Genomic DNA, 142,834 nt, shown 5'->3' with positions numbered 1-142,834 from the left:
AATAGGTAAAGTACCCTGTTATTTTAAAAACAACTTTTAATGTTTGCAAAATGTTAACACAGCAGTAGAATTACACAAAGCAGGTCTCGGAATGTTCCAGACCAACATTAATATAATGAACGACTATGTTGAAAGGTGACTCCAATTAATAAGCCTTTGTTCTGCTTGAAATTGACTTGGGAGTTCAAATCTATATGACTCTTAACAATAGGTAATATACATAGGTGGCAAACTAAATTTCCCTACAGAGCAATAATGATTGACCTGACTCGGCTCTTCCGCAGCGTTAGTGTCTCACTGAGAAGGAACTGGGCTGACGTGTGATGAGATGTTGCTTTGCTTGATTCGTATCTCAGTGTTTTTGGTCCGAGTCAGATCACCTCTGATCCCAGTGCCAAACCAGAGGGTGCAGTGAGCTCCAGACCAGATTAACGATGTGGGGGTTTACCAATATGAGGCAACATCCACGAGAGGCAACTAATCTGGATGTTCTGCAGTATCAGATTTCTAGATTATTGTTAGGTCTCACCCTGAAATATCATGAGATCTATTTTAGTCATGTAATGTAATCCATCTGAATGAATTCCAACAATTTAAACATATGATATTCAAAACATGGATGGTGTTAGATAGCATTTGTTTTGTTGTTAATGAACCCTAACTGTCAGAGGAGCTCAATACCATAATTGCACCATATTCATTACCTATTAGCAGTATGTCCATATTGATTATAGTGATCAAACTGCATTCAGTTTTAAGTGCTACTGAAAAAGCTAAAAATATCAATATATAATGAGATAAGCCATCTGTATTATTTATTCTAAATTAAATCCAAATATTTCTATAATAATTCAAGTCATTCTAGTTTTTCTGTTTGTGTTCAATATAGATTTATTATATATCAACTACTGCAGACACGATTGGTTCTGTGTTGAAATGCAAATGGCAGTACTTCATGCGTAATACTAATTTAGATGTAGGTCAGAATATAAATTGACATAGTCAGACTTAATCAACATTTGCAGTGCATACTGGGAAATGATCTGGCGTATACTCATAATAAATTGCATTGTACCATGGGAGCTGAATGTCTTTCCAATATGTCCTCATTATGTTGACAAATAGTCACGCCGGAAAGCTTTTCTATGTTTCATGCACGGCGTCGAGCCACATTGCATCACAGGGAATTTTTAAATGAGGTTGCTAAACAGATGTAAATGACCATTCCACTGCTTTGCACTTCCTTTACTATTACCCAGCTCTAATGAAAGACTCCAGTATTTATGGGGAGCTTTCCCTGCATATAGTGTATCACCAATAGGAAACGATGACACATCCCCTAAAGGCTGGCATGTGCTCTCTGTCCCTGTGAGGCTTTACATTGATTCCAGCAGATTTCTAAAGTGATTTTTGTAAGAGCATTTGCCTGGGATTAGTTTGCTCCTGAAAGCTCCATCAGAGCTTTTGCTGGGCTATTTAACGGAGCGGTGGCAGCGAGAGGCTGGCTTCCGCTCTCTGCCCTCGCCACTGAGTCCACAGGGCGGCACAGATAAAGAGCGAGGATTGGTTTCAGCCAAAGCTGATCTTCTACCTTGTGTGTGTGGGATTTCGTAGGTCAGGCACAGGTGTGTGAGGGGTCTGAATTTACAGATAATCCCTTTAAGCCCTGGTGGATTTGTTCTGTTTAGGCTTAGCCTGACTTTCTTGAGGGAGTTAGACATTTGGGAAGTGCAGTGGTATGGCAACTTAAGATGAAAGAAGTCTTCGGAGCATTTTATTTCTGTAGAGATATCTTTAAGAATTCAATTGTATTGTGATCCTAACGCCTGCCAGCTCCTCTTTTAGCAGCAGGGACCAAACCCATATTTCGGCAAATTATCATATTAACCGAGTGCATCATTTTGAGAAACCAGCTGAGAAGGAAAAGCAAACTGCATAATGTGGCTGCATGTTGATAAGGTCCCTCTCTCAAGTCCTCCTCTGTGCTTCAGCCTCTATAGCACTAATAGGGTGCTGAGTGGTAGAGACGCAGCACTGAGATCACAAGCTGGAGCTGGCAGGCAGACTGCCTGAGATTGGGTGTAGTAGTGAATCACCCTTAAGCACAAGCTTGTGAGTAGAAGGAAAATATACCTCCATGCCTACAATAAGAAAGACTGTGATGCTCCTATTAAAGTTGTATCTAAAAAGTGATTCAAATTTGAATCCAGGTCAGTTCCAATGCCTCTGATGTAGATTTTGAGTCACCAACACATAATAGTCAAGTGGCGGTTCGGGCAATTGCAATTAGGAACTGGGAAACCTTTCATCCTGTCGTTTCAATATCACCATTACCAGCAAATTTGGTGCATTTTAAGTTCTATGAGTGGCTCACTCACACACACACACGTCTCCATGACATTACATTGATTTCCTGGAGACTAACTGTAACTTAACCTAATCTTAACCTTAACCTAACCTGAAAACATAATGTCTCCACCTTAAAATGCAATGATTTACATTATGGGGACTTGCTTTGTGTCCCCATAAGGAAGACAAGTCCCCCATAATGTGACACACACACACACACACACACACACACACACACACACACACACACACACACACACACACACACACACACACACACACACACACACACACACAATTTGTAGTGGTATTCAGTATAAAGGTGTTAAATATAAGATTGACTACACCAGCAAACTGTAACAACAAAGCCTGTCATGGATTGAAACTGGGAAATGATGGCTTTATATTGCTCCACCTTTATAACAATCATAACAATCAGCTCTCATTGGTTCTGTCTACATCTCCTGGTGCTCCTGTTCTCTCTCCTCCTGTCTTCTCATGATGTTAAGTTAATAAATATCTTCGTGTGATAGCAATTCTACTGGGGTGATTTACATACATCATTCATTTGCTAAGCTTCACACCACAAGCCGACACACCATAATAAATTGACAGTAACAAGTTGTCACGTACTGGTCTGTGTGTCCCCCTACAGTCCAGGGGCTGCAGTGCTATGGCTGCAACATCCTCCAGGGCCAGAAGTACGTGGACGTGGGCTGCTCCAACCCAGAGGTCATCACCTGCACCCACTCACACAGGGGCTTCAAGCACCGCTTCTGCATCAAGACAGAGAGCAGTGAGTGAACGTAATATTTACTGACTAATAAACTGATATCATATTCACAATCTCTCCTCTCCTCTCCAGCCTCTAAATCTTTGAGTTAATGCAACTGTGTATTCTTATTTGGAAAATGTTTATAGGGTATTGCAGGATAATAAATGTTGAACTCCCTCCCTGACGTGCCACTGGACATTGGCATAATCGTTTTTAATCATACTTTCATGTAAATGGTTTTTTTTGTCCGCTGCTGTGAATATTCTTCTCTCTCCCCTTGCACTGAGCGTAGTTACATAATCCTACTTTAGTGTGCTTTGCTGAGTAAATTATAAGTCAGTCATTGTGAGATGTTAAGTCAAACGGAGGATGTGGACATCCACGACAGGATGTTGATGGTCAGATGAGTGGTTCTGCTGATATTCACGGGAGCGTGGACGATCCAGCTGTTTGCTTGACGTCTCTTTCATGTTGAAAGGGCTGATGAGGCACCTTCTTCCATTCGCAGAGAAGCTCAGCAACCTCAGACTGACAACAGCCCGTCTGACACGGCATGACAGGCACTCTGTCAAAAATCTTGAAGCAGTGGTAATCTGTGGCCGTGTAAGCCTGTTAATCTTCACGTGACCACGCCAAACCCCAAACAAACAGAACAGTGAGGTTCACATTTCCATGTCCTCAGAAACAAGAATCTGCCCTTAATCCATAACAAGCCTCAATTGGCCCCAACCTACATGTGAAGTGAGGACTCCTGACAGGAAAAAACCTGCATAATTTCATGAGATGTGATGTTAAGAGACTAAGGATCATCATCACAATGTTACCGAAGGAGCCAGGCTGATCTTTTCAAACCGCTGCCCTCAGATAACTTGAATACCGTTGCTTTTTTTCAACCTCCGCTAAAAGGTTATGTTTTCATCTGCGTACCTTAGTTAGCAGGATCATGTGAAAACCACACAACCGATTTCCATGACATTTTGAGGAGGGTTGGGGGCAAGACCCCAGAAGGACCCCTCTAAATTCTTGAGCAAATCCAGGATATTTTTTTTCACTTTCTTTGACATTGCAAGATATAGGATTATTTAGCCTTGGTGGAGGTATGAGCTCTGTGAGGGTGTCCACTTGAATTTGAAACAACCACTTCTGAACTCCGTTTGTCTGGCGACGTCAGAGGAAGATGATTTGCAAAAATAACTGTAGATAAGCTGAAGTAGGGCAAGGATTGGATCAATGAAATTTCATTTGTGTAACCCATATTCACAAACCATAATATGCCTCATAGGGCTTAAGGTGTGATATCATCTGGCCTTAACCCTTGACAAGAGTTGTGTGTAAATACTATAAACTGTTGTTTCCAGATTAAAATCATGCACTTCGTTATAGGAACTAGGAACAGTCAATAACACAAACTGTATTACAGTAACTCCTGAATGTCAGTTATCATTGAAATGCTTTACTTCAAGACAATATGACAACCACTAGTGAGAGAGAATCTGGTGGATTTGCTGCTCTAATGTCAAAGAGTGGATTATAGGTTTGACACGACTCACTTTGTATATTTTTCAGTATATTTTAGATTTAAATATAGACTTTACAAGATATTCTGATTTTTTTGACAGTGGGTCTCCAACTCTTTCATTTCTGCATTAAAGAGTACAAAATGTACTCAGTGTGAAAGCCTTGGTTTCTCGGCTTGTGGGGAAACATGCTGTGAAGTGTGTCTCGCTTCCTCATTACACACTTGCAGTATTGGATGCTTACTTGTGCTTTTTTTCTTTTCTTGCTGAGCTAAACAGCAGCTCGTCACTCTTCCCTGACTGACCTGTCTCCCTCTCCTGTCCTTCCAGCGGCCCTGGGTATTGTCCTGACCAGCGGTTGTGCCACATCCAGACACTGCCAGCAACATGAGCTGCCAGGGGTGCGCATCCACTGCTGTGACTCAGACCTGTGTAACAGCACCTCCTCCTGGAGGCCGAGCACACTCCCTTATGTCTGCGGGCTGTTCAGCCTCTTGCTGATGAGGATGTGGTGGTGATATGGAATCATTTTCGAAGAGGAACACAACACCGATGGACAATGGGAGAAACATTTTGTATGAGAAGCTCGTACGTGTGTTTTCTCAGCTGCTCATGTGTAGGGCGGAATGAGCGTTTTACTGGTGATACAGGCGAGCACCTTGACATGTAGCTTTCGTTACTATTGTTAACTTGGACTTACAGTCACAGAAAGGGCAAAATAATCGTGTGAATATGTTTGATCAAAAGAACGATGAAACAGCCATGAGTGTATTCATTGGGCACATCCACTTTCTCAAATGTAGCTTGAAATAAACAGGATATTATGGGTTGTGTTGTTGCCATGGATAGAAGATCTTCATTAGAGTCATTTGTTTTAAAAGTTTTAAGTAAGTAGATCCAAATGAGCAGAAACACACTGACTTCATTTTTTACACAGGCTCCAAACATAAATTCATCTTCTCTGTTCAAGACTTCATTTTTCATCTTTCTCAAGAGCAAGTCTTTGTGTGCGGTGTGTTCTTTTAAGGTCACAGATTTACTTTGCTGTCGTGACTCTGAGTCATGACACTTTGCAACATGAGAGATATTTTTTATTTTAGTGCACAGTCCAGTTCTCCAGGCTGAGCTTGGGAGAGCACACTGCATGTGGTTCTATGTAAGATAGTGAGAAATATTGTACAGTTGAAGCATGTAATGTTGTGAATTGCTGTAATAAAACATTTCATATTTTTAAAGGAAAATATTCTGGATATTTCTTTTGTTCCATGACATGCCACGTAAGTCACACACCACACATAAAACACATAGAAATACTTGTGGTACATGATTTCTTGTGAGTTGATTCGACTGCATTAAACTGTATTGGTCAACTGAATAGAAGAGTGCTTTTCATTTTACATATGAAAAGATGCTACTCTGACATGGAATAATTTAAATAAAATATACTTATAGACTAACTTTATTATGGCAGAGTTCATATGGATATTTTAGAGTGGGGCTTTACTTGTTTAGTATAGTGTATGTGTTATAAGGAACAAATCTGTCATGCAGAAAACATACCAGGTCCAGATGTTAAATAAAGAGCTCATTGCCCTGTTTTCTGATTGTTTGCATATGATGAAAACATTAACAGACCTGACTAACCTGGTTTAAAATGGGGGGTGTACAAGCGGTCAGTTTGTTTACATATGATGTCATATTGGCTACAAACCAAGCAAAGACCACTGCACTTACATAAAAGCAATAAGGAAATAATAAACAGTAATATACATTAGTGATTAATACTTTAAGACATAGCTGCAAAATAAATAAGCTAAACAGGTTTTCTGTTTTTTTTTTAATTACCTTTCATAGTAATTCACTTTTTATTATTATTAATGCTTATTTAATGGTTTGCATGTATGGATTTTATGTTGTTACACAGTTAGAGGCAAATGTTTTGTCGTAAGTACATTTCGTATTATATATGAAAATATTTGTTTATTATATGTAATCTCGACTCCAGGAAAGGTTTTCTTGCCAAAGCAATGAGCAATGGGGATGTAAATAAACAAAGATTTTTAGGCTCAATACAAATAATTGCATATCTGCTGGCCCCCAGGTGAACCCAGGTGAAGCAGGTGCCTCTGAACCCTCAGTCTTGCATCTCATGATTTCACCTGATCGATGCTTCCATAATGTGATCGTGCACTGACCCTGCGTTGAGAACCGTAGCCTTCACGTGACATGCATGACCTCACCTGCGCAGGTGAGGTCACCCTCCGCAGAAACGGTGCTCGAACCGCAAACCACCGCACACGATGCTCTTTGTCCCAGAAGCCCATTGTGCACAGCGGAGGAAACCCTGTGCCGCGAGCAGCCATCTTGGATAGACAGATCAGACTTGAGCCAGGATAACCTGCAGACCTCCTCTGAGCAGCTCAACTACTCCCAGCTCCAAAAGACTCCATTCCTGGTGAGCACAGAAACTGGACATCGTTCACACGCGCACGTATGTACACGCATACACGTGCGTGGTGTCTAACAAACGTGGAGACGTCGGTGTTAACAAGGTTTGAACAGCTGGAGCAGTTTAGCCAGCCTGTGTTTGTCAGTGGTGAGCTAATTGGAAAGCTAACGAGGCTAGCTAACAGATGGCTAATACTTGGTCAGTGTCTGTCGTTAGCTGCCGCGAATCGGAGATGTTAGCGATCAAACCGCTGGATGTTGCTATTGTGGGCGAAAGGGGACTTGCTCGGTGACGTGTAAACAAACGTTGACAAGCTAGCGAAGTGGCGTTTCTACCATAATCCAACCCTCGCAGCTAGCTGGTCAACTAGTATGCTAAAGCTAACGCTAGCTGTGTGTGTGTGTGTGTGTGTGTGTTGGCTTGGGTGATACTGTGCCGAGGACAAATGTGTTTGTCCGACGTGGTTATACTAATCACATGGCTCGACTGTCTATGTGTTGATGCGGGTAACTGACCAGCGTATTGTACTTTGTGTGATCTGTTGTCAAGCTGCATCCATTGCTGACAGAAAGCAGGCAGCCAGCTAACGCAAAATCACCTGTCACAACAGCTAGTAATGGGCCGTGCGGAGAAGTAGTCGCGATCGCCTGGGAACTTAATCTAGCTGATGCTAGCTTTGATTTCTTCCTAATTGCATTTCTAGCCTCTTGTTTTCCAGCTAGCAGCAGACGATCGACCAACACGACACTGTAAATTCGCCGGTTTGAGCTAAGCTAGCTAGCATCGTCTGGCACCAGGCGTGATGTTACAGTGTCATATCATAGAGATCATTTTTGACCATACCATTACGGTTTGTTTTCATCCGTATATGTTGAGGCCTTTGTTTATTCTGCTTTCTTGAATGGAAGTGTTGCTAATACCGTAATCGTCTCTAATGTAGCGCAACGCATTAGCTACGTGCTAATTCCGTCGCCAGCAGTCTGCTAGCCTCCTCTATGGCTCTATTTCCCCCAAATAACAGACACGTAAAAGGTCAAAACTGAATTTTGGAAACGAAGCAGACCGCCATTGTCGCGTTGTACATTTGCAAAATTCAATCTTAATCCAACACAAAATGCTGCATCATTTCTGTGTCTTGTGCCAGTTCTGTTTACAGGCTTCACTCGGGACATAACAACCACACTTGTTTTTTTATTGTAACGACTTTAACGGTGTAAATGCCATAAATCAACGTTGAGTCAATTTGTGTGTATTGCGATTATTTACTTCGCCTTGCGTGTAAACGGCAGTGATGATCTCATAATGTTGTTTTCAGTGCTTGAAAGGAGTCACATGATTTGTGTAGTGGGCCTGGACATCTCCGAGCCTCCCTGTGTGGATATGTGTCATGATTTCCTGATAGCCCGGATTTGAGGAATGCAAAAGTCATCCGTCCTCCCTTTTTTCTTTATGGGAAGTGGCTGTTGACAGGGGAAAGGGCTTTGACGTGGTGTCTCAGGAGGAAGGCTCAGTTAGTTGGGGAGTGAGGGAGAAGTGCTGAGGCTGCAGTCTGATCACATGATCCGGACTCGCCTTCTCCTCGATGGCTACTCGTGGGGTTTGTTTCTGCATAATGAGCACAAAACAAGTATCGTAATGGAATCACATTCTGTGACGGGTCCGGGATATTGTCTGTGACAGCTGCTCTTTCCAAGAGCACTGGAAACGGTCTCACTGGGGGATCAAGATGCCACATGAGGGTCATGTGACAGGAGGCAGTCCAGATAAAGGCCATTAAATGTTATGCCAGGACTTTGAAGGTTAATTAACTGTGTAATAGTTCATGACTTGGTCGCAGTGTCTGTTTCAGTTCGGCACCTGGTCAGTGCAGTTTCTGGGACTTTATTCAGTTATATCAATCAGACTAAGTGGGTTGAGAATTAATGCATTAAGTAATAATGTAAACAAGTGTGTCATCCTTGAACTCAGCCTGATTTGCTTCGGTATGTAAACATGCTTGTGATGCAAGTGCACTGTTATTATTTTTCTCACAAGGTAGCTTCCCACATCCTGTATTAAAATGTAAAAAGCAACGTCATACACACTGCTTGTGGCTTCAGTTGGTTAGTGTTGAGCACTTAACCAAATGTCAGGTCAAGTTGCAGTTTGCAGTGGATGGTAAGTGCGAGCCAAGTCTTTTCTGAGGCCACCAACAAGTACACAGTCACAGCCCGAGCCTGCTCTGGTGCCAGTACAAGCTGTAGTAGTAGTATAGTTTCAAATTAAAACATACAGTAGCTTTGTCCCAGGAAATTTGAAATATTAAAATGTACTTTGAGCTATTTAATTTCATTATCTATGTTTTTGTATTCAATTTATCTCTGCTTATTAATATTACAATTCATCATGATGTTTCAGGCATCGTTTTTCCAGTATTTTCCTCATAGGGTTGTAGCTGAAGTCAATGAGAGCCGACATGAGGGTACATGACCCAACGTTCTTATCAAAACTTGAGTTCTCTATGACATCGAGCTGAGTAAACCTTCACTACGAAGCCTCGCAAGCTCTCTTCATTTTCTGTCTATTAAATTCTCTTAGATTCTCTTATCACACCCCATTCACATTTTTTTCGGCTGTGTCGGCATTAATTTGGTCAAACGTGGTCACTGAACTGCAGATGCTGAAATGTGAGCATAACACCGGCACTGGGGTCTGATGTGGCACAGAGATTTCAGTTTCCAGGAACTCCTTTAATCGCAGCACAGTTTTCCTGGAGCTCAGATCAGAGAGAGAAGCACTGGTTTAAGGCAAATATTCTTTGCAAGGGACATAGAAACCATCAGGCTACGAAATGATTATGCTCCTGATTGTAAGGCCTGAATTATTAACTTCTTACGCTGTACAGCAGCTCCCCAATGCAGAATTATGAAGCAGTATTTCAGGACAACAAATTAGCCTCGATGTCAGGAAGTAGCTTTGCAAACTGAATTTCACATTGACACTGATCATGAGGAAAAGCTACCTGCTGTTTAACGCGGCTTTACCGATGTCATACGTGACCAGATCATTTAATTATGAACAAACCTGAGTAAGGTTTTCTCCCCTCGGCTGTTAAACCCTTATATTTGTGCAAACGCTATTTTGTTTTAGTCTGATGGCTTCTCCTTTGTCTGTGTGCTGTAAGTGGACTGTGTGCAGTGAAGCATCCGTGGATATGAGATAGGTGTCGGGACTATTTTTAGCTCTGGGCCTATGATGCTGATGGTGTTTTTCTGTACATTTAAGTACCGCACTGTTTACCTGGAGACACACTCGTTCCAGTGGCATCACAATTAGCCGGTGTCATTGTTACAGTGGAGGGAGCAGGATGATGTTGTTGGTGGAGCTTTCTTTATCCCTGTGTGTTTATAAATGATCCGTCACCTTACTTGTTTATATTCATATCTCATGTTCTTGCACAGGCAAATGTGCTGCATACAGTATCATTCATTCAAAATTGTCACATTAATGTTACATAAATTGTAGCGAGACTAATGATTGTTTGGTTTGAAGGTTGTTATGAAGGGAAGCAAAACAAACCCTGATTGCCATGTAACTGAGTTGGAGTGAGATGGACATAATGAGCAGCATTGTAGTGAACACTCCGCTCGCGGCCATGTGAACGTTGGCGCAGCATGTGAAAGATGGTGTGAGCTCTGAAATCTCAACAGATATTTTATCTGCAAAGAAACAAGTTTAATCACATATGGTAGTAACACAATTAATCATTAAGGTAACTGTTCAAAATGACTTCAGTTGTACAGATTGCATGAAGGCTTGAGGCCTCAGGTTTAGTTCTGACCTGGCACCATTCCCCCTAACTGTATTCAGGCATTTTACAAATCTGTGTTTGTGTTTCTTTGATAAGGTATCAGGTTAAATGAGAGTTGTAAGGATTTGTTTGCAGGGGGGGGGGAGCTGTAAACAAATCCTTACAACTCTCATTTAGCTTCATTTTTAGTACCTTGAAATAAAGTCTTAAACCAATAGTTCATTCACATGTGTATGAAAGTGAACAGTTTATTGCTAATGACAGATCTGCCCTTTTCTGTCCTCAAATTATTGGTCTGATATGATTCAACTTTTGAGATGTATAAATTTCGTATGTCTGTCACCTGTTTGAGAATTATCTAAGACATTTGAGTCTTCTAATCTCTGTGAAGTGCAAATGTTTTTGTTTGTTTTTATTATTTACAACGTAGTGTGTATTTGTTCACCTGGAGACAGAACTTGAATTCAAACACAATAATGTGCTCATGCTGATATTCAGTTACCCAGCATGCACAAGTAATGTGGTCAGTGCTGCACAAGAACAAAATTGTGTTGCATGATTAACTATTGCTCCTACTTTTATTACCTGGAATGACTTAAGTTGTAAACAGCATATTGTCTTTGACTGTTTAAATACCTAAATCTCCCCCTTCTTCTTTCTTTCAGAGCCACAATGGCCACTGCACCGTACAACTACTCCTACATTTTCAAATACATCATTATCGGTAAGTGAACGACGCCATTGACGACCAGTGCAGTCTCTGTAGCAGGTTACACTGATGAGTACAGGGTCTGAACTGATAAGCATACAGTGTTGATATGTCTTTAATATGAAGTTTTGCTGACAGGTTCCTCTAAGTGAACACACTGCTGCTTTTACTTGTTCATACATTTACAGACTTGTACATAAACACACACCCCGCCCAGCTCTGGGCTGTTTATCAAACTTATTACACCACCGCCTCAGAGTTTAAGTGGGTGTGTTAAGGTGTGAATGAGGAGCAGCCTGAAGGGGAAGTTGCTTTTTACTTCAGCTTTCTGTTTATGTATTGTTTTCCCCTTCATTATAACACTGATGTTTTTGAATAGTTTGTATCACAAACTGTTTTTGAAAGATCTCACAATCGTGTTTGTTGCATTGAATTTTTTATGCGTATTTTTGAGCAAAAGAAAATAAAAAAGACTCAACCTCGGTTTGGTATTTTTCAGCATTCTCTTGCGTGAGAATATCAAATTCATCAATCACATTAAAAAATGGTCTCACTTTAAATGTTCACTGAAAACCAAATTTGTCAGTATACTCATCCCTTATACAGATTTTTTTTTTTGTTGTTGCAGCATTATTTTTCTTATTTTGCTGAGCTGCAAATGGACTCATCACAGATGTTTGCTCAAACAGGATTAAGGCCCAAAACCAATTTACCATTGTTTCCAAAATGGTTATAAGCAGATTCAGTATCAACAAACTCTGAAGGACAGAATACATTATAAATGCTTAATGTCAGTTTACCATAGAGCCCGACCGTTTTATTTATAGTTATTAATATATATTTATTTCAAGCTTTAATTACATTTCCTTGTTATAGGGGTTTCATAACGTGATCTTTTAAATCATTGCAAATTTTTAATGTGTACATCGACCAATATATCGGTATTAGAATTTTTTACTTCCTAATCTTGGCTTTGGCCCCTAAAAATCCATATCTGTCGGCTCTTTGCTGCCACTACTCGTCATGAAATTTTAAATATCGTCGCTGACTGTTACAGAGGGGCTGCTACATCATGCATGGGGGCAACACTGCAGGCTTGAATAGACAATTATTCCTGTGTTATTTCCTTGGTTGACCTGAGTTTCTCTGTCTCTCTCCACAGGGGACATGGGGGTAGGGAAGTCATGTTTGCTTCACCAGTTCACAGAAAAGAAATGTAAGTGCTGCCCTGATTCTGACTCCTTTTTAATCTCTGTGTGTGTGTGTGTGTGCCTGAGTGTATGCAAGGTTGCCGCTGCCAGGTTCAACTGGTGCGCCTGAATCACTTTAGATTTCTTTATATGCCAGCGGAAGTCAGTGGCATACAAGTCAAGTGTGAGCTCAGCAGTGAGACTCCTCTTCTGTTCGTGAGTCAGCTGCAGCTTCCCATTACCATTCAGCTCCGTTTTGTTTAGTGCCACTATTAACAAGCCAGATGCTGTGTTCCTCATCCACTCGTCCACGATCACATCCTGCGCACACACACACACGTGGGTGATATAGAAACGATTTTTAAGTGTCAGTTTTAAAGACATTTGCTGCTTTGTGGGTGTTGACGCTTTCAGTTTACTGGGAGTATAATGAATGATTTATTATTGATGCACCTGCTGCTTTCTTACAATGGAGATGGTGTGTGTGTGTGTGTGTGTGTGTGTGTGTGTGTGTGTGTGTGTGTGTGTGAGAGAGAGAGACTGTATACACATTACACAATGGTTCACAAATTCAATAATAAATGTGTGTCACATTTTCAGAGTAAATGAAAATGAGGTGTGGTCATCATCTTGATGATGTAAAGTGTGAATTGAGGTTAAAAACCTAGAAGGGCACTCAGAGAGCGCATACATCTAAAAGACAGTGAAAGAAATTCCAGTATCGGCCCTTTTATCCAAAATTGAACGGGTTCTTCCTTGTGTCATGCCCGACCCCTCCACAAAATTTTATGGAAATCAGTTGAATAGTATTTGAGTAATACAGCCTACAGACAAAAAAACAAAAGGACAGGGGCGAAAACGTGACCTCCTTGGCCGAGGTAAAAATGTAACACCACAAAAGATGGTTACAGAAATGCGTGCAGTATTTTCAGGATGAGAAACTGAGTAAAAATATACAAACATTGAGGAAGTAGCATCAGTTAAAAAACAAATCATCACAGAATTGAATTCACTGTAATCTCACTTCCTCTCCCCAGTCATGGCGGACTGTCCCCACACGATTGGTGTGGAGTTTGGTACCAGAATCATCGAGGTGAGTGGCCAGAAGATCAAGCTGCAGATCTGGGACACAGCGGGACAAGAGCGCTTCAGGGCCGTCACCCGCTCCTACTACCGCGGTGCCGCAGGAGCACTCATGGTCTACGACATCACCAGGTATGCAAGCATGCTTGTTCTGTGTTAATGTGTGTGTGTGAGAGAGATACACATCAACCACAGGGAGTCAACCCCAAAACGTTGATGTAGTACGTGATAACCATCTTGGGCATTTTTAAGTTAGATTAAAGCTAAAGCCGCTGACGACTGCAGCTCAGTCCCACAGACTCCCTCCTGAACAAACATTAACAGGTTTACAGCTTGTGTCCAACCTCCTTGTCCAAACTGTTAGATGGTATCAGTGGTCCGCCAAATAAACACAGTCCAACATGTGGAATGTGTCCACGCCACTCCCAACTCCTGTCAGGGCCCCTTGGGTCCCAGAAACACTGCTTAACTGGAAAAACTAACAAGAACTGTTACCATCACTGTTCATTTGGCTGCACACAGCTTCTGAAGGTCTCATGGAAAGAAGGAGAGACTTACAAAAGTGTTCATTGTGTCATGAATGTTCGCTTTAAACTCAGGGCTGATAATTCCTTATTCATAATCTGTAATTAAACTGGTCTTTATATTGGTATCATTCCCTGTAGTTTTGTGTGGCCTAGTTTAATAAGTAAAGTGTTTCCAATTACATTTTAGTAGAACATATTTTTAGTTTTGGACCATTTTCTCTGTTACTTGTCGATGGTTGTTGTCATTTTGTTTAGGAACTGTTACCTTTATTAGAAAAGGTAAATTTAAGATTATACCCTAAATTATATTAATGACAAATGTCCTGTGATGTTAGCTCTTTGCTTGTCCTCATAGTAACCTGTCGCTCTCTGATGTTCTGCAGGAGAAGCACGTACAACCACCTCAGCAGCTGGTTGACTGATGCCAGAAACCTCACCAACCCCAATACTGTAAGAACCCATATCCACATCATTTGATTATTCTTTATACCCCCTGCTCTCTGTATTTACTCTTTACTGTGTGATTTCCACTCTTATTTCTTTCAAATACTCCCTCTCTCTTCTGCTGCTTTATTTCCTGCCTCCTCCCTGAGAGGGTTTGAAGCCTCGGAGCTCTGTCTTTTCCTTAAATTGGATTTCTCCTTCAATATGATTAGTTTTCAATCGTACTGCTCTACTCTGCCTGTGCTCCTTCAGAGAACTGGGCTTCTGCAGCACGTCACCTCCATTCCCAAATACAAATGTTTTCCTAGTGTTCAGCCTCCATGTTTATCTATGTAAAACACAAAGCCACAGGGTAAACATTCTCCAGGTCTGTCGGCTGAAGCTGTTGTGTTGATCATTGCTGTTCCTGCTGAAGTGTGTTGCAGCAGCCATGTGGTGGCACTGTTGTTGTCCAGTCATGGCTTGTGTTTTTAGTTTTTTTTGCTTTAATCTGAGATGGGAAACCCAATGATCTTACATTCTGGCCCAATTGTTGTCAATTTAATTTAAGTTTTATAAGACTTTGTTATGTAGCAATCGGTTATAAATAACCTGTCGCACGTTCTCACTTTGCCCCGTAACAGTCTGAGGCAAAAAAACGTGTAAACACTGGTGTCAAATCAACAGTACTTATATTTGTTTTAATGAAATTGTTATATTAATTCAGATTTCTTTGTTCGCTCTATGTATTCTGGTTATGCAGCAGATTAGTGTCATCCCATGAAACCTGTTGCCGTGTCAGACTTTAACTTTCTCCTCCATGCTGATAAGTTATAATTCATTTTTAGCTGTTCTGGCTGTGAGGATCATTTTTGAGAAGTTCTGAAAAAAAGGTTAAAAATAGACTGATTAAGATTGAAGAAAGGAAACAGAAAAGTGCGTCAGTCGGCTAAAAGGAGGCTCATTACATTACATCAGTTCATTACAGGTCTAATTACATCACTGTTGCTTGGGGCCCCCTTTTGAAACAGAGAAGTCAATGTTATAACAGCGTTCTCATCTCTTGGCGGTTTAGAAAGCAAATTTCTGTCAATATTAGTGTCTCACTGTCTTTTTATCCGTCTGTATTCTCAGGTGATCATTCTCATAGGGAACAAAGCAGATTTGGAGGCCCAGAGGGACGTCACATACGAGGAGGCGAAGCAATTTGCTGAGGAGAACGGTGAGTCAGACACAGAACAGCGCTCGTAGGGAAGACAGAGGAAAAGGTGTTTAGGTAGAAGAAACTAATCAGCTGGTAACTAGTCATACGTTTTCTGCAGCATCTTCCAAATCTCTGACAGCTCGATCCTCATTCCCAGGAATCCCAACATATCCAAATATTTAGAATCATAATTTGATTTAGCCTCTGTGTTCTTTCATGAATGTTTATAATAAAAGACCCTGTGGTTGATTTTAAACAGACAAAAGTGAAGATTAACATCGGTTTTTATTTATATTTCTGAGACACAAACTAGGAGAATTTGACTGGATAGAGGATGAAGTGAGCAGATTGGTTAATTAAGAGAGAGGGCGAACGAGGACTTGGTATTCGAGGTATGTGAGTTTGGAACTGACTCTGTCATCGTGTCTGTTTTATGTTCTACAGGTCTGTTGTTTCTCGAAGCTAGTGCGAAAACGTAAGTCTGCACAACTTTCACCACCTGAAACATCCTTACTTGCTTTCGTGTGCCTCCTCTCACATGTTCATGTTCCGTGTTTAGAGGTGAAAACGTGGAGGACGCCTTCCTGGAAGCTGCTAAGAAGATCTACCAGAACATCCAAGATGGCAGCCTGGACCTGAACGCCGCCGAGTCGGGGGTCCAGCACAAGCCCTCGGCCCCCCAGGGTGGCCGGCTAACCAGCGAACCACAGCCCCAGAGGGAAGGCTGCGGCTGCTAATGACCAAGCAAACACCCCCCTCCACCTCCCCTTTTCTTCTCTGTCTCTGTCTCCGTCTGTCCTGCCCTTCCCCTCAACCCCCCGCTTGCCTCATTCATCCATTCCGTCACTTCTGTACGTTCATCCTCCCTCAGTGCACCCGGAGCTGCATGAGCGCAGGGCTGCGGAGCGAAGGGACGGGGGACGGATATTGACTTGGGCCAGACTGAGCTGGGCTGCGTGGACGACATCTCCCCTCCACCTCTTCTTCTTCTTCCTCCTCCTCCCCTCTCGCTTGTCCCTTCCCCTGTTGCCGTCTCACTCCTCCTTCAAATCTGTCAGTGTGTTTTCATCCCATAACGCTCCTCTTTCGCTCCCCTCCTCCCGTCGTAGTATCCCAGACACCACCAACACATTACACGGGTTACTGACACTTTAGATAGACGTAATGTTCATACGATAACGATAAACCGAGACTGTTTTTTATGTTTGGTTTTATAGCTGTATATGACATGTAAGCACTGCAACACGTTTCATCCACCCCTCATTAGCTCAGTATGAATCAGATCCAAATTATATTCCCAATCTCCTGGCGCCTCTCCTGCATGGTTTACTGTAGCCGAGCAAGCTTTTTCCAGCAAGATCCAACCCTGCGTTTGTGGCTTTTAATCCTGTTTCCGCTGCTTGGAACAAAGCAAGTTTCTTTTGCCAGATGTGGCAGCACAGATGTTCTCAGGAGAGAGAGGGGGGGGCGACATTTAAAATGCACCCACGGGGAATTTGCGGGTGATTCCTCGGTCTCTCTCTCCTCGGAGAAATCGTAGGAAGGAATATTGGATGTATTCCAGTTTATGTGTGTTTTTGTGAGTGTTGGTGTGTTTAAGAAGTTGGATGGGTCGTTTCTTTTTGACACTTTGAGAAAAACATAAAAAAAAACAAAAAATAACGTGGCTTTCCCGTTTTTTGGGATGGAAAGATTCATTCACATCGGTTTCTTTGCACCAGCTCACCCATTCCCTTTCAAACGCCTGAGCCCGAAACTCCTCCCAGGTCCTATCTACAGAATCTGTCTTTACCAGCATTGTCTTTGTCATTGTTTGTTGCCTTATTATAATTCACGTTATTACTCTTAAATCTTAATACTCTTTCCGCTGCACTCGATTTAGAATAATTACGATCCACACTGGTGGCTCACATGGTCTGAAACCATCTCACCACTATGTTTCATGTGTGGCTGATCTGAAGAGGTGATGTGTTCATTATGACAGTTGTGTACTACAACACCAAGCAGCATGCCCCCCCCACCCCCTAAAAAATACAATGAATTTGTCAGAATCCAATAATGTTTTTTTTTTTTTTACAATTGTTCTGTATCATAGTGATTCCCTGATTGAACAGCTGTATATATCTCGCTTCTTAACTATTTGGTGATGACCTCGCTACTTGGGATTTAGAAATTTATTTGCTGGCTCTGCCAAGATCTGTACAGTTGACGTGCTAGTGGGTTGCCTGTAATTCATGCTTGGGAAATTCTGTAACATAGTTTCTATTAATAAATGTATGTAAAGGACAGACACCTAAACACCCCCACCCAACCACCCCTGTCTTCACACTACTGAACCTGCCGATTGGTTGAGGGGAGAGGAAGTGGATTGAGATGTTATTTATGTCTGCAAACTTAGTTCTTCTCATTTCTGTACAAAGGGCAGGATGGGGCACTTTCTATGTTTATATATTTTTTCTTTCCCCCCCCCAACCATCATAGCACCTCCACATTACGAGGGGGCCCGCATCGCTGTCTTAACTTTTTTTTTGGGGAGTGGTTTGATATCGTGGGAAGTCGGTGGGGCCGGGTCTTCCTTTTCCCTGTGTCCCGCCTCTTTTGCAGTCGGAGTGACCACTTCCTGCTTTTGTCTGTCCACAAGTAAAAGAAAAAAAACGTACATATGTATAAATTTTTAAGGAGCTGTGCTAACATTTAAATGCGTTCTTGCGTGTATATGATTTTAAAATGTTGACATTTTGATTTTAATGATAAAATACTCTAGACAGAAAAATAAATTATACATAACCTGTTGACGTGAGTCTGTTTTCTTTTTATCTCTCTGACAAAGTTTGGGATTGACATTTGAAGGGGTAAAGTGTCGGATGGATACACAGCATCAAGACTCATCAATGTATTTCAAGTAGCATGACTGCTTTGTATTTTATTGCAACAACAATTGCACCAAGGCTAGAGAGGGAGAAACAAAACAGGAAAAATAAAACATTTACAAAGGAAAGCAAAGTTTGTCTAGAAAAATTGGTGAGGATGCTTAGTCACAAAGAGTAGTGGTATGGTTGGTCAAAAGGGAGGCATTAAAAAAACAAAACATAAGCCAACACTGACAGTACCAAAAAGAAGTCAAGGCAGCTTGTGTTTGACTCGTGTCCTCAGGCGACGCAGTCAGATGGGGCACACGGGATGAGACGACTACAGCACAAATACTGAGAATGTCCAGGAGATGCAGACGAGAAATGAAGGCACGTTATGATCACACAGTGGAAATTTTGTGGCTTCTTTTAGTCTATAATGGTCAGCGTCTCACTTACGCATCATTCTGTAAGACAGCAAGTGATAGATCCATAAACAATTCAGTCCAGTGTTTCCCCCATCATATATATATATATATAATACATTTTTTTTTTTTGCAGGGGTGGAAAGGCCTCTGAAACAGCATGTAGACCATGTGACGTAAACTCTCCATAGACGGTGATCCTCTCAAAGCAAAGAGGCCCAGTGGTCAGGGAGAAACACTTTGAGTCCATGATCCCTCTGTACTGATGAAACAAGGCCGAGCTGCTACTGATGGCTTGTGACTGGCATGTAGAGAAAGAGGAATGAAAAAAAAAAAAGATGTTGAGAAAACATAAAACAGTCAGATCCACAGAGTTATGGATCACCCTGGTCCCCCTCCAGCACTGACTGGAGACTGTTTTTTTTTTGGTATGGCAAACATTTAAATCCAATAAACACATCGACACAGTTAGTCTTGGCCACTAGGCACAAATTCAGCCACATTTCTGCACTTGTGAAGTGTTTAAGGCTCTAAAGTGTGCAGTGGAACAAACAAGGGGAAGGCCAGGAAGCTCATTCTCCCTCATTTGCTTGCTCCCATTTCTATGGCACATGGTTGCAAATACTGCAAAAAAAACAAAAATAAAGCATTCATACAGAACAAACACTGGCGTTTTCCCCACTCGGCACACAACCAATCACCGATGACACGGTACAAAGTGATGGAGAATGTTGGGATGCGTTGGACAGAGGCATCAGGCTGTAAACACTGATTCCAGAAACTCCCGAGTTCTTACAGGTGGAAATTGGAAATGAGATCAGTTGTGTAAGTGTTAGAAAGCATCCGAGAACAAAATGAGGTTAAGTGTTTTGTTTTTTGCTCATTGTCATCAGCATCAATGAAAAAAAAAAAAAATCAAACACACCAACAGTGATGGAAATATCACAGGCCTTGTTTTTTTCCACTAGTGTCATTGATAAAGGGGAGAAAAAAACAACTTGAATATATAAGACATGATCATTTCAAAAATGATTGGTGAAAAGTCATGTAGATCAAAAATTGGCCCCCAACTCCTGCTGGCCCCTCATTTAAGGCCTAAAGACACTGTTCATTCATAGTTAAGGCTGTTCAATATTGCAAACTGTCTGATTCCATCCACAGTAACCACAGGCTTAAGTGTTTCAGAGTGTACTGTAGTGTGAAGCTACACTCTGCTGCTGCTGCTCTCCAGCAGGCTTTACCCTCAGCTCTCCAACGTGAGCTCGCCATGAACCACCGTTCACGCGCATGCTCAGAAAAAAGGGGGTAGTGTGACAAACAGTATGAGTTTTATGTCGTGTTCGGAGCTTTTAGGGCGCTACCTCTGAACGATGTCACTGATTTCTTTGACAGAGGACAGCAGCTTGCTGAAGTCCTGCTGTGAATTGGCGCCCCCTGTGGCAGTGGGGCAGATTTGCAGCTCCCGCAGGCTGCACTCAAGCTTGTTGATGGCCTCGCGGAAGGCGAACTTGTTCCTCATCTGTTGGATGGAGTCGACGTAGCTCACGCAGTATTTCGACAGGTTCTTGCCGGCCTCCAGCACAGCGCTGTGGCTGCCAGTCTGCTCCGAGTTGCGGCAAATGGCAGCCCGGAGCAGCTCGGTGCCCTCCAGCACCATTTCGCGCGTCACGGCTGAGTTGGGGGTGCGCTCAGAGGCCTGGCGGGGCGCAGTCTTGCGGAGGGAACGTCGAGTGTTCACTAAGGGGATGAAAGCGGTGGGCGAGCTCTGATCGCCGGGAGAGGAGAGGGAGGAGGAGAAGCCTCCTAGACTCTGGCTAGAGAGGGAGGTGGACACTGAGGGGGAGGAGGAGGAGGTCTTCAACGGTTGAGGTTTGGAAGTGGAGCCCAGAGGCAGCTTCTTGGAGCCCTCACTGAGTGCTGAACGGGCTTGGTCACTGGCAGTGGTTGTGTGGTGGGGCTCTGAGACGGAGGGGAGACCCTTAGCTTTGAAGTCTGAAGTGGTGGACGAGGGGGAAGGGAGATCTTGAGTGGGGCTGCGGGAGATCTTGCCCGTTTTGGAATTGGTGGGTGGCGGAGGCGGGGCTGGCTTGGGTTTCTGTATCTTTCCTCTTTCCCTGACAGATGAGGAGTCCCCAGCGTGCTTGTTCCTGCGGGCCCTGCACTCTTCTCCAGCTGCACCCATAGCGGGGAACACATTGGGCTTGAGGAGCTCGGCGTGCAGAGCGCTGGTTTTGGAATTCTCCAGCCCCGGTAAACCTGGTCTCCTGACCACCTTAGGTGTTAAAGCCTGAGGACTGGAACCAGGGCTGGGATCAGTGTCTTTGCCTAAGAAGGCAGAGGAAACGTCTGATGAGGTGGTCAGACGTGGTGGTGGCGTCAGGGTGCCCATCCGAGGGGTGTTCTCCCCTTTCTGCTCACTGGTTCTCTTGCGCGGCAGAGCTGGCTTGCCCCCAAAGGTACCTGAGTCAAAGTGGCGCTGGCCCAAGTCTCGTGGCAGGGTGACAGACCTCCATTCTTTACCATTCGAGCCAGAGGGCATGCTAGAGGACCAGAGAAAACGCTTGGAGTTGGACATGGATTCCTCCTCGCTTGGTGGTGTGGTAGCTGCCTTGCCTCCTGGGCCAGGCACAGCAGGAGCTCCCTTCTTCCTGGGGAATAATGGTCCTGGGTAGGTAGGAGCCCCGTTGGTCATGCCCCCTGGCCCATTATTGTTAGTATTCAGGAACTTAGAGGAGTCATGGCCATGCGTGTTGTCATTAATGGCCAGAGATGCACCATTGTTGAAGTTGTCAGTATCCCTAAGATCTGGAGTCACGCCCCTCCTGTCATGGTGGACGTCCATCTCTCTGAAAGAGGAGCTGCGTTTGGGCGGAGCTGGTGCGTTCTTTTTCTTTTTCTTGATGAGGCTGAGGAGACCACTGCCGCGGGTCTTGTCCTTGTCTTTGTCTTTGGGTAGCAAGCGGTCATCCTCATTCAGGTTGTTGTCCAGGAGGGGACGCGCTTTCCTGGGAAGCATGGGTGATGACACAGCTGTCTCTGGGTCTGTTGGGTCTGAGAAATCACACAGAACCAGGGAATCATTAGTGATAAAGTAAAATTAAATGATTCAAATGCTATACAGACTGAAAAAACTAAATAATGGAAACTACTGTTCAAGTAAGGCGAATGTTTAAAAGGGAGACTGAGCTGGCTCTTAAAAAAACTCTTAGCTCAAAGGGAAGTTAAAAGGAAGTGACAAGACAACAGATCTTGTTTAGCATGTTATCATCTGAACAAATTGAACTGAACAGTTTGTCTCACCTGGACTGTCTCCATCCCGGTTGTCCATGTTCTTGCGGAGGGTTCTGGTCTTGGTGGGCAGCTCTGGAGCTTTCTGGGTGGGGCCTAATGTCGACTTCTTCCCTTTCTTGCCCAGCTCCTTTTCCACCTCTAAAATTACACGTATCTAACTTAACCAAACATGACGATTATACACATTTACAACTATGACAGAAGAGCAGAGTGTGTTCACTGAAGGCAGGTATCTGTAAAATATTACCCACAAGAACATTTGCTTTTGACAGTAAAGAAAAGAACACTGACCATCAGAAATGCTGGACTCCTGGAACATGGTTTCAAAAGCTTGGTGTGTTTCAGCAAAGGAGGGGCGTTCTGAAGGGTTCCACCTCCAACCTGACAGAAAGACAAAGAGATTCAACTTATAAAAGTCCTTCCATCAGAGACAAGCCCCTCCCACCACAGTGTGGATAGATGTGTTTTACTACTCACAGGCCCTCATGAGCTCGTAGACCTTCTCGGGGCAGCCCTCGGGTCGGTCCATACGATAGTCTTTCTCCAGCAGCTCGTAGACCTGGGACAGGTCAATGCCGGGGTAAGGAGACATGCCGTAGGTGGCGATCTCCCACAGCAGCACACCGAATGCTGGAGATGGAAGAAAAACAAACAGAGACAACCAGACCTAAATAACTGGAACATAAAGAATATGTGCTTTCTCATAATGTGTCACACTTGCAGTGGTCGCCATGGTGCCAATGTCACTCTCACCCTCTAATGAATCATTTTAAAGGTGGTGGGACAAGCCCATGGAAAGCATGAAATATCAAACAAGAATTCTCAAAACTTAATAGATTACCTTTTTTCAAAAATATTAAAAATCTCTAAAAACTCTTCTGGCTTTCTTGAAAAGTGATTCTATTGATTTAAATGTTGTTCCATCAGGGACCAGCTGGTAAAACAATACTCAATGTGTGAAAATAATTTCAGTGACTCAATGACTGTTTCCACTTGTCCAAGAGTTATTCAGGCAGGAACATTAGGAATAAATTATGCCGCTGCCTAAACGAGATCAAACTCACCCCAGACGTCAGACTTAATGGAGAACTTGTTGTAGGCCAGACTCTCGGGAGCGGTCCACTTGATGGGGAACTTGGCTCCGGCGTGAGCTGTGTAGGTGTCTCCTGTCATTAACCTGCTCAGACCAAAGTCGGCCACCTTCACCAGGTGGTTCTCCCCAACCAGACAGTTACGGGCAGCTAAGTCCCTGTAGGGGAGAGGAGAATTAGAGATGAACAAAGGGTCAAAGTGGATTTTCTAAAAACAAATTTTTTTAGTGAAATAGTCCAAAAAAAAAAGCACAAGTTCCTTTGAACACTGATCCAATGGTAAGAAAACAAGAGAGGAACAAAGATGAAGAGAAAGTAAGAAAAAAAACAGTGTCTGGTTACAACATTGACTGAAGTTTTGGATTTCTACAGATGTTTTGTGTGGAGCAGAGTCACAAGCTGAGTCTTGTCAGGTTTGAAAATTAAAATGCACTTTGGCAAATGTGAAAGACATAAATCATCTCTTTGCTTCTAAAAGGACCTTGTTAGACAAACGTGCCAGAACAAACTAGAAATGTTACAACATCCACTCCTCTGTGATACGAGTCTGTCCTCCTGTGAGAACAGATGGGAGAGTGAGAGAGGGGAGCTGCACAGAAGAATGTTGCTTCTCTTATATACAACTACCTCTGACTGAAATCTCACTGAAGATGTGTGGTCATACTGAAGACTAAAATTCTAGGTGACCACTCAGGTTTAGTCTAAACGGGAACTTTAAGGTCTTTACCTGTGGATAAAGTTTTTTTTCTCCAGGTACTCCATGGCAGAGGAGATCTGCGTGGCCATGTGAAGCAGCACCACGGCGTTCACCTCCTCTCTATTGCACTCTCTCAGGTAGTCGAGGAGGTTCCCGTGGGTCATGAACTCTGTGATGATGTAAAACGGTGGCTCCCGTGTACACACACCTGCCAAGGAAACAAGGTCATCATCATTCATGACATATCTTGTGTTAGCATGTTTGCCTTCATCTATAAATCTCAACAAACAATATATATCTTTATGTGCCACCATAAGCACATCTGCAAAAGACCAAAAGAAATGATTTTTTATTTTACATACCTAACAATTGCACGAGGTTGGGGTGTTTGATCTCTTTCATAACAGCAGCCTCTTTAAGAAACTCCTCCACCTCCATCGTGTCCTCCTGAAAAGAATTGTTGACAAAGAAGACTAGCTGCAGTTACATCAACACAGCACCAGATGGTAGCGTTATTCAGCCATGTTAAAGACCGCTGACACCAAAGCTGCTTTCAGAGATGCACTGGACTCAGCAGATCCTCTGTATTTTCTCCGGAGGACGTGCATGTGTCAACGCAAATGTCCGAGTGAGACGCTCCGCAGTTTCTACGAACTATATCCGCCCGACCTCCTAGTATAAAGTCCGTAAAAATCCAGGAGAAGTTGATGTGTGAACACAGCAGGGGATCCCACTGTGAGTGAAACAAATATCTCCCGATGAAAAAGCGGTGCCATAAACGTTGAACACACCGATGAAGATGTCAAGAGAGTTGTTAAGGTTAGTGATAAGAGCTGACGACGGTGTCAGGGTGCTGTAAACATGATCACGTGATCTACGCAGTGAGGTTATGACATCACTTCCTGCCTCCTGCACCTGGTTGCGCCACCTCTCGCCTGAATAATGCGGAGGATTTGATGCTGTTGTGAACGTGTCTGTGCAGAGAACCTCCCGCTGAGTTGTGCATGTGTGAAAGACAAACTCTTGGTAAACTCCGTAGCCAATTCTCCGGATTTTACCCGGAGGTCATGTCTGAAAACAGCTTAAGTTACTGTTTGACAAAAGTATGTGTCCAAAAGTTATTGAAATCCATAATTTTCTTGTAAAGGTAAATATATGAGAGTAATAGCGGTAAGCGTGTGGTAAGAAATATATTTTCTCACATGAAATGAGTGAAGGCACTTTTTTTCTGTCTTCTTACCTTGAGTGTCTTGACGGCCACGGTGAGGTTGTACTTCTTCCACACGCCCTCGTACACCTCCCCGTACTGGCCCCCGCCCAGCTTGTGCTTCATGGTGATGTCAGTGCGCTCCATCTCCCACTTATCATAGTTGGGGGAAACCCCGTAGATGGTAGGCTTGTTGCGCTTCGGCGCCGGGTAGTGTAGCGTGGTGATGAGGCCATCGGCCACTGTGGAGTGGTGGTGCACCAGCTCCGCCAGTGTGTTGAAACGGCTTTCTGACGAGACGTACAGCTGGAGGGAAAGAAGACAACTCATTTCAGAAGGTGATCATGAGAGGCCAGTTCAGCCGAGGATAATCAACTAGAGTAACTTTCTGGTTCCAGCAAAACATTACACAGTTTAGATTTTTACAATAAAACAAGATAAATTAGGTCAACTACTGTCTATTTTCCAAAATATCAACCATTAAAATGATCTTGCACACACCTAATGTCTGGAAACAATACCTGGTGTTGTGGAAACGTATGAGATGCAGAAATGACTGAAAAAGTGTCAGCAGCACACCATGAAAAAGGCATTTGTCAAGAAGCTGGTGAAGGGGAGGATTTATATCAGGGCTCAGCGGAAAGTCTTTTTCTTTGTGCAAGTCTTACATAATCCTTATATTGATTTGCTCGCAAATCTGCATTTTGCATTGTTTTACTTGTGAAGGAGCATTAAGCCAAAGGCATGTGGAAGGAAAAGGGAAAAAGAACCTTGACTGTAATGAAAGGACCTTTGAGATCTAAAGAGGATTTAATGTTCAGTGGGCTGCTATCTTGGCTTAAACTATGAGCATTTAGTCAGAGAAAAAAACTGCTTTTTGTGCAAACAAACCTTAGTCATTCAGAGGAATGTTTATCACAGGGTAAGAGTCAGGGTAAAAAGCTGCAGCTTAGGGGGGGGGTTTACTGACATGACCTCAAACTCCATCATGCCAGATTCTTGAGTTTTATCTCAGTAGGAGAATGGAAAACAATATGAGAAGAGGAACCGTGTGTGTGTGTGTGTGTGTGTGTGTGCTGTCGCTGTCGGTCCATTTGTGTGTGTGTGTGTGTGTGTGTGTGTGTGTGTGTGTGTGTGTGTGTGTGTGTGTGCATACTTGGCCGCAACTGTCTGTGCTGTTGCATGTCTTAGCATGGGCGTCAGTGTCTGGCCAGTCTTGCGTCTGCTGGCCATTATGAGCAGCGCATTGGGTGATGGAGAAATTCTTGTCATAGCTAGCGTTCCTCGAGCTAGCTCACCTCGCTGCATCGCAGAGTGACCCAGCCAAAATGGCAGCGGCTTCTAAACCGACATAGCAATTTGGGGGAATCCCACACCAGGAGGTTCAGCTGCACACAGAGTGAAATATGGCCCGATCTAATCTATCATGACCATCAGGATGTGATACCCTGCACCATGTGTAAAAGCTCTTAATAAACCATGCTCCAGATATCTTGGACTTATTAAACCAAGCTGAAGCTCTAATGCAAAACCCATTAACAATTTAAAGCATTTTCAGGGACAATAAATTAATAAAATTATAACCTCATGTCTTGTCTTTGCAGGGGGAGTCTATGAATGAACCCTGTGTCCTGGCCTGTTCTTGTACGTATCAGTGTCACATTTTGAGTGTGATTTACTTATTTCTTGCTATTCTCTAAGCTGTTACTGCTTTGATTACTCTACTTAACGTCCAACTTTAATAACAAGAATTTGGTTTTAGATTACTTTAGATTCTAATATATATAAAACGAGGAATCTGCAAGTATCTGCAAGTGTTTAAAAGGCATCAAAATGAATCCTAAAAAAGTCCTGGAGGTCAATGAAGTGTCAACTTTAGCAAAAACCTAAATTATTATTATTTAACTGATTAATTCATTCATCAATTCTTAATAGATAAATTATATTACTAGAATTTATTGGTTATATACTGCTGGGAGGTTCTGGGCTGATTGTCTATATAATGTATTTGTGATGATGTTTCTAAAAGTCTTTGGTTAATTTGTTTAATACTGAAGAAACCTGGTAAAACCCGGATAAACCTAAAAACCATCTGTGACTGTGTGTTGGGGATACGTCTTCTGTTTTGCTGTTTGAAGGGTAGAAATCATTCTGTATACACAGTGCGTGTCTGTCTCCACTGATGCCTACCTTGCCATCAGACGCAGTGTTAATCCTGTAATGGTAGACTCTCCCCTCGTACCGCAGAGATATTGACCTCTGACCGGGGCTGCTCTCGCTCTCGCGGACCAGAAAGCTTCCGTTGATGCCCGAGCTGAGCAGGTACTCTGCAGCATTGCGTGACACGGGTCCGTGGTACCAGCTGTGCTTCTCCAGGCTGTTGACCGGTGTGATGTAGTTGGATGGCACCCAACCCTGGCCATTCTTGGTCTGTGCCTCGCACCACTCGCCATTGTGGTTGTAACCCAGCACGCGCAGCTTCTCTCCTAGTCAACACAGGAGATCGAAATTTAAAAATAGAAGAATCAAGGCTACTTGTGGAGAAAGTACCTTGTGATTCTTGTGATTTTGAATGGAATATTTCCACAGCTGGGATTGTTATAGAGCCTTCATACTCTTTCCATGATGTAACAGGATACCATACCATGGTACAAAAGCTGAACTCAGCATTATTTGAGTCAAACATGCAGGAATCTACTGTTTCTAATGTCACCTTTACTTACACCAGGAAACATCGTTTTTGTTGCCTGAACTCAGGAAATTGATTTTTCCCCTTTAGTTTAGAGCGGAAACACCTAAAAGTAGCTTTAAACAATACAATAAAATCACAAAAGTAGCCAATTTAGTTGCCTACCTCTAATTTAAATAGTGGTGTTTTCCAAGTTAAGTATAGACCCAAAGGAAAACATTTGTTTTGCAATTGTGATTATTAATGTGGTCCAGGACATTCTCTTGTTTATTCCGGTGCATATGTTCCCTCCTTCCTTCCTCTGTTTGTCTGTGTGATCCATCTGGGGTATTGTTCAGTGGGGAGTCAAAACCCACGGGTGAGACGATCACCAGGAAGTGAGAGTCAGATGGGGGATGAAGACAGGACGGGAAGCAAAAAAGCAGTTTCCCAGTAAACTTATCGAGAGCGAAATTCTCTGGAAGTGTCAATTCACAAATAATCAACAACATCCACTGATGAAAGTGAAAGTTTATAGAAATATTAAAATGAATTGGTATTACTGTCATATCGAGTCACTCCAACCCCCATTGTGAAATAAGATTTTTTTTCCTCTTTCCCTTACCTTTGGTAATGCTGAGTGTGTTGTCGCCACTGGCCACAAAGTCGTAGAGTGCCACAAACAGGTTGGGGTCATTCTCACTGGGTCCAGCCAACAGATTCTCTTTGGAGTTCCACCGGGCCGCTTCTGTCAGACCCTGACCCTCAAAGTCTGGCCTTTGGAGAGCTTCTGAAATAAACAGCAGAATCAGAAAATCTGAGCACATGTCGGCAGTAGCAATATGAGAGAGAACATCAAACAGGGAGATATGTAGGTGTGTGTTTGGTATGCAGCAATCATTGTGAGGCACCTTTCCCATACAGCTTCACACATGTTGAATGACTCAGCGACTATGTCAGCTCCCATGTGTCATTTAAATTCTTCTGCATCCCCTTCAATTTGTGCCTTGCTCCAACAAGCAGGTCATCAGCTGTGATCCCACCTTGGGATTAGAGTCATAAACCTGATCATGTGACAAACCGTGTCCCTGCTGTCTCGACAAGTTTCATTTCCTGGATTATCCTGCTTGGTTCTCGTTATCTTAAAAATAAAGTAGACATACACCTCACATCAGACCATGAGAATGTGTCTCAGCTTGAATCTGCACTGCAACTGTAAAATGGATGCGCTTGCAGTCGCAGGTAATGAGTTCAGAGAGCTTTAAGTCGTAGTTATGTTAATTATAGACAGAAGTCAAACTGATGGCTAAATTGTACAATGTGAGAAAAGGTGAAGATGGTATTTAAGATGAAGAGAGGGGGGGGGAGAAGAGTGAAATGAGGAGAGGACTTCTAACAGCTCATGGCTCTAATCATGAGCTCCGTGTGTGGCTTGCTCAGCTGTTGTCACACTTGTTCGCAGCATCTTACTTTTAAAGCCCCGGGTGTAAGAGAAAACAAAAAAGGGGGGAAACACGACCTGAGTCATTAAAAAAGTGCTGAAACATAATCTTCCATAATTATGGTATGATTGTCAAAATTAGGGGTTAGCTCCTATCACGTGGCAAACATGAGAATGATTGGTCTGGCATAGTGATGCATATCTAAACTTTTAATTCTGAAAAAGACCCCGGGTGATTACATTCATTTCATTACTCTGCATTTTTTCAAAATAACAGAATATGCCTGTAGTAGCTGTTTTAGGTAAACAGGTCAATTGCCTGGTTATGGTTAGAATATAAAGTTAAAATAAATAGTTAAAAACCAGCAATATTTAAAATAGTGCAACATAAGAATCAGGATTAAAAAGGAAATTTTAGCTGCTTCTTGTAGACGACCAGTCGATTTATCAAGATCTGAAAATTGCCTTAAACATTTGGGTTTATGCAAGTACACAACTCAGCCAAATTATATAATATAGTTCTTGTCATAATTTGGCATCTTAATGCATACAAATTACACATTATACCCATCAACAACTGACCAAACCACAGTTATATCATCGTTTTTCACACATCCTCATATAGATAACAAAATAACACCTCCTACAGCAGAAAACTACCCTGGGCCTAGGAAGTCAAGTTCCCCCAACATCAATGAATCTTTCAACAAAAAAACAATGGTCTCATGGCAACTTTTAGCTTCAGAGGACAAAGTGGGAGCTATACAATAGGAGAATATGACCACACACTATGGCATTTCCTAAAGGCTAAAAACAAAAAGCAGCTGATAATGTATTTGACTGCATCCCTATTGACGACTAAAGAGCAGAGTTTTGTTTTCCTTGGAAACCACATACACAGTGAGTGGCAGTGATCTTTGTAAGTGTGTGTACTTGATTCAAATTCTTAAGAAAGAGGAGCAATAGATATGTTCAGATATGTAGAGTTTTGTAGCTTGTTAGATTAACAACGATTTTCAGGATTTGCTCACGACAGTTCAGCAACATACAGAAGCAGAGATTCTGAAATGCAGAATCACAGTCTGAAACTAAAAACCTGCTTTTTGAATGAATGTATCATATCACACCATTGGTACCACTAACAGAACAATTCGAGCATTGCCCTTCTGCCTTCAGACCAGTTTTCCATTCTATCGTCTCTGTTTATTTATGGAAAAACCATAAATCTGTAAGTTGATATTTTTATGTTTTCTTCTACCTCTTACGCTCATAAAACCATTTGAAAACCTCTCAGATTCAGCTGATTATGTCCAAAACATGTCATTCGAAAAATGTGATGTTACTGAGTTACCAACTTTTGATCGTATAACAACAGAAAACACTGGGGCAAAATCAAGCCCCAGCTGCTAGCAGATAACCTGCACTGCATAAGTGGGTGAGTCAGGGTCAGTTGAGGAAAAACTCTAAGAGTAAACACATAAGAGTGAGATAACCTGTATCAGACATGTTTTGCCTGGAGAAGAGGTGATTAGGTCCGTCTGATCTGAAGAGGACAGAGGTGTAAAAGCAGCAAGAATCATCAAGAGGCTAGATTTGAGGAAAAGGACAATGTGTACTAAGTGATAAAAGCACATGTGGACGTGGTATAAACAGAGCAGAGAGCTGATCGTGCATGTACAGACAAGTCACATGCACCTTCTCACGAGGATGTTTGTTGTCAAATACAGACATGCAAGCACCTTCGAATATCTTTCAGTAAAACCACAAGTTCTAAATACTGCAGAAGAAGTAGATTCAGTGCTCGGAACTAAAACTACTTCCACAGGGAAGTAAACAGAACATATGCTTCCTCCAGCCAGTCACATGATATTGTTGACAAGTCACAGGCATCGTTGTGTTGGAGGCCGTTCAGAGACTTTCACACAGCATCTCTTGCCAAGCTGGGCTGGCCTGCCTGAGCACAGAGTGAGACATCCTCCTTTTAGGTCACAAGCATTTCGCCTTAATTTGAATTTGTCTGGATAATGTGGCTCGGCTCAGAATCTCATATTTATGTTGGTTTCAATCCTAAAAAGAGACAGATCTGAAACATTTTGGAACAAGCACGGTTGCATACCTCAGCTGGTAAGGACAGGTATCTATGTGCCTCATGCAAAGACAAAGAGACCGACAATCACGCGGTTTGGAAACAGAAAAACCAACAGGCCTTTTAGGAAAGTGCTTTTCTGAAACACAACATGCAACTGAGAATTAACTTAATATTAGTTGAAAGACTTCACAATCTCTCAATTCACATCCTGTCTTGAATCCACAATTCAGATTTCTTAAATATGACGATAAAACCCATTGTGCAGTAAAAACATTGGTGAGAAACTCAACAACATCCAGGCTATCTTTTATAAAGTGCTCTCCAGTCATTTAATCTTTGTCTGGCAAAGGATGAACACTTGTCAAGTCATAAGTTCTTCAGAACTGCCAAGCTCCATTTTAAATTTAAGTTGATTCTAATTTCCCGAATATGAAACCATGGAAATGAAGTCTCAAACTGTAAACACAGACTTAATCATGAGGTAGTATTGGTTTACATTGCGCAGGGTCTTAGAATGTGTTTGTGAATACGTGACAAAAGAAACAGCAGCCTTTGTTACATAAACAGGATAAGTGTGTTCCCAATGAACATTGTAGATGGATGAAAAATGAAAATAACAGCAGCGTTTTGTCGGATTTGGGCTGAAGCTAAGAGGATCAATTGAGCGAGATCTGAAAGCAACCGGAAAAGGAAGGACCAGACCTGAGAGCGAGCTAGACGTGCCATATGCCCAGAGTGTGGCCTGATCATAAAGTGTGAGGGGAGCGCGTCTGAGCAGCTCATGCCGCCACTTTACGGGCCACAAATACCACAGCTCTTTGTGAGAGGGTGACAGCACACTGACACATGGGCCCCGAAACACATGCGGCTCAGAGGGGGAAAAAAAGAAAAGTCATGTGCGAAAGGAAACTCAGGAGGTGAGTGAGGAAGAAGGAGAAAGGCCCTGTAGCAGACTTCCGTTGTCCAGGACCATACAGTGGGAGAAATTAGACCATGTCCTGGCTGCATTACTGAGACAACACTCAAGATGATTAAGTATGTGTGGAACTTGTTCCAAATTCATAGCTTTGACTGCACAGGGCACACACACTGAGGCAAGACAGAAATTTCTTCAGAAACCAGACAACTTGTAAAAAATTTAAACTTCATTCCTGGTTTTGGTTTCACTTGGTCCTGGTGCTCAGGACCACGAGAGCCTTGTTAATTTCATTTCCAGTGATTTAAAATGAGCAGATTTACAACTTGGATGAAAGGCGAACGCATTTAACTACCTGGCACAACAGAAATCAGCGACTACAACCATGAATCTGCACAACGGTGTGGGGTCCACTTCCATGAAATTGGCCCTTGTCCCAAATTCACATATTTCTGAGTGTGGCGAGAGGGGAAAGCTCGAGCGTCCATACTTCTGTTGCATCACCTGAGTGTGAGGCAGCCTGATATAGATCATGTGATATGGTTTTACCTACTGAGGGAGATATCAGGATGCTCAAAGCAGAGCCCTGTAGAGGAGAGTAGGTGGAACAAGGCAACTAAACTTACAGTCACATCATATAGAACAAATCTTTCATAAACTACTCAAATAACATGTTCCTGTTCTTATGCTAATAGATATTTATTCTAAATACCTACTTAACACCAAAATAATATAAGGCCTCCTGCTTTGGTGAAGCATTTCCAGACATGAAGTTAGAAGGTGGAGTTGAGCATCATCTCAACATGAGATCTGCTGTGCCTTTAATATGGTCTGAAAATTACAGACTTCTTTATCACGGTCATTCAAGTCAGAGGACAGCTGCCCAGGAATATAGCTGAATAATATGGAGATTAAAAAGATGTACATTTTTACGGATATTTTTGGGGGTCGGTACGAAACAAGGATGTTCCCTTAAGTCTGAAGAATATAGGCCAGGGCATCTCTGTAGGATCTATGGATGGCTGGATAGATGGACAGATAGATAATTCATTGTTGGAATATTAAGGAATATTTCAAATTAATATTCCAATTAAACGTTCAGTCCTAACCAATCTATTAACTCGATTAAATCATTTGGTTACACAATCTTTGGCTCACACAGAACTTCACTGAATGTTCCAATACAATTTAATTGCTCTGTTGATTATGTACAGACTTGATGTGTCCTCGACTTCTATGAATTCCCCTCTTGCTTCATACATCATGGTTAAATCAATTACCCACTTTATCTGTGTCCAGAACAGTCGAATTAGGAAAAAAATGGAAAATATGTTCTCTTAGTACATAGAAAATTGAAATAAATACAGTCGTAAATGTGATCCAAGTACCAGGACATTGCAGGGAATTGAAAATGAGAGCGCAGACTGAGATTAGATCCCCTCTCCTCATAAACAAGAGTTAAGTGGGACACGGCCAGGAATCAGATTTCCTTGTATTCTCTTCTCCGTCTCTTTTTCCACTTCTTTCCTCTGCCGCTAGCCAGTGTGTCTGGCCTCCCTCACCCTCCCCTGCGCTCGCTCTGCACTTTCTCCTCCCCATTCTTCAGTTTCCACAGTCCAGAAATCATTGTTTAGACTTTTTTTCATACTTCATATTTTCTCTCGTCTCTAAATCCCCGGCTTGTTTGGTTTTTTTTACCTTTGCGACATCTCAACTTTGGTTTTTCTTTACATCTCCCCAAACAAAAGTTTTAAATCAATGCACAAGCTAAGGAACAGAACTATAGCCATCACCAAACATTCTTACCTTCCAAATAACAGCTGGAGGAGGACGAGAGGCCTTTCTTAGATTTACACCCCACCAATTTCAGGCATATCTCCAACATTTTCATTTGTTTTCTTTCCCGTCCCACTTGAAAATTGTGTTGCTTGTTCGAATCAGACGTCCCCCAAACGTTTCCCCCTCTACATGTGTTCAGTAGTAGAAAAATTCAAACAGAAGAAAAAAAACGAGAAATGGAGAAACAGCACCAAGCGACAATAAATGCTGAAAAATACTATTTTTCTTTTCCTCGGATATTCCAGCTGCTGTAAATCCTTTCCTTCTCCTCGCTCCTCTCTGATCCGAAAAAGCGGGATCCACTGTCCGGCAAAGTCTACCAACTTTCTCTTCTGAGCGTCTCCATGTTTTTTTCTCCCTCTTTGGCTTTTGGGCTTTTGGTTAGCTCCGCTTTTGTAACGCACAAAAACTATCCAAAAGCGTGGGTTTGGTCCAGAAGCTTGCTCGACTTGAAGAAGTGTCAGTTGAGTGGGCAGTAGGGCAGTCTGAGCGGTGCCATTCCTCTCTCCTGTCCCCTGTTTGAGTGTATATCTGAGACACAGGGACTACTCGTGCTACAGCTGCCAACAAAGGGCCTCTTTCAGGCTCAGCCTGCTGCACTCAATGACATCAGCTGAGCCGTCCCACCTCCAGCAGCAAACACACAATGAGAGGGAGAGACGGCTAACACACACACACACACACACACACACACATTCACCAAGAAGAATACAAGCAACAGCACGAAAGAAGCCAAACTTTATGCTAAGATGTGAAATTAAATCTCCAGAGGTCTCATGTAAAACTGTGTTTGAAGTTTAGATTCAGTTTGGATGTTAAACAGTTCTCTTCGCCTCCCACTGAAGTCATGAGATGATTACAAGAAGCTCCTCCTCCAACTTTTGAACCCCCCTTCCCCCTTCTCACTGTCTTTCTAACCCCCACTCTCGGCTTCTCAGCCACGCTTCTTCCCCCCTCTCTCTGCAGTCTGAAATGTTTACAGGTTAAAGAAGCACTTCTGGAAACAGGCCTGGGTTGTTAAAGACACAGCTCAAACTCTCAATCATTGGCAGCAAAGAATAACCTCTACCAGTCTTCTCTTGACGCCACACAAGGCTCTTTTGCCACAAGTTTATAATGGTAGTGAAGTGGATATTACATTTTAAATTCTTCTGAAGACTTGTTATTGTTTTAACTCTTAGAGAAACGTGTCTGACCATGTGATTTTTAGACAGCAGCAGGGAGGAGGCCATATCTGGAGGGAACAAATAATCCTTGGCAGAAGGAAAAGTACTCTTGTGACACGTTATAACTTTTAATCGCTCACTTCTGTCTTTTCTCAGCTGTCTCCAACTATTGTGATATACAACTTATTCAGAAAATTACTCAAACCTCTAAACTAAATCTACTATAATGGAAAGTTTGAAAATGTGATAATAGGAAACGTTTTTAACCTTAAATATATCAGAGTAGGCCATCTACTAAGGGTGAAAACAACTTAATGAACACAAATACATCCTAATATAATTCAGAAGTAGAAGGGCACTCCGTAGAGCACATACCTCTACCACGCCTTATCAGTTCCCTGATAAAAATCACATTTATTATTTTCATTTGCTAGATCCAGATTTTTATTTGGAGCTGCACCAAATAGCACATTTTCATAGATACAAGTCCCTTAAATATTATAGTTTTTTCCATCAAGATCCATGTTTCATTTCCTGGGAAATCTGTGAAAAAATGGATAGATCTGTCTGGATCTGCATCAATATTATAAGGGTTCTTTCTTGGCTCATGTCCCCTCCCTCCACCAAGTTTTGTGGATTTTGTTTGTGTGTAACCTTGCTGACAATCAAACCAACCAACAAACGGACATGGGGAAAAACAACCACCTTGTCGGAGATAACATTAGTCACTCACGCAACAAATACAGCAAATGTGAATCACTTAACTCCTGAATCATTTAAAGTGTATTTTCTATTTTCCACTTATGTGATACGGGCTAAAAGGATTATCGATCGTCATTACACTCAAGACTCAAACCACAGAGGAAATGAGAGCAGCTGTAATCTACTGACTCTGTCGGGCAAATATTATTTCATCTATAGGACATATATCCTAGTTTCTGTGTACATGTTTGACTTTAGAGATAAGAGATCCGGTCAAGTGGGTGATTACACACTGGTGGGAGGGTGGCTTGATGACACCATGCAAATAGTATGAGTGGAAACCCTGTTTACGGGATGACCAGGTCACTGGAATTTCTAATCAGGGAGAAAAAACAGTGAGTAATAAAAATAAGCCTCATACAGAAAAGTATACAAAGTATGAAGGTTCTTTACAGCATTTATTTTTTGTTCTAAGACTAACGGTAAAAGCCGTGACGTGAACCCTTATTAATGTCTCGAGCTGACTGGCAGAAACTCCTGGTCCTATTGCGCAAAATACAAAAAATCTGATAATGAAAACCAAACATTTTCCTCATTCCACATATCAACCAGGCTGGAGTTAATATTAGGAACACCTCTTAGTATAACAAAACAAATCAACAGCATGACAATCTGTCCACACAATTGAATCCACTTATTTTCCAACGTTTCTACAAACTTTGAAACATTGAGATACGATTTATTGAGAGACTGCTGCATTACAGATAATCAGTTAAATTGGTAACTGAGTGTCCAGGCAGTCCACATTTTTGGGACAAGGACACGACAAGTAAAGACAATGATCCCTCAAGTCTAGGTACATCCAAAGGTTGGACCTTCACTAGACTAGACTGCACAGAGAAACTTCACCTAGTTCATCCTGACAAGTGACTCATAGAAAACATGGGACAAGGAGAAATGTGAGGAGAACAAATGGAAAAAAAGAGGAAAGGAGAGGACTTAAAAAATTCAAAGATAAGGCCACGTCTTTCCGAGCAACAAGCTGTCCTTACAAAACATGTGTGATGTGCGGCTCTTAGTGCCAAAAACCTATGAGCAAGTCTGCAAATGACGGAGCTTGTATATTTCATTATGAGCTCACATGATTTATATGTTGTCATTTGTTGAGGAACCAAATAGGAGATTGCTTAGGAATGTTTAAATATGCATGCTTGACAAATACAATGCAAATGATTTATGAATTGATTTATGAAGAAAATGTGCTCTGATTAGTCGTATCTCTCATTTGGAGAATGCGAGTCTGAAGTATTTGTGCAGCTACAACAGTGACAGTTGAAAAGGTCCTTTGGATGTGGGAGGGTGGAGTTTGGAAACGCTGCTCTCCAAATCAGAACATCTGAATGCTACGTGGAATGATGTATAAACGGGGCCAGAAAATAGAGAGCAACTCAATAACAAATTCTCCTCGAAACTTCATTACACAACAACCTTTGGCAAGCTGCTTCGTCTCTGGCTGACTGCCTCCTGAGACAAGACAACTGATTTAAAGCAATAGGTTTGGAGGACAACTTCAAAAGCACTGCACATGTTGTATGATGGATCATTTAGCCTGGACGGAGGGGGCCAGATTATTACTTAAGCCGTTTTCAGACATGAACTCCAGAAAATGTCCCAAACAATTGGGTCCGGATATTAAGCAGACTTTGTCTTTCACATATGAAAAACACCAAAACATGTTCACAACAGGAAGAATCTCTGGTGCTTTCAGGTGAGAGTTGGCGTCTTAACAGCAGAATGACACCTACGTCATCCCTTATCACCAAAAGCTCTCAAAAAGGATGGTCTTTCCAAGTTGGTATCTTCAATTTATGCCACCTTTTTTTCCATCCTGAGATATTAATATTTTTCCAGTTTGTTTCAGTTTTGAGTTAGTTGCGTGTTAGTAATGTCATCAACACACCCAATCAGTCGCTGTGAATTCTCTGGACAAAAACCTTCTCACATGGGCTCATTTGGACATTCTCCAGAGTTTTTACTAGGGGGATGGAAGTAAAAACTCCAGAAAATGTCAGGGCTCACATATTTGCGTTCTCACAAGCAGCCCCTCTGGAGAATATCTGGAGTTCAGTGCACGTCTTAAAGTAGCTATACAGCGATGACATTAATGACGTGTCGAAGGGGTAAGGTTTTGTAAATGTTTACTGATTCAAAGCTGATGCAGTCAAAACATAGATTTGAATTTGACCTGGGAAGAATCCAAACAACTCGCACTCATCAGGGACGGATCGGATATGGACCGACATGACCTGCTGGACCTCAGTTTGTCTGTTTAGTGTTCTTGTTAGCATCTATGGGCATTCTCCAACATGGCTCAGTCTCAGTTGCTCTGTAAGTAATGACCTCAGTACCCTGAACATCCAGTCACATGGCACCAGGCTCTACATCATCACTGCGGTGCTGGTATGGCAAACATTTGTGCTGTTCTCATGCACCACCCCAAACGCCAATTAAGAAGAAAAGCAGGCTTCCTCGAACTCTGAGAAAGGCCCATTAACTCACCGCAGCCTCACAGTGCTGGGGAAATGAGAGGATGAGGGGAAGAGGAGAGAGGCTGTAAAAAAAAAATAAATAAAAAAAAAACGAGAAGAGGAAAAAAGGTTGCAGATGGAGAAACATGAAGCACATTGTTTGAACGTGAGCTCATAGCAGAATCCCTCGCTCGCATTTTATAATCCAAGCCGAGTATGTTAACAGTTAGCTGACGTACATCCACCCACGGGATGATTTTTAGGCCCTTTACATCTCGTGTGCACCCCCCCCTCCTGCTTTCCTGTTTCCATTCTCCAAACCTTCAAGCAGAGACCAGGTTGTATCTCCAAACTCTCAACTGAGACAGCAACTGTGATATGATTCTAACTACACTGGAGTTATGATGTTGGCTTATATGTATATATCATATTTCTCATCCTAACTATCTATTATTATCATCTGGCATCACAATACTTGTAATACTAGTGTGCATTGAGCAAAAATGCACCTCAATACTTGATATTGTTACACGATCAACTGTTACTGACATCTGCTATGAACATTTGAACTTGTGGCAACGTAGTGAGGGCAGAAGTGGGCCGTTAACTTGAATCTGAAATTAATACTTGGTCATGTTGATGCTAAAATAATAGAGAAACTGAGGGGGTGGTGAGAGGATATTGTCGTTGAGAGTATCTGGAGACAGCTGGATTTCCTTTCAACCGCCAAATTTAAATGTCGGGGCTTACAGACACTTGGATGACACCACACAAGCAGTATGGAGGCATTTCATGTTTTGTTGTTGTGTTTTTACGTTTGAAGAAGTGGTCACCATTTACTTCAATTATATTGGATTTAGCTGCAACACTGTTTACCCCTGAAACTCCAAAAGTGCCCCTCCATCTGCATAGTGGTGAGTAGATAATGACCTCTTTGAATTTTAATTGAATACCCCTGATATAAAGTGTGGGAGTTTTTAGTCAGAGTTTGCATTTGTTTTGTTGTTGGACAGTGTAATGTAGATTGATATATTCCTTTTACTTGAATGGAACAAGCTCTTGCACAAATTTTATTTTGGAGAGATTTTGTATGGGACTGAAAAAATGTATGAATTAATAAAATTAAGTGTACTTAAATATCAGTGTATTAAGACCAGGTACTATGTGTCTAGTGTATGGATGTGTGTGTGTGTGTGTGTGCACGTGGCTGTTTATTCAGGGCTCTCTGGAGAATGCAGCCAGAGTGTCTGAGGCATGCAGACCAGCAGATGAGGTCCACAGGGAGAACAGACACTTGAGAACAAAACAGTGGCGGATCTGGTTCAAGGTTAAATGCTCTTGCATCAGCCTGTGGTGTTTACCAGCGTAGAAAAACAGTGCAACTGAACATACAGAGGTACAACTCGCAAACACGTAAAAATATTTTCTCACATGCAGAAATCAATAAATACACACAGAAAGAATAAGACAAACAACTTTTATTACGCTGATTCTTTCTGTGCTGTTTAGAAGCTATTTTCCCACTGTACGTTCAGAGAGCACAAACCTCTGCCAAGGCCCAACAGTCCCCCTTATGAAACCACATTTAAACTAGCTAGATCTTTTTATTTGGATCTGCCCAAAATTTCACACTCATAAATATCAGTCCCCTAAACATGCCTGTTTTGTTTTTACATCCTGATCAATGAATTATCCTCTGAGAAATAAACAAAAATGTTGAAAAATGTCCTTTTGTGCAATAATAAAAGAAGGGGGGGGGGGGGATCCTTGGATCCACCCCCTGATCTGGATCTGCACCAAAAATTGAATGGCCAGTTTTTGTGTAATCCTGCAAACAAACAAATGAAAACATAACCTCCTTGGTGGTAGTAAAGCTGACCCACAGGTCATTCATCAGACTGAAATCCATTTTCTATGCATTCTCTTCTATATCTCTCGAGCAAAATTCCTCTCATTTGAGTTGACCTGATAACAGTTCATTGTCAGCTCGGTTTACAAACAATCTTCAGACGGGCCCTGCAGACCTGCGAGCAAGCAGAGCTGAGACAGAGGGAGTTAAACCCAGTCGACCTATTGGAACGTATTTGGAGGAGCCATTTTAGCACGATGACGGACACAAAGTAGGGCAACACAAACCAGGTGACTGAGCAGAACCTTTGCTCAACTCTCCACACGGACGACCACTGTAAGCCCAGACCAAACTATGTAGTGCCAAAAATATGCAAACTGCAGAGGATTGAAATGTATGGATGTCAGCCCAGAGTTAAAATATCATACTTTAAGCAAACAGACAGGCAGGTCATGCACACAGCTATTCATCATTTGTCAGGGGTAAAATGCCGTGCTAATTCATCGGTGTTGAAATGGTCCGAGAAAATAAGGAGGGCAAAAGAGAGGCCAGAAAAATTTGCCGTACTCCGCAATAGCAACCTTTGTGTGTGTGTGTTTGTGTGGCGAGAGAAAGGTGTTTATCAAGTCATTGTCACAACTCTGCTTAAGTGCTCAAATTGACCCAGAGTACTGGGGGGAAAAAAGCACATCTTTTTATATTCAATTGTTTTACGAGTGTGCCGACCAAGAGAGCCAAACTCTTAAAAGGCAGAGAAGCAAGGAAAACTATGCTTGTATATGCATGAGATGGAGATTTGCAACAAAACAGACTTTGGAAGAGAGAACCAGCACAGAAGCATCTATTACTTTGAGACAACACTTTGAAGGGAAATAAACAGGGCTGAGGAAAGGCTGTAAGTGTGTCTGAGATGTTATCTATAGATGCCTGGAGAAAGACCCCGTTTGTCTGCGTGCCCATTAGGGTAAAAACAGAAACAGACAGAGGAGCGACTCTGGCTATGAGGTTTTTCAGGCTGCAGCAGTGGAGCTGCTTCGGCTCTTCTTTGTGTCTAAGTGGATCCAGATGCAGCGAGCTAAGCAGGCACCCTCTTATAGCTCTATGAGGATGAGCTTAACACAACACAGAGGGACAGCACAGCATACCAGTACTGTATGGACTGGAGTGAGGAGTGAAAAAAAACAAACCAGACGATAACGTAACGGGCCAGACGATGCCTATAGGACAGGATTTGGTTTATTACTGCTCAGTGGAAATAAACTATACGTAGAAAAAGCGAGAATTCTCAGTGTAAGACAAAAGACAGAGCTGGCATCCAAGGTAGCAGGTTGTCTGCAGGGAAAGCAACAGCTGTGTCTGGAGCTGCCTGCTCGGACATGGAGCAAGGAACAAGGGGGGTGTTATTTTCCTGTGCTTGTGTGTGAGTGTGTGTGAGAGTGTGTGCATGTGGACCCAGGTGGCGAAGGGCTCCCATGCTGCATTCCTAAGCCAACTTGGAGGTTCTCGCCATGCATGTACGTATCGTTTGTGCTGTATATTTATGTGTGTGTACAATAACGGGTTAGCAAGCAAAGTGAAGAAGAAGAGGGTAACGCTCGTGGCCTCTCACTGTGGGGGACTTGAGATTTGACAATTAAGACGAAACATAACAAAAATCTGCCCCAGGACTGGAAAGAATAAAGTAAAAAGTATGCCCCCAAAGTGAATATTAAAACAAGTCGCTGACATTTTGAGTGATGCATCCCCAGAGCTTTGAAAAGGGGAAATCACAAGTCAGGATTTCATAATGTATAAAGTTGCAGATGCTGAAATGAATCAAGTAACAGAATCAATGGTCAGTGACTCAACAGGATTGTTTGTCTCTAATCCAACGTGATTACACTTTCAATTGTTCTGTGAAAAACAATGTATGTGCTTTGGTTTGAGCCTTTGTGGGGTTTTTCATCTTTTGTTTAGAGTTGAGATTTTTTCCCCCCTTAAAATCAACTTCATTAGCTGATCATTTCTCAATTTTAGAAGTTTGAAGCTTTTGGTCTAAGCTTTAGAGACAGAACATTATGCAGCTTGAAAGCAAAAACATATGTACTGTGCTTTATTCTACTGCTGATGCACTTAAACTCCCTGGTGTTAATGTTTTGTTTGCCGTTTCAAACTGTGACATTTTTGAGTGCTCCCTTATTGTCTGCTGATTTTCATTAATTTAGCCTGTTGCTGGTTTCTGCTATTGTTTTCCATGTGCAATAAAATCCACTTAATAAAAGCGTAGAATGAGAGCAAGACAAAGAAATGGAGAGACAATGCAAACTAAAAAAGGGACAAAAGGAGGAAGGGTAGAAAAGAAAAAGAAGGAAAGAAAGAAAGGAGGTAGAGAGGGAGGGGGATTGCACCAGTTATTTGAGAGAGGAATGCACAAGAGGTCACATTCTTCACTCCACTGCTGTGGCTTGCCCTGTGTTCAACTCTCTCTCTCTTTTTCTTTGGAGCAAAATAGGCGATATTTCTCAATACACCTCTGGTGCACAAGATCACATACGAACGTGATTCACTACACGAAGCCATAGGCCAGGAATCCATTAAGGATAATAGTCATAATGATCCTATAACACGACACAACAACAGGCCTTTATCACGCACAGCATTTCCACATGTAACAGTAGAAAGAGTGCGAGTGTAGATAAAATTAGCACTAACTGAATCACATGTAGCAGCTTCTTTCCTGGTACTTTACATGCTGGCTCGCTGCGATGACTTAGTGTGACACAAACAAAACAGAGCCATTGTTCATGCTTCTACTTACATAGGCCTCTCTTAATAGGACGAGTTTAAAATGTCTGTTTACAGCTCATCACTGTTACTGCCATTTGAAAAAGGACACTGTGTTTGTGTATTTTAATCTTCAATCAATCTAACTTTTCACAATGTATAGCACAAAGACAATTGACAAAAACACTGGTAATGTTTAATTGCATGAGACAGGGTGAGCTTGCTCAATACCACATGCCTGACACCATAATAATTGTGCCCCGTCAGTGTAAACTCCTCCTCTGACGACAGGACTTCAGAATCGATTACTCATTCATCTCATTTCATTCTACTTCCAAACACCAATTTTCTTCAAATTCCTTACAACAAAGGACAAGAAAATGTGGGGGTCATGATTTCATTTTTGAAGAACTACATTAATTTCACAATTAGGACTTCTTCTTCTTCTTTCAGATCTGAACATGATCAAATACTGTACGTACGTTTGTCATCCCTTTTCATACTTAATGCACCAGCACATGACTGCGTTTAGGTCCTTGTGGCCCTCATGAGAAGAGAGAACTCGCGACTACCTTGACAACCTTGATTTATAAACACAGCTGTTTTGGCTAGTCATCAGCCACTGTGGTAATAAAGCAGGCTCCTTTTCCAGGTGGTTAAGACTTGATGAGAGGGGGAGACACTTACTAATCAGCGAGGTGTCATCCGGCAAGGACAAATGTGCCTCACACACAAAACACACTTGCTTTCTGACGCATTATTAAGATATCAGCACTAAATCTTTAAAGGTTCACCTGTCAAAATGGAACCACAAAAGACAACAGAGCCACGGTCAAAGTTAAGTAGGAAGCAAACAAGATAGTTGAGTTACACAGGGGAGAGTGTGAGTGAGTGTGTGTGTGTGTCTACCCACTAGTTTGGACACATGACCAGAGATGGTGAGGGACAAGCCACCAGGGGCCTAACAGCTGGGCTGAATGAGTATTACAAGGAGGCGCCTGCTGCTGAGTGGGTATGTGCGTGGGTGTACACACACACACACACACACACACACACCCCCTCCCATCTTCAGGACCCACAGGGATCATGGGAGGAGATTTGGTGTCTAGACTGTATAGATTCCTCGAGTTCCAGCCAAGAAAGAGCCAGTTACAGACTAAAAGAGAAATTGATTCACTTCCTGCATACATGACGAATGCAGCAGAGCACGCACGCACACACACACACACACACACACACACACACACACACACACACACACACACACACACACACACACACACACACACACACACACACACACACACACACACACGCACACAAAAGTGAATGTACCTTAGCAACCATCAAATTAAAGCCTTGAGTGGATCAAGAAACCTGCCAGTTTAATGAGCAAGATGTTAACATCCAATGGTCCTATCTTTATTACCAATCTGGCTTTAATTCATATATATATGCATGAAAATGAATGCAGATGTTCAGATCACGACATTGTATCAAGATCCAGACATCATACGGATTTAGCCAGTTGGATACAGAAACATTGAGGTGAAGTGTTGCGCATCGATTTGTCTTCATGTCCTCCAAAGACATGAAAAGTCAATAAAGTTTTAATAATTTGTCCAGAATGATTGTGACTGCCTGTTTGTCGTCAGTATATTGTGTTTTTGCATTTTCTGCTCTGTGCATGCTGCTCCAGAACCTGTTGGCCCCAAATAGAAAGCAGCAGATAAAGACAATGAATGTGTCGGGTGCCATCTTCCTTTATCCCCACATTATAACGTGCCTTGAACATACTTGAAGCTCCGCCAGGGTAGCCTGCAGGCATCCACCAGAGAGAAATTGTGGGGTGAAGCCTATGAGTAAGAGGAAAAGCCCTCTTGTGCCCATACTGAGACCTGTCCAAGCAAGAAGCGACCTGTCAGAGGTTTCTAAGTTTGCTGCAATCCAACTCGTCTGACTGATGACCACAGGTTGACACTGCCCTCTTTTTGTAGTCTATCAGTAAAAGTAGTTAAAATTTGAGGCAACGAAGATAATCAGTTGCCAATCACATGCCAAAGCCGCCATCTGCTTAACTCTTACACTGTTTCCAGCTGTCACGGTTTTCTTGTAGTACGGTTGTTATAGGGGGTTTTACAGATAATAGCTTAAGCTTCATACAAAGGCATATTTTCATGAACAAAATGACCGAATAAACTGTGCAATCTACGTTCTTTAAGATCTAGAGTGACGTAATGCGTCAGAGTTCAGAAACTTGCTGTATGGTTTGCATTAGACGTTATATTACTGAAACTTGCCAGGAATGTGTTTGCTTTGGCTGTGTTATAGTCTCATTGTGTTAGAATGCAGCACTTGCAAGTCAAATTTCCATTTGGTCAGACACCAGTGATATAATATGAAACCATGATCAGAGCCTGTGATGGTGTCTTCCTTAAAACAAGAGAAGTGTGGCAAAAGATGAGGCTTATCTGGGTTATATGTTAGTAAGTCTGACGTTTGCCCTGTGGTACGCAATTCTTAATGCATAAGGAATTCCAACATGGCAGCGAACTTATTCCAAAGAAAGGGACTCACCAGTGCATAAACATCCCAAAATATTCCTCACTTCCCACCATGTGTTCCACTCACACAGGCCCGTTAGTCTTATTCTAGCTGAAATAATTATTCCATACAAAGAGACTTAATAAGAAAACATAACATTTACCAAAGTATTCTTAACATTGTGTCACAGCTGCAGTGTACCACACACATTTTCAGTAAGCATTAATAAATGTAGCCACCAGGGGGCAATTTTTCCCCTTTATTCAATCAAAATGTGGACACTTCAAATACTATAAATCAGTTGTTGATGTGAGCCTTAAAAAAGTAGATCATCTTTCCTTCAAACCCTATAACCCACAAATCCCACTTAGCTTTTCTAGTTCCTCATTTCCTTCTCAGTGGAATGGCAAAAAAAAATTCTTTCATGAAGCAGTTCTGCAAAGCAATTCCACTTCCTATAGCATTTCAGTGACATATTGTTGTTCAATATAATGAACCCAAAAAAATCTGAGTGGAAAGAGAGAAGCATACATTTGTTAAAAGTATAAGATTTTGCTTCAATTAGAGAAATAACAAAGATCAGTGATTTAATATTCAGGTAAAGTACAGTTTATCCTAACCTCCCATTCGAGATACACCATTTAGAATATAATTTTTATTTATTTTATTTATTTATTTATAGACTTCCATATATAAAATTATGTGGCAGAGATAATATGTAGAAGAAAGGTTGCAAGCATACAAATATAGTAATGATAGATGGTCAGTTTCAGCAGATAACCGCCAAGAGTCAGAAATAATCCAATATGCATTGTTGTAACTACAAGTTAACATACACAAGTCAAAATTAGACTAGAAAGAAATGTTCAACTACCTTCAACTGTTGGGTTCAGACTTGGTTTTAAACATGCCTTGTAACCTACTGCAGTTCATAATCCAATACTTAATCCATCAAATAGCAAGTTGGTGAATTTAAGAGCATACTACATTATCTGAATGCAATGTTTCCGTAAATTCACTCCCCTGCTCAGTCCTTGCAATGTGTGCTAGCTAGCCATTGAGATCATACCTCCCCACTGTACAGTACAGAGGTGCCAAGAACAGAGACAGGTCTTTGCTTGCCCTCCGCTGCCTCTTGTCTCTCTCGCAGGCAGCTGCATGCAGAGGTCTGAACCTGCCTGCGGAGAAGCTGCATGGCGCTTGCTGGCTGACTCTTAACTAGTTGGGGCTCAACGGGAAGAAATAAAAACACAAAGACGTCAAATCATGTGTTGATATTGCCCTCCTCTTGCACATCCCCTCTCATGGTCTAACCTGCTCATCGCAGGAGGAAAGGGGCAGAGAGGGAAAACAAATAGGCCCCGTGTCACTGACCCTTTGCCAAATTCGATCCACTTACTGGCAAAAGGTTTCATTCTGTTTTTCTGACCTTCCCTGTCCTGTCCCCCTGTGTTATGCAAGACGTTAAAGAGTCAGTGGAAAGTATTCCTGCCGTGGCAATCACAGCCATACAGACACATTTGGTAAACTTATCAGTTTAGCTGGATGCATGGCATGCATCTGCTACAGCTTTATCTCTCAACTGTTAAAAAAAAAAAAAAATTATCAAAAAATGGTTCCGCATTTATGACACTAGAGGAAGAATCTAGATTTTAGTTTTCATTGTGATAGCCTCCAACTTAATATTAATTACTTTATCAATTATAGTTCAAGCAAAAGTTTATGGGCATAGTTGCATAAGAAACTTCTATTATTTCTAGTCAGATTTATGTTAGAGAACAAATCATGCATTTACCATGGTTATATTGTGTGTGTTGTGCTATTCTGGGCCATAAATTAAAAGAGCATTACAAAAGGTATTTTCATAAGCCAGAACTAGTAAATAACAAACCACTGACGATAAAAGGTGAAGTACATAATGAGTTCACTTCTGCTTTCTGAAGGTTATGTTTGAGGCTTCAAACGTCTGCTTTCTGTGCACTGCCATGCTATAAAAATGTCATGAAATATGGATTGAGAAGAAACAAAGAGTTCTAGCCAGGTAACAGACACACTGCTTTATATGGTCATGGACTAGAAGATACACGAAGCCTGGAAGAAACATCACCAGGTACGACATCTATGTTTTGTAGAGCCCAATGAGGTGCCAGCAGCATGCCAGCCTGGCCCTGAGGCAAATGAGGCTCTGAGGATACTATGACTGAAATCATTCACATATTTACTATCAATTTCAGATTTGTTTTTGTCTGGGAGCCGTCTGAACTTTTGCCTTTTTATTTTTCTCAATTAAAAAATAGCAAACCAAAATACCAAACGGTCATTTCCAATGAGCCTGAAGGATTTGTGAGGGAGAAGTGATCTACACATTCACTTTATATTCTCTACACAGACAATGGTGAATGATTTTTGACACAGCCTGTAAATTCATTGCCAAGTGCAGAATATCATATAGCCCTCTGTGGTACCACACAACTCAGCATCGTGTGCAAAAAAAATGAGGAAACACTGTTGAGTTCCACCACACGCACTGCAGAAGATGCTTTACTACATAGATGTACATGTGTTATTTAATGAATGTTTCCAAATTGTTCTCCAACTGCTCTTCAATCCAGTCAGGGTTAGTGAGGATCAAGGGTAAGAACTGGGAACGATTGAATCTATCTATGGTTTAAGATGTCTCTGATCGCTCTGTGTGCAAATCATCAGCTATACTGGCCACATGGTTCACAGCCATCCTGGTATATAGTAACCCTTCATCATAATGGAACAGTCTCAGAAGAACTCTTTTTAAATTGATTTTGACAGTTGCCTCATATGATGATGGATCTTAGCAATAATATTCTAATGAGGTGTTGTGGGCTCAAATGGTTGAGTCCCAGTTGCAGCTGTTTATTTCTATGTGACAAAAAGATGGAGAGAATCGCTACCCAGAGGATTAATAATCCAAGTTAATATGCAATCATAAATATCAACCAGTAAAGAAAAAAGGTACATGTAACTGGAGGAACTCACTTTGTCTTGGTGCTAGTCAGTTCAACATATTTTTTAAATGCTACAGTGAATGTACCAGTAAAGGCCACGACTAAGGAATTTGAATGAACTCACTGTTGCGTCACATTGAGAGTAACTCAGTTGTTTACTGTGTCCGAACCAATACAACACCGTAGTGGTTACAGTTTATCGCGCATTATATGCTTGATTAAAGGCGGCCTTGTAAAAACACAGTAGGTCATGAGTTGTTGTGTAGTATTTCCCAAGAATTCAAACACTTTGAATTGGTCAAGTGACAACCGATCACAACAAATACCAAGCAAGTGACCTGTCAAAGACACAGATTCATCAAACCATATTAAGCGTTACCATGTGTCAAGTCTGATAGCGACTGTTGAAAAACACGATTGCATATTTTAAAGTGAACACTTTCTCTTCCCCATGTTACGCAACCGCAAATCTGTTGTTCAGCCAGCAAGCTGCATACAAGATGATGCAACTACAGTTGTGTTGATATACTGTGTGTACATGCTTACAATTTATATGTATGCATGGCAACATCTTCCACATACAGGTTTCTTGTTCTTTCTCAACTTTCATCACTTCACTGTCAGACGGGTGCTCATGTTAACTTTGTTGTTGAACTTGTTGAAAAGCAAAGTGACAGACAGACTACAGGAAGCCAGAATGTGTGTGATTCTAGGCTTCTGGCTGCACATACCTGTACAACCGATCAAATTGTTTACAGTGTGGCAGTGTTTTAAAAATGCTATCAATGATAAGCAACCATTTTGCTCTTACCGTGCACAGTAAAAACATTACAGGGCTGAGTCCCATGACGTGATGATTCTCTCTTCCCACCCTTAATAAAGGCCGGCAGACTGGGTCTCCTCTGGTCCCCTACAAACTTCCCCGGCTGCTGCCCCATAAGGGCAGAGTGCCAGGCCGCAGCCGGGACTCTCCAAGCTGGACTCGGTTGCTCACCGTCCAGAAGTTGGCCCCCCAGGCAGGGAGGGGAGCCCCTTTCCCTGACTCAGTCTGTCTTCTCCTGTAGTGTGGGTGATGCGGGTCACCTATGCAGATCCCTATTACTCCAGTATGTCTCTGTTTATCATGCATTAATGGAGCCCGACTGCTTCATGGGTCAGACGAAGACTTTTCATGGGAATCTAGAAGGAAAAAAACACAATGTCAGTTCAGCAAGGATTTCATTAAGAACGGTGTGATATTTTCAAATTGAAAAAATGCTTTACAAAGTTATTCTGACTTCCATTTAACCTGTAAACAACACTCACAATGAATTTGAGGTGAATTAAACATGTGCATGATGAAATAAGCAATTAATCCAAGCAATTAGTCGCATAGGTTTCTGTGCAAAATAACTTGTATCATGCTTAACCTGCAGAAAGTATAGATTTTTTAAAATGTCCTACTTCAATGTGGTCAGTAGAGCTGTTTTAAACCCCACTACCAGAAGCATCTTCCCATTTAGTTGGATGGGAAAGTGGTCTTTTGGACACCACTGTCAATAAATGTGCATCCTTCTGCATAAAACCCCCCACTCCCCTCTAGTATTTAAGATGCAACTGAATTTCATCTTTATAATGCATATCAACCTCTTTATGTGACAAGCTAACGTTGGTGACCCTTAAGAGTGATGCAGGTCACACTGGTATCAAGAAGACGTTGATTTGCACCCAAGACAAAGTGCTAGATGCAGAGAATGGAGGAAAAGAAGGTCAGTGAAAGGCAGCCGAGCGTTAACTATTGTTAGCCTTGACCCTATTGTCCCTGGGCAACTTACTTTAATACAAAAGCAATGTCAGAAAACATTAAATCAGGAGCAGTAAGCACTGAAGTGAACAAAACAGCCTTATTGACCACTTATTATAAACTTTTGAAAGCTGGTTACAAACTTCAGGAGAAGAGAAAAGCGTGAGCAGAAACTTACACGTCCAGACAAACATGTATGTTGCTGGTTAGCTGGCGACCTCAAGCTAGTATTGAAGGTAGCCATGGAGGCTAACTCACGTTAGCAGCGCCGGAGCCTTAAATGCCCACCGAGCAGTCAACAGTTGGCTCCGGCTGCGGAACACGCTGGGTTTTTAAAAAGTCACGACAAGTGCACTTTAGTGTCTCACAGGAACAGTTCCAACCCCCGCGGGCTGACACGTTTTGCAGCGGGGTTTCTCCGGAGCCTCGCGAGCGAGTTAGTTCCAGACTTCCGTGTCCTCTCTCCTCGTCTTGCGGAGCTTCTTCCCCTGTGGTACCCGGACTGAAGGCACTTCAATCAGGGAGGCGAAGGGAGATCGGGGGAACTCATCCGGCGACACAGCGACGTCCCTTCCCGCGGCTCCTTCCCTCTGGTGACGGTCGCCGAGCTCTTCGTTGCCGAGCCCTCGGTCCGCGGACTCACTCATTGCCCCCGCGTGAAAGTGTGAGTAACAAACTTTGGCCGAGTCGTGTCTGTGTGGCTGAGGCCGCCATACTTCATATGCAAGGTGGTTTACAGAAATATGTGGGTGGGGCGACGCGTGACGTCACCTGCGTGCGTGGGCTAGCAGCAGTGCACGAGACGCGTCTCCAGGTTTTATTATGCTGAGGGGGTCAGAGGTCACAGGGGAAGGTGCGCTGGGCATATTATGTTTCTGATACGCTTTTTGAAATAGAAAACTTTACTCACTGTTACATTACAGTTGTTTTTTACTCTTAGCCGTTTAATCTACAAGTTAAAATCACATTTTAAAGAATTAAAAGCTAATTATTTAAATGTTGCTGTATTAATGACAGTGTAAAGTTCATGAAATAAAGTTTTCACTGATTTATTTATATTACGACCAATAGAAAATATATAAGTTGATTATGTTTTACCCTTTGAGGGTCACAGGGGAGGAGACAATCCCAGCTGGCATTGGGTGACAGGTGGGGGTACAACCATTCACACTCACATGCACACAATTTAGAGTGTTTTTGTATTTTGTAAATAAGTGTATTTTTATGCACCGGAGATCCTATTCTATTTGTACTAGTTTTTACTGTATTTCATTTTATATTTTACATCCACAGATATATGTTGTTTTTTATGAGGGGGTTATGTGTTTTGCTTCTTTTCTTGTTATGTGTTATGCTAGGATTGTTGTGGAGGATGCTGTCGAGTACCCGGAGCAAACCCAAGCAGACACAGGGACAACATGCAAACTTGGCTGACCTCCCCCCAGGCCTCAACCCAGCTGGGATCCAACTTGGAACCTGTGAGGTGACAGTGCTAACCACTTAACCACCATGCTGTATGTTAACATTTTGAAGGTGCACATAAATTCATCCTTCTTCATTAGTGCTGATGGGTAAAGTCGGCATAAAATGCATGATCCCTTGTGAAAATGTTGTTATCCTATTATGCTTTATCTTTCTGTTTCTTCATTAAGACAGACCAACTGAGACGAACTGAAAATTATAGAACATTTATTGCATACAACTGTTTTTTTTGTACAATCTCAAACATTATCAAAAGTGTTCCACTATTTCTGTGTGATTTTTGAATGTTGCAGTATTTTTCAAGTTACTCATCTATTTCAATAGCAGTCAAACAACAGTCAGCAGTTTCTTTTCATAAAATAACTTTTTAACTGTCCATCAGGCTGTCACGATACTGAGGATTCTGTGAAAAATGACCAGTCTTCAGGTGGGTGGTCGGTCCTTGATGTATAGATGCTTGATGTGGTCTTGATCTTGTGTCAAGATCCCAGTTAGTTCTCTAACCTTCCTGTTCCAACAGCTTCTGTTGTGTCAACATTACAATCACCTCCATCACTTCTGGTTTCAAGATGTCCTTGACCTGCAGAGAGCATCAAGTGGAGAATTGTAGATCAGCTGCACTGAGAAAAAATTGTCACTACAAAATCTTGTGTTATTCTGCTGGACAATTTTTACATAACTAAGGTTTTATCTACAAAGTTTAGAAGAAAACTCCTCATTTGTGAATGCATTATTCCCCCTTTCCCCATCTTAGCATTGAAAGTAAACAACAACATGGTAATAGCAGATGAGCTGATGTTATATCACATAAGTGGAACAATTATGAGCAGCATCACTGTTCAGTGATCAGTTCTCCAACCAAAAGAGCAATGAAATCCACCATGTTTGTTGCACTGTTAGAACAACAGAGTGAATTGTTTTCCAAGTAATGCCCAGGAACTGTGGCTTTCCAATATGGCCACTAGATGGCAAAATACATCACAGAAAAGTCAACTGTTTTATTGCAATATCTTTCCATTGCCATTATATTACATTTGTAAGGCAGAGGCTGTAATTCAAGACCAATTATATAAGGTTACAAACTGAATTTACTGACTGTCACTACAGGGCCTCCTACCTGGTTTTGAAGTGAAGATTCATAGCAGTAGAGAACACTGGTGTCAAACAATAGGACCTTGTGTGCAGCCAACGCTAACAGGCAGTTCCTCAACCGTGAAATCACTTCTCGATCCGACAGGCTCACGGGCTGGAAGGACAGAGGAAGGAGATGCACAAAAAATACAATCAAAATGGACAGAAAAATACACATAAAGATACTCTGGTTTGAAATTTTTACAAACCAAGTGTTGCATCTTTGCACAGGTACATTTCTCCATACTCCATACTGCTCTTTGTGCATCTTTCACCCACCTCCAAACTGGTGTAGAAGCCCCCAGCCTCCTCCTCCTGGTTTTCTGGTGTTGGATACAACCACACATAACCGTTATTCCCGAGAATAACGGATGCGCCACACGGCAGGTTGTGGAAATGTGACTTCTGCCTCTTGATCAGAGAAGGAGAAAGCTGTACCACCACCCCTTGACCCAACTAAGTGAGAAAATAGAAGCAGGATATTAGCAAAGACATTTCTCAGACTAAATTATTATTACTTTGTTGTATACGCATACATCATTGTGTACATTGGCATCACTTACTTTTCCGTACTTTAAACTACGGGTGTGAAGTGATAAAGCTCCGTCTGCGAAGACAGACTGCACCTCCGCCTAACAGCACAAGATAAAAAGAAACAAAGTCATTATGGATAAAAAACATTGGGTGATGAATGAACGAATTTAAGATCATAATAAATTATTAGTTACACTGATGAGATCGCCCTCCTGAAGGTATTCTCTCATGGTGAGCTCATCTTCTGCTGATCTTCTCCTCTAAAAGAGAAAATCTAATTAATTATGTGAGCAATAAATGAAAGTTTGGCCCAATTCCCTTTTCCTCCAGGATAATACAGCTAAAAGTGTAATAATCAGACCACTTTTCCAAATGAATCACTATTTATAGCATCTCACCAGCTCTCCTCCAGGCAGATTGACAGAGGACAACAAGAGGACAGAGTCCAGCCGAGAGTTGGTCTCCACCTTCCAGCGTTTCTGTTGTACCTAGACATATTACCAAAAACAATTGAAGTCTAATTGACCAAAATGACATGTCGGAAATGTCACACAACACATAGGAGAAAAGACAAAGAGAAATTGGATTACCTCTGTAATTCTCCCAACCACCACGTCTCCAACCTCACCGTTGAACCTGCGATTCAATAAAATACAAGACAAAAACAATTACTTATATTGTGCAAAAGCAGCCATAATAAGGAACCAGTTAAATTGCAAACTTGTCATTAAATCACTTACCTGGTCTTGAGAGGTCTGACACAGATCAGCTTGTCAACTCTCTGCACCTCTCCAGCGACTGAAGCCGTCAGCTTGTCTTCATCAACATAGGTACCATGACCCCTGGGGATAAATGGCATGCAGCAATGTTAATATTGAAATTTAGCCAAGCAAATGTGTGATAAATCAAAATCTGGGTTAACAATGGCCTCCAGATAGTGATCATAGACAACATAGAGACAATTATAAATGATTAAATTGTAATATTATCAATGTTAAGTGTCCGTATAACAATTTATAATACAAGATATTGCAGTCTGAAAGTAGCTGATTGAACCCACTCATTGTTGATGGCAGACCAGACAGACTGAGCATATGTTCTATATCTTTAATAAACTGGTCACTGACTGGACCTGCATAACTATGAATGGAGTACATTCGGTTTTAAACGTGTAAAGGTGGAGCAGCCTGTAGGGTTTGACTTTTTACTATTAATGTTATTATTAGCTGTCAGGCTTATACTAGCTATTTTTTAAATAGACAAGTATGATACCAACACCAGAACCAAATAGCATCAAGCTATTCACTTTGATTCCCCTCCATGTCAACATCGTGTCGGAACCACAGACACCGGAACATCCCCGGTGCACTCTCCGGTACGTACCTCATGAAACCGGTGTCTGACGTGATCACATCGCCGGGAACCACCAGGTCCTTTCGGTCGAAAGTGGAAAGTGACACTGGTTTTCGAATATCTGGTAATCTCATGTCTGCCGCCATGCTGCTTACTTTGGTTCCTTTTCTTCTTCTTCTTCTTCTTCTTCTTCCTCCCCCTCTCTGACTAATGCCCAACAAGTATACGCGCTCTACTGCCACCTATGGATACATAAGATTAGTGCCAAGCATTTGCTGCATTTTAGTTTTTTACAAAGTGGATGAATGCATGTTCTAACATCTCCTTCTTACAATGCTCACACAAACATGTTGGATTCCTCATCATTGTCCTGTACTAGTCTAGTTCTCATACCCATGGCCTCCTCTGTACCTGCATCCTTAATGCTAGAGGATGAAGGAACAATTCGACAAAGTTTCTGCTATGTAGCTGGATTACGATTAGATTTAAATTTTAATTAAAATGTCTTCATGAGAGTCTGTTCAGAAATTGTGCAGATCAGTGCAAAAAAAACCAAAAAAACAATCATATTTCCTCACCAATTTCCAATATGTCCAACTTGATCATGTCTATATTTTCCATATACATTTTTGGGCATGTTGCAAATTGGGTATGCAATTTAGCAAAATACCTGATCTGTTCCTGAACCCTCCTTTTGCAATGTTTTATGTATGAATAATGATACAACAAATGTAACACGCAGAGTGTAATGCATTTATAGATTTACTTATATTTCAAAAACGTTGAATTTGTTTCATTCTAATATCGATCAACGTGAGCGAGTTCCCGCTCCCGATGCAAATATATAAAGTATATAAATATAAAGTATTTAGATATAAAGGGCCCATTCTATTGTAAAAAAAAACAACAGTTGGTAAAATGTAGATGAAACACACTAGTGAAAACATCACTAAGATTATTTTATATTATATTTCTGTCAATAGATCCCTTTCACCTAAATCTTACACACTGAACCGTTAAGATTTATTTCACATTATTCAACTGTATACATATTTGAGATACATGAGATACATAATTATTCTATATTATTATTATTATAGTAGTAGTAGTAGTAGTCGTAGTAGTAGTAGTATGACTACATTGTGTTGTGGTGAAAGTGTGTTTTTCTTCTTGCAGGGTCTGGGGGGGGCATGTTATTTTTACACCACTAGGTGTCAACGTCGAGTCACGTTGGCTTCTACGCAGCAGAGCTCTCTCATAACGGAGAGATGACGTCCGATGTCAACAGGACGCAAACGTCTCCGCTCAGCCAATCAGCGCTGAGTCTCACGGACTCTGGTAAAGATGGCGTCGGCGGAGCATCGGGGAGTTGTAACCAGACGCTTTGCCGTTTCCAAACACCGCTGGTCCCGACAACGCAAGGACTGAAACGGCAGCGGGAGCGACGGTTCATCGACCCGTTCGTCGGCCGCGTGGAGCCGTGTGGTGTCGCCGCGGGCCTGCTCGCTCTTGTTTTCGGTTTCCCCTCTGCAGTCGCCTCGGTCAAGCTCGTTAGCTTCAAGTTGAAGAGCCAGCGCTAGCTCGGGGCTAGCTGTGTAGCTCCTACGGCTGCTGGGCTCTTTCTCTGGGGGGGCATCCATGGACCGAGAGCCCGGCCGGGGGTAAACACCGGGGCCGCCTGTAGCTCTTCAAAGTTTTTTTTTATTTTTAACTGAAACAGCCGCCCATGCGTCACTCGGATTGAACAGACCCCAGGTGGACCAGGGGGGGATACGGGGCTCCGACTCTGCTGCGACACTGTATCTCGGTGTCGAGGCACAGATTCATTTTTTTTTTTTGCCGTCATGTATTTTCTCACCGGCTGGCCCCGGAGGCTGCTCTGCCCGCTGCGGAGCGAAGAGGAGCCCTTCCACATCCAGCCCAGCGCCCAGCGGTTCTACTTCGCCGTGTTGTCCGAGACGCAGCTCAGCGTCTGGTTCAGTCGGGTGAGTCCACTCCGGTCACGCTCCTGAACTCAGCTGTCCGCACAAACAACAACACATGCTACTTTCACTTCAGCGATGATGATCGCGGTTGTTTTTAACAAACTCATCACCGCCATTATTTGCTCCTCTTGCCACTACTTGTGTGGCAATTTGGCCGATTTCTCATAACATCAGGTGAGAGCAACAGTTTAGTGTTTTCAATGAGGTCCAACCAGAAGCCATGAATACTGACGTGCTGGCAAACGTGGCCACATACACACCTACTACACAGGTGACCGGTGACATTGTCACGCATCACTACTGTACATCCGTATACGTGTGACTGTCACAGACGCAGCGGCACTTTGTATTTGAATGGCATTCCTCACATTAATCACCCAACTCATCCATGACCGAGGTGTGGTGGCATTTCATCCCCGAGATGAACTTCACCTGATGAGAACTGTATGTCCTTACGCTGCAGCATCAGGGGAAGTGGATGCATTTCAATCACCATGCGATTTGCTGGTGATGTTTAAAAACAACTCCTCGCTGGTTGCATGTTGTGTTATGTTCCTGTCAGGCAGGGTGATTCATGTCAACAATCAAGTCAGCGCAGCACTGGATTCTTTTATTTACGTTTTTTCTCCACAGCATCGTAACACAGAGGGATCGTTTTATCACTCAGTTATAAAGTGGCTTTTCTCTAAAAGGCTTACAAGACCCTGCAGTGTTAAGTCTGCTCATCAAAACGCTCTTGAGCTAGAGCCAATGCCTTTATCTGTGGGATTAAGCAATGAATGATTCGGGTATGACTAGTTCCACCAAAAGCTTCCTGTGTTAAAAGCCACGGTGTTGATTAAATCTTGACAACTCTTTCAAGCGTTATCACAACAGCAGGCTAAATCGATTCCTGTATGACCGTTCCACGTGCTGATCTGTGATGTTAAGTCATGATGACATAACTCTCTCGGTGATCATAGCTAATAGAACAGAATCATTGTGTCATCACTTGAACAATACTGTAAGCCAGTGGTCTTTTAATGAGATGGAAATATTTACCTCTTCTATGAGGTTGTGCTTTCGTCTGTTTGTGTTTTAGCAGGAGTTACTCAATAATTACTTAACCGATTTCGGTGACATTTTATGGAGGGGTTGGGCATAGAGCTACAACCCATTACATTTTGGTGCAGATCCAGTTTTGTTGTTTTTCTTCATTGCGAGACAGAGTTTTTCAGCATTTTCTTTGTCAGAGAATAATACAAGATCTTGATGGAAAATATCTGGCAAATTCTTAGGACTCAATTTGTGTGTGGATCCAAATAAAATTCTGGATCTAGTGAATTTAAATCTGGCTAATAACAATACTTTTGGGGCTTGGCGATGGTAAGCGCGCCACTGATTGCCATTCTAGTTTGAAATACAATTATTATTGAGCAAAAAGCAACTATTAAAATTTCTATTAGCGAGATGATAGCATCTACCACTGATGAGTATCAGCATTCATATCCTTCCCTCGCGTGTTTTAATACATACGGTTTTCCCGTGCTGATACGGAGATCGGCCATTTAATTTGATAACCTGCAGTTGAGCACATTGTTCAATGCTGTCTGCGTTCCACACTGTTTGTATATTTGAGTTGTAGCAACAATGGATCAGGGTCACCGGTCATTTCCTGAGGCCCTCACAGGAAGTGAGCATGTTCTGTTTCCCCTCCGTCTTAAGAACGTTGTCTGCCTGCAAGTATCAATAAGACGTCTGGGGAAAAGGTCATTTCAGGAATTTCAATTATAGCGACGTCTTCCTCTCGACTTACACCTTTCACACATGTTGTGTCCATCTTGATATTTCCGTTCACCATCAATCCCAACTCTGCACACAGGCATGTTATAGAGGGGTTTGTTTGTTTATTTCCTTGGGATGCACCAATCCCTCACTTGTATTGGATAACTGTCCAATACTAACTTAAATAGCAGGATCGGGTATCTTGACAAAAAGACAGATCTATGTGGCCGATAAATTAAATTGTGTTATTCTTCTCCTCCCTGGAGGAGTACAAAAATCCACTTAAAGTTATGGGAACTGTTCCCATCTCTAGTTCTCCCTTATGCCATCCTTTGTTTTAAATGTCTGACAAAGTGTCTGTTTTATTCCACCATCGGCTGAGTAACTATGCGTTTCTTGATAACAAGTACGCCAAGTGTGGACTCCCTTACTCTGGGACTTGGAACTTGGCAAGCATTTCGACTCAGAAATCCTGTCCCCTGAGGATGGGAGGACTATTTGCTGTTAGCGCAGCAGCATTTTTTCTATTATCAGCTCAGCAGCTCTTCACAGATTACACTTCAGCACAAGTACAACTATACCTGACTGTACAGTGATGACTGAATCTTAACCTGGGCCACCCCAATAGCCATGGGCATATTCCCTGAGCACCAATTAGACTACCAGCCATCATCTGTTCATATTCAGGATTTGTTTTTATTAAAATATGGTTGTATATCACTATATACAAAACCCACAGAGGCATTGCTGTTGTTAAACTATCCAACAAATCTTCTTTTTATTATGTATTCATTTTCATCTTATCAGAAAACCTAAAAGAAGCAATTATTCCATTCCTATGGGTTTCTTCTAACAAAGACTTGGTCAGGTTATGTGTTGGATGATTGTATCTGCTGTTTCCCCTCCCAGCTTTCATGCCCCCTGCTGCTCTCGGAAATCATTTTGCCACCAGGTCTATTCTCTTTAATCCCATCTATCCTCTGCCTTGGACAGTGCAGCTTGTGCCTGGATAGTTCAGTCAAGGCATTATTACTAATCCTTAGAGCACAGTTGCGTAGCCTTGTAGCTGTTATGTTCTGTGACCTCGTCAAGGCTGTATTGCAGGGAGGGGGGTCTAGGCATAGATAAGTTGAGTGTGTCGGAAAGTCTGAAAAGAGCCACTTTGAAAATGAATTACATCTATCAGCCTATTTATTATAATTCACTTTAAGGTTACAAAGCACCTTGTCTTAGTGAGCAGGGTTCGCCGGCGCAGGTATCAGTGGCATTAAGTTTTAATTCTACGAAAAGGACACTGTAGGATGGAAATACTTCAAACCTGTCTCTCATTACAGTGACTGGGTACAAGGTCTAACGTTGCATAGCAGGCGTGACGTGAGATATTTCCCTGCCCCTGTTTCCTGACTGAAGCCACTCAGTTAACTGTGTCCTGGTTTTCCCTTTTAATGTCAAGGACTGTTATTTGTCTTACTGACAACAACTTTGCTACGGTGTCTTATTTCCACTTTCTACATCTGAATGAATGTTGTATCAACTGAATCTGAAGTAACCAACTCAACCATAAGTTACTCACTGCTTCCTGTTTAACTACAGATAAACACATATATTGTTTGTTGTAAACAGTTTAAGATGTCTGGCGAAATGGTTAAAATTCAGCTTTAAACTAGAGGATATTGGAATGAACTGGTTGTGCTTGTTCTGTGATCCAGACACATATCTGCCTGAGTGATTAAGGGGTTGAGGCAAATTAAGGGCAACAGCTTCAGGCAAAGTCTGTGTATGCTCCTGCTCATCTCTCTGTCTGTGCTGCACACAGGTTTATTAACAGAGGCCGATTTTTCAAAAGAAATGAATGTAACTCAGGTAGAAATTAGCAGTTTATCAGATGCCAGGTATCATAGACTTCCTATTATTTTGAGACATAATTTAAGCAGCATTGTTTCCTGGCCAGCAACATTCAACCAGTTTAATGTCATTAAAACCCTTTCTGGCACAGCAGTGCTAAATATCACTGTCAATCATAGCTGTAAATGTTATCATGCCTTCTATTGCTGCTGCTCTTTCTGCATGTTTTGAGTAACAATAGAGCTGAATAGATTTTTTTTTTTTTTAAATATATGCTGGTCTGTTATTGTTATTTTTAGTCATAGAACTATTTGTTTTATTATTTGAGTTTAGCTCAAATCAAATTTTAAGAAAGATCTTAAATGAACGAGGAAGATGATCTTTATACAAATGATAAATTACAGCAGTATGATGATGTTTGCTTTACAACTTGCATCATTTATTTTCATGTGATAATATTCAGTAGATTGTTGGTGTTGTTATATATGCCAGATGGATGGTTTGAGACCAGCGGGATTTTTTAAATATTAATTTTCTTTCCCATTTCTTCCTCAGCCCAGTGTTTTGATAGTCAGCTATATCGAGTCTTCAAAGGCAGCGGCCCAATTTGGCTTCTACCAGAAGGCAGAATGGAAACCAGACGACTCCATGATAGCTGTGGCGGTAAGTCAACACCATCTCCTCTTATATTTGTATAGTTTGATCGATACCGAAGTTCACCTCTCATCAAGCTCTGACACCGAGACATTCTTCACCTCAGATGACACAAATCAATTGTAGTTTAACAGTATTGTATTATAACAAGACACAAGAAGTCCCCAACCGCATCAATATGTTTCATGTAATTGTAATATTAATGGTAAATGACTCCTTAAATGGGACGGCAAGTCTTTTTGGCGCAGATGTTGCTCTTATCTAATGGCTTCGACACACCAAGCTAACAATCTTGTGTCTCTCTCCTGTTATTCACTTCTTGTCTCCCATCTTCTACCTGCTTGGTTTTCTTTCTACTCCTTGTAACTGTAACCTCTCCACTTACTGCCTTGTTACCACTTTGATTCGCTGGATGTAGACTTTCAAAGATGCTTCCGTAATCAAACACTGACAGTAGAATTTTATCAGGATCCTTCTGTTAAACAAAACAGACACAGACAGCTTCCTTGTTACTGTGGTGCTTAAAAGTAGAGCATGACAAATGCTAGAAAGAGAAACAGTAAAAGTGTCGGCGCACTTCTCCAAACAGTGGAGTTTGTCCTATTTTTTTTTTGCTGTTATGCTCAGCTCAAGATACAAGGAAGATAGTCCCGTGGCAGCGAGAGCGGAACTGAAACAGCCCCTGAGCTGTCTACAGCTCGTTAAAACTTCAATTTATATGCAGTGGTGGGACAAGAAGTTATGACTGTAAAGATGATGGAAAGTAAGGAAAAGATAATGGAGAATTGTAGCTGGTTCTGTATTGGGTCATTCCATGTCAGATCATTACACTTTTGGGCCGCACCGTCATAGATCTTAATGGAATTTGCCTGGCTGATGTGATCATATGGAGCTGACATTTATGATCCTAATTAACATTCTGTGACTTGGACTGGGCTTATCTCCCTTACTATACATTTGCAAGCCCATCAACAAGGTGCATTATTATTTTGCATGTGCCTGACCATCACTATAGATAAGTAATGATATCTCAGCAAATACTCAAAAACCAAACACAAAATTATCTTGAGGGCTTGATGACATTATAAGTTAACTTCTAAAAATCAAAGCCTATTTTTTTTGCCATTGCAACTCACTTGTAATTATTTGCCATATGATCAGACTATTCATAAACACTCTGTAGACTGACAGTAGACTGTTAGGAACTCTTGAATTAAGGCCAGCTTTAATGTGTGTAAGAAAAGGAATGTGTTACCTGGAGCTAGGCATGCTTTGACTTGAAACTCAATCACTTAAGTTGTTCATCTGACAAAAGGTCACAAGCAGCACCGGGTTTAACGCTGCCAGAGTGGCCACTTACAAAACTATTTAATCTCAAAATGTTGCGATATAAGAATATGCTGCAGCATCTGAAGGTTGAGGGTTTGCTCTTATAGTTACAACCGCTTAGATCTAACAGTATAATGTCCTGAAATCGTCAAATGATAATTTGTAGTAGTTAAACCAGTGAGTAACTGGACAGACTGTCCCGTCACGTTCTGAGATAATAGTGAAATGCTTTAGTTACACTTTCTTTCTTATCTACAGTTTTCTCTGACTTTGTCCTCTGCTGATATAAGAGTTCTCTGTCTGACTGTGAGTCAATCAACTCAAAGCGAAACAGTAGTTCCCTCTCAAACAGGTTGTTATAGCTCTGTGGTTTACAGCTCAGTTGATTTAATGCACCATCAAAATAGCCAGATGAAGTCTTGGGGGTACAAATTGGTGATAAAGTGGACATCAATCACCTTTGCCCTTTGACCCTGACCTCATTCTTAACAAGTCAGGCTTGTGGGGGAGCTTTTACAGCCATCTAAATGGATCTATAGAGTCCTTAGTTGTCTTTTGTGAATCGGTACAATTTACCCTAACACGGAACCCAATGAGGGGAGGGATAAACAGCCTTTTCCCCCCCTTTTAAATTAATCGTGAAAAACATCCCTCAGGATCTTCCCTCCTCATACTGTAAACCTCGCCTCAGGCAAACTCTGGAGATGAACCCACCACCGAACGAATATGCAAATGTATCAGCCCACAAAGGTTAAGAGATGCGATTTTTAATATTCATGCTCATTTCCATGGAGATGAGATTTTCTATGTTCTCGAGTTGCCAGGATGTTTCTGTATGTAAGCCCACACAAGCTTTTTGATTTTAGTTTAGCCAGATCACTCCACTGTCACACCTACAGTCACATCCTCTTGTCTGTTGCAGTTCAGTTTCATGACTGTATCTATCTCCTATGAAAGTCTGTAACACACATCCTCAATACACTCGCTCGCTGTAAAATCTTCTGCACATTTTCCTGCTCTGTTTTCATACGAAAAATTTCTGGAAAATGTCCAGTCTTCAGTGCGTGTCTGAAAGCAGCTAGAGGGAAAGCAAATTCTAAAGCCCTTGGGCAGCAGAGTGTCCCTGGAAGCAGCAGAGTACACCAGGGCTGGATTTATGAGATGCTGTTATTTATTTTCAGGATGGCATGTTAATTGTTTTCAGGTTGGAATGTAAATCACTCTTATCTTGTGTAATCCCTGGTAATGAGGCCTGTCTGTGTTGAGCTAATGTCCTGATACATAATGTGAGTTCAGAGAAGGAGCAGACGGACGCTGCATCTGCTGTGTCAAACACACTGAGGTAATGAGTCTGAGCAGGGCTACTGGAATCAGGGCTGTTTATCTCAGGATCTTCACATAAATAAACAGAAAGCTTTATGAAATAAAGTGTCATAGAAGCACAGATTCAACCAAGACAACAGCAGCACAGCGTTGACGTGATAATGAATCTCTCAGAAAGAGCACTTTGACACAGAAAGGCACTTATAACAAGAATGTGGAGTGATGCAATACAATGCTAAGTGTCACACTCCACCCTTTGCCTGATTCGGGACAACTGAACTTCAAGGTACATCCACCGCTGACATTTTCTGTTCATTACTCATGATTGTTGGCCGAGCACTGCAGCAGCTGAGATGTCAGCGTGAAGGAAGGCGTCTCGTTCAGTGACCTCACACAAGGCAAGTGTCCGAGTCAGAAGAAGACTCTGTCAGCTCCCAGAGACCATGTGATCAGCAACACATTGGATGAACGTCAAGATGCAGAACAGAGGCAGACGGCATCGAAAACAAAACCACACAGAGAATTGATTCTGCACAATCATCATCTAGTTTGCTTGTAACCATATACTTGAGGGTTGTGGGGATTCCCGAGCTCTGAGTTAATATCTGCACACAAGTTTTATTTTAACCAAACTACATTAACAGTAGTTCCACAGAAAGACCACACCATCTGGATTTTTTTTAAAAAGGAACGCAGCTATATTACACTCTGCAATCCATACATGTTTCAGACAATAACAAATTAGCCATGATTAATAACATAACTAATGCTGCATTGTCCTCACCAAATAGTCACATCTGTCTAATTACTGGGATAATCTGTCTTCTCATTTTATGGCACCAGAATATTAATATACAAATAATTGTGTTTGGCAGTTTGTAGCAGTTCCTCCACGAACACAACGTATTATTTTTTCTCTTATTTCTATTTATACAATGTACTGGGTCAGAGTTTTATTGTGGGTGGCTGTGTCTCAGGAGTTAAAGAGGGTTGTCCACGAACCTAAACGGTGGTTCGGTCCTTGGCTCCTCCAGTCCACATTCCGAACTGTCCTTGGGCAAGACACTGAACCCCAATTGATGGTATGAACAGTGTGTGACAGAAATAAGCGTTGTATAAATATGTATGTGAATGAGTGAAAGGGACTTGTACTCTTAAGAGCCTTGAGTGGTCAAAGCTGTATATAAATACAGTCCATTTACCATTATTAACCATTTGTCTGTTTATACTAAAATACAAAAAAAATTATAAACAGGGCCCCACATTACGTTTACTTATGATTATTTTATATTTCATCAAAAACTTTAACCCAGTTGACAGCCCCTCATGTCCTTGACATGACATGCTGTTTATAAGTCTGTGTCAATCAGCAGTACATGTTTGTCCCAAAACAACACCACTTGTCCTTGAGGCCAACATACTGTGTCGTGTTCAAGGGGTTACAACACATACAGGCCTGTGTGTGTGCAAAAAAACTTTTTTTAAAGTATTGTGAAGAAAATTGCATAAATATGTTTGTGCCTTGGTCAGAAAGGCTCTAAAAAGTATAGATAATGCCCTTGAAATTAAAAAGGCTGGAAAACAAGGGACAGACACATGGGTAACATCATTTTCCCAGCTGTGTAATCGTGTCTTTTAAATGCTCTGACTCCAGTTCCTGTCAACGAAGACAGGGAAGATTGATTAATAGTAGTCAAGACATAACCTTGTTTATTAGAAAAAAATATTAAAAGGATAACGTCTGGGCCCCTAGGTGTCTGTCTCTCGCCCCCTTTCCTCTCTCTGCTCCCTTTCATCCCCCTCCCTCTCGTATTGATGCCAAAGTACACATGAGGGAATGCTGTGAATGTGTCTGGAAAGCAGTAAGTCAGGCTCGGTCCCAGGCCCACTCAGCCAAACACAACAGAGAGCAGGTGCAGGAGTTACCCAACATACCAGGTCATAGTCACTTCCTGGGCACCTCAAGCACCCCGCCGTTTGGTTTGATGTTGTGGAGTCGTGGCTTTATTCTGTTTGTGTGCATGTGTGAGATGTTTTCAAACTGTTCATCTATGTGGCAAAAATGAATATTGACTGGAATGACAACTGTGACAACCACAAACTGAAGCTGCAGCAGGAATCCCTTTCTAATGTCAGGAGTGTAGCAGCTCTAAATGTACTGAAGCCTTCATGCTCTCGCATTCATTAGTCCCGGACGATAATCTACATTTAATCATTTCATTCAATCAAATTTTGTTTACCCTTTAGGATATGTTTGTTTAGTATGGTGCTTTATACTTTTCTAAACTTTGTTTGGGTTCATTTGTTTTTTTTAATATATTTCTTTCTTTCTGCCAGTTGGGCTTTCTTTCACACAGGAAATGTTTAAATGTGAACCACTGACATTTGATTCAGTCTCAGTCGCAGTGAAGTCATTGTGAGATGAGCCGACTAGAAACTGCGCTTCTTTCACCAGAGACTCTCAATTTGTGCTGCAGTTTTGTAGCTGCAACACAAATTGAGAGCACACTTTTCTCTTCTATGCCTGGCTACTAGGGGTGGGCAATAACAAAAATTATTATTATTTGAATTACCAAATAATACTAGTATCATCAATATCAAAAGTGATAATGATACCTTTTTATTGTCAAAAAGTGGGTAATGTGGCATCATGTAAAGGAGACAAACATGTCAGGATTTAAAGAATGGATGCATATTAATAGACAACTTCTGAACATATTTTAATCACCTAATGATTTGGCAAGCATGAAGCAATCTCTTTCTAGTAGTCTTTAATTACATAATCACATTTATGTTTAAACATTAGACAACTTATCAAATATTCATTACCCAAACTAAGGAGGTCATGACTGTGCACGTGCACACACCAGCAGCAGAGATGCAAATCTTGCAGCATCAATCAGTGTTCATGTGCTTAGGATGTGACGGATCTATGTTTCTGTTATCAATCCTACTGACAGCCCGTATCAATATTTTGGGGATTGATCTGCACATCCCTATTACACATAACCTAACCTAATGCAGGGGGGGATGACAAGAAGCATTGTAAACACTATGTGAATGGGGAAACAGACTTTAAATATACCCGTAGACTGACTGTATACATTTAGTATAAGTTGCTGCTAGATTTATGGAACAGACCAATCGTCACACAATTACTCCCACTTGGTCTGTTTCACTCGTGCATTATTACCTCGAAAGTTTTGCATGTCCCAAAGAACCTGAGTTGTTTTTCTGTCCAACCTCACACAACGTTATGACAACATAACAAGTACAAGATTACTATATACCCATAAACTATGTTGTGTTGACCAGCTGCTTTTTTCCATCTCCAACAAGTTATAACTTTTCTCAACCTCATTAGTATTGTCGTTTAATTAAAGGGTGAGCCGACTTTAAGAGGTCGGGGACTGCAGAACAATAAAGACCAGCGTTGCCCAGGCAGGCAGTAGTCCTCGCCAGCTGTTTCCCAGATGTTTGGCTGCTCACACACCCTGCAGACCTTGAGGCTAACGTAATCACCCTCCTAAACCATGGCTAGGACTATCTTTAGCTCTGTGTGTGTGTGTGTGAGTACGAGAGAGAGGGTAAAAGAAATTGACCAAGCAGGAGGGTTGGACGTATGTGTGTGGCAGGAGTCAAGACAGGATGAAGTCCCTCTAACAGGGGAAATGTTTTTTAGTCTTGAACTCTTCTTGTGTGTTTTGGGATCTGTCCGAGGCCAAAATGTTCCCTCTCTGTTTTTAGACTCTCACTCAGGAACGTGTTTACCACCAAAGACTTTTTGCAGTGACCAAGACAGTTTCTTTATATTTTGTCCTACTGTTTCATGTCTAAACCAATTCCAGTTTATGCACTGCTATTCAGTTTTGTTTGTCTGCACTATTATTCCATTAAAGAATTTATTCTGGCTTTGCACTTAAATTGTCCTGCTCCCAGTGACGCACACCAGTTAACCCAACAAGGAAGAAAAAGATTGAGCTACTAAACGTTCAAATGAAACTGCCTTTTAGGTGAGATAAGACATCACTCATAAGTAATGGCATATGTAAGTAAGCGAGTGATTTTTAATTTGCTGTGTTTAGTTTTACTTAGTTATTTGTTGCTATATAAAGGGTGTGAAATGATTGGTCCCGCACTGCAGCGCCATCCCACTATCACTACTGCGCAGACTCTGAATCCAAGTGCACATGATTGCAGGGTTCGTATTGCCTTCATTTCTGGATAGTGTGAGGAATTGGAGACGCATCATCCGTCTTTATATGCAGTTTATGTTACAGACACACTTGACAAATCTGTGCTCTTCCGTTGCATGTTTGTAAACTGTTTGTACTTGTTTGTAGTCCATGCTGGAAGCTACTCTCATCAAAACATGTGACATTGGTTCAGTTAGGAATGTCTGTCCACAACCTTTTAACATTAACATCTGTGAATTGTGTAATTCATCGCATGTTTTGTCAAAGTGCAAGTAGCTTCAGGGAACCACTGCAGATATTCACAAGCCGGCGTGTGTTGACCTCTGGAGTTTGTTCAAACATGCAGGAGGGAGGCTCCAGTACACTATTACACTATGTATAGTTTTCTGCTGACTTGCCTCTTTCTCCTGCAAAAACATTCAGACTTTCACTCTCCTTGCAAGCCTGAACTAGAGTTGTTATCAGTCTGCATTTTCCCAGTCATTCCTATTTGTTTGGGTTTTACAGCGGCCTGAAGTCGGCTGTTTGATCTTCCCCTCTGTCAATTGCAGCATGAGGTCGTGATAGTTGGTTTAAATAGTGTTGAGGTGCCAACTCAAGTGGAAGAAGTGTTATGTGACAACGGCTTAAGCCTTTTCTTGAGTCCTATAATTAAAGTATCATCTTCTATGTGCCTGTCATATTCAAATTATTAAGTATAAACTATAAATGTGGCCATGAGTTATAAGGAGAAACCAGTTTAACGCAGGACATCATAAAACACATCGACAGAAATGTGAAACCCATGTGGAAATACATTTGGTCTATAGTCCGATTTTTCAGATTTCTCTGTGAATACATTTCTAACACAAGACGGACAGAAAACTGGATGAAAAACAGTAGAACATGCCAGTAAAGATGTTACCTGGGAAGTACAATGAGATTCCAGAGCATTTTGCGATAAGGACAGAGGCTGTTGTTGCTTTTTTTTCTCCTGTTGTTGTGAACACATCTGACCGGGACAATCTCCTGCTGTTTTCTCTCTCTCTTGTTTTTGTGTTCTGTAAAAGGGAGCCTCTTTGACACTGTTGTCTTGTATCTGCAGTACAAACTGTGCTGATCTTGGTATTTGAAGGTGCATCATATTTTGTAGACTCATGAAAGACTGCATCTCTTTGTTGCCACTGAGGACATACAGAGAAAACTTTTGCAACTTTCCTTACAATCGTTACCTTCAGTAATGGTGCCTGCATGTTTATGCGGCTCCAGTTGACAATGACCAAGGTCCTCCCTTTTCCTGCATCTTTTATCTCTGCATGTGTGAAGGAACAAAGATCACCACGTGTCCCGGGGATATGGGATGCATCTCAATTGTGGCCTTCTCCCTTTATCTCCCGTCTCTTTCATCCACTGTTTTTACACTTATCTGACAAGATTAGTTGAATTAAACCTAATCATCGTTCAATGAAAAGATGAAACCATGTGCGAAAGCTTTCGTGTATGTGTTGTGATGAAACTGCAGATGAGAGACAGGAGAGACACTGGTGAAGTTTGTCAAAGGCTGCCAAATAGTCCCCCCCCCCCCTCATATCTTTGATACTGAGATTCCCTGCCTCCTCTAATTCACACTCTTTTGAAGTACAGGAGCGTCTTAGTCACACTCACATTTCCTCTCTGAGCCCACATGGCCCCTCCTCTGGGAAGGAAGCCTTTTTGGTCTTTTTAAGTATGTGGGTTCAATTCAATGGGGGCTCCCGGCTTTGAAGACTTGTCAGATTACGACGAGGAGTTTATTTCCTTTCTTTCCAGTCCCTTCCTGGCGTTTTAATAGGTTAACTCCACAGATGCTGAATTTCTGCTGGCCTATACACAGTTGTTTTTAAAGTTTCATATCTGCTTCCCCTTCCCCATGGAAAAACTATGGACTGTATTTTCAATTCAATGCCTTTATTGTCATTGAAAGTAACATACGGACAAGTCAACAGTACCGTCTAATAAATAATATAAACACACAAGCAATTAATAGAATAAAATGTAGTTTATTAGGACAGATGAGTATATGAACTCAGTTATATTGCACAGTTGGATATTTTTGCACTTGATTAGGTTCTCTAATGACAATTAATAAGAGTTTGTTTGTCCAACAGACCCAGTTTAAAATTACAAAGATTTCCTGTTATTGAAATAGTAAACATATAGGATTGTGCAGCCATGGTGGAGGTACTCACTGTTCTCATTCACACTTTCATTCATAGCCAGACTTCATTACCATATTATGCTATTATGGCTAAGTAGGTCATTGTAATGAGACTAGGTCCTTCTGTGATAATCTTAACTTCATTTAGTGATAACATGAAATTGATGAAGTGGTTAATTTTAGCTCTGCAACCCTGGAACGCAATGTCTTTTCTCATTGAAGTCTGTGTAACAGTGACTTCACATACAGCAAACACAACACTGCATTTTTCCGTGTGCTGCGATTTTACTTTTGAAAACTACCAATCCAATTTTTCCAGGGTTGTCTTGGACCATGCATGTGCCGGTCTCTGCAACCATCTTGCTTGACGAAGGAGGAAGCTCGTGTCACATTGTGTTTTGTGATTTAAGTAAATAAGGTCTAATGAATGTGTGGATTTTATCTGCATGCGCGCTTCATTGTGTTTAGTAGGTAAGACATGTTACATCTAGTGTGACGTTGTTTTAACAATCCAGTTCAACACATCTGGCTCAAGGGGGCTGATGTTTGACTTATAGAGGCTCTGAACTCACTGTGCTACCTGAACAAATATTTGAACACTGCTGTTTACATAGTTTTCAAAACTGGGAATAAAGTGCCACATCTTCACAATACCAGCTAACTCTATTATTGTGTTATTATTAATATTATCACTCCACAAATTACCCTAATACATGATCCCTATGTAGACTTGGTGTTTATTTCTTATTTTATCTCAAGAAATAGAATGATCTGAAACAAACCTTTGACTCATTGACATTTTCTGAAGTAGATTTCATGCTTGTCAAAGTGTTGTTGTTTTGCGGTTTTCGCCTTTGTGTGGATCAGCAGCTTCGTGGAGCTCTGAGGCTGTTGATGAGTTTAACAGGCCTCAGTGTGGCTCCCTGTCCTGTGTCTGGCTGTGATTGTTCTTTTCTAGTCGAGCTACATGTTGCTGCTGGCGTTACCCTCTCTCTGATTTGGGCTCTCTCATAGCTGTGGTGATGTGTTGGCCTGCTACCAACAGCGCTGTCACACTCAAAAAGTCAAGGGTTTCCTCAGTGCACTGCCACAGAATATGAGCAAAACAACTGCGTACAGTGAAGCGCAACTGAATGAAACGTTGTTAATAGTAGAATTATGATTTGTGTCGAACTCACTCTGGTTCAAGGTGGTTTAGTTGCATGAAGAAAGCCTTTTTGTGCACAGCCGTTGCAGAACCGTGGAACATTATTTCTGACAGCCGAGTGTAGATCAGGTTTCGTGTCATGTTTCAGTCTATGGGCTCAATTTCATCAGTTTCCCTGCCAACTGTGTGTGTGTGTGCGTGTGCGCGTGCGCAATGCAGTTGTGGAAAAAAATTAATTTGCAGTATTGTACTTGCATTCTACTTTACTATTATTTTTACATCGAAGATAGGGTGACCTCTCCACAGAATGATTTGTGTGTGTGTGTGCTGTTTTTAAATGCTGACAAATTTAGTTTCTCGGGCATCATTATCAGCGAAAGCAGCAGTTTAGACCTGCATGTGTCAGCAACTTGGTGCATTATGTAAAAATAGGCTAATTAGACATTTTTAATGCAGTTTTTAGCCAATTTAGATTGAGTTTTCCAAATTCCTGAGCAGTGAACTTGTGGAAGTAGTTCATTAAATATTTTGAAAACAACCTTAGCATGACTTTTCGAAGGCACATTTACATTTAATTAAAGGATTTATTTATTATTTTTTTAACAAGGACGCACTGTGTCATTGATACGATGCAGCAGAATCTGGGCCCAGCCGTTATGATCGAGTTACAGACAACAGTGACTACAACGTCAGAGCTGCAGCTTCAGTCAAACCTCCCTACACCTTTCATCAGACAAATGAGCACTAACAGCAGTTTAGATCTACATCTGCATCTGAGCCTGTGTTGGCCCTCACATGTGTACAAGTACACGTTGCAGGTAGCTTACTGTACAACGCCAACACAACACTGTGCTATTTTTGGTCTGAATGTGGACACAAGGACTAGGTCTGTTTCCCTTTCTCGTCTAAGATGGTAACGTTAGATGAAGATTTTATTTACTGATTTACTTTTCTTCCCTCCAGCCTCTGCATTGTTTCTCTCCTTGGCTGCATGAAAAGCCACTGAATGACTGTGCAAGTTTGTGATGAAATTCAATTTTACTTTTAAATTATTATTCTCATCCCAATTGCTTTTTTTGTTTGTCTCTCAGTCTGCTTCTCAGTGTCTTCTATTTCCACCTCCCTGATAATAAAGGAGTGTAATTATATATGTGTTTTTAATGAGAGAGTCCCTCCTCTCTGTTTTCAGACTGCCAAAGGGTACATCCTCCTGTTCGACGTGCTGGGTGGAGGGGATGACAAGTACCTCTATGAGCCTGTCTATCCAAAGTGAGTGCGGCACACATACAAACTGACACACATGCTTATGTAAGGTGAGCCAAGTGAAAGGGGCCAAGCTGGATTTTCCAGGGACGCTCCACCAACTTCTCCCTGAAACTTAATTGTGTTATATGAATATTTTATTTTACCTGTATCAACTGTGTGTTTGCATTTACAAAACACAACCACTGAAAAACAGTTTCAGTTGAAACAGCAGACATCACAATTTGACCCCTGCTACGTTGCTGCTGCTACCTTGTGACTGCTTATGACACATTATAACGACATGGCTGATTATAAACAGAAGCAGAATTAATTTAAATTAACAGCTTTTTTACCCTTTGGGTATTTCTTGCTCGCTGCAGTTTATTCCTCATTACACTCAGCGTGTGAAATTTCATCAACTGGCATCTGTCCGTTAGAGCAGCTGGAAAACAGTGCCAGGTGGAATACCGGAGCTAAATCCTGTAACATAGTTTTGTTTACTCATGACTTCATGTTTTATTTGCAGTGATTATATGATTGATGAAAGCAGGTAGTGAAATATGAGAAGCTATGATAGCTTCAGCTAATGCAACAAATACACAACATGGCCATAAGTATGTGGATGAAAAAACTGTGTCTCTGCATTTCTTATTTTCCTTCCCTGAACTTTCTGTTCCTCTGGTTTGTATCTTTCAAGCATCCACATTGTGTGTGTGTATTTGTGGTGTTTGCCTTTGAGTGTGTATTGTGTGAGGATTAGTGCATTTCACATTCCTGGAGTACATACCCACAGAGGTGGGGCAAGTCTCTGCCTGTAAACAGTTTTTTTCCAAGTTGAAAATGATTTGCATTTTGGCTTTTCGGCACGCATGACTACAAATGACTACAAATCGATTTGTATTAATGTGTTTTCACAGGGGAAGTCCTCGTGTGAAAGTGACCCCAGGTTATAAGGAAGAGCAATGTGCCCCTGCCCTGTCTTTAGAGATGAAGAAGCCTGTGGATCTGGAGGCCCCCATCACCAGGTGGGTACTTTCTTATTGTCCTTTGTCTCTCTCATTCTGTTGTGTCTGCCTGTTTTTTACTACATATAAACCCTATTGACCCCCAGGGTAGGCAAAGCAGGCAATGATGCAGGGCCCCTAAAGTCCGTTGAAACACTCCCGACTTAAGTTCATGGATGTATGCACACAAACTGAAACCACTAAAAGATACATTACGCAGTATATTTAATATGCAGTTTACAATATCACTGTGAATCTAATGTAAGAGCTTCCTGTAAACAATGTTTTTTTTTATCCTCCCCTCCTGTAAACACATTTTCAAATCTTATATCAGAAGCCTTCCGCTAACGGCTCGATTAACTAAACAAGTCAAAACAAAATGTAACATGTTATTCCAGCTTCCTTTCAGTAGCTTTAATTTACTGCACTGACTACAGGATCTGAACTGCATATATGTTGTTTTACCTCACACCGTTCCCCAGTGGCCATTTAAAGAAATTCCACCATTGTTGTAGCTGCTAAACGTTACCCACGCTCTGTATCTGCTAAGAGCATTTGGCTCAGAGTTGTGGCCTAAAAACAAAAATTCTCTCCTTCCTCTCATGGAAATTTGGCATCGTCAGTGAGAAATGGCCGAGGTGCACTGAGAATCCACCCTCGTTCACTCTGTGTTAGTTGTAAACACAGAGGCCTGCAGAGAAATATGCATGAATCTGCAGAAACGGAGAGTCGCTGAGAGGGAAGAGTGATGGACAGATGCGGGGGTGGAAGGGTTTAGTCATTGAAGAAAGGAAAGAATGACACATTCATCCCCAGTGTTGCATGGAAGCGTCAGTGATTCACATCGGACGTTAGAGCAAATTTTGTCCGTAATGAGACTCATGAGCTGTCAATCTCATGAAATATAATTTAGCTGTGACATAACCTGACTACACTTGGTTGTTACTCAAAATGAGGGGTTTCTATTTTGTCATTTCCAAAGCCAGCTCCATAAAATGTTAACAGGCTGTTTTCTTTCCTACACATTCTCTGTAAAGGCTTAAAAAAAGAACCATAAACGATGTTTCCTCTCTTTTTCCAATTAATTATGACACGTTGCACTTCAGTTCCTCTAGCTGTCAACAACACCCTGTTAGGACACAACATCTTCTACGCAAATCATTCAATTTTCATACAAGCCAATAATAAATATAATTGCCATTGTGCAAAAACAAACAGGAGATTCCGTTTTCCTTTTTACCATTGAAGCCTGTGGTGGTCTTAAAGTCCACAAATTATAATATAATTGGTGAGAAGAGAAAATAATAACTTTTGACTTGAAAACCGGTGTCTGCTATACCTCCTTATTTTCTCCTTCGTGATTTCAGTTTTTGCTAATTTCAGTTCTTTCATAGTTTCTTTCTTCTCGTTCTTCACCTTCCCTCCTGTCACCCCCACTCCCTTTAACTTGACGCCTTTTGTTCGCCGAGTGACGAGAGCTGTCACTCCGCCAATTTTCTGCTCAATTTTCTTTTTTTCCCATATTTTTTATTTATCTTGCGTTTCTTATTATCGGCGTCACTCCTGCCTCTGTGTTCATCTGTCACATCTCCTCCGCAGTCTGCACTAGATTACAGGGTAATCATCCGAACGAGAGCGCGCTGTCTGCATTTCACAGGCACAGCTTGATTTTTGCAGGAGATGAGCGGGCGTCTCCTGCTGTGAAACTGCCATAAAAGTCATTGCCTCCTCCACAGTGAAAGTCCACTGTTCTTCACATCTTTTGTCTCCCTTTATTCTCTCTCCTTTCTCACCCTTGCTTTTCATCCCTCGCTTGTCCCATTGTGTCATCCTCAGTCTCAGGCCGGGGACAATGAAGCGCTATGCGCACACACACACACACGCGCTGTTTGTTCCCTCATGTGTTAGAGGACAGTGAGCCTTGGCACTGGCAGCTATGTGGCCTCGTCGCAGCTGACCAGTAAAACTTTCAGGCTTCACTCAGAGGGCACAGCTGGATGAAGACTAGCCCACTGTTTTCTAACACTCTGGTGTTTATCTTGTTCCCGCCCTTCCCACAAACTGCCCCTGTCTTTTACTACCTATTCAATTTTTTCAATCAAAATGCTAATTTCAGTTTATTTTTTTTCTTCCTCCCACCAGTCTGCAGTCCCTCCAGGAGGACTTGCTGGTGTGCACGGCAGACGGCTACCTCCATGTGCTGCACTGGGACGGGCTGGGCAGTAACGGACGCAAGGCCATCTGCCTCACTACGATCCCTTTCTCGCTAGACCTGCAGTCTGCTCGAGGTTAGAGAAGACCTGTGCATGAAGCTAACCACACACAGCAGATCTGATTGTCAATGAAAGTGTAAAAAGAAGCTACAGATCACTTGATATTGTTGAGAAATAAATGATCTTTCCTGATTTAACTTTCCATCATTAGCTGCAGCTCCTGATTCAGTGTCTTTGTCGTATTATGTTTGTGTGTGGGGTGTTTCTCATGTTGTGAGGGACCTAAATCTACTGTATATCTACACAGTCACATTATGGGGAATTGTTTTAAGGTTAGGCTTAGCATTATCTGTCAGGTTTAGGCTTGTAGTAGTTATTGTTAAGGTTTAAGTGTCTTCAGAAATATATATTTAGGTCAATGTAATGCGCTCTGAAATCATGTGTGCGTGTGTTTGTGTGTAGGTGGTCCCTCTCTGGACCTGGAGGGAGTGTATATCCGTTGCATGGAGTATTGTGTGACCCTGGACGGGTACGCCGTGGTTCTGAGCGATGGGCGCCTGGGTTTCATCACACCGCTTAACAACACCATCACCGCAGACGTAAGGACTCTCACAGACACACACACACACGTACACTCGCAGTTTATGTTAAAATATACATATGACAAATTATCAAAGTGTGTAATACTTTTAGTCTTTAAAAACTATTAAGTCTCTTTTTTATCTTTAAACTCACAGATAGCCTGCATTTGGTACAGCTAATGTTTTCACTATGCAAATTAGCATATGACACAGAGGAGTCAACTCAGATGTATTTTAATCAGGAAAATCCCTGATAGAATAACATGTCTGTTTTGTGATATTATCCTTTTGTTCCTGCAAATCAATTGAAATTTCTGTTTGGCTTTCGTGTAGCTGATGGAATCTGTTACCTCGCCATGCTCCAAGGTATTTTTGTGTGGAAATAAAATGTAAAAACAGATGTAAAAACGATCAATGGAGGTCAACTGGACGCACTGTGTTCTTTTTGAGAGTTGTCGTTGAGCCCTCTCTGGTTTCAGTAAAGTTTGATTTAATAATGAAAGCAGCAACAGTAACCTTAGTTTTCCTGAAGATGATCGATACACAGAACCATTTATGGAGGACAAAAGTCCAAACTGGTGATGCGTAGGATTCAGTTCAGGACCTGGAGCTATTTCTTTATCTGGCTTTATTAAAGCAGGGATGTCTGTATCTGTTTATTTTTCTGAAAACTGGCATGAAATTAGATACTTGAAATTGGAAAGTAAGTGTTGACGTCACCATCAAGATATATAAAGTGTTTTTAAGGAGATAGCAGTTAAGTCACTGACATCATACAGACAAAAAGTTTTATGTAATTGTTAATGATTTTGTATTCGTGTGTGTGTCTCCAGCAGCTGCAGGGCGTCTGGGCGGCAGATGTCACTGATGGCACCTGTGTGGCTGTCAACAACAAGTACAGACTGATGGCCTTTGGCTGCGCCAGGTATGCGTCTGTCCCATTTTCTCATTGTGTCTGCGCAAAAAACAGTGTCGAGAAGTAAACGTGGGTGCGTTTGTTTGCGTATGTGTGTTACAGAGAGCGATTGTTGTCCGTGTGGTGTGTGTCCGCTGTGACGATCTGTCAGCTTGTGTTTGCAGAGGCTGCCTCGTGTGCTTGTCAGAAACTCCTCATGGATCATACAATCTGACAGCTTGGCAGGAATTTCTCTTCCTCACTGCTCCAATCTCTTCCTCTTCAACTTTTTCTTCGGTTTTGTTTGCGTCTTGTACCTTAACATGTGATTATTGTCCTGCAGTTACCTTTCTTTCCAGCCCCCTTGTAAAAGTCAGTGTAAGAACACAGCAGGAAAAGTGGGTGTGTTTATGACGTTTTTAACACTTGTTGGCTGCGAAGAATCCATTATCTGAGGATGAAAAAGAGATGCCATGCACGTAGAAGACGAAGATGTCAACTTGGAAAGATGACAGCTTTTGGGAGATAATGACCGATGCCAGTGTCGATGTGATATAAACAAAACCACTGTGCTCTCTGCAGCGGAAGTTATGTGTCATATCCTGCCTCCTGCAGGCACCACCCAGACTCCACCTCTCTCGCCTGAATGTTCTGCACACATTCCCATTGTTGTGAATGCATCTGACCTGGAGTTCATGTCGGAAAACTGCTTTAGAGAAAAATGAAGGTCTCGCAGTACAGGGAGAAAACACAGCTCAGTATGGTCAAGTTAAATACACATCCAAATTAAAGGGCTGGTTACTTAAATGTACATTGGTGTGATTTTTTTACTGCTGAATTAACGTCCACATCAGTTGGCAGCGGCTGAAGAACCACATTTTAAGCCTCTGTGATAAAGTGTTTGCTATGACACACAGTAGAAATACTTTGACCTTGGCGTTGTTGGTTTAGAGGTATGTGCATGCATGCGTGTGTGTCCAAATGAGTGTGCAGTCGAGTGCACAGACACGCTGGAAGTTGTTCAAAGCAGAGAAATGTAGCTTGAAGGTATTTACTCCAAATTACAGCCAGAGGTCACCGGCCCTGTCGCACCGCTGATCGTTAAATCTTAAAATTATGTCTGTTTAACTGCGGTTGCTCTCGTTTCAGTGGCTCCGTGCTGGTGTACATGATCGACACTGCAACAGGGTCCATGCAGCTCTCCCACAAACTGGAGCTCACGCCAAAACACTACCCAGGTACCATCCATACGTATCTCCTCTAGTCTCCCTCCTCTCTTTATCTGTCTCTCTGTCTGTCTTACCCCTACACACAGTCCTCTCTGAGATAACTCGCATTCCTTCAGCTTTCTCCCTCTTGGGTATACACGTCTATGTTTCCTCACAGATCACATCTGTTTCAGTCAGACTTCTCAGATGGGATCTAAAGCCACAGCTCCATCTAGTGGTTGAACTTCCATGTAGAACCACCACTGAATCAGCCTGTTTCTAATTTTGTTGAGTTTTATATTTATAGGGGCATTTTATAAAGTTTTCTTTAAAAAAAAAAGTCTTATTAGGGACTAAAATGATTTAAAGTAAAGGCAGTGGTGCTAGTTATAAATTTCAATTTCAAGCTGTGGAAAAACCTTTTTTGTGGCTATTGTGCAAGAGGAAGAAGGAACATAACTGCATTTCAAAAGGCTTTGCTCAGCTATTGCTTGAGTTAATAAATCATTGTTCATGTTTGGTTTGCTTTGTTGTGGTTTTTGTTGTTACCAGAAAGCCTCTGGGGACATTTGAAAACAAAGAGCAAAACATTAATGAGCTCAGCAGATTAAACAAAAAGACAACATAGAAAAATATTCTTGGTCACAAACTGAAATGTGTGTGAGAAATTCAAATAAATTCTTACAGTCTTATAGTCTAGAGTGTAATGACTCAGTGACGTCATTTGAAAAAAATTGAATTTCTAAGAAGTCAACAAAAGCTCCAGTGTTCTGAACTTTACTCTAATGTCGTTGCCTCTTCAGACATCTACAACAAGACGGGCCCAGTCAAACTCATCTGCTGGTCACCTGACTACAGTGTAGTCATGGTTACGTGGGAGTGCGGTGGCCTATCGCTGTGGAGCGTCTTTGGAGCTCACCTCATCTGCACTCTGGGAGAGGACTTTGCGTGGGTGGACACACACATCCGTACACAACTGTTAATGACATTTCATATGAACCATTTTGTTGTAATTGTGGAATTTCTAATATATTTTTCCTCCTCCCCTCAGGTATCGTTCTGATGGTACTAAGAAGGACCCCATTAAAATCTGCTCTATGGTTAGTGGAGTTCTAGTACTGTCCCAACAACAAACTTTTAAAAATAAATAAAACTCTTGAGTACTAAATATTAAAAAGACTTAAGGCCACGAAGATCAAGTAATTGAAAGAATCATAAAACACGACTATAAAAGAAAGTCAAACCACAGCTTGTTTCAGTTGTGACTATGTTTTCTGGCTGAAACTCACTCACCATCCCTGTTATTTAAAAGCAAATTGCAGTTCATTGAAGTGGAACAGAAGCAATTCCATGTGCTCAAATTAGAATAATGAGTTTTTCTTCATTGCATGGTTTATCTGTTGCATATTAAAAAGATATTTTTTCTCATAGCAGGAAGAAAGAGATTACCAGTTAAATGTAAAATGTATTTTGCCGATCACAGTGCTGGGGAGCAGAGGGCTACCACCTGTGGGTGCTGCCTATCAAACAAGAGAGGAAACGGCAGGAAGAACCGCAGGAAGAGGTGGAGGTGGAGGTGGAGATGGAGATGGTGGAACCTCCTCAGTCCTCCCAGCAGGCCGGCATACTGCAGTTCCAATTTATCAAGAGTGCCCTCACAGTCAACCCCTGCACAGTGAGAAGAGACACAAATGATAAACCTTTTGTCCAAACATACAAAATGCACGTCAACATTAACAATTCATGCTGTGTGTGCTGCTCTCTCGACCGTGCAGAGTAACCAGGAGCAGGTGTTACTCCATGGTGAAGACCGCCTCTACCTGACCTGCGGTGACCCCTCGCAGGTCCAGGGCACCTCTGACGCGCACACACACGTGCACCCGTGCGATGGCAGCCCAATGCACCCCGCCCCCAAACCCGAATCCTCTCTCTCTCAGGGACTCAGCACTTTACTGGGACACAAGCACTGGCACGTGGTCCAGGTGAGGATGCACAGACTTTGCGTCTCGATAGGCGGGATTTTATTTTGAAAAACAATGGCAAGATTCTTGACTTATTTCTCAGGATTCAGGTGCACAGAATGAATTAATACATGATCAAAATAGATGCATTTCATATTTTTTTTCTAATTCTCCTTTCCTTTTGCTTTCCTCAAGATCCACAGCACATACCTAGAGAGCAACTGGCCGATAAGGGTGAGTCACATACAACGTGTGTTAAATCGTCATTGGAATTTTTTCCCATGAGTGCTGAACCTCTTTACTCTCTGGCATTGAATTTGACGTTATATGTGGAACATGTAGACATCTGGTATCACAAACAGGTTAAAACAACAAGAAGAATCTTTTTCATGGGGTATCAGATGCTGGCATGAGCGTATAACGCCCATTTTATATGATTTATGGCTAAACATACAATATTGTACTCTTTCTTTGTGTACAGTTTGCAGCCATAGACACAGCAGGCCAGTGCATGGCTGTAGCAGGGAGGCGGGGTTTTGCACACTACTCCTTATTCACAAGGAAATGGAAGCTGTTTGGAAATATCACTCAGGTAAGTAACGCCGTCCCCTGGAGGACAAAAATCTACATTTAACCCTCTCTGGATGTTAATCAGTGTTAAAACAAATGATTGACTCGTGCCTGGAAAGTGTTAACTCTGAAACAATTGTAATTTTATTTTGTCTGGACTGAACAGGTCAGCAATTATCACCTCTTACCTTTTTTTTAAATTCTCCCAGATAGAACACTGTTATACATGTTGCACAGCTAGATTTTTTTATCACAAGCAATTTTTGTCTGTCAAAATATTATTAAGATGTATTCACTTGTAATGGTTAAGATTTCTAAATATTTCCAGGTTAGTTTTTTGTCAATAATGTTAATGTGTGTTTGTATTTCTCTGTAGGAGCAGAACATGACGGTGACGGGAGGTCTTGCTTGGTGGAAAGACTTTGTGGTGGTGGCCTGCTACAATCATATAGACCACCAAGAGCAGGTGAGGCTGAAGCCCCGCTCACATCATCCTCACACATCCCTCTACTTCATAATATAGATGATGATTTAGTTTCTGTTGGTCACGTCATGACGTCTTTCTCTGTTTCCTCTCTGGACACTAGTTGAGGCTCTACCAACGCTCATCCAACCTGGACAACGCCTTCGCCTCGGTCACTAAGCTGCACTCAGACACGCTGCTGCTCAACGTCTTCAGAGACATGGTCATCTTGTTCCGAGCCGACTGCTCCATCTGCCTCTATAGCATTGAGAGGAGGAATGACGGGTGGGCTCATGTTACGCTTCCACTTACAGAAAAGATTCAGTATTACATATCTGACATGCATCTTTCCCAGAGAAAAATATAATTTGTTTGTATTCTGACAGATTTTGCCTTTGGCTTCTACAACCTGTATATTCATGTTAATCTACACTACTGGTCAAGCTTTGTGTTCTCGAAACAAATGTTATTACTGTTGAGAGCTGATTGTGTCTTTTCGAAACTGGATCTTTCTGCACATTCAGCACAGTTTTCTTCATTTCACACACTCTAGCACGAGGGAATTCCCTGGCACCAGTAGTCATAATAGTTTTAGATATCGGTGCTGTTCCCTTGGGAAAAGAGGCTTTTAGTTAAAGCTGTTGACCTAAAACCTATCACATGACAGAGCTAGGCCTCAGCTTTATGTCTGACATAGTTTGTACTACAACAGTGTCTCGCCAGTGTCAGAAAGATCACTGTCTAAATTCAAGTTTAATTTAAAAGCTGAATGTAATCTAGAAACCAACCTCAATGAAGTAGTTCAGTGTTTTATACCTTTACCAGAAAGAAAATTAGATTCTCCTCAGCAGTCAAATTCTTTTGCCTCCTTAAAAGGTTCTCTCAATCTTTTTCAAGCACCTTATTGTTAAAATACTCTTCATCCTGTTGTTCTTCACATGCAGTATGTGTTTTTAACTTGATGTCATGAATTGTGACTCACTGTGTGTATTTGTGCATGTCGCTCCAGTCCAAACCCGTCAGCCAGCGTGGAGCTGCTGCAGGAGGTGTCCATGTCTCGCTACATCCCTCACCCGGCCCTCGTAGTCTCCGTCACACTCACATCCGTGCGTACAGAGACTGGGATTACATTGAAAGCCCCGCAGCAGGTAACACAAGACCATTTACACAAATACACAAACATGAAATATCTATAGTTGCATGTCTATTCATGATTTTATATGTGTGCGTGTGTATTTCAGGCCTGCATGGCAGAAAGCATCATGTTGAATCTGGCTGGCCAGTTGATCATGCTACAGAGGGACCGCTCAGGTCCACAGGTACGAGACAAGGAGACCCCTGCTAATAACAAGAAGCTGGTGAGTGGAAACACTGTTGAATGGTAATATTTAGTTTTTACATATTTGTAAAGGATTCCCTGTAACTTATTTAATTTTTTCGTCCCTAGCTACCATTTTGTCCTCCTGTGGTGTTGGCCCAGTGTGTGGAGAACGTGTGGACCACCTGCCGCTCCAACAGGAAGAAGCGCTACCTGCTGGACGCCCTGTGGCTGTCATGCGGCGAGGCAGGCATGAAAGTCTGGTTGCCCCTGTTCCCCCGGGACCACCGCAAGCCCCACTCCTTCCTCTCCAGACGCATCATGCTGCCATTCCACATCAACATCTATCCCCTGGCTGTACTGTTTGAGGACGCCCTGGTACTTGGGGCAACCAATGAGACTGTGCTTTACGATGGGCTGCAGGGATCAGCAGAGCCACTGGAGGCGCTCTTTCCCTACTGCACAGTAGAGAGGACCTCCCAGATCTACCTCCACCACATCCTCAGGCAGCTGCTGGTTCGAAACCTGGGTGAACACGTACGTGGACCCCACCTCTCTTTTCATCTTTCAGCCTATTAAAGGACTGCTGGAGAAAAATCAACACAATCAAACAATTACTCCATTCTTTCCTTTCCTTAACGTTTCTTCACCCACAGGCTTTGATGCTGGCTCAGTCATGTGCCTCCCTCCCCTACTTCCCCCATGTCATGGAGCTGATGGTGCATGTGGTCCTGGAAGAAGAGGCGACATCACGGGAGCCCATCCCAGACCCTCTGCTGCCCACCGTGGCCAAGTTCATCACAGAGTTCCCGCTCTTCCTTCAGACCATCGTCCACTGCGCCAGGAAGACGGAGTACGCGTTGTGGAACTACCTGTTTGCCGCTGTGGGAAACCCCAAAGATCTGTTCGAGGAGTGCCTCATAGCTCAAGACCTGGACACAGCAGCCTCGTATCTGATTATACTGCAGGTAGTTACTGGGGATGTGCTTTTCACTACATAACTCTGAGACTATTTAACAGGTTTAGACAGAAAACAAAATCCCCTGACTGGAGTTATTTAGTGTGTCATGAAAAACATTTGTTGCTCACTGTCTTTTCTACTGTTCCCTCCCTATTAAGAACATGGAGGTTCCAGCAGTGAGCAGGCAGCACGCCACCCTACTCTTCAACACGGCGTTGGAAAAGGGCAAGTGGGACCTGTGTCGGCACATGATCCGATTCCTCAAAGCCATTGGCTCAGGGGAGATGGAGACTCCGCCCCCAACACCCACCACTCAGGTGAGCAAGTTCAAATCATCTCAAAACTAGATAATTTGTGCAGTTTATACTTGGGCCACATCCAGGCAAAAAGAATAAATGAAAATCATATTCACAGATGTTTTCATTGATCCACACTGAAAGGCTAGAAACATTGATATTTGTTTGAACTTAGTCATCAGTGGCTTAGTGTGTCTGGAAGGCAAAATCTAATTAGAAATAAGTAATGTCTTGAAATATGGTACAAAATCAATGCCTAGATGACATAAAGCTTCCTGCTGTGATGCCGGTACTAATATATTGATCAATAATGCTCACATCAAAACACCAGAAATGGCACAAGAAGAGTTCGGACATCAAACAACAAACCAGACTCCTGGAAACGGCTCAACTGTCGATTTTTTGTTAGATCTACAAACATTTCACTGTGAACTATAATAAATTCATATTATTATGGATACAAGTGAACATAATGATGTGTGTCTTTGTGGTAGGAACCCAGCTCAACTGAGATCTTTAGAAATCGCAGCATTAGTTTGTCTCAGTCGGCAGACTGCATCACCCCAGGAAAGTTCAACCTGCAGAAGACCTTCAGTATGCCCACTGGACCCTCGGTTAAAGGGTAGAGACAAACGCACACACACACACATTTTGGAGATTTTGATTGATTGAGTATTCAGTTTTGCTCACGGTTTCTCTTATTGTCCGTCTCCCTGCTTTGGTTCCTGACAGCCGGGATGTGGAGTGTCCAGAGAACATGTATATTGATATGATGCTGTGGCGCCACGCCCGTCACCTCCTGGAGCAGGTGCGCCTCCGCGACCTGGGGTGCTTCTCGGCACAGCTGGGCTTCGAGCTAATTGGCTGGCTGTGCCGCGAACGGAACCGCGTGGCTCACGTAGATGATTTTGTTTCGGCGTTGAAAAGGCTCCATAAGGATTTTCTCTGGCCGTTTCCTGTTATTCCTGTGGGAAGCCTCAGCTCGCCCCTGAAGAACGGACAGTGTCGCACAGGTGAGTGACAGGATCCAGATAATAGAGGAGCTTGCTGGGAAACTAAACAAACACAAATGACCAAGTGCTATTGTTTTTTAAATGTTTTTAAAAGCTTAACTGAGTAGAGATTAGAAATGCTACAGTTGTTACATGCATTCATAAAAGTTAGACCTTTGATTCAATGCTCATATGTCATGCCGATTTTTGTTGTTGCTCTAAGTGCTGAGCACGAGGCTGTTGAAGTCGCAGTCGGCCGACAGCCTGTTGAACAGCGACATGGACACAGCGCCCCTTCAGGCAGATCCCACCAACCACACCTGGCTGGACGGGCTCGGGCAGGGGGCCAAAGACATGGACACGGCCTCGTCGGCTCACTCCAACCAGCACTCACCACAGACACACGACGCCTTCCTGTCACTGCTCACCAACAAAGGTAATCCCCGACAGAAAAACAGACTCATGTTTGCAAATGTCATCAGGTTTTATTTTGTTTAACCCTTTCTTTCACTGCTCATCCCTCTAGTGGAGGAGTACAGCATCGGCTCGGCCACAGACCTCACAGAAACCAGCTCAGTGGTGGACGGTGATTGGACGATGGTCGACGAGAACTCGTCCACCCTGAGCCTGAGCCAGGCCGAGCTGGAGCACATCTCCATGGAGCTGGCCAACAAGGGCCCGCACAAGTCGCAGGTGCAGCTCAGGTGAGTCCACTGTCTCATTTTGTGTTTTTAATTCATTCAACAAGAAACCAAGGCCTGTAGCTCGACAGCTGTTTCCTCTCTCTTCAGGTACCTGCTCCATGTGTTCATGGAGGCCGGCTGTCTGGAGTGGTGCGTCGTGATAGGTTTGATCCTGCGGGACGCAAACGTGATCAAGCAGGTGATCAGCTTCCTGGACAGCCCAGAGGTTCCCCAAGAAACTGTGCAGAATGTCCGGAGCGGCTTATTGGCTGTGGACACATGGGTCTCCACTGACTGGTGGGTAAAACACGGGGGTATAACCTGTCCAGATGGGTTTGTTCCCAGTTTGAGTCTTTATCGCTTTCTATCGTCAGTTTGTTGCTATTACAGATCTATTTTTTTAATATCAAAAAGAATGTATGTGAACTGTCATGCTAAAGCTTTCTCTGTCCCTCGACTCTCTTCTCTTCTCCAGCCTGGGATACAAACCATTTCTCAACCTGATCCAGCCGCAGCTGCAGCAGTTGATGGACTCTGTGTCGGAGCAGGTTTTGCCTGAAGCTTTCCAGCCAACCAGCCAGAGCTCCAAACTGGGAGGCTCTGAAGGTCTGGGAGGTGCTGCCGCGCCCCGGCCCGAGGACAGCAGAGGAGCGGCGGCTCCGCTGGGCCTGTCGCTGCCCTCCCTCGAACCTGCGGGAGGTTTTCCTCGCCCCCCCTCAGAGGACTGTCCCCCAGAACAGACAGAGGAGCAGGGGGACGAGGAGGGAGCCTACGACTGCACCCTGTCATGAAGCCAGGCGCCTCCTCTGGACTCCGTATGAACTCGAGCCTGGAGGAGGCAGCACCAGCTGCAGTGGCTGACAGGAAATGGACCTAATTTGTGTGCGTGTGTGTGAGTGTGTTTGCGAGCGTGCACAGAAAGTACGTCTTGCAGGATCTTACAGTATTACCCACTCTTCAGATTTGCCCTCGGTGTCGACTAGAGTCCCTGTGGATGCTGAGCAACAGAGACGTCACAGCACAACTGGATGGGATTCATCTGCCGTCCAACAGGCCTAACTTTACCAAAACGCTCTGTCAGAATAAAGGTCACCTGTGTGAGTGTGTCGTGGTGTTTGGAAGCTGTGGACCAGCGCAGGAAGGCACCAGGTTTTTATTCCGGAACAAGTTGTTCGGCACTCGGTCCAGTGCAATTGGAAAAACTTTGATTTTATTTTTTTTGGTCAGTGTCTTGTTGTTTCATTCGGTACAAGAATCAGCTCGGAGACAAATAACCGGAGTGTGTTCGATCGCGGCGTCTTGCTCCATTGCTACTCATCATGTAGAACAAAGCTCTTTGGTGGTGAAACCATTTTTCAAGATGCGCTGGAAGTGTGTCTGAGCCTAAAGTGTGCGCACAAGAGGTGTTTCATACTTTGCATACCTCATCTGACTTCAAACTATTTTTGTGATACCTTTTTCAATGACGTGTGTACAGGAGAACATTATTTTTCTATCAAGTACACACCCTGTCCCTCTATAAAGAGCAAAAGGTTCATGGTATGAATTCTGTGTAATTCAAGGAAAGTGACGACGTGAAGACCTTTGAAGATAATGGTCTCTGGAGAAGAGTCTGTGGTTGCGAGTGCAGAAGTGTTTTTACCACTGATCAGTACCTCTCTCTGTTCATGTATTTTTCATGCATCCATGCCCCCCACCCTCCCCCATCCCCGACTTTGGTGAAGTGCAGGCGTAAAACAAACGTTTGAATTGGGAGTTGGAGCCAGAAGCGGCTTTTCTCAGTGTGGTCCAGGTTTTAGACAAAGAGCAAAGTCGTGTTCAGTGTTCCTGAGGTGAGCAGATTTAAAGGAGACACATTATGCTCAGATTCATCATTTTAATGTGTGTCACTGTTTGAAAAGGTCGACACGCCCTAATGTCGTCGTCTCGTCTCGTGCATCATGCAAATATCGGGCATCTTGACGTCATGTGACAGAATCACGTAGAATCTTCAGCAGGACTGTTGGACACGGTTCTGCAGGAGCGTCTGTGGAGATGCTCCCTTTGGCCGCAGACTTTTTAACTTTGCAGAACATTCACACAAATAAATGTTTAACAGACTAGAGGAAGGAAAACCTGAAAAGGCATCGTACGTCTCCTTTAAAGCTGCAGAGTAGTAGAGGTCGTGTGCTGTAAAAACCAAATCATGACACTTTAAACACACATTTGTTTTTCAGTCGGATCGCGAACATTGTGTAATTGAAGCCGTCTTACTCTGCAGGTTTTTTTCCCGACTATGCTGTCGGAGCACAATTTGATTCTCAGTGACGCGTCAGCATCGTTCTGACAAAGGATGAAATTGAAGCCAGTGTGGCCTCGGCCCTGGTTGTTTGATGGACGATGCGGAATCGAACCTTCGCCACGTGATCAGGACAAACATTTCATTCAGTCCATCGTACATATCACCTCCCTGAACCAGTCCCTCCGCCTGCTCCTGTGTGGATCTATTCCCAACGCGTGTACCACATTGTATTGTTGACGGATTTTTGACATGTTTGGTGACCTCCATCACATGGGATTGATTTTTAAATATATTAGTCATCATTATTAACTATTATTTATTGGCATTATAGCTGAATGATCTTTGCTGAATTGATACCTGGACGTGTGCTTGTATTTTTTTTTTTTTTTATGACTGATGACTTTTCCTCCTTTTAGTCCATCAGTCACGTATTGGCTCCATAAGCACTAAAAGGTTTATCACAGTTACGTCAGTATTACGTCGTGCAATGAATTGAAATGTTACTCCGCTTCTTTTGTTTCTGTTCCCTTCTCCCTTTTTCAGCTTTTACTTTTCACGAATGACCAAATCAGGCGAATAGAAACGTGTTTTCTCTCTTGTGCCGTTTGTGCAAGACGAGTTTGAAAGTCAACATTTTCCTCTTCTGTCTTCTCCTCTTAACAAAAGGGCAAATTGACTTTCCCACCGATGTACTGTCGTCCCTCTGCGTAAAGCCCCCCCCCTCGTCCCCGCCCCTGAACCCAGGCTACAGCTCCACCTCGCTGCTCCGCTGTACGCTTCTACTTGACTTGAAGAAACGAAAACAAAAAAACACGGTGACTTGATGAACCAAAGACTTAACGTCCAGAGGCCTTCTGATTGGAGCTCGATCGAGCGCTGGAGTCATTATGCAGAGGGAACAAAACCTCACACACACACACACACACACACACACACACACAACCACACACACACACACACAACCACAACCCATCCTTCTCATTGGAAACGACCATCAACGCTCAGAAACAAGTTCCTCTCTGCGAAGATCAGTATTTCAGATCTTGTGGTGGTTTCCTTCTCTGCAGGCGAGGAGCGGGTCAGCCAGGTGCGTCTCGTGGTACTTTCTCGGGGGGGTGACGCGTCCACCCAGACGTGGACAGCTCCCCCTCCCTCCTCCGGTGTACAGTGTAAACGTGTTGTTTCCTCGGCAGGAGCAGCAGATTATCCTCAATGCAGTGTAAAGAAACTCTTGTACATTTGCCTTTTCTACTCATGTTTGGTTTTCTACTTTACAGTTTTTTTTTTTTCCCCTTGTACATAAAGATCAATAAATTATTTTTAAAAATGGTTAGTTTGCCTCAATTGAAATGTATTATATGTGACATCTTTTATTGCCTTTATTAGATCTTGACAGGAAGTAATTAGTAGCATCCAGGTAATTGATCCAATCAGAGTGAGCAGGTCACATTAGACTCCGCCTCCTAGTCCAATAGGCTACACTCCACAAGTACATTTACTTTTAATACTTAAAGTATATTTAAAAGCAAGTACTTACTTTTGTCAAGTAGAAAAGTTAATGTACTTGTTTTTACTTTGGTACATTCTTATATTTATTTGAACTTCTACTTAAGTAAAATGTTGAGTACTTATTACACCGTATGTATCTTAACCATTAAGATATCATGTCACCCCCGCCAACTTAAAATGGTCTGATCTGCTTTTCTATAAAAATACAGATCATAAATCAACATGCTGTAAATAAGAAGGCAATGCAACCAACCTTAATTTAATAAGCGTTTTTTAATTTGCTGTACAATTTGCTAATATAATTCAAGCTTTTTGCATATTGTAAAATCATCTCAACTGTTCCATAGACCATAGATCACAGTTACCCTGTTAAACCAGATCCATCCCCCAGTCACAACAGTCAATTCCAACTAACAGACAAATAAGCATTACAAAAAAAAGAAGCAAAACAGCAGTTCAAAAAAACAGGGGACACACAAGTTATCTAAAGTGTCACATGTTTCACATAAAAAAAAGAAAAAGATCAGTATTGTTTAAAAAAATAATCTCAACCTTCAGAATAAAAACTTTTAGAGAATCGGGCACGACTGAGAATCAAGATGTTGAAAACAGGTAAAAATGACAAAACAGATTTAACTTAAAAACTTCAACACAAGGCATTAAGACATTTGAGTCGATACGGAGGAGATTTCTGTTAAACTGCTTCTGATATGGACGTTTGTGTTTGTTTTCCCTCGACTGTTACATGTGATAAAGCTCCGTCCGAGTGCGAGTTTCCACTGAAAAAAAAACAGAAAAACCCCACTCAGCAGTGCTGGGTCGGCCTCTCGGTCTAAACTGAATCACATTAATACATTAGATTCTGCAGGAAACTATTTAAATTCACCTAATCCCCAAAAGGTTAGAGCACCAGCGGCGTATTACGAGGCGTTTCACAGCGTTAATATGTCACCGCTCTGTCCCGCGACCCCTCCTGCGTTCTCACTCCGTCATTCATCCACACTCCTCCCATTTCAGGTTAAAACTATAAAGAAAGAAAAAACGAGTCTCGTTTCAGCCTGGACTTGAAACGTTGAGTATCTCCGGTTGAAGACTTTTCACACTCGCCACAGAACGGATTTTTTTGTTTAGAAAAATATTCATTTACATTTGTTAATAAAGCTTTTTTTTTCTCCCGTAGACACTCTCCATATCAACTGGAATAGTGTCTATACAGCATCATAGATCCATCGCCTGTCAATTAAAGTCAGTCTCTGATCCACACAAACACATACACACAAACACACAGAGAGCGGGGGGGGGGTGAAAGCTGAAACTGCGAAGACTTTTATCTAAAATCAAATTTCAGACTCCTCCCTGCGAGAATTTAAATCGGACGGAAGCTAAAAGGTCATATTTAAACTCTCAAGTCTAAAAAAAAAACTCTCAGCAGTCCATGTCTCGTTTTGGTCGACTTGACGTTTTAAAATCTCCTCATCAGCTGTTTGGTTCAGTTTTTCACACAGTGCATAAAAAGAAAAGAGCGTCGCTGGACAATCGGCTTCCAAACTGTTGTTGAGGGATTTTAGATTTTAAACTTTCCGGCAGACGATAATTCATCTTACATTGAAAAAACGCTGTACAGTTCGGCACTTGGAAGCTTTGAAGACCACGGAGAAGCTCGTTTCCACGACAGTAAACCCTTTTCTGCGTCTTTGGAAAGCAAAGCCTCTTAAGGCCTCCCTTCGTGTGTTTGCGTTTCTCGCTTTGCGTGAATGAAACCAGGCGGACGCACGGGATGGAACACAGGAGGGGACAAAACAACTTTCTCTCAGTTGATTTCACACAAGTGCAAATAATCTCCCAGGTGTTTTACGACCAGATTTGAAACCCAACGAGCAGTTCTGTGACTTTGAGGTTGAACAGATTTGATCAGTGTGTTGGACTGAAGGCCGGGAGGAGAGTCATCCTGATTCTACTTCAGACAAATCTATTAATCTCCATTTTAATATAGAAGCAGCCTGCCCACAATCTATAATCTCTGTCTCTAGCATTAGTCAAACAGCCAAACGTTATCTAAACAACTCTAACAACAACATTCAAACCAGTCCCTACAAGACCATTAAAAACTGCTAACTGGGTGTCAGACACATTGATCAGTGTGGACTGTTACGTGTTCTGTGGTTTCTACGATGTGAAGTGGGATCACGTGTTAAACCCATCACACGGAACCAGATTGCAGCTGTGACACTTGAGTTACTGAGAGTGAAGATGCAGCTCCACTTGACATGAGAAGAAAGATTAGGAACAGACAGAGAAAACGAGTGGATACTGACACTGTGAAGCAGAAGTCCCCAGAAGCACCGACGTATAGTTTTACATTCTCAGATACATTTCAGCAACAACTCAAATTAAATTATCCAGACAGAGGTTCCCTGGCGCTGCTGGAGACGAGTCGTAGCATAGAGAGAAGTTGTCAAGTACAAATTATATGACAGTTACAGCAAAACCGCAAAAACCGACGCTGACACACTTTATGGACGTGGAGCTGCATTGCTGGTGTTCACACAGATTCACCATCAAGGTTCAAGTTATAGTTTTGAAACATGGGACATTAACTTAAATCCGAGTTCGGGTGTCATCAAAAAATAAATAAAACTGACACTGAGCAAACCTTGACATTTTGATTTCAGCCAACAGGCATCCGGTGCGACCCACTGCAGATTAGTGGTTTTTACTGAGGTGTAGTAATTTCACAGTTTACTAAGCTGATAGAAAAACTAGTTCAACACGTGGTTTAGCGAGTGCGTGTTGATGAGGAGTGACTTTCAAAGTGTCAAAGTTTCCAGTTCAAGTCAGGATGAGGGTTGAAATAAAAACCAGGTCTTTATTTTTCAGTATGTGACTGGAGCTACAGTGCAGACAGTGGTAGTGGTGTCATTTGTTCCGGAGGAAGGCAGAAAACACTTCTGCTCTGAGGAAGGCCCGAGTAGTTGGCTGATAAATGAGCAGTGGAGGTAGCCATGCGACCTAATTCATTCAGGACGTGTGTTGGCGTGAGAGAGGGGGAGGAAAGGGGGAGGGAGTGGGCGAGAGGGAAAGTGAGGTGGGGGGGAGATGGCGTGAGCGAGCAAAGCAAAGGCACGACAGATTGAGTAAAAACAACAGAAAAAGGGGGGGGTAGAAGAAGAAGAAACTCGTAACCCCTTCGTTTCACTGATCCAGGAGTGAGCACAAGGCTTGTGGTGGTCGGTCAGTTGCTCAGTCTGTGAGCGTTCAGCTCGGCTTACCTCCGGCATGTCTCAGCGCGTCCTCCTGCTCGGTGAGCGGCTAACGCCTACTGACACAGTGGTGAGGGGTCTCTCAGGCAGGCCGGTAGGGAGGGTGTGTGTGTGTGTGTGTGTGTGTTAGAGAGTGTGTGTTTGTGTCCCAGTGGGAAAAAAAAGGCAGCAGGGCCCGTCCTCAGTGTTGTTGCTTGGATATCGCCTTTCTCCGTCTCTGGAGCTCCGTTGGCAGCCCTCAGCTCTCCGGAGCGTCAGCCTCCACGATGGATGAGCAGCTCCTCAGTATCGGTACATGTCGTAGGTGCTGACCCAGAACGAGGGGAAAGCCCACGTGGGGAACTTGTGGAGCATTTCCTCCAGCTGAGCAGTCCGCTGGTCGTCCCCGAAGAAATAATGGGAGGAGATGGCGACAGAGATCATCCCCTCGGGGCCCGACGGGTCCGGTTCTCTTGGAGGCTGACAGAGAGAAAGAGAGAGAGAACCATGAATGTCAGCAGAGGCGAGTGTGTGAGAGAAAACCAGACCAGGGGGGCCTCTGGTCAAATCACCATGTCTCCAGCCTGATGGAGCTTATGCAATGGAGGATTTAAAAAGTCACGGAGTTCGCTTCATGCATGCAATTCCTTAAAGAGGGGCGTGTGTGAGACTGGGCCAGTGGCACAGGGCTGCGCCTTTAACGCATTTCAAGTTAAATCACCAAAACTGGAGTTTAAAGGGTTTCACACGACAGTCAGGCTTTCACACACAGTCGCACTGTGTCCTGGCTGAGTAAATCTCCTGCAGACATGCCAGCCTGAGGCCCTCAGGTGATGTGTGGCACGACACAGGCCAAGAAGGAAGTAACAGGGGACAAAGGGGAGGATTAAGGACTTTTCTTTAACATTACAAGTTAGAGCAAGTTTTCACCAATTTCCCAGGGAGTAATGTTTCGACTTTCAGGAGGAAATCAGGCATTTTTAGGGGAGTGTGCATTTTGGCATTGAAATGTAGTTTTACAGGTTTTTTCAGCTGCTGAACAGTAACAAATAGTGCTACAGTCTGTAACTGCCACTACTGTGTAGCTGAGATGATGTGGATTCAGTGAGGGATCAACTGTTTACATGTATCGTCAACAGTTTTAAAACTATGTCCAAACAAACATGATGGATTTGCTGCTGAATTAAAGAAAACATGTCGGGCGTGAGCTAGTTAGCAAATGAGTTCTTGAGTTATGGCCAGAAATGTGTTAAATGAGGTGACCTTTGACCTCCGTCTTCTCATCAGTTCCTTGTTAAGTCCGAAGTGAATGTCTGTACCCGATGTAATGAAATTCCCTCGAGGCATTCCTGAGATATCACGTTCAGGAGAAGGGGGATTTTAAAACAACTCTAAAATATCACTGAGAGATACTTTCAATATTCTACGTTAATTTAAAGTTTTAACAATTCATTTTTTACTGAATCATTCTGATGTGTCACATTGAGAACATATTTCACAGGATTTTCTCCACACCCCACAGACAGAAAGAACAATACACAACAGATATATTGTTATCATTGTTAGTCACACAGGAGAAACGTACCTGTATTTCAAACCAAAAGGTCCATGTCGGGGCGTCGAGGCCGTGAGAATAGAAGATGAAATATTCCCCGCTCAGGTCGAACTGAGGCGTCCCGTCGCCGAAGGACCAGGTGGAGAGGCTCGCTCCTCGGTGAGGCATCAGATACAGGGACATGTGGCTGGGGCCTGCATGGGACGTGGGCAAGTTAACACACACAAAAATATGCACACGTACCAGGTGAGGCCTTAAAAAGAGAAATCCATACCACTATAAGGAGCTGGGATTGAGAATCCAGAAATAATTGACATTTTAAACCCTCACAACAATTCAATGGAATATGGTAATAAACTGCTTGAGGATGTCTGAATCATTGCTGACTGGATCCGAGGAAGTTACATGAAAGCTCCTGACCTTTGACATTGAAGGTCATCTTGACCGTCCCCCAGCGCGTCTCCTCTTGGGACACAAGGCTGAACTCCACTGGAGAGCTGGGAGACACTTCTGGGGCAGGAAGGTACCAGTTCTTCCTGAAAACGCACCCAGGAGGAAAACAAGGAATAAAAAGTGTGTACATGAAGACAGTCACATTATTCAATCAATCAATAGAAACATGGAGACGGTGCTGGCGCTGTGTTACTGACTTGCTGAGGAACTTTACAGGCAGGAACCAGGGGTAACCGCAGAAGGGTCGGTCCTCTCGACAGTGCGTGCGGACACTGTCGTTGATCTCGGGGATGTAGGGTGTGATGTGCTGGATGCCGGTGAAGTCAAAACTGTTAATCCAAAGCCCCGAGTCCCGGCTCTCCACCTGGCCCTCGAGGTTGTGGAAGGTCCTCGTCGTGTGCTGCCGGGAGGGAAGAGGAGTTATTTTCATTCTCCGTCTGGAACAACTTAGTGTAGATCTCTGTGATTTATACGAGCAGGTGGAGGAACGCAACCTGTGCACTTTTGTCTGATACCGAAAACATGCAGAGATAAGGGAAATATACTAGTTACGTAAAAGATGGATCTGTTTTCACATGCTTCCATTAAGAGCATTAAACCAAACAAATAGGAAGTGCACTGACGGTCAAGAAAGTGGCCAAAATATGCACGGTAAGCTTGAATAGCTGTTTCCTCATCGGATTTAAAAGTGATTATTGATTTACTCTCAGTCTAAAAGGCTTTCCCCATTTGAGTGAAGCATTTTCTTACACACAATTATTAAAAAGTCTTAAAAATCAGATGAGAAAAGCGAAAATTTTCATAATTTCTACTTCCCATCTAGTTAAGAGAAAAAATGTAATTTGTAATAATGTGTATGCGTGTTTGTGTGTGTGTGTTGTCATTTAGAACCTGCAGGAAGACTCGTTTCGGCCGGGGACTGTCTGGACTGCCTGAAAAGGGAAAGAAGACGCCGCAGGACACCAACAGGAACAAGATGATGAAGACTGAGCCCAGACCAGACAGGATCCACTTGGTGCTCCGGACCAAATAGACGAAATGTAGCTGAGACGGACAAGAACATACTCTTTGTTACTGAAGGGGAGAATAAACAATTTTTAAGAATTACAACAAATATGAGAAGCATTTGTAAATTTGATGTTACTGGCTTCCTGTTGTCAGTCAACTACACACATTTATTGAGTTGCTTTAAATTCTCTACTGTAAAAAACCCAAATGCTGCTGCAGCAATTAAAACTGTATTTCATGAGAATACTCACAAAGAAGGAGGAGAGAAAGATGGTTGCGAGGGTGACCAGGGTGGCCAGCACCACCTCGGGGGGGATTTCCGTACCGCTGCGACCCATGATGGGGGTGAAAATCTCAAACACCACCCAGATGAGGAACATGAAGTGGACATATGGCAATGCCAGGCCCAGCAGGTAGAGGACGCTGTACTTCAGGGACGCTCCTGCAGAAAAACACGGTGGTTAGTGTTTTTTCAGAACAAACCGAGGACCAGTCCGTCCTGTTTGACATCACATAGGTGTGTCACATCGTAAGTCATCATTAATTCAACACCTTTCTATTCAGTCAGACAGACAGAGGGTGTCTTTTACATATATGACTGTATTCAGACATGACACGACTTGCAAAATGTTTGACAAATTGTACTTGAAAGTAAACAGCTATAGCTGGAAAAAAAAGCAACAAGGTGGAAATGTGTGTTGTCTGTTCTCTCACAGATGGATTTATATCTTATTTTGCGATTGAAGTCTCTAATGATCATCTTATCGATGCATTAAAATTGGCTTATTTACAAATTATACTTAATTTAGCTTAAATTTTAACTCCAATTCAATTTAAGATAACCAAAGTTTTTCCGTGCATATGCATTCCACCTAAATCACCTGTGTTTTGGAGGGGTTTTACATTTTGGGGGAAAAAGAAAGCAAATACAGTTGTTTCCCAAAAATGTATTCCTTTAAATCCAAATCATACTGAATAGGGAAAACCCTGATTTGTGAACTAACTCTGCAGAGATGAGTGTTTACCTCTGTGTTTAAATTCCCTGGCCAGCAGCAGTTTGGTGACCAGGGGGAAGGCCACCATCAGCATGGGGACGTAGGCCGAACACAGGCCCTGCTGGGTCAACCACACCAGGCTGCAGCACCACAGAAGTAAACTCACATCAAAATACAGATCACCCAGCTCCACTAATCGGACGCCCTGCGTGGAAAACACAAATACACACACAGCTATATCATTATTGTTATCATTATCATCAAACATGACACCCAGGCTTCTTGCAACCTTAGTTAGGGTTAATTCATTGAATGCATGTTCAGTTCTGAACCAGAATACCAAAATTTCAGTGGCCAAGCATGTTAGGTTCTCATGCATCATTCATTTTATCTTAATTTCTATCTTTTTTTCAGTATGAGAGAGATGAGGTCTTCTGTGGAGCGGGACAAAGGTTGGTCTGTGTCCTTCCTGGAAAATGGCCACGCTAAGCTCGGGTTCATAATGTTGTTATCTGCAGCTCCAGTGGGGAAACAAAACGTACAGTTACAACTGTTCGACACATAATATGTCTATTGAATGTTTTTCTGTTTACAAGCAGACATGCAAAAACTATCATAAACCTCAGTGACACAGGGGGAATTGGCTCTCAGCTGCTCCTGAATGAGTGTGTACACGTGACGACCGCATATCTGACACATCAACAGTTTTATAATGTCGCACACAAACATACACAGAGAGCCGCTGTTTTGTAATCGCTGCGGAGGAGGAGAAACTGCCTGGTTTTCTCCTCTCTGCACTTTAATATAAACTGAGTGAGACATCATGAGACATTAGGATCAGGGAAACAGTTTGACCTCTTCTTAATCTCAAACTAAACACAGAAAAAGGGGAAGCATCACAGTGAACGAGAGGAACTCTGTGCTAAACTGTAAAAACAAGGTTCAGGGAACAAGAGGTATTGTTAAAGATATAGATCAAGATAAGTCGAGCTGCTCTAAATTCTTTCAGCTTCAAACATTTCTCAAACTGTCACCTTTGACCGAGACTCATTGTTTTCCAATTTCAGTACCACTGTAATTCGGGAAATCTGTGAAGTGATACATAATGTGGTTTCTCCTCATTCAACAGAGACATATTATGTTCACTTTCCAGCTCATAGTTTTAATGTGTGTTATTGCTTGAAAAGTTTGACATGCTATGATGTACAGAAAACACTGTCCTCAGAAGAACTCTCACCCCGTAGTAAAGGTTCTTGGCGAGCGTGTGGATGAGGATCATTTTCCCGGCGGCTGCCGTCCCATACAGGCAGATGGAGGCGTAGAAATGGTTGTACCAGAACATGGAGCGACCCATCAGAGTGACGAGCAGAGCGACAATCAGCACCAGCAGCAGGGTGACTAACCAGCACAGCACTGTGACGCCCGTGGCATAGGCCAGATCCCGAACATAGCGGCCACCTGAGAGAGATGAATGTCGAAAGAAGACGTGACACACATTCAAAACTAATGAAATGAAAATTTGGCCTCAAAATCTGGTACTGGACTATTTTTATCTTTCTTCTTTTTTTTTTTTAAGAAAATCAATGCAACAGGCCACAAAGAGGAAAACACACATTTTCAGAACAGGAAGTGACATAACATAACATACATCCAACGCAGGAAATGGTGACCTACCCCCATTGCCAGGCAGTGATGCTTTCTTGGCCAGATATAGGAAGGTGGCCGTGGCGACTATGTAGTTGAGGATGGTGCCGACACGGGCGGGGTACGCCACCGCCACAAACCCCAACAGGTCGAAAAATACCATGTTGCCATGGCGATACTCCGAGGAATCGGCCAACCTCTCCGACGTCAACAGGTACTTCAGCACCGCCAGGATGTTGTCGCCTAGACAGAGGAAGTGGGTTCAGGGGCGAAGCAGTTCAAAGCTGGAATTCAACATCGTAAACCCTGCTGCATGAGTTCAGCTTTACTGAACAGAAGGACATCAGCTGGAGGTCAGAGAGTTTAAGATCACCTGAACCGGACTTGTAAGCAGGACAGACTGAGACAGTACAAATTCATGGAAGTGGAAAAACTAGAGAGTAAATTCTACTTTAACAAATTTCACCCCACAATCGAGGAAGGAAACGGCTAATATGTGGAAAAAGGGATCACCCTTCATTCAACTGACACAACATGGGCAGTTGATGATTCAGTATAACCTTTGTTTGTTTTAAACATTATAATGTGCCTTTATTTGAGAGTCAACAGGGAAGAGACGGATAAGAACAATGGGAAACTAACCCACTATTCAGCCACCAAAGTGTCCCAATGACTCAATGCAACTTCCTAACCAGCAGAACTGAGGCAGTGGCCCTTGTCATTCATGCATGGGCGCCGACACGGTTGGTGATAAAACCATGTGCACACAAACATCACGTCAGCGATTAAACCAACACGGTACAACACACACTAGTAAATGAAGGTCGGTCACTGTGTGTCAAACCGCACAGTCTCTCCTTTACTTTTTGAATTAAATCCCATTTTATTTTATTGGTAATTACAGTATAATAATACTACTCTTACAAATAGACTGGTCTGTCTTTTTGTGTGTGTGTGTGTGTGTGTGTGTGTAGACATGAAAGCAGCAGCACACATAGAAGAAACTTAGCCTCAGGACACAGTAGCAAACCCAGTGACCTCGTATTGATCCTTCATGTGGGCACATTTCTCATCTACATCCAACATCATGATTGTAGCCAGCTTCACAGCAAGTCCTCTACATGTCCGATACACTGGTGAGCAACTGTTGTGCAACTATGAAAGGCTCCACACACACACACACACACACACACACACACACACACACACACACACACACACACACACACACACACACAGGCGAACACACTAACACACACACACACACTCAGGCGAAACAAAGCTCCATTGTTCTTTCGCTGGGTGGGCTCACTGTGACCTACAAGTGTAAACAACATCTTCTTGTGCATGTGGGTTATCGACAACTTGTCTTTCTGAATTTCACTGTGACAAATCTACAAAGTTTTTAAATGGTTATGCTCCCATTTTATTTTTTGACACATCTACAAAATCCAGGATATATATCTGATGAATCGAGCATTTGCACTTTGCCCTTTTTTTTCCGTCTTAAAGCAAAGCTGTGATGCAGGAGATTTTTAAGAGGTTCGACCAGACACCTGCTGTGCAGATACAGGGCTACTGGTGTATCCTGCTGTATCCACTCTCCACCTTACAAATCTGCTCCTTATCTACCAACTAAAAATACCTCCTACCTCGCTCTCTGAAGCCTCACTTTCTCTCTCTAATAATTCATGCCTTTCACAGTGACTCGTTGTGCACGGGAGATGAGGAGGGAGGTGACCAGGAGCTGCTGAAGACTAGAGGAACCATGCCAACTGTCTCTGGGTTTTAGTGCTGACTGACTGGATTCTGTGCTACGTAAAGCAAAAATAATTCAGCCACACAGCACCCGGCAAATGAGGTAAATGAGGACAAGTGCAGCGTATGTATGTAGGTGTGTATGCACTTTTTTGTTCTGAGGGAAATAAAGACATCCATTTGACACTGAGGGATAAAGCACAAATGCACAGCATGTGTTTGTAGCTTGTGTTTGTCTTTGTAAAAAAAAATAAACACGGTGTTGACCCTTCTGCTACAATGACCATTCTCTCTTTGACAGACAGTTAGAATAAACAGGTGACACTGTATCTGCAATAAACTTTAAATAATAACCGTAACACCTGTTTGTGAATGGATGCGGATGTGGTTATTTGCTTACCTGCTCTCTGTATCGAGTCTGTCAGGATCCTGTCGGCGGTGTCATACTTGGTGTGGTAGATGAAACCGTTTTCAATGAAAGCCAGATCAATGCCTGTGAATCAAACACAAACACACAAGAAGACATGAATCGCAGAAAAAGACCAAATAAAGGCACCTTTACTTTGTAGATCCAGCCGTCACTGGATTCTTGTTTTAGACTCCTTCACTGAAAGAGTTTATACTTTCATATTCATTTGCATACTGTGCTTGTGTAGTGTTCATTGTGAGAACTTACCTGGGATGTTGCCAAAGTCCCTGTAGATGCGGAAGTCGGTGTCAGAAGGGATGATCCCACTTTGAAAGACCTCCTGACCGACCACGGAGGCAAAAGGGTGTTTGGCTGCTTGGACGTAGGCCTCAACCAGCCACGGGTTCTCTGGACCTTTGAGGAGAAAAGAAAGGAAAAGCTGCTGAGACATTTTGTACAGTTGATCATTAACTCCTCTAAGTTTGGTCCTTGTGGAAACAATATGTGGTGGTTTATGTCCTCTCCTCTCCTGTCTTTCCCACCGCTGATGTAGGCATTTAAGCTTGTTTAAAGTAATAAATTCATCGGTTGTGGCAAGTAAGTGCATCAGATAATGTCTATTGCAATGTTACAGGCACCTCAGGCAGAATCTGTGACTGCAAAACTCTTAACTTCTCTTGTTTTTCAAGTTTTCCAAATTACAGGAAAACTAACACAGAGAGCAAACCTGGGAGAAAACAAGCAGCTGAGAATTACACTAGAGCAGTTTATCAAACACGAATGTTGAATTACCTGTCTGAAAAACGACCTCCTTGCCCCCAACACCTGCAGCCTCCAAGTTAATAAAGGCTCGCACCTGCTTGGCCCAAGGATGCTGGGTAATGAAACCGTGACTGGCCTGATGGAAAGATAGAGAAGACAGCGAAGCAAAGACATCGGGTAAGAATTTAAAAAACGAAAATAATGAAAGACGAAGAGAGGAGTCGACAAGCTAGTCATTTTACCTGCAGGATATTTTCCTCTGCCCCGTTAAAGAGGAAGACCACACCATGGTGAATAGGTGTGGACTGGTTGGCCAGAGAATGGAGGACTTCCAGCATCACGGCACAGCTCACTGCATCGTCGCTGGCACCTATGACGAAGCAAACCAGTGTACGTGTGTTTACAAAAAATACTTAAAACCATTCAGGCAAAAAAAAGGGTTAGCTAGACCTTGCATTTACATACAAAGAAGTGGAACTATCTCCAATCTAATCCACACCCAGCGGCTCAATGTGAGATAAAATAAACACAGGTGAATGAGCTGATAACTCTCACAGGCACCAGAATAGCACAAATACAAGATTGTAATCTCACTGCTTGTACGATGGCAAGAGCACAAAGGAAAAGGGTGTAATAGGGAGTGGACAAAGAAAAGAGCATGTGATACCAGGAATAGACACGGCCTGGGTGAGGAACACAGGAGAAGTGCAAAGAAAGGGAGAAAAAAAAATGACTGAAAGATCAGAGAGCTCTCAAGTGAGACGTCATGTGCTCCGGCTTTCTGGGCTGCATGAGTTCATGAGGTTGGGGGGGTGGAAGCCCGTTCACTGTCTGTCTGGGCACCATTCATGCTCCTGTCGCTGCCACTTAACGTCAGCGACATATTAATCCTCGTCCCTAAAAAGCTCTGTGGGACTTCACACAATGTGCGGTGTATAGAATCAAAGCCTGAAAAGTCGGTATAGGTGCTTGAAGGTGCATTATTCGTTCAAAGGGAGGTGCCATGCTCCCCTGTTCATATATTCAAACTATGCACTTCTCCTTTGATTCTTCCTTTTTTCCCTGTTATTATTTTCTACACCAGCAAATGTTTGGAATTCCGAGAAATCAAAAGGGCCGCAGGCGGCGGTGGACATGAGAAAGTATGTGTGTATCTTCCCGGTCCACACCTCTTGGATCAATTTCCTTTGGGCCGTGAAGCTGTTTGTGCACATGAGAGTGAGCATGTGTGTGTAGGAACGGGAAGGGAACTGGAACAGGCTCTACAGAGTGAGGTTAAACAGCAAAAAACCATCCTGCAGACAAAGATTATGAGATTATGACAAGATACGGTTAATCATCAACAAACACAGTTATTACAGCCTAGGTAGGACTCCACGATTGCTTTGGGCCGCTCCCTGGTAAAAGCACAATGTGGCCCTTTGTGATAATTTACAAGAAGTATTAAAGATTCAAATTTTCAGGATGGTCTTGCTATGGCAGGTTAAATTTCAATCAGACTGGCCTACGTGACTATAGTTAATAACAAGGGACCCTAATGAGGGTATTATCTCCATCTAACCTATTTAACAACATCTAAGATTGAATGGGTTCTGTCACGTTCCCATCATTCCTCCGTGTTTTGAGGAAATCTGTTCAGTAGTTTTTTGTGTAATCCTGCTGACAAACAAACCAACGGACAGAGACGAAAACATAACCTCGTTAGCGGAGGTAATTAAGACAGATTTGATCCAATATACAAGTGTGACACTTCAAATTAATGTCCTGTTCCGTTTACTCACACTTGACGACTGAGGGTCCTCTCTCTTTCTTCTAGTAATTAAAACTGGGCACACAAGTGTATGATGGTTTCCTGTATGTACCTACATGCAAGCTGCGAGTAGCTTCACCCGCCCTCGCTTTCTTCAGTAACGCTCTCACATAAGCACCAGGCTGAAATGTGGATGTTTTTGTACCTGGACTGTTGGCCACTGTGTCAAAGTGGCAGTTGGCCAGCATGAGATGTTTGGCGCCTCCCTTGGGCTCCAGCCTCACAGCGATGTTGGTGACGCGGTCGTAGAAGCTGGTGAAGCCCCCGAGGAAGTCGATGGAGAAGGTGCCGGTGGGACGCTGCACATCTGTTGTGAGCTGGTTGGGGCCCGCTGCCGTCTCGACCCGGATTTTCTCGATCTGCTCCAGCAAGTAGCCCACGGTCAGGACTTCGTTCTCATGACTGCCCACCGGCCGCGGGCCGACGCTGGTGATCTGCTCCAAGTGCACTCTAGATCGTGGGGTGAGGCAGGAAGAGAAAGAGGAGAAGATAGTTCAATGTTACTATTTAAAGACAATGAATCATTGGTTGGGTATTACAGCATGTGTGCTCACACTCCACGACTTCCCTTTGAAAATCAACATGGCCTTTCAAACCTTAATCTAGTTAATAAAAACAAGTTCAAGCTTAACATAGTCTGTAGTTTATTGGCTCATATTGAATGTGAGACCATTAATAGCATTTCACTAAACTGCACATGGTTTATAAGCAGATCATTTATTTTTTTGACAGCTCTGATAAATGTTTATGCACGTCTCTTTCCTAAAGCAAGCAACTGGAGATAAGATGCATTCATTCATGTCGGATAATAAAAACTGTGCTTGTTGTAATTTATAAAATATTTGTGTGTGTGAGCCCTTGACTCAACATACTGCTGGTTTTAATTAGGTTTTATGTGAGTTAGCAAAGCGAGAACGTGTAGACTGCTGTGTCAGTGTGATCGGTGGCTCCTAAAAGTCAGAACACATATGGAGGAATGTCTGCTATCCGCCCATCAGCCAGGTCTGAAACGATAAGACGAGTAATGAAAGAATGTGAATCAGAAACTATTTTTCATGGACAAACGCTGTGGTTCTCACTCTTTTCTATAACAGTAAATCAGTCTTCTTGTTTTTCAGGTTTTTTTGAACATATAAACAGAGAATATGTCTGAGGAATTGTAAAAGGGTGTATTTCACAGTTTATGATATTTTAATCCATCAATAAAAACAATAACTGTCACATCTCCGCACACAACATCAAAAGTGGAAGAATAGAAATCTCGGTGTTGAGGAACATAAGGGAAACAAAATGGTTTTACGTCCCCTCAATGACCAGAAAGGGGAACTTTCCAGAAAAAACGGTCATCAAAAGACAGGTTCAGAGTCAAAATGAATCTACTCAGTCATTGCAAAGAAATTGAAATTGAAACCACAGTGGGCGACGCCATGAGTTGTATTCCTGCTTTTACAAGGAACGATTAGAAACAGGAACTACTTGGTCTTCATGGCCATTTCTCCAGACCGCAAAAATTCCCATCCGTGAAAAAGTTGCACCACATGACATTAAAGATATCGTCTGAACTGCTGCTTGCACTCGATTCCTGCATCAACCTCCCAGACGCTGTTCGATGCTTATAATTCATATAAGGGATTTGCAGGGCTTGAGCTCACCAAAGCCATAACTGTGACCCATGAAGCTCAGAGCCCTAATCAGTTGAAATGCAGTGTGCATGACTTATTTATGGAGCTACCAGCCAAATGATGGCAAATCCCACTGCCCAGCGCTTTCAAGAGCAGGACTTCAGAGCCAGTGGCGTAATCCTCGCCTCTCCGTCTGAAACACTGATGAACTGCTGCCCCGTGAGGCTTAGGGGTCGTGTCCTTTCAGATTTGTAAAGCTGCTTTTAATCAACCAGATGTTGTTGATGATCTTTTCTATCGTTGTGCTGGCTGCCATGTTTATGGTTCATGTTCGTGGTCATGCTTTATTCATGGGAAAGTGGACCCCTCTGTGGCAGTATTAGTGCCGGGCTGATTTATCAGAGGGCTGATATTAAATCGGCCGATATGAGACTTTCATAGATGTTTTGTATCTGTGCTTCTGCTTGTCGATGTGAAAACTTATTTCATAGAATAAACCATGCAGAGAAATGTGCATTTGTGTTTACATTCATTGAACTTCTTTACATTTGGTTGCATTTGTGATTACTTTTTATTTGTAGTTTTAAAAAGTTCTGGTTATCTTTAAAACATCAAGCCTCGGTTGCATTTCTTTGTTGTAAAAGTTCAATAACAACATTTCAGGAAACATTTGAATGAATACACGAGTTGATATATTGTATCAGACATTTTTGATCCCCTAAGATCCCTTGGGTTTTGTTTGTCTTTTTGTGTCATGTCTGTTTTCCACCACCTGAACTTCCTTATTCTTTACAGGAACCATGGATGATTATACAGAAAGATATTTTGAAATGGGCAGAGTACTACAGTGACTGATTCCTTTCACAACCAATCTGTTGATTGTAACTTAAGCAGTTAAATCATTTTAATAATAATTTTGATCGTGTTTTAATTCATTTGATCGTGTTTTAATTCATTTGTTTGAATGTTTTTACTCTTTTCTCATCTGTAACATGTTTTATTTCTGTACCTGTGCTCGATTGCTCCGTTTTTCCTGTTTAACTTGTAAAGCACCTTGTAACTGTGTTTAGAAAGGTGCTAAATAAATAAAGTTGAATTATTATAATTATCATCATTATTAACACAGAATTCCACTGAGAGGAGTTTTTACTAAATACACATTTTAAGCATCTTGGATTTGGACTTTATTCAAGTTTCATTTTCTATGTCTTCATTTGTCTCGAGGTAAAATGGATCTGGGACATAAAGGCTGTCTCATTGAAAGACAAACAATGGCGATCAGGTGCATAGTCCAGACGTGCATGTGATAATAATGATGTAATAACCTTATTGTTATTCTATCAGACTTGGAGCAGGGTTTAGTTTTTAGACGTTCTCCCGGGCCCCACTCCCACCGTGTCCCGGAGGTTACCACGGAGCTGGAGGTGGAGGTGGACCCGGCAGTGGTTGGTTTCTAGGCGGGTCAAACTGGAGGAAAGGTTAGCCGGGAGGCTGCGCCGCTACGAGCCCGTTAGCCGACAGACAAAGTGCCGCAGGGCGGAGAGGACAGAGGGGGGCAGCTCACCTGGCTCTCACCGCGTTGAAGTCCCCGCTCGGCTTCCCGATGACGAGCTGCCGGAGCGACAGATGAACCAGTCCCCACAGCGCCAACACAAACACACACACCAGGGAAGTTGCGACCCCTTCCCGCAGCAGGTACAGGCTCACGTCGGGCTTCCTCTTCGGGTCGCCGCTGTAGCCGTTGTCCCCGCACTGGTGCCGGGAAGAGCCCTCGTCGTCGGGCGTCGCGTAGCTCCGCGTCCCGTAGGGCTTTATTCTCCGGACCGTGGTGTCGCTCTCCATCTTTGAGTCCAGCAGTGCATCAGCTGCGGGGAGACCGCTCTCAGATTCCGCCTTCTCCTACTGGGGACGGAGGACGGGTCGCGCTCAGGGACAAACCTTACGGTGCTAAGGCGATTGGAAATTAATTCAGAGTACTGCTCCTCTGTCGCCATCGCGTGGACAGTTAAATAACTGCATGCGATTATTTCCAATCTTTTTTTTTCATGGTTAGTAAATTTACTTCACACTCACCTTGTTTTTCTTCACCAATAAAAATCTGATGGATTATGGTCGGACCAACACCTGAGATACCTGTACAAATAAATAAACAACTGTTATCTTTTATATCTCTGGTTTTATGTGTTAAGTTTTATTGTTACACTGTTTTCCCCTTTAAAAAATATATAAAATCTGTAATCTAATTAATACAATTACTTAAACGTTTTCTCTACACTGGTGTAAGTGTTACAACAGTGTTGATTTAACTGTCAGTGCTAAGAACACTCTGAACTGTGTTAATTTTAACTAACACCAGAAAATTTACACAGGCAGATTTGCTGTGTATTTATATTTGGTATCAGTACTCAGGTACTTGTCACTGTACTCTAAGTAGAGTACAGTGACTATACGATGACTAAGTAGTCATCGTATATCTGTATTGTTAATAATCCCATTAGCACAGACTCCTTTACAGTGACAGGTTTTTAATAGTTATGGTGGTAATATCCAAGCTCTTTCAGTTATTTCAGTACAGTTAACACTTTAAAAATATTTATTAATAAAGCTTACAATCTCATATATGTTATGTTGATAAAGTCACTGTCATGTAGGAGACATGCACATATAGGAAAGGAGTAAGTATTCATATCATGTATTAAGTAAAAGAAGCAATACTACACTGTGAATACTCTATTACAAGTAATAGTATACGAAATGTTACTTCAGCAAAATAACCAATACTACAATAAAAATTATCAATTACAAGTAAAAGTGCCACTTAAAAAGCAGTACTACACAGTAAATATAACATTATAAATACAGGTGCTGCTTTCAAATACAACACTTGAGTACAAATACAGCAGTATCAGCAACAGAAGGTATATAAATGATATCTAGGCATACTGGTACCTGTCAGTGTTATAAATGCTGTTACATCATTATATTGTTGCATAATTCTATTGCTGCGATAAGATGCAGCTCTTCATTGACCCAGATAAAGTTGAAGCTATGATGAATTTGCTTTATATAATGGTGGGTACTTCAATCTTTATATTATATAACTTATATGTAAAATAAACATATAGATGTAGTGTAAGGGGGGAGGGGGGGGGTGATCATTTAAATTGTACACACACTCCAGCACTTGCACACTATTCAACTAAGATCAGGTGATATCTTCATAAAGAAGCGCTCACACTTCGGTCTCTGTGTTGTTGTCGGTGTTTTCTCTGTCCGTGTCCTTGGTACTTTTCCATGAGACGCCCCCTTGTAAACACACAGCCGCACTGAGGCTAGCGCAGCGGGGGCTAGCTGCGCGTTAGCTTCTTCAGCGTTAGCCTGTTAGCTTGAGCGTGAAGCTGCGTGTCGGTTCATTTCGTGCGCAGCTGCCACCACGGTTTTTCCGCTTTCAAAATAAAAGTCGAGTTTAATTTGGAATAAATGACTGTATAGAAATGCTGCTCAACTAAAATGCCTCAGATGAAATAAAGAGGAATCGACCGCAGCTCCATTTACACGTATATCTACGTAGCTTAACTGTGCAGTATTCATTCTGTCTTTGCAATGCAATGGTTCATGTGCAATCTATTCTTACACTGCACAAATCTTTCTTGTTTCTACACTGTATTAATTCTTACTCCATTCATATTTTTCTATATTCTTCATATTCCTTACACTCAAGTATTATTATCCTTACACTTAAGTATCGCATGTTACTTATTATTACTTACTGGTGTCTATTTTTGACTTTTGCTGCTGTAATGTGGAAAATGTCCCCATTGTTGGTCTAATAAAGGATTGTCATATCTTATCTAATCTTATCTTATCTTATGATGCATGTTGTGTAAGGTGTGCAAGGTGTGCTGTGCAGAAATCTCAATATAAATGTTCCTAATATTGGTGCATGCACTGATGAAAACCAAAGAGCAAAAGAAACCTTGGGGAGAAAAATAAATAAATGAGTGCATGGATATTAGGCAACTGTAGGTGTGTACATTACTCCTGTGTGTGATGAATGTGAGGGTTTGGTTCTATCATGGGAGAATCAAATTAAAAAGTAATGCTTGGTGTAAATTTAATTTAGTTATGATAAAAAAGGTATATGGTATTTAATGGATGACATCATCAATATCTTCATGCTGGGAAATTATTAACATTATAAAATTGTAATAAATATTCATGATCAATTACCGGATTATATTACATGAATAATAGAACAAAAATAATAAAATATAGATAGATAGATAGATAGATAGATAGATAGATAGATAGATAGATAATAGATAGATAGATAGATAGGCATACAGATTATAATGAGGCATATAAATAATAATGAGGCACATGGATAGCATATGTTATATCTATCTATCTATCTATCTATCTATCTATCTATCTATCTATCTATCTATATATCTATCTATCTATCTATCTATCACATATTTGCAGAGATTTTGTGTTGTAACATGATGTGTACCAGTGTGGTTTTGATGCCGAGACAGGAATTATATATGTAAGTAGTTATTTGTATTTTTTATTTTCACAGTGTTAGTGCACGAAACGTACACGATGCGTCACCAAAACAAATTTCAAAAAGTTTATTTTGAAGCCACCACAGGAAGTGTGTATTGGCGGTATTGCGGGAGACCTTCCTGCTCCATCAGCCGTCGCAGCGATCACTTCCAGCCGAGCATTGCAGAGAGCAGTCAACCCGTCGTGTCTCTACCCGAGGCCGGATGGTAAAATCCAACCTCCAGCGGATCCTAAACAGTCATTGCTTTGCTCGCGAGAAAGAAGGAAAACAGCAGCCTCCCACCACAATGGCGAATTTGAATAGCGGAATCTGTGACATGATCGGAAAGTAAGTGGACGATGGAGAAACGCCTCGGCTAGCTAGAGGCTAACCGCGGGGTGGGGGAGGGGCGGCTAAGCTAGCCCGGCTAGCGGCCACTGAAAAGCGGAAGTAGATCGGGTTTAAAGGTACAATTTGTCCACACGACGCGGAACCACCGGTGTTTCCGGGTTTGTGTTTAGAGTCAACGGCGTGCGCGACGTTTTTATTTCACGCTGTCACGTTAAAAGTTGATTTATTGGCCCAGAGAGGCGACATGACAAGCGTTAAATTAGCCGCTGTTAGCTAGGGACGTCGTCGAATTCGTTACGTCACGCAGGGCTCCCGAAAAACAACACATCGGGGAAGGATCCTCCTCGTGTTGAGAAGTCGATTTAATAAACAAAACCGGCTTCCGTACTCCAGGGAGTAACTGTCAGCCCACTGGTTTAAACGTGACTCACAAAAGTTTTTAACTTTTTATAAAGGCGAAAATCCGGTTAATGGAGGTTTCACAGAACAGATGAGTAAACAAGATAGTACTAGATAGAATATGCTAGAACGTGTAAGATCTGCTGAGTCTGGGTAATGTAAGAGAAACGATCGTACTGTAAATCCCTGAGAGGGGGGGCAGTCACCAGGTGAGCACATGTTTCTGACCACGTAGGTCTCGTGAGCTGAGTCAAGTTGAATATTGCGTAACCGACAGCGATCTGACCGTGTAACTGTACCCACATGTACACAGATCAAATACATCTGTAATACAAGCACAGAAACGGGAACTATGATGGTCGTTATGTCACTGTTAAAGTAGTTGTTATTTCAATCAATAACAAGGAAGACATTTTTGTATTTGTCTATACGTCTTAATTATATTATATAATTGTACTTATATATTCACAACCCATCCATGCCAATAAAGCTTCAAAGACGCCATGCTACAAAGATGACTTAACAGCTGTGAAAACATCTGTATTTCACCACGTGAATAATATCTGAAGCCATAACTACATTGATTCATTCCGTGAGAATTAAAGGCCAACTTTTTTTTATTAGGTGATTATTTTAGTGTAGGGCTGCAACTTGATTGTTCTGTTTAATGTAGTTTATTAGTTTGATTTGCTTGTGTCAGGAAATGTGTCAATCACAAGTAGCAGTTCCCAAGATAATTTCTTGTAATAAAGTTTTTATTTTTTACCTGATCCAAAGTCTAAAACCCAAAGGGTCTCAGTTTACTGTGATGTAAGTCAAAAATTCTGCCATTTGATAAATTTGACTTGGTAACCTATTTTAAAACCTCATCTTGGGCTATAGTGGGCATTTTTCACGTAAACAACTATTGAAAATTATCTATAAATAAATCGATGGTGAAAATAGTTGGTTGCAGCCCTCATTTTTATATCAATTAATTTATGAGTCAACCATCTTTAGTTTAAGCTTCTTAATTGACTATTCGCAGCTTTACATTCTCTTACAGTAAAATTAAACAAGTATTTATAGGGTTTGGTCATGGTTCTTTCTACAACATATAAAATGAATTTCAAAGTAATTGACACTGGTGGTTGTAACTCACCACACAGACATTTGAGTTTGTGCAGGTAGCAGCAGATGTGTTGGTTTGTTGCCTCCCACAACAACCATCCTTTTGATGTCGTCATTAATGAGAAGTGCAGTGCTCTCACACAAAGAGGTTTTTTCCTTTATAGTGTTGAGCTGCACGTAGCGTGATCTGTACACATCTAATCTGAAAGGGTGTTATCACAGTTAACAGATGTCAGATCTTGCTCCATACGTGCACAGTGTGAGGCAAGAGCACTTCATTATTTATCAGTAGGAATATGACATGACTTCACGGACCTGGCTACGTCTCAAATTTCACAATCTTTTTGATCAACTCATGCAGTTCTTTTTGCCACACCATAACAACTCCCATGGTATTACTTTGAGACTAAAGTAATGTAAAATATTATAAAACCATGAATATTCATTTTGACACTTGTTCACACAGTGACCCACTGTACGTGTTGAATTTTCTAAACCTTACATTTTTCTGTCTCAGTGTTCTGACTGCCACCTCTCCTTTCAGCCTGTCCCTGCACTGTAGTAGTACCCGCGGTCCGGGGCCTCAGTGGTGCTCCTGATGCCCCTCTCCCACCCCTGAAGATCCCAGGTGGGCGAGGGAATGGCACACGGGATCACACTCCTTCAGCTCGGCCGGTCTACTCGGTAAGTGTAGACACAAACACACACACTTACCACTCAAATGCAGCCAGAGAAGCTCTGATGCATATGCAGAAACAAAGTTATAAGGTGTCATGTTCAGAGGAAGAAAAGCATTTCACCACAACCATTTCCTGTCATGTGGTGTGTTTGTTTATACAGCTTGGAAGGGCACACCGGGGTATAACTTGATTCAGACAAGTGAAACACAGTCCAATTTCCAAACATACGACACATTCCCATTCTATTTGATTTGTAATGGAAAACTAGAAAGAAAAACACAGTCCACGTGACACAAGGAACATCAGGGCCGCTGGTTTTAAGATGCATTGTTTGCTTTTTCATTTTCCAGGACCGAAAGTTGACGGTAACGGAGGAGCCAGCAGGGAATGGTCGCCCTGGGATACTCCACTTTCAAACGCACCCCACTGTTACCAAGACGATACAGTGGGATGCTGTCCTCAGCAGCAGCGCTCTCTACGTGGAGATACCTCTTGACCCTCTCCCTGAAGGCAGCAAGGAGAGGTGAGGGCACGAAAAAGAAATGGAGTTCATAAGATCCCTACAGTGGAACACTTGAGTCATGTTACAGGACAGTAAAGAGGCAGTTTAAGGAAGAATAAAACGTACAAATAAATATTTTTACAAGGTGAAATGAAAGTATTGGACCTGGCCTGTCTGTAGACCTCTGTGCCTCAATTTCCTGTCAATCTAATTTTTATAGTTTCAATATTAAGTTGCAGGTTTGTTCTCCAAAACCAGTACAAATATCAGTAAAACACATCTAAATATTCATGGATAAACTAGAGATTTAGTCAGAGATCCAGTGGATGTTGTTGTGTTTGCGCCTGCATGTTAAGTGTTCCATTTTCTAAGCCGCCTCCTGTTTTCCCCACAGTTTCGCAGCTCTCCTGGAGTATGCCGAAGAACATCTGAAAGTCGTTAGTGTGTTTGTCTGCTTTTACAAGAACAGAGATGATCGTGGTATGTGCCGACCAGCCCTATTTTCCCAGCGCACCTTTTTTCATCCACACAACTTGTGTTGCTTTGTTTGTGTGCTGCATTCTAACATCTGTCGTTCCTGACATTTTTCTTCCAGCTAAACTGGTGCGTACCTTCAGTTTCCTGGGCTTTGAGATTGTGAAACCGGGCCATGCCCTCGTCCCACCTCGACCCGACGTTTTCTTCATGGCCTACAATTTTGATCGGGACTCTTCGGACGAGGAGTAGCCCCCTGGACAGCCCCTCCACCCCATCCTCACCTCCCCATTTTTCCCTCCCCACTATATGTTGGCCCATCCCGTCCCAGCTTATCCATCTGCACCCAGCGTCTGTGTTAAACCCTCAGCCGTAGCTCTCTGTATGCAAGCATTCATCCCCCCATGCTTTTTATTCAAGGGAATATGTAAGCTGTGCATCTCCTGATCCCCCATCTATCTTTGTGTGTTTTAATATGCTGTTTTCATTCAAGATTGATTGGTGTTGTCACCTAAATACGAGGGAAACTGTTTTTTTGGACTTTGATTATATTGCAGTTGTCATAGCTCTAAGTTAAATTGTCTTATTTCCATTTTTTGTCCGGTCGTTGTTTTGTTTATTTCCTTTTACGATAGATTAAGGAGGAGAAATCTTAAATTCTTGAATGTACAACAAAGGGTCATCAGGTTTACACTCGGGTACTCCAGCTTTGTTTTTTTGGATTGGCTAAATAATAACGTTAAAATTTTTGCCCAAATACCAACTTATAAATTTCAGCGGGACCAGTTTGGTTTTATAGCACTGATACCCTTTTAAGTATTAGTATTTTTAAAACTTTACGTTTTGAGCGACAGCCCCAATAATTGGTACTTCATAGAGAATAGTGAATCCATTTAGACTAGAGGTGGAGAGGAAAGATGAATACTGTTGCACGTGTTGGTTTCAAGATCCTACGATGAGTGTGTTTGTACAGAGCGAAAGGAAAGTGAATAATCCAAAGTGCTTTTGCTTCTTTCTGCCATGTGTATCTGACAATATTGTAGTGTTTTATTTTGGAGGATGAAAAATGTTGCTGTGAATGGGATATTTTTTTTGGTCATTTTTGGATTAGCATTCCTTTTCAACTTTTTGTTTTTTCATGATAATAAGGAGTTCATTGTTCACCTGCATAGTGGTACCTGTTGTGCGTCTGTGATAATAAAACAAACAAAAACAAAACTGGTCTTGTGAGTTGACTTGTACCTAAGTTCATTTCAGAAAACAACGTACATGTTTAAACCAAATTAAATATCCTGGGGTGTAAGGTGCTACTGCATGTGGAGCACAATGCTACACTACATTATTAAAAGCACTTGTCTTGTATTCACCAAAATGTAATTTCTGGGGTGAGGTGAAGAAATCGAGGTCAGTTACAAAAGAGCAGCTGGGCTGACATCCAGAGCCTGTAGTGCACACTAACACCACCAGGAGGCTTCACAGGACCATTGCTGATATCAAAGTTGTGTCTGTGCAGTGAACAGTTATGTAAACAAAGGTTTCCTATTCAGAATAATGTAAACAATTCAAGCAAGAGTAAAAAGTGAACTGATGCCTTTTATATTTTATGCAAAGTTCTCTGAATCGCCTTGTTGAAATGTGCTATGCAAATAGACCTGCCTTGCCTTGCTGATATTCAAAGTAGCTGTACAAATACTGATTGACTCCATCACTTACATGTTATATTTCTAATCTTATTGATTTATTTTGGGCTTTTATTATATTGCACTGCTAAATTTTTCCCATTAAAGAATTTAGGAAAAATAACTGGTAACAAATAAGACAAGTCCATCAAGTTAATGATGTCATAATCCTCGAACATGTTTCCAGTTTTCAGTATTCAGAGTTGAGCACCAACTTACATGAGAGGTGTGATTTCTCACCATCTCTATGCAGACTAGTCTGCTGTGGAACTCGCCTCCATTTTCTATTTCCACTACTTACTCAATGATGACGATAATAGTGACGAGTCTGTCCTCGCTGTCCTTCAAAACAGCAAAGAAAAACTGTTTAACTTGACTATGGAGGAAACAAAAAAAAAAACATTGCAGAAGAAAAACAAATTTCCCTTTCATAGACTGTATTAGCCCAGAGCTATGTTAAGTTAGGCTGATATTAATTCAATTAAACAATTAACAAATTACTATCACTAGACAGATCAACTTAATACACAAAACTACATGATAGCAGTACTATTTTACAACAAATACTAACATTGTATTGGATTTGGCTGCAACACTGTTTAACCCTGAGACTCATAAAGTGTTTTGTGGACCTAAACACTCCATCGGCATAGTGGTGAGCTTTTCGGTGAACCATCCCTTTAAAACGAGCAAATACTTCACAATAAAATAACAGACACCTCAACAGTATTAGCAGTAACATACATTGGGATATTTACAATGATATCACAATTATCCATTATGTTTGGAGCGGTAGTGAAAATGTAAAAAAAAAAAACGTAGCCTCACTAAAATGTATATAGAGGACAAAAAGAAGAGAAGCACTTTTTTTTTCTGGAATCCAAATATTTAATAGGTACATATCAAGTATTATTATGACATGTATAAAATTTCAGATCACAATATGAAGCAATGGAACTCCTCAGACCGGCATACGCTGCAATGCTCGAGGTTGCCACATAAAAAAATGTCTAATGATTAAAATAAGAAATAGAGAAGCAACTAAAATGGTAGAAAAATGGCGTACGGACATAGATAATACTAAGCATTCTAAGAAAATGAGTTTTTCTTCAACAGAGTGCGATAGAAAATGAAAAAAAAGAAACAACACAGCACTGAAGCCAAGCGTCCACAAGACGTCTAAAAATCGTTAGTACTGTAGGTTCACGGAGAGCAGGAGACAGCGGGGGAGAGGAGAGGGAGCGAAGGTCACAGCGGAGAAAGAAAGGAGGGAGATTCGCTTTGCCAGGAAGAAAATAATCTTTCGAACAAGACTAAGCAACAGTGGAAGAAATGCACATCACAGTTAGCTTTAAAGACCATATAGCATATTGTACTTGCATGTTGAAAACAAAGAAAGATCCTGAATGGTTGAACGGAAACGAGGACGTCACCACTAACAAACAGCTTCGACGCGTCGTCTCAGCTCGGCAGAAAACATGGCTTTACCTTGAAGGCTGTTACAGGTGAACGTGATGGTGTCGGTGAACGAGGGGGCGACGCTTTCTAACAAAAATAATTCACACTTGGAAAATATTTTGAATATTTTATCTGAGCCTCTGCGATCTGTGCAGATCTCAGGTCAGCGGCGAGGCTCTGCTGCTGGCTGCGTGCTCTCCATGGAATGGTTTTGTTTTAGTTCCCATCAGGCCTGCCAACCCTGGACATTTTGAAGTACCACTTCAGTACTGGGAAAATTTAAATCTGTTCGCTGCTTAAAATAAAACTTTTTTTTTACTCTGACAAGCTGAATAATACAAGCATTACTAGGTGGAGGTATTGTTACATAGCCATTAAAAGAGGGCAATAAGTGCATTAAAAAGTCATGGAGGGACAATTTACACTGCTGGAGGCTGAATCCACTGGATAACAACCGATAAGTAAAGGTCTGTAATAAAAAACAGGATTTTAGTTGCTTATAATCAAACAAGAAATAATCTTTAACTCTGTTCAGACTTGACAGAGAATTAAAGTCTTTCAGAGGTGGATAAAAAAAATCTGTTCACTTAAGTATCGTAATTTTTCCTTGTTATTTTAGGATTCTTCAATCGCCATGTTGAGTCTTGAATTAATGTTTAGTTTAGTATTTACACTGAGTGTAATAAGAGCCGGCAGCTACAGGGTAGAACACGTCTTTATTGGCCTATGGCCTTCTGAGTTATCATCTTAATGACAGACTTCTTGTTAGGTTTGCTTAGCATGGCTTTAAGAGCCACGGGGTTTATTCATAGGAACGATGCAGCTGGAATAAAACTCTGTCATTTGATGTGCAATGCAATGAGAAGTGTAATGTTGTTTTTATCCCCTAGTCTAGTATTAGAGAAGTAAACAAATACAATCTAGAAGCAAATACCAATTGCAATTAAGACCTGGAATTGAACATTTGGAAACATTTTGAATATTTGAAAAACTAAAACTGGGATTTGGGGGATAAATATTGTTCAAGCGCTTGTCTCTTTTATTCGCCTCCACCTGAGGAAAGCTCACATCCCGTATACAGTGGTAGATTAGCCGTGACACCCGGGGAAGCAAATTAGTTTCTCGGTTACGCAATGAAGCCACATGGACATTATCCAGAATAACCAAAGTAAATCCAGTAGTTCTGACTATGGGGAAGACAAAAAATTTGCTTTACCTTGCACTTAAACGCGTTTTGTTGTATTAAAGTGTAATGAGACACGCCACCTATTGAAACATTCCATAACGTATTAATACAACACATGCACCAGTGAACTTTCACATAAGCACTGTTGAAAACCTGCAGAAGTATAATTCTAAATCAGTAAATTCCTGATTATGGAACAGATTAACAACTTAAAGAAACTCTGGGGCTTCATTTACTGTACGTGGGTGAGCGATTGCACGATTCAGCAGCGCCCCTGAGCCTCTGATGGTGCGGGTCCATCGTATTAAAAAGCTCTTTGTGAGGCCACAGAAATCAGTGGCCTTGTTTTTCAGAGTCAATCATGACAAAGTGAGACAGCTGCACGTCCGCTCCCTGGACCTAACTCTCCTCATCCTGGTTGTGCAATCACTCACTGGATTAATTTTTTTTTCCTGAATGGAGGAGAAGCAGATCAGGGCGAACACCCAGAGCTCTAACAGGAAGAACAACGGCAGATTAATATCTATGCCAAACGTCTTTGTGTGGAGTCCTGATTGATTGCGGTTGCTTGGTAACACCAGGGACGACCACGGCGTGTTTGAAATCGATGTGCAAAGCAGCGCATGTCACACTTCACGAGCATTTCAGAGAACCAAATCTTTTTGTGATCTCATGTAAATCTTTAATGCGCATTTAGATCTGGTCGACGGAAGGAAATAGCAGGAAATACTCAGGTAATGCTCGAGGACGATTTAGTAGATTTCAAGTATGTGAGAACTTCATTTATGGATGAATAAAATATTTATACAGTGTTAGAGGTTTCAAAAGTGCTTATGGTGGAGATCCAGACGTGTGTGCTCGTTTATCTTGTCCTTTTATTTCAGCTGCATGGAAGTGGAAAGAAAAAGTGCCATGCTAAAGAAAAGATTATAATTTGTGTAACATGCATTTTATTTTTTAGGAGTGATTACTTTTTCAGAAATTGATTTTTGTTTTTACGCCGGATCTGTTCTCAGCCTCATGTCTTTGGTGTGTTTGCCTTGTTTTCACTCCACATTAAATCTAAGGACAGAGCTTTCATCATTTTTTGGGGGGGGGACTCACAAAGTATTTCACAAAGTCGTGGTTCTAACGGAGCCAGAAATCATCCGACGCTCAAAACAAACCGGACACAGCTGCCAATTTCTGCTCTGAAAGTTCACCCAGCGTGGTGAGACATTTACTAATCTTATTAGCTCGGAGCATGGCAGTGGCATCGTTCCAAGTGACACGAGAAGCTAGCGGGACGCTAACAAATGCTCCTGATTAACCTACAAAACGGTAATAAAGTGCTCCAAGGTCAGGAAAGATTGTGTGCTTTGTCTCGTATATAAATGAACAGAGATTCTATCGTATGATCGTTTCAACGTTGTGACAATTACCATTATATCACTCTATTAACCTCCCTCCTTTATTTCCCACCTGAGAACAACACTCATTTTGGTGTGAAGCTCCATAACGTGGTACACAAAATGCAAACAGGTTGGCAGGGACCTAATGGCCGACTTCATGATATTGCTGGGGAGAAGTACGCACTCTAACAACGTGCAGTTCATTCACGGAACCAGCGGACGAAAAAACTGTAAAATGAGCCGAGAGATTCAGATGATGAGTGGGTGCGAGAGTCGGGGCTGCTTTTGTTTGTGCGTTTTTGTGGCAGGAGTAGGGAGGTTTAAAAATGTCCTTGGTTGAATTTCAGGCTGGTGAAGTTAATGGAGACAGTCCAAGTTCAACAGATGAGGTCAGTCCCTACTGAGGTTGTTTGTGTATGAATGATTGTATACAATAAATGGTTGTATATGCAATATACATTTGCCCGTTGGTAAGTACGGTAAGTGTGCGCGATGCTTTTTAAAGTGGAGCTCTAGGTACTTGACGGTATACACGGGTGCACAGAACGGCTGCTTATGTGCGTTTATGTACGTGTTCTACGTATAAATGGGTTTTTATTTCGACCTCATCGGCCCTTGCTGTAGCCGGGAAAGAACTGGTCGAGCAGCATCTGGAGCATCTTGTTTTGGGTCATGGCGTAGTCCTTGCCCAGGTCGTGGCGGCAGGCGGGGCAGGTGTACACCTGCGCTCGAAACGACCGCTGGAGACAAGTCTGAGGGGAGAGAGGAGATGATACGCAAATACAACAATAGGGATTATTTATTTTTGTTCACATTTTGGCTTCATTTAGTTGGACACATTGAAGGAGAGACAGGAAACGGGGGCCTTCTGCTCAAGGCATATGGGGACATTAATGTGGAAACACTGCATCCACTCAGTACGCACCTTGCAAACGTTGTGTGAGCAGGCGGTGGTGATGGGTTGGTAGGCCAGCTCCTGGCAGCACACGCACATGAAGATCTGCTCCATCTTGCGCAGGAAATTCTTCATATGTAAAAAAGACAAGAGACACGTGAAGCGGATGAAAAAGGGTCACAGGCAGTGTATCACAAATTTAAAATGATCATTTCTGTCTCATCCTTCCAGAAATATATCTACATCGAAGTCTCCCAAAGAAAAACTGACTGATGAGTCTGGAAATCAGAAGATAAGAGGAAACAGATCCGGTTGAGTGAATTTCAGTTTTATGGATGAGTAGTTTTCAGTGAGTTCTCTCTTAGTTCTCTCAGTCTGCTGCACTGTGAGATGCTTTGTGAACAGTGTTGAGGAGCTCGAGACGTGTTGAGTGTGTCAGTGTGTACTGGGGATTCATACCGGCCCCTCTTTGAGGTTTTCCATGGCTTCATCCCAGAGTTTCTTGTTGGCTGTGTCCTCTCGGATCAACTGCTGCTGCTGCTCTGACAGCTGGAAGGTCTCCTCCATCTTCACACGTTTAGACGGAGGCTCTGCTGCTGGTGACGACTCTGCACAACACACACGAATAGGACTGAATCCACCCGGCTACAATGATGAAAAACTAAGAAAACAACTGGGGGAATCCTTATTGTGTTTTTTAGCAAACAAATATAAAATATTTCCAAACTCTCTTATAGAAAGTTCTGCTCCCCATGCTGTTCTCACCTGTCCTCTTCTCACAAACACCATGTCTGACCTGCTCTGAGCTTCAACTGTGAAAGCACCCACCACTTTCTCTGGTGGTCATCTCCTCTCCGTTACTTTGCATCTCCTCCTCTTCCACACAGGCCATCGGCTCCATGTCCTCGTCTTCCTCATCGAACTCCTCTTTCTCCTTGATCTTGCGTTGTCTCCGTGGCCTCCCCCTGCCGGGATGGTGCTTACCCCGGCCGCCGCGACCAGGTCTGGCACAGGCCTCCTTCTTTGTTTTGTTAGCCATGGCCGCCAAGTAGCCCGGCGGGTACTGCAGACACAAGGGAGAAATGAAAATCAAGCGGACTGCTATCTTAAAGATGTATATGTATATAACGGGAAATAGCAGGTGTCCTTCATAGTGGCCTTTAGTAAGAAGCATGAAAGACACAAAACATATATCAACAGGATTTCTGCAGGTTTCAACAAGTTCAATTTAGGACTTTTTACAAAACCATAACAAAAGAAATTCAAGACCTTTGTCAAGTATGATAAATTTGAAGGAACATAGGAGATATGTAGTAACCGTCTATACATGATTTATTTTTTTATCACTGTGTGACTAGAGGTGTGCATCTTCACTGGCCTCATGATTTGAGCTTTAAAAAAGTATTTTAGACCGTTATTACAAGTGTGCTGTAATTTACAAAATAAGGTTTTCAATTAAAAAATCTGACTACGACAGTCGGTCTATAACAGCGCTCAGTGCTCTCCACACTGATCTGACCTTCATTCAGTTTAGACTTGTGTGCTGCATCTTTAGCCTTCACTTTATCAGGGTGGCCCAGGCTGCCCCCCCCTGGCAGCTCGGAGGTCCATTACTCCGCTGGTCAACAGGAGATTCTGCTCCTCTGCTCTTTTCTAATCACTCACACTGATGTGAGCTGAGTTTTTATAAAAACCTGCTGAATTCATATTTACGTTCCTGGATAAACGAGGCGTCGCTTCTTCTGCTGCGAGGAAGTAAAAAAAAGCAAACTCTAAACTTTAACTTTAAAAAAGAATCTGCGGGATGTAATTCTCTCCTATCTGCAGCCTGTGTGTGTGTGTGTATGTTTGTGTTTGTGTGTGTGTGTGTGTGTGTGTGTGTGTGTTAGTTGGTCGGATCATAAATCTGGATCGTTCCGGTCACTTTAACCCTGATGTCCTGGCTGTGCGCATCGTGTTTAAATACGAGCCTCACAAACGATTCATAGAGCGCATTAACAAACACAAAGTAAATGGAAGTACTGTTCAGGTCCTAATAACTTCTGATTAGTGTTGCTGTTTATTGCTAAAGTGTAAAGTGAACACAGGTCGGCAGGAGAGTGGAGGGACGACACTCAGACAATGCGCGTCTGTTCTGGTTATAATTATGCAGCGGCAGGACATCGCTAAAAAATCGATTATGTTCCGTCTCTGCCTCGATACAGAGTCGTCCACGAATTGAGAAATTTCCCCCACCATAATATAGAGATGCATTATGGGATATCTCTAGTGTGTAAACAGAGATGTTCACAAACACGTGCGGGCACATTCCCAGTCTGACCTGAACAGCGAGGCCCAGTTTCTTGATCCTCTCTAGTCCTTCAGGCGTCCACGGTGCTGGTTCCAGGTCATCCCGTCTCAGCAGGTACCGCCACACCAAGTAACCGCACTTTCCAATCTCTGGCCAGTACTTTACCACCTTAAAATCCACATGCAAATAAAGCATTAAATACTGGTCATCAAATTTGAAAAAAAGTCTTTTCTAAGTCTTTTTTTAACCTCTAGGAAAAAGCGTGTCTGTACCTTGTAAATACCGTCATAGCGGTTTCCTTCCTCTGGGGCGTATTTGCTGATGCGTCGACCTTTGGAGCTGCGCACGACCCTCACCGGCTTCCCCGCCCGCCAGTTCCTCGACTCTGCCCCGTCTTTGTCATTCAGAGGTGCGTCGCAGTTTGAGGCCAATGCCCTGCAGGAGCCGGGATCCAAGGGAAAGAGCTTTGTGTTTACTAAGTCTGTCCAAGGATTTGGGATGTTAATGAATGTTAATGAATCAGTTGTTATTAGGAAATTAATCCCTTAAGCTTGTTTTTGAAGAAAAAAAACCAGAAAGATGTATAAAAAATATGTGAGCTCTGCCTTTTTAAAGTTTAATTTAAGATATGATGAGGCCCGTTTGAATCTTTCCTCTAAGACACGATTGTTTAAATAAATACCTTCAGATAATATATCATTGAAGAGTTTTTCAGTTTGACCAACTAAACGTGACTCAATGGAGAGAAATTCAATAAGACATTCAACATGAACTGAGTCCAGGAGCAGTCATTCCTTTTTATAATATCAAATATTATATCTTGCACTAACATTTCTATGCACCTTAAAGTAATGAATCGTATCAATGGGGTCAAACGTATGTAGTTGGAAGGCCACTGTCATACCTGTTCATGTGTGTCAGGGTCTGGTCAAATGAGTGCTCTCCGATTCGTTTGTTTCCCGAGAGGTCACGCCCCCCGCTGCCTGTGTAGGTGAACTCATCGCCCCGGTCCTGCAACACACCACAGAAAAAGTGATTGCCAAATTATACCATAAAAAAATCCCATAGTTCTTTATTTCATATGACTGTAAAATATCTTAAAAAAACAAAAACACAAACAACCCACCACTTCATCCTCAAAGCCCCCGGCCAACACCAGCGAATAGGAGCCATCGTTGCTGCGTCCATGGATACCACCGACATGTGGCCTGTGAACACCTGCCTCGCTCACCTGAAGGGATAACAGCATTTTAGATTGTACTGATAACATCAAATTAATAAGTAAACTGAGAGTTGATCAACATGTGAAGCACCGTCATGGTAGCTAACCTGAACTCTGAATTTCCAGGTGGTTCCAACAGGAACTCCAGGTATTGGTCCATAGTGGTTTGAAGGGACAATTGTGCATTCTTTAGTACGCCCCACACAAGCCATACCCTGCAAACACATCCAGAAGGAAGAACACAAAAACATCATTAAAAGGTCCATGTGCATGAAAAAACTCGTAGTTGTGTGATGTTTAAGCACAGGGTGGTGACGTGTATGTCAATGAATCACAAGATGAAGATTTGAGGACGTTTTACTTTTAGAAATGACGATCGTTTTATTTCTATTTTGGAGGAACATGCGACATTAAAAGATCGAAAAGAAAAACTTTCAGCAGAGAGAGAAGAATTTTCATTTCAGCGTTATCAAATTGCGAAAATGTAAAAGTCAAGTTAAAATGCTGTGTGACTCACTGCACTTAAATGGTGCCCAAACACACAAGCCAGGCTGTTTTCAATTAGCCCTCAGAGAAAAGAGCATTCTGGTAAAGAAAGGAGTTATTTTTCCGTTGGCAGTTCCAGGAAAGTGGCTAAGTCATGCTTAATGGCATTGTTCACATTACACCACGGAGCGGAGCGTCAGAGTCGCAGCCAGGACAGAATGGAAATGAGCCACACAATATCTCAACGTGTTGCCACGGAGGAGATTTTGGAGTAAGAGTGTTAAAGAGTATTCTTTAAACAGATGCTTGGGGGAAAAATAAAAAAACAAATTTAAATACATGTCAGCTGTCGTCCTGTCTTATTTTCTGCCTCAGCAACTAGAATGAGATAATTTCACTTTTTGCCAACCAAAACTAAAAAGTCTGAAAGTAATTTTCCAGCCATTGCCCTCTAGCACCGTGACGAAGTGAAAAGAGGAACCGAATGCTATAAATCACGCCAACATCATTAATCTGCTCCAGGAGCCAGAGCTTAAATTAAATTGATAATAAATCGCATGTGGATTGGATTAAAACCTTCTGATCAGGGGTGTGTTCAGGAACATACAAACTCAGATTAAGCATAACACAAAACACAGAGCAGACAACAACTTACTCTAAACATAACACATTATTAAACATAGATACACTGAGGAATGAACAGGGTTGCAAGAAGTAATTGGAATAAAATGTAAATGCCTGAATATAAACCCTGAGGACGTCTATGGCTTTGTCCCAATTCAGAGGACGCGACCTACACGGTCTACGCAGCTCACGAAGGAGACGATCGTGTCTTTGTGACGCAATCGGTCTCCAAAGGACGCTGTCCCTGAACTGAGACACAGCTATTGTCTTCTTTTAAGTGACTCTTTGATTATTTCCCGATGTGTTACATTGTCTGGATTCGGTCTCAAGTGGATTTGATAATGTCATTTCCAGATGTAAAATGTAACGTTTAAAAAATGCGGGACATTATTATCAGGTATTATCAGAAACATGGTTGTGATAGGACACATTTTTTTATCATAAAGCTGAAAATCCTTTGTCTATCTCTTGTACTGAGCTGCTAACATGGGCCTAAGCATGCCCACTAAAAGAGACACATTTTTTGTATTATTTAAAATCTGGAAAAAGTTAATATCGCTGAGAAACTTTTGACACAAACTTCTTCTCCATATTCATCCATGTAGACTTTGCTACTTCTCGTCGGTTTGAAGGTGAACCGCGGGCCTCCGCTCGGGTTTCCTGTTTTACCTGCGCTGCTACAGAGCAGCTGTCAGTCCACCCGGCGGCTCTCACCTTTCCCCAGTCCCTTTGACTCTCAGTCGTCGCCGAAGGCATCTTGGCTTTCTTCTTGCTGGCTTTGAGCTTCTCTCCGGCTTTCACCACCTCGCTGGTGTCATTCTTACAGGTGGGACAGTACCTGGCAGAGAGAGGAAATCGTTTCTGAGGCTACAGGAAGGTGTGTACGTGAGTTTGGTGACAAGTGAGCTCAAAATAATAAGAGCTGTTTTAATATCTGTAATCCAGCAGTTACAGATCTTAATCGGTTATATTCAATAAAAACAATCTAAGATCCTTTTTTCGTACCTTAAATTGTTGGATAAATATTTTTTGGCAATTGTGTAGCTGTTCTCTTATATTTGACTGAACATATTAAAAACCTGTGTAGAGTAAATATGGATGTGAGCAATACAACTGGTTGCAATGATTTTATATTATATTTTTGCAGTATTTGTTCACAATGTCTGGGTCAGTGTTGTGTTTTCTTATTTGAGTGAAACGATCTACACCTTGGGACGCAAGACACATTTCAGATTTATTCTTTCTGATAATAAAGTGAGATCAAATCAAACGTCTTGAACATAATTTAAGGTAGAAGGAGAGAAATGCTTTCCCAAATTAGCTAGAAATCCCTGAGATTTGGTAATAAGAACATTAAAAGGTACTTTATGTCTGTTGCCAAACATAGTTACAAACAATTGATTGCTCTCATCAGACTATCATATGCTTTAAAACATGTGTGGACTTGATTTTTAAACATTTAACTTGAATAGATCCTGGAAAGTAGAAATACAAGTTATGAATGCTGCCATCAGTTGTGTGTTTAAGAAATGTAAAGCAGCGCATGATGCTGGAAGGTTCTTTCTGCAGTAACTGCCAGACATTTATTCACACCCTCATCTCTATTTGGCAGAGAGACACTTTCAAAGCCACTGCATTAGATAAACTCACAGCTGTGTCTGCGTCGTGTCATTATTTTATATTGACTTTAACCTCAATCACCGTTTAATTACTGCTGAAATGCACTTCAGCTCATACCCAACACCATTAATAAACCTTATTAAATTTGCTGTGTATCACTGCATCTCGAGGCTAATTGCTCAGCTACACTCACCAGTCCTCGTCGTCTGGGATGGTGGCCAGCGGCGGGTTGAGGCAGTAGATGTGAAACGCCATGTTGCACTCGTCGCACAGCAGCTGCATGTGAGCGTCCTGCTTGCCGCCGCACACGCAGCAGGAGCAGAAGCGGCACTCGGCCTCGGGGTCGGCCTTGCAGTGCTTGCACTCTGGTCCGCTCTTCCCTGCAGCCAAGAACAAGGAGTAATAGGTTGATGATCGGTACGGCAGTGCTACGTTATATAAAGTTTTTGTCACTAGTTTCACCGCATCTGTGCATACGTTTAAATTGTCCATCTGCAGCTGAGAGTGCGCAAGCTCCTGGTTTCTCCATCTGGTAGATTTCATCCAGAAACTGAACCTTACAATCCCCAATCACATCTCCGGGACCACTGGACAGAGGGCGAGAGACACGGAGAGACAAAGGCAGAGACAAAGGCAGAGACAAAGCGAGAGAGAGAGAGAGAGAGAGAGAGAGAGAGAGAGAGAGAGAGAGAGAGAGAGATGAGAGCACGAGAACAGAAAACCAAAGAGGAAGATGTAAAGATGTGTTACTGAGAGTGTGACACATGAAAAAGGAGTCACACATCTTGGTAAACAACAAAAAATTGGCCAAGAGATATGAAAATGTAATAGTTCTGCCTAACGCCCCCCCTCCCGCCGAGGAGGAAGATCCTCACCCGAGGAGGATCTTGACTCGGAGCTCCTTGTTGGTGCGAGAGGCCTGGTTGAGCGTTTGAATCTCGGCGTCGAACCAGAAGCCCCTCTCATCTGGCGTCTCCATATTGTAGTTGACCATCACATGCATGCCCACCTGAAGCTGGTCCCACCGCAGCAGGGTCCTGGCGCGTGGCCGCACGTCCCGCAGTCGCATCGCCACCACGCCATTCTCCGGGTAGCTGCGGGAGAAAGAAAAGGGAAAGAGGGAAAGGGGGGGGCAGGTTTAGATGTGTGAAATATTTATATTTGTTTGAGAATTGCTTACATAAATTAGCCTTATGAGCCATGAGATGGTCGAGCTGCAAATGAGAACTTGATCATTTGTATCCTAATGAACAATGTCCATATCCTCAGGAAAACATTATAATACTCTGGCCAGTAAAAAGCAGCTATTATACAACAACACAATGTGTTCTGTAGAAACAGATGGATGTAATAGAAGCTATTTAACAGCTCAATGCAGTAAGCCACAGAATGCAATAAAGATATAGACCTCCCTGTGCAGGAACATGCATTTCAACAATAGGAACGAAAAGAAGGAAAATCTGATTATTAAGCAATTGAATTGGCCTCATATTATTCAAATGTGATTTCAGCCACCTGATCTGCCTCCTTCTATCAAATCAGTAAAATCAGTAAAGCACAACATTTTAACAAACGTTTAAGCACAGATGTACTTTAAGAAAACCCAGATTGAAACACGGCCAAAAATACTTTCCGCACCAAACATGTGGATTTAAACATGGACGACCAGATTTAGACGTTATGTCCTCAGGGCAAATTCCACAGATGCAATAAGATTTTTTTCTCCCTGACACTGTGTCAGAAACACTTCTGACACAGAACGTGAAAAATGATTTAACATAAATAACTTTACTACATTTTTCCCTCTACAAAACAAAACCATCAGTCAAGTCCTGCAGATTGTCAAAGACTCGCCTGTTCTTTCTATGACACATTTGCACACAGCTTTCTGACTGGGGGTTTTTAAAGCCAAGGATTAAGATGGATTTTCACCACTATGGCCTCCGCCCAAATTTAAATTTAATACAGCGACCTTACAGCCACTGGCAAAACACTGGTCTTAGTTTAGTGAACGTTGGACTCCTGTGTGTGGAGACATGAGTCAGTCCACAGAACGTATTTGTACAGGACCAACATTTGTTTTAAGGAAGCCAGACATAACAGAAACATTTGAGATGTAACAGGTGTGATTTAAACCTTTGACCCCACTGAAATGAACGGCAATGTCTTTTAGGGATGGTTCAACATTTTCGGGAAATATGCCTTTTCACCTTCTAACCACAATGCTGGTCTTGTCGTCTTTGACGTCACCTGAGGTTGCCAGGCAACTAGCCGAGACTCCAGGAAGTTACGTCCCCCAGCCAATAAATAGTCTGACACATGACCCCCTGTAAAACTACGACGTGTCCTTTTCGCACTTGGGTTTTTGGACAGATTAAATAAAAGAGAAAGATTAGGGGTTAGTGGGTGGAATTGACAAAGCAAATCTAGCCGTTTCCCCTGTTTCACCCAGCAGACATGAGAGAGGCATCTTTCTTCTTATCTAACTCCAGGCAGGCAGGTGAAACACAATTTGCCAAATATCAAACTATTCCTTTAATGATTCATCAAAGACTCAACGAGAAACACACGTTTTTATTGTTTTCTGTTGGTGAAAAGGGTCTTTGTTGTTTTTGTGGCACAATCTGTGGCGCAATTAATACCATTTCAAATGTTCCTCCTTTCACCAAAGAAGAGCAGAACAAGTGTTAAATGTCTACGTTGGAGTGGATGAAGTGAGGTTAACTGTGCAGGCTTCCTGTCTGCCAATCATAATTAAGCTGTAAGGATCTGGCCTGGCTCAGAGATGAACGGACAGCTCGCTCGCTCGCTCGCCTGCCAATAGCTGGAATTATGCTTACAGACGAGAAATGTGTTGCCGCTGAAGTTTAGCTGCACAACAGGGCTGCACACTCGAGTCCTCATGCACAGTGGGAAGTGAAGGGGGAAGTGGAGGATTGTGTGCTTGAGCGAGCACCACGTGTTTGCATTTTCTGGGGGGAAAGCAGGGCCTAAACTGGGTAATTTCTCAAAACAGCCTGCATTGACGCAGAACCAGCAGACTGCCTGCTGAGCTACAGATAAAAATTACTGATGTTAACTACAACACCCGACATTTTGACATTGTTTTCCAGTCCGAACGTGTGCACTTAAGCTCTGCCTGGTTACTGACTGGGCCGTGGTGCATATTTTAAGCTATTGTAAACTGGCTGGAGAGAGGGCCTGCGGGGGCAGACTGTAAGAGTTGTTACAGTCAAGAAGAAGAGGCTGGGGCACAGTGCAGGGATTTCCTTTTTTAGGCCCAAGGGATTACTGTGGTTTTTAGTTGGAGGGGTTTGGGATGGGGGTTATTACAAGCAACTAAACACACACAGACACACACACACACACACAGCGGAGGAACATCAACCTGGGAGCACAATGGGACTCAGCATGAACAAGGAGGGGAACACGCAGAGCAACACGAGGGGAACAGAGGGAGAAGACGAGTTTAAGGCCACACAGGCCTGGAACTGTCTCGTGTGCGCAGATCTCACAGGCACCCAAAAAAAAAAAAAGAACCTCAGCAGCAAAGCCTGGGCGTCTGAATTCTAACGTTTGCCGCATCAGAACTGAATCTCCACACAGAGTCGTCACAGTGGCCGGACCCGACCTCTCACATTACAAAGTAAATGTAACTCTCGCCGGAGTTTTGGGAACACGGGAAAAAGACTTTCAGGCAAACAAGAAACCAAAATCATGTCAACACTCCCTGTAAAAGCAAAGTCCGCCTAAATGAATCTCAGAAACTTATTTCATCAGTTGTGAAATTGATATGATTTATCGACAGCGGGGCCGCTCTGTTCTGGAGCCACCATTAGTGCTGTGTGTGCTTAACTGAAGTCACCGTAAAGAAAAGGGAATGGAAGAAAATGAGAAATCCTCAATTTACTGATAAGCAGCATGAGGTAGAAATACTCCGACACTAAACAAGCTATCAGGATATAATTGCTTCTCAGTAGTAAAGGAAAGTGACTGCGGCCTCTCTTATCCTGGGCTTTGTGCGTAATTGAGGCCAAAATGAAAAGCTCTAACTTTAAAAAAATAAATTAGAAACAACTTTAATCTCACAATGAGGCGTTTTAAAGTTTTGTCACAAGGCCGAGGTTTTAAGGGACCAATTTGGTGATTTTCAATCAGAAGTATGTTTCTCTGATGTGGAGGCAGAGATTTCTCTCCTACTTAAAATCTCCATTCCTCAAAAAAACATATTAACTCACTTTAAGTTTAAAATGTAGTACATACTATCATGTAATGTAGGAACACACTGAAGCTGAGCTAATGTAAGAATATACAGATATAAAGTTTCGGCTGTAAAAGTAATCAGATTTTGTCAACAAAAACACTTAACTTAGTTGTTAAAGCCCTTATATAATTCTATACATGATAATTGTTACATGTGAGAAAGCGAAGCTAAACTGAAGCACACAGGTAGCAGCTGTGCTCAGATAATGGCCGACTGCCGCAGCTTTAACTCCTGGTGAGATCTCTTCCTCTGCAAATGTGTTTTTTATAATTCGACAGAGCCAATCAAAGCCTCTCTTTGGTTTAAATATCTACATATCAAGGGTGAAAAAGTATAAAATATTATCCATTTAGATTTCTCTTCAAAGCAGAAACACTTGAATATAATGAAGATAATGTTAATCTTACTAGTAAGTTTTCAATGTGAAAGCTACGTGAACATAATTTATAGCTGCCTTAGCCAGGATTTAACCATGAAACTATATCTGGCTGTCTTGTTTTGGAGCAACACGCACACACACACACACACACACACACACACACACACACACACACACACAATCTCAGTTCCTGGGAGCAGCTCTCTCTGATTTTGTGGCTCATTTCTTTCTGCACAAAGGTCCAGAATGGCTTAATGCACAGGGGTATGTGTGAAGGCGAAGCGATGCTACCCACCCTCCTCTTTTGGAATGACGCTCAGGACAGATAAGAATACTGAGTGTTTTTTGGAGGCCAAGTTACACAAGCAGTCATTGAACAGAAAATCGTTGTAGTTTGTTGCTAAGGATATTTTGTGGCTCAGATGGTGATGACGCAATCCACATATTACTGCGATGTCCTGGGTTTTAAACTATCAGGGGACCTTGTCTTTTATATCTCCCTCTTGAATGTCAAAAAAAGCATAATCTGAATAAACAAGCAAGAAGGTAAATATTTAAAAATATTTAAAAAAGAAGGGGGCCACACACGGGGTGTATTATTGGGCCGTCCCTGCAGGATCACTCCTGTGCTGTTGCAAACGAAGAAACAACTAATAAAAGCAGAACCCTGAAGATTAAATATTGAGTAATATCCAGTGGGAATGATGTGTGCATGAAAAAAAACCTCCACAGATTTAATGCTCAACAACCCATGATACCGTTACTCTAGCACAGCATCCCATGACAGAATAACACATGCACGCACGCATCACGACAGGCGCAGCGAAGGAGAGTATGTCTCACCAGTGGCATGTTCACAGCAATTACAGACAAAGCTGAAGGAGGCAAGCAAAGAAGTAATGCTCCTGAGAACTCGTGAGTTGCCATGGAAACGTGGGCTTCTGAATGAATTTGCTGGAAAAGCGGGAGAGCGCGAGAGATACGAGTCCAAATTGTAGCATCGACTACACAAACCCCCTCTCTCCGCTCCCTAGGACTGCCAGGAGACAGCAGAGGCTGCAATTCCCAATGCGCCAAACCACTCGTACTGATGCTTGCAGTCACTCGTAACATATACTCAACTACACACACACACACACACACACACACACACACACACACACACACACACACACACACACACACACACAAGCCGCACGTATAATGTTTGGTGCACGTTTTTATCGAGAATGCCACACAACCGCACCTTGAGTGTTTAACATAGGCATCACTGGCAAGAACCGAAATCATTTTCGGTTGTGCATATGCAGTGAGGAACGTGCACATTCACGCCGTGCAGCACCGTGAATTCAATCCTAAACAGCAATTAGGGTGATTTCGGTTGATCCGACCCAGAAGCTGCCACCCTGACACTGCAGCTCCCTGACACCCCCCCCCACCCCCGTGCCCTTTCATTGAAACCCGTTAAAAATAGTTTCTCGTCACTGCAACCGAAGTCAGCAGCAGCAGCAGCAGCAACACACGGCAGCATATTGAGCCATCACTTACTCATCGTATTTAATGTGATAAATGATGTCCTCTTCTCTCTCCTTGCTCTCTGCAGCAGAGTCTGTCTGAGAGGTGGAGGCTCCGTTGCTCTCCGAGGCGAACACAACATTATTCCTGTTACTGTCTATGTTTTGGTCCTGGCCGGGGGCCGGTGCCTGCTCGGCCTCCAGCTTTCCGTTAGTCCTTTTTGGGGGCCGGCCCACCTTGCCCTTGGGGGGCGTTATCTGTCCTTTGGGAGCCTCTGTCACATTTTCGATGCAGGCCTCAAACCAGGCGCCGATGCTGACGTCTCTGCAGTCCACCAGCTCGTTAATCTGAGGAGACACAAAAGACAGAAATAACACCTGGTCTCTCCCGCACCCATCTGTCTGTTGTTTAAAGAAGCACACCGGCGTCTCTGCATGTTTTACACTTCACATAATTTAAATGGAAGTTTCACATAGATAAAATGTTTCATGCCCTGGGGAGACAGGTTGTTAGTTCAGTGTGAAAATCTATTTTCAGAGACGAATAGGAAATCCATCACACGCTTTTTGTTTTATGATTTCTGCCTATGAAGCTGATTAAAACGTGGACTACTGTGATTTTATTTGTGTATTGATTCATTCACTGTATTTCAAATTACTGATAACAGGTGGATTTACCATCTCAGACAAGGTTTAAGTCTGCAAATAGATTTGTTTGATGACATATATGAACTATTACCAACATAATCCTGGAAGAAAAACAAATTAAAATAAAAATTTGATATAAAGGGAGACGTGCAGCAAAAACAAAACCAAAAATGTTCTCAATTCTCTGTATGAGTGTTACATGATGTGCATTCTCAAATCTTTGCGATGCATTCTTGAGATGAACTTCGTCCACTGGTCGTATCTGGTTGAGAATACTGAGTAAAAGCCGAAAGCCTGTCGAGGCATGTGACCTTGATATCCACTGAAGTTGCACAATTTCCAGCTCATATACTTACACTTACAGTATTGATATTTGCTGCATGCTGGATTTGGACATTTGGCAACAAGCAGAGCCCAGTCCTACACAATAATTCTCAGACATGTGGGTCAGCCAGCCAGCAAAGATCAGTAACACTCAACTGAGCAGAGAAGAATAGACTCTCGGATTTATTAGCTTTGACTGTCCACTATTTGTAATGTGTACGTCGGTTAGTGACAGAAATTTAAAGACCTGTTTCTTATGTGTGGTTTGGCATGTGCCTCCCTGGAAAGATGAGCCATGAGCTTTATACTCCATGGAAATGAAAGGCAATCAGGTTACCAGATAGCGAACTTCGATAGAGTGAATAAAAGGGTACGTTTGGCACCGACACATGCACTTTCACACAAGGACACACATCAATACAAGTAGGTTCCATTTGTTTTCGCTAGAACAGCATATCTAAATAGTTTGGGGTACTGCACGATCGAAAGGGATAAAATGGAAGACTGGTGCAGATTAGATAAGAAAAAAATCGGATTCCTTCCTGTGCTTTCTCTATTGGTAATGTCTGGTGTATAACACTCTAGAGAGGCCAATGCATAGACGCTCCTTATGCTACTGCAGAATAAACACTGACACCAAATCATCTTCACATTTACAAGGTCGTTTCACGTTTTTTAACATCACTGAAGCATGTGATCAGCTCGGTTTGTATTTTAATTTGACATTCAAACGTGAAGCCCTCCCCAAAGAATCTCTGTCACTTCGCTCGTTGGTCATGAAATTATTACATTTTATTTAGCAAAGAAGCTGATCGGGCAGTTTCATGCACAATCTTGCAAATAGTTTTTAATATTGACGCTGTCATCCTCACCTTGTACACACCAAATCCTGGGTCAACGAGTGCATTTCTGCTGGATGTAGGGGGCTGGGTGTCCCGTACTGGACTGGAGGACTTGAAGCCATTTTTGGTACTACTGGTTGAGTTACTGGTGACGCTGGTGTCCGGCTTGGTTTCCTTAATGATGCTGGTAGTGATGCTGCTGCCGCCGTCATTGTCTTTGTTGGTGTTGGTTTCCATATCGGCAGGGGGGGCGGGAGCTGGGGAGTTATGGCTTTCAGACCGGGAGTCGGGCGGGGGTGCTGAGCTGCAGGCGACGCCCGAGAAGTCCTTGGCGACGGGGCTGTCTGGAGGGTCGGTCTGAGAGCGAATCAGCAACTGGACGATGTCGTTGAGGCCAACGTTGTAATCAAACAGTGTTTGGCCATCTTCCATCTAAAAGGGCAAAGAAATATATGAACAAACAAATGGACAGATGCAAAAGCAATACTTGTATATAGTGCTAAGTAATAGCAATTATTTACATTGTTAATTAATCTACCGATTATATGTTAATTGCAAATTTAGTAATAACAATAAACCCCAAAGGTATTAAATTTGTGAAAATATAAAAAAGAAAATAAACATATTTTAGCCCAGACTTGTTTTGAAAACGTCACTACATCAATTAATTAATAAAGATTTTCTGTCAACTAGTTGTTACGGCAACGACTGCATCGTATTTTTACCAGGCCCAGAGACGGTGTGTTCGAACAATGCCACAGATATTCCTTCTCAATTTCTTTTCCTCCCCAAATTTCCTCATCCCACGCGATGAAACGAGCACCGCTGCCTCGGACAGCTACACGAGGGTGCTTGTCAAGGACAAACAAAGAACACGTTAGACGGAGACAACGTCGAGCACAGTGAGAATAAAAACAACCGTGGGTTGATCGTGCACTCAACAGAGCCCAATTCTATACACACACACATGCGGCACTTCAATAAATCCACATGCCTTTAAACACACCAGTGGTGTTTAAGGATGTTGCTCAGGAGTCCACAGCAACAACATCTGTTGTCTGCTCTCAAATGGGCAAATGTTCAGCCACTGATTAAATACGTATAACTGTACAAGGTGAACTGCTTCCACTGATTTAGCCTGTGACAGGTGAAGAAACACATCAACACCTATGACTGGTATCCTGTCCTTACTACTGATTATATATGAACTGATTGTTTTTTACACATGTAATACAATCAACATGGATACTGAGCTGCAGCTCCGCTCGCTCCCCACGCCGGGTTTTCTACTGGAAATAAAAAGAAATAAAAGAAACGAATGCATGAATTAAAGTGATAGGAGATGTAGCTGTGGGGAAAGAAATGACTGGGTTGCTATGACAACCAAAGGAGAGCATCCCGTCAACCCCCCCCCGCCCCCAACCCCATGAACCTGAATCATGTATACAATCTCTGCCGACACCAACCCACTGCCACCGCCACAGCCATCAGTGACGGCAGGATCCTTTCAGGCAGCGTAGCACATGGGCGTCGGAAAATGGTTCTCGCTAAAAAAAAAACAAGCTCTTGAAATAAAAAAACGATGAGGGCCCCATTTCGAAAAACCCATATCTCTCTCCTCTACCACAACCAATCTCCTGTTAAGTATACAGTACGGCTACTGCCTACCGAATGGAGCTTATGGCGGACGCGCCAACTCATTACAGACATCAGCTTTTCTATCAGCCCTCAAACCCACAAGCCCATTGTGCTGGAGAGACAAGCATGGCCGCCACTCGCGCTCTCGCTCCCCTTCGTTATTTGACAGCGAGGAGGAGAGCGGTTGGAGGCGTGTAGCAGGAGAGCGGTAGAAGGGAGCGAGCGCAATTTCCCCATCCCTCCCCATTTTTTAATAGTCTCATGAAATTTAGATCAGAGGAGCAGCGGTGCAAACACAGCCATACAGTGGTTGCTATACTCACCTGTCTGTCTGTCTGTCTGTCTGTCTTTCACTGGTGGTCTACATCTGCTCTTTGTCTATCTCCCTCTCTGAGCTCAGAGTTCGATTTAGCCTCAGTAATTGTCTGTCCTCCGCTCTCTATCTGTCTTTTTGCCACTTGATACTGCATTAAGAAACGAGGCGTCCTGAACAGCAGGCAGCCGCGCTGTTGATGCGAGGTTAGACTCAAGTGAAAGGAAAACACAGAATTTCTCGCACTGCACCAAACCTGATAAATTCATCCGTGCTGATTGTACCTGCTTTTCCACGGTGACTTCATCGCCATCACAGTGATCAGTGTCTCGCTGTGAGGTTTTACAGCCACGAATTCAGTCATAACCAGCTCAGAAACTGAGAACCACCATCTGAACAGGCAAGGGGTAGGAAAAATGCTTCATATATTCACGCAGGGACAAGGTCTATCCGACAGAAATATTGGCACGTTGACCATTTCTGTTGTGTAGGACGAGTAACATCATAAAAGACGAGACATTTTCCTCATCATTAATAATGCAGAACAAAAAAGCACGTTGCTCCTCGTATCTTTATTATGTGACTGGGTGAAATGTTGCTATGTGTTCCAGGGGGAGATTTCAGTCCCGAGCACACATCACAACAAAGCTTTACACAAACCACGGACACTTGACTTAGATAATTTTCAAAGGGCTCGAACAAATCAGAAATCCAGATCTGTGCATGTGTGTGCATGTGTGTGTGTGTGTGTGTGTGTGTGTGTGTGTGTGTGTGTGTGTGTGTGTGTGTGTGTGTGTGTGTGTGTGTGTGTGAGAGAGAGACAGAGGAATAAAACGAACATCTCCACGGGGCTAATTTTTCTCATTTGCAATTTGAAAGGTGATCTTTCAAACACTAATATCTTATCGTAACAGACACCGAAGTACAAGTACAGAGAGAGCGTCACACAAAGACAAGACAAAGACCTGTGGCTGCTGCGACAAAATCTACACTGACACCCATCTTGTCCTTGAACAAATCTGTTTTGTATTGTTTTGCATCTGCATCCAATAATAGCTTTTATAAGACAGAATCTAGGGTTGCACGCAATTATATTTTTATATTATTATTTTAATACTGTAATATTTTAAGGCTGTAACTGCTCTTAATGCAGAAATCCTTCTGAAATTGAAGCCACTCAGCAACACTTACTTAGTTTCAATGCCTGCCCAACAATGATAAAAACATATCAAGCTGTTAAAGAATAGCTGGAGTCAGAGCAATAAATCAAGAATTCACGGAGGCCTATTCAATATCAGCATGTAGTTCTAAAAAAAGAGGTTTAAAGGTGTGAAACACAACTCGGTCCACTCAGCGGGTGGAGAGGAGATTTCATAGCAGGGGCAGACGTTAGCAGCTTGTGCACAGGAACAACATCCAAACCCCAAACTCCTACTCCTACATTTCTTCCTCACCCCTTTTCCCCTGAGCAAAACAGGTCAGATTTCCCAAAAACAATGACATGGGATGTGCCATCTACCGCCACACTTCACCATCTTGTGGGTTTTGTTGTCCCTCGTTCTGATTCAGTCATTTAATCTTCTTCCAAAATGCAGCTCGACGTTCGTCCACATAAAGGAACATATTTCAGTTTTGTTAATTTGTTGTCCAAATTTATAAAGAGTTAACTTATTAGCTACTTTGGACAAACTTCCCTCTATTACATAAAGCAGTGGTTCCTAAATACCACTCTATCTATGAAGGGGCTATAAAAACCTACCCTTCACTTTATTGCATTTCCAACTGTGTTTATGTAAGTATGAATTGTGTAATAACTTTAAGAGGTAGCGAGTGAGTACTAATAATTAGAGAGCATTGGATTGAATTCCCGAGCAGCGTTTGACTGTCTATTAAATAAGCTGAAAATCAATTTGGACGTGACTGCCGGTTGCTATTCTGTGTTTCTTATTTCTTATGTTTACATTTAAGGCACGGATCGTGACAATGTTTTTAATTTCTATACGTTTAACATGTGCTATAATAGACTCAAAGAATACCCCAAACGTGACAAACATGTGAGAAATACAGGCGGGGATTATTGGCCCGAGAACTCCTCTGGTAATCTGAGTAGAAAAAAAAAATAGCACAGGAAGCCGTACTATTTACAACACACGTGCATGAGTCGACGGTGCAGCGATAGGACATATGAGCACTAAGCGAGGTAAAGCTAAGAGAAGGAGTGGCAAAACTATGAAAACATGTGGGAGTGTTGGAAAAGCCTGCAGTTCTCGACTAGGTTTAATGCCCCCCCTTTGTCTTTGCTCTTTGTTCGGCCTATCTGTCGAAGAAGGGTGTGACTGTGTACATGCATGGCTGCAGCCAAATCTGCTTCCCCTGGAATTGCCTACGAAAAAATCTACAGCTTAGCAATGCACAAAGGAAACCCATCAATCGAGCAGCCTCGACATCAATGCATGTATAATCAAATTGTGACGATATCTAGGTCACAGCAACTATTTGCGCGAAAGGAGGCAGTAAAGCTTTCCTACAGCCCGACACTTGGTAACAGAGGAGACGGCCCAACTATTTCAACGTGAAACATGTTGCTGCCTCCACAGGGAGAAAAACAAATGAACTACAGCCTCATATGTGAAGCAGACTGACGCATTTCAAGCTGAGGTTTAAAGCAGTTAATACTCCGAAAGCTTTCTTTTTTTTAAATTGGTAAATGAGAAGGCTCCAGTGCATGTGAGAGTAGGCGTCAAGCAGAAAGGCCGCACGGACAGTGGAAGGTGTGTGTGAGCCTGCTCGTGAATGTGAGTGATATAAGACGTTGTTCAAAGTGAAAGAGAGAGAGAGACACGACGAGGAGCGTGCATGCAGGCAAATTGAAAAAGCCATTACAAAAAAAAAGAAAACCCTAACAAACAAACACTGAGGCAAAGTTGTGCGGCTGCTGGCTTGAGACCCCTTTCGACTCAAGGGCAAGCGTGACTTTGAACTGGTGAGGCAGCGTGCGCAGTGAGCTGGAGGGAAAAACAAGACGCCATTTTGAAAAGGGAATTAGACTGAGTTATTCTGCTACGAGTCTAAATCCTAACAGAGCGCCGGCATGGCTGCGTGCATGTAAGGGCAATAGCTAGTGCACGCTGCGTGTCACAGGCTCATTCCTTGTGTTACTTAACTCGTGGAAATCCCCTAATCAACCCTCCCCACTCCACTTTCCTGTGAAATGAAGGAAATACTGGGTTTACTACATGGGATCCGTCTTTGCAGCCACAGCTCCAACAGTGAAGACGATTCTAACAACACAGCCTAATTAAGTGTTAATGAAGCAAATGTAGAGGTAGGACATTGTATGGCCCGTCTGTTGAGTACATTCTGGGGTTTAAAGCAGGACAGTCCTGCTTTGTGCTTGGTCACTGTGGTGTTTTGAAGTTGCACAAGAGAGAAACTGCTCAGAACAATTAAAATAGCTCATGAATAACAAACGCCAGCTAAACAATGGATTTCACCGAGAAGAAAGTGTGCTATAATCGCCATTCCAAACTGTTTATATTATGTGCAGTATATACTACAGCCTCACAGAGTAGACAATAACACAAGCAGTGTACGACAGCACGACAACAGAGAGGATAATGGACCCGTCGATCGTGACGCAGAATCTCACGTCTGCCCGGCTTCATTATCATTTAATTACACAACAAGAAGTAGGTTATAAGTAGCTATAAAAGGAACTTCTCGGGCTATGAGACAGTCTGGCTCGTCGTGAGTGAAGGAAAAGTGTGACAAAATGTCAATAATGTGAGATCAACACATCATGTAGGCCGTTTAGTTCCCGGGGGATAATCGTCTTGGCTGAGTCATGCCGTGTTAATATCAGCGTTGTAATGTTTTGCTACGATGCTAAATAAAACATGGATCCAGCATCCTGACCTGTATACTGTTTTCTGTGTATTACTGATAGAAGAGCTTCTGTAACGTCTCCCACATCGTAAGAGACTGTCAGTCTGTCTGTCTGTAATATATTGATTCTGTCATGTTTGTATATTTGAACATAAATAGTTAATGATACAGACGTCTGATCAGACAGAATAACATTTGTTGTCAAATCACAGCACTACACCTCAAAGTTGAGGATATAAATTTCAATCTACTACTTTAAAAGTTACATTTACAATAGGAATGTGTGTGTGTGTGTGTGTGTGTGTGTGTGTGTGTGTGTGTGTGTGTGTGTGTGTGTGTGTGCGTGTGTGTGTTAGATCATAAAATATGCCTTTGATAAAAAAGGCTTTAATGCATTCATGACACATACAAACATGTCCATGTCTATCTGAGGGCAGCATCTTAACAGTTTCCATTGGCATTTAATGACATTACACTTTTTCAATCTCTCTGTAGGAGAGAGAAAAACTACACCAACATCTGTCAGCGATAAAATATGAATCATCACATTCTTAACTTAACATGATTTCACAGTGTGTGGTCAGCGACTAAATATTCCAGCCTTGTTATAGCCTGACGACTAAAGACACATTATTTTAGTCTGACTTTGGTCTTGAATAACAATGTGTTTCCACCTCAGGATAAAGTGACGTTATAACACTGGCCCAAAAATATGTGTTTCTTACAGTACTTGTATGTATTTGAAGTTCTCTGTAGGATATAGGATAATGTGATGTGTGATGTCCGGAGTCAAGCAAAAACTTTTCAAAAACATATAATACAGATATTTGTTTTGGACATTTCACTGTGTGATGGAAATGTAAAGGAATATAGCTTTGCGGAACATAAAGAGTCTCAGACATATACTGCAGGCTGCACTGCTGATGTAACCACACTTGTATAAATAGGACGTAGCAGAAAAACAGAATATATACGTAAAGATGTACCTCACTTTGCAACCTGAAAAATGAAAGATTAAGAAATGTTGACAGGATATAACATTTTGATTATCTACTAATTGTTTATTACATAGTGAGAATGGCTAGATTTTAAACTAGTCCTGAATTATTCCCCTTGCAAGCCAGATTCATATTTCACTGAAAGGAGTGTTTGGAGACAATCCTGGATAAACTACAAACGTGCAGATGTTGCATGTGCACCACTGGACTGTCAGGCCATGTGGGGCCAAGGTGGGCATCTATACAGCAGAGAGAGAGAGAGAGAGAGAGAGAGAGAGAGAGAGAGAGAGAGAGAGAGAGAGAGAGAGAGAGAGGTGTGTACAGTAGTGTGTACAGTAGTGACACCAGCGTGTAAACACAACTGCTGCTGCTACACTTGCTTATAGATGTCAGGGCACGTGGAGTCCGCTCCTCCCTCCAATTATCGTTCTATCATCATAACGCACGAGCCTCGGCGGTGTCTGCCTGGCTCCGTGCAGCTCAAACACAGACCACAGATCTGGAGGCTGGTGCATGTGTCAATCAGTAGTTGTGGAGTTGATTAAGTTGAACAAGCGAGCGGTGGAGGTGGTTTTGTTTTCATCGCACTACTTTCCATGGCCGCAGCAATGTAAACAAACACGTCTGAGCCATTTGTTGCACGCAGCTCTCCCTCAATCCCTCACAACAAACAACGTGAAAGTGGTTCATCATCACACGACCGTACACATCCAGGTCTGATCGGCAGGTTTTTTAACCTCCCCGAGGGGGACGGCACCCCGCGTACCCCACGGGGGGGGGCTCTTGCGCAAGAACTACTGGTGAATTCCCATCAAAACAGGAAGCTCGCATGGGTCCGAAACGGGCTCGAACGCCGAGAGGACCACTCTCCAGCAAGAGCTCCCTGCAAAAGCGCCCGGTGCGTAATGGCTGTGGCACACGAGTGTTGTTTACCTGCTTCCCTCGGTAGAAGAGGCGCTGCTGCTGCGGGCCCACGTTGAAGATGTCCTGTATTTTCAGCCGTAGAGACTCAATTCTGGTCAGCCTCGACAGATCCTCCACGGTTCGCGTCTCCTTCCCGTCTATAGTACGAACCTGGATCCACATCGCTGCGCCGCCCTGTTTACGCCTCGAATGAATGCGGGAGAAAGCGGCGGGGTTTTACGCGCGAACGTCGTTCACCGCGGCGGAGAGGAGGCGGAAACAAACAACAACGATAGAGATAAAAGAAATGTGTGCGCGTGTTTACGGGTCCATCGCGTTTTCCTCTGCAGAGGTAACGTCGGACTGGCTCGCGCAGGAGGTGTCTCACATGAGGTCGCGGCGCCAAGCAAATCTCGCGAAACAACGTCGGGAGCGAGTTTGCAGTTAAAGGCGCAGCTCACCTTTTCCTGTCATCACAAACACAGCGCGCACCTCTATTCCTTTGTAATTATACCATTATTACAGATGTTCTATGTGGTTTTCAATGCACGCTTTAAACAAATGCTTTGTTTACTGAAAGAACAACAATCAAAATGGCTAAAACAAACAAATACAACACAACGAGGGCCTATGTGGATCCCAAGCCCTCTTTTTCTTCAAGCAAATCTAAAAACACACATCACCCATCATCTCAAATCTCTACACTGGCTGCCAGTGAGCCACAGGATTGAGTTTACACTTGTTTAAATCGCTTACTCGAGCTGCTCCCAAATACATAACAGACATGTCAGTCCGTTACAACCCTGCGAGACCCTTGAGATCAGCGCCCAGTGGTCTGAGGGTGGCACCCAAAGTCTAAACAGTGAGAAGCAGCTTGTAGTCACTGGGTGCAGCACAGTGCCTGATGGTCCTTGGAACTCTCCATCCATTGCAGTTTTTTAAAACCAGGTTGATAACTTCTTTATTCACAAGTGCCTTTAAAGGTTCAAGTGTGTAGAGTTTAGTGCCATC

The 142,834-nt window shown here is 42.3% G+C and overlaps 8 protein-coding genes across 16 annotated transcripts in view; 4 read left to right on the top strand and 4 right to left on the bottom strand.

The window, feature by feature from the left end:
- LOC118125914 overlaps window positions 1–5,882 on the top strand; it is a 6,879-nt gene extending 997 nt beyond the window's left edge. The window contains exons 2-3 of the mRNA XM_035184990.2: window positions 3,005–3,145; window positions 4,972–5,882. Coding sequence (XP_035040881.2) covers window positions 3,005–3,145; window positions 4,972–5,159 — 329 coding nt within the window. The 3' untranslated portion in view covers window positions 5,160–5,882. The remainder of the gene's footprint in view (window positions 1–3,004; window positions 3,146–4,971) is intronic.
- A 1,032-nt stretch (window positions 5,883–6,914) lies between these two features.
- rab14l (RAB14, member RAS oncogene family, like) lies at window positions 6,915–18,809 on the top strand. 3 transcript variants are annotated; one of them, XM_035183944.2, is made up of 8 exons: window positions 6,915–7,132; window positions 11,546–11,604; window positions 12,752–12,805; window positions 13,817–13,994; window positions 14,773–14,839; window positions 15,947–16,034; window positions 16,461–16,491; window positions 16,576–18,809. In XM_035183944.2, exons 2-8 carry the CDS (start codon window positions 11,553–11,555, stop codon window positions 16,751–16,753), a joined length of 648 nt encoding a protein of 215 aa, XP_035039835.1. In that variant the 5' UTR covers window positions 6,915–7,132; window positions 11,546–11,552; the 3' UTR covers window positions 16,754–18,809. The 3 variants fall into 3 exon arrangements, with proteins under 3 accessions (XP_035039835.1, XP_035039834.1, XP_035039833.1); XM_035183943.2 differs by having other exon boundaries at window positions 6,920–7,096; XM_035183942.2 differs by having other exon boundaries at window positions 7,117–7,193.
- Window positions 18,810–18,908: 99 nt separating this feature from the next.
- Window positions 18,909–51,621, bottom strand: abl1 (c-abl oncogene 1, non-receptor tyrosine kinase). Of its 5 annotated transcripts, none has more exons than XM_035183937.2 (12): window positions 51,024–51,621; window positions 49,874–50,241; window positions 28,870–29,034; window positions 27,767–28,062; window positions 25,610–25,882; window positions 24,732–24,816; window positions 24,400–24,577; window positions 23,646–23,830; window positions 23,059–23,211; window positions 22,873–22,962; window positions 22,591–22,719; window positions 18,909–22,341 (listed from the first exon to the last, which is right to left on the bottom strand). In XM_035183937.2, exons 2-12 carry the CDS (start codon window positions 49,998–50,000, stop codon window positions 20,648–20,650), a joined length of 3,375 nt encoding a protein of 1,124 aa, XP_035039828.1. In that variant the 5' UTR covers window positions 50,001–50,241; window positions 51,024–51,621; the 3' UTR covers window positions 18,909–20,647. The 5 variants fall into 5 exon arrangements, with proteins under 5 accessions (XP_035039828.1, XP_035039829.1, XP_035039832.1 ...); XM_035183938.2 differs by having other exon boundaries at window positions 51,104–51,621; XM_035183941.2 differs by lacking the exon at window positions 22,591–22,719 and having other exon boundaries at window positions 18,909–19,591.
- Window positions 51,622–52,826: 1,205 nt separating this feature from the next.
- Window positions 52,827–55,491, bottom strand: exosc2 (exosome component 2). Its single transcript, XM_035185191.1, has 8 exons — window positions 55,376–55,491; window positions 54,733–54,834; window positions 54,583–54,628; window positions 54,391–54,480; window positions 54,022–54,090; window positions 53,738–53,914; window positions 53,445–53,573; window positions 52,827–52,907 (listed from the first exon to the last, which is right to left on the bottom strand). The coding sequence occupies exons 1-8, from the start codon at window positions 55,489–55,491 to the stop codon at window positions 52,827–52,829; spliced, it is 810 nt and encodes a 269-aa protein (XP_035041082.1).
- A 1,172-nt stretch (window positions 55,492–56,663) lies between these two features.
- ric1 (RIC1 homolog, RAB6A GEF complex partner 1) lies at window positions 56,664–89,764 on the top strand. 2 transcript variants are annotated; one of them, XM_035184332.2, is made up of 28 exons: window positions 56,664–57,330; window positions 61,495–61,602; window positions 72,954–73,033; window positions 73,927–74,034; window positions 76,156–76,301; window positions 76,689–76,825; window positions 77,141–77,173; window positions 77,641–77,732; window positions 78,852–78,940; window positions 79,714–79,858; window positions 79,962–80,010; window positions 80,394–80,585; window positions 80,686–80,892; window positions 81,067–81,105; window positions 81,353–81,463; window positions 81,818–81,907; window positions 82,029–82,189; window positions 82,914–83,052; window positions 83,146–83,262; window positions 83,352–83,759; window positions 83,879–84,190; window positions 84,342–84,500; window positions 84,974–85,101; window positions 85,212–85,492; window positions 85,695–85,907; window positions 85,998–86,175; window positions 86,263–86,451; window positions 86,630–89,764. In XM_035184332.2, exons 1-28 carry the CDS (start codon window positions 57,190–57,192, stop codon window positions 86,943–86,945), a joined length of 4,368 nt encoding a protein of 1,455 aa, XP_035040223.1. In that variant the 5' UTR covers window positions 56,664–57,189; the 3' UTR covers window positions 86,946–89,764. The 2 variants fall into 2 exon arrangements, with proteins under 2 accessions (XP_035040223.1, XP_035040224.1); XM_035184333.2 differs by lacking the exon at window positions 77,141–77,173.
- A 434-nt stretch (window positions 89,765–90,198) lies between these two features.
- Window positions 90,199–108,567, bottom strand: LOC118125832 (endoplasmic reticulum metallopeptidase 1). Of its 2 annotated transcripts, none has more exons than XM_035184856.2 (17): window positions 108,436–108,567; window positions 107,273–107,332; window positions 106,764–107,146; window positions 103,723–104,027; window positions 102,010–102,137; window positions 101,798–101,903; window positions 101,273–101,419; window positions 100,997–101,089; window positions 98,869–99,081; window positions 98,432–98,652; window positions 97,225–97,399; window positions 96,451–96,641; window positions 96,083–96,235; window positions 95,389–95,591; window positions 95,159–95,274; window positions 94,769–94,932; window positions 90,199–93,663 (listed from the first exon to the last, which is right to left on the bottom strand). In XM_035184856.2, the coding sequence occupies exons 3-17, from the start codon at window positions 107,039–107,041 to the stop codon at window positions 93,487–93,489; spliced, it is 2,670 nt and encodes an 889-aa protein (XP_035040747.1). In that variant the 5' UTR covers window positions 107,042–107,146; window positions 107,273–107,332; window positions 108,436–108,567; the 3' UTR covers window positions 90,199–93,486. The 2 variants fall into 2 exon arrangements, with proteins under 2 accessions (XP_035040747.1, XP_035040748.1); XM_035184857.2 differs by having other exon boundaries at window positions 106,764–107,101.
- A 1,317-nt stretch (window positions 108,568–109,884) lies between these two features.
- Window positions 109,885–114,482, top strand: oaz1b (ornithine decarboxylase antizyme 1b). Its single transcript, XM_035185076.2, is given in 6 exon segments — window positions 109,885–110,096; window positions 112,153–112,204; window positions 112,206–112,292; window positions 112,639–112,811; window positions 113,185–113,270; window positions 113,386–114,482. Coding segments are annotated over 6 exon segments (654 nt in total). The 5' UTR covers window positions 109,885–109,971; the 3' UTR covers window positions 113,517–114,482.
- A 1,325-nt stretch (window positions 114,483–115,807) lies between these two features.
- LOC118125731 (E3 ubiquitin-protein ligase UHRF2) lies at window positions 115,808–142,207 on the bottom strand. The gene is made up of 16 exons (XM_035184643.2): window positions 141,854–142,207; window positions 134,117–134,518; window positions 132,307–132,620; window positions 126,991–127,209; window positions 126,593–126,702; window positions 126,309–126,495; window positions 125,210–125,333; window positions 123,493–123,600; window positions 123,290–123,394; window positions 123,068–123,174; window positions 122,436–122,598; window positions 122,194–122,331; window positions 120,702–120,936; window positions 120,333–120,481; window positions 119,904–120,002; window positions 115,808–119,730 (listed from the first exon to the last, which is right to left on the bottom strand). The coding sequence occupies exons 1-16, from the start codon at window positions 142,004–142,006 to the stop codon at window positions 119,584–119,586; spliced, it is 2,760 nt and encodes a 919-aa protein (XP_035040534.1). The 5' UTR covers window positions 142,007–142,207; the 3' UTR covers window positions 115,808–119,583.
- Between the last annotated feature and the right edge of the window lie 627 nt (window positions 142,208–142,834).

This window comes from Hippoglossus stenolepis, chromosome 18 (genome assembly GCF_022539355.2).
Source record: "Hippoglossus stenolepis isolate QCI-W04-F060 chromosome 18, HSTE1.2, whole genome shotgun sequence".
Taxonomy (NCBI): domain Eukaryota; kingdom Metazoa; phylum Chordata; class Actinopteri; order Pleuronectiformes; family Pleuronectidae; genus Hippoglossus; species Hippoglossus stenolepis.
The sequence above is the reverse complement of the archived record's forward strand: the minus strand, read 5'-3'. Positions and strand labels throughout refer to the sequence as shown.

Bases quoted from the DNA above. Each gene is read 5' to 3' on its own strand.
- rab14l (XM_035183942.2), top strand. From the start codon at position 7,135: ATGTACACGCATACACGTGCGTGGTGTCTAACAAACGTGGAGACGTCG. The intron at 11,605-12,751 runs GTAAGTGAACGA...CTCTCTCCACAG, and splicing joins TTTCAAATACATCATTATCG to GGGACATGGGGGTAGGGAAG. The intron at 13,995-14,772 runs GTATGCAAGCAT...GATGTTCTGCAG, and splicing joins ATGGTCTACGACATCACCAG to GAGAAGCACGTACAACCACC.
- abl1 (XM_035183937.2), bottom strand. From the start codon at position 50,000: ATGGGGCAGCAGCCGGGGAAGTTTGTAGGGGACCAGAGGAGACCCAGT. The intron at 24,817-25,609 runs GTAAGAAGACAG...AATTCTTTTCAG, and splicing joins TGGCCGTCAAGACACTCAAG to GAGGACACGATGGAGGTGGA. The intron at 22,342-22,590 runs GTGAGACAAACT...GTGATTTCTCAG, and splicing joins CCGGGATGGAGACAGTCCAG to ACCCAACAGACCCAGAGACA.
- exosc2 (XM_035185191.1), bottom strand. From the start codon at position 55,491: ATGGCGGCAGACATGAGATTACCAGATATTCGAAAACCAGTGTCACTT. The intron at 54,091-54,390 runs GTGAGATGCTAT...TTGTGCTGTTAG, and splicing joins ATCTGCCTGGAGGAGAGCTG to GCGGAGGTGCAGTCTGTCTT. The intron at 52,908-53,444 runs GTAGGAGGCCCT...TGCTCTCTGCAG, and splicing joins AATCTTCACTTCAAAACCAG to GTCAAGGACATCTTGAAACC.
- ric1 (XM_035184332.2), top strand. From the start codon at position 57,190: ATGTATTTTCTCACCGGCTGGCCCCGGAGGCTGCTCTGCCCGCTGCGG. The intron at 77,733-78,851 runs GTATGCGTCTGT...CTCTCGTTTCAG, and splicing joins ATGGCCTTTGGCTGCGCCAG to TGGCTCCGTGCTGGTGTACA. The intron at 83,053-83,145 runs GTAACACAAGAC...TGTGTATTTCAG, and splicing joins CATTGAAAGCCCCGCAGCAG to GCCTGCATGGCAGAAAGCAT.
- LOC118125832 (XM_035184856.2), bottom strand. From the start codon at position 107,041: ATGGAGAGCGACACCACGGTCCGGAGAATAAAGCCCTACGGGACGCGG. The intron at 96,642-97,224 runs GTAAACACTCAT...GTTTTTCTGCAG, and splicing joins CAGGGAATTTAAACACAGAG to GAGCGTCCCTGAAGTACAGC. The intron at 94,933-95,158 runs GTCAGGAGCTTT...CGTCCCATGCAG, and splicing joins GATGACCTTCAATGTCAAAG to GCCCCAGCCACATGTCCCTG.
- LOC118125731 (XM_035184643.2), bottom strand. From the start codon at position 142,006: ATGTGGATCCAGGTTCGTACTATAGACGGGAAGGAGACGCGAACCGTG. The intron at 134,519-141,853 runs GTAAACAACACT...TTGCCCTTTTAG, and splicing joins TCTTCTACCGAGGGAAGCAG to ATGGAAGATGGCCAAACACT. The intron at 122,332-122,435 runs GTACAGACACGC...GTGGATTTTAAG, and splicing joins GCTATGACGGTATTTACAAG to GTGGTAAAGTACTGGCCAGA.